The 114,955-nt window shown below is 47.8% G+C and overlaps 3 protein-coding genes across 7 annotated transcripts in view; 1 reads left to right on the forward strand and 2 right to left on the reverse strand.

Moving 5' to 3' along the window:
- Positions 1–12,881: 12,881 nt before the first annotated feature.
- C3AR1 (complement C3a receptor 1) lies at positions 12,882–78,113 on the reverse strand. Of its 2 annotated transcripts, none has more exons than XM_088456056.1 (2): positions 78,043–78,113; positions 12,882–14,460 (listed from the first exon to the last, which is right to left on the reverse strand). In XM_088456056.1, exon 2 carries the CDS (start codon positions 14,449–14,451, stop codon positions 13,360–13,362), a length of 1,092 nt encoding a protein of 363 aa, XP_088312182.1. In that variant the 5' UTR covers positions 14,452–14,460; positions 78,043–78,113; the 3' UTR covers positions 12,882–13,359. The 2 variants fall into 2 exon arrangements, with proteins under 2 accessions (XP_088312182.1, XP_088312183.1); XM_088456057.1 differs by lacking the exon at positions 78,043–78,113 and adding an exon at positions 37,725–37,759.
- Positions 78,114–78,306: 193 nt separating this feature from the next.
- NECAP1 (NECAP endocytosis associated 1) lies at positions 78,307–92,094 on the forward strand. 2 transcript variants are annotated; one of them, XM_088456053.1, is made up of 8 exons: positions 78,307–78,485; positions 79,524–79,624; positions 82,997–83,101; positions 83,187–83,268; positions 84,661–84,769; positions 85,338–85,524; positions 90,209–90,299; positions 91,290–92,094. In XM_088456053.1, exons 1-8 carry the CDS (start codon positions 78,343–78,345, stop codon positions 91,336–91,338), a joined length of 867 nt encoding a protein of 288 aa, XP_088312179.1. In that variant the 5' UTR covers positions 78,307–78,342; the 3' UTR covers positions 91,339–92,094. The 2 variants fall into 2 exon arrangements, with proteins under 2 accessions (XP_088312179.1, XP_088312180.1); XM_088456054.1 differs by having other exon boundaries at positions 78,308–78,485; positions 91,293–92,094.
- A 15,624-nt stretch (positions 92,095–107,718) lies between these two features.
- Positions 107,719–114,955, reverse strand: part of PEX5 (peroxisomal biogenesis factor 5) — a 24,157-nt gene continuing 16,920 nt past the window's right edge. For all 3 annotated transcript variants that reach the window (XM_088456070.1, XM_088456068.1, XM_088456071.1), the window contains 6 exons: positions 114,857–114,955; positions 112,056–112,126; positions 111,776–111,976; positions 111,208–111,373; positions 110,368–110,525; positions 107,719–110,280 (listed from right to left, as the gene is read on the reverse strand). The exon at positions 114,857–114,955 is cut by the window's right edge and continues 45 nt beyond it. In XM_088456070.1, the coding sequence (XP_088312196.1) occupies positions 110,076–110,280; positions 110,368–110,525; positions 111,208–111,373; positions 111,776–111,976; positions 112,056–112,126; positions 114,857–114,955 (900 nt within the window). In that variant the 3' untranslated portion in view covers positions 107,719–110,075. The remainder of the gene's footprint in view (positions 110,281–110,367; positions 110,526–111,207; positions 111,374–111,775; positions 111,977–112,055; positions 112,127–114,856) is intronic.

Genomic DNA, 114,955 nt, shown 5'->3' on the forward strand with positions numbered 1-114,955 from the left:
TACCATTTCAAATTGGTGCCAAGATGCGTGACTTTAAATTCACACAGATTAAGCAGATTCCCCCATCACGTAGAGGGGGTGATAGAAACAATTGCTGCTGTGGATAGAACCCATTGTACTTACCATTTTCATGCTTTAGTTGCTTGGGGACGCAATGAAAAACTGACCTGAACATGTTATCTTATCATTTGTGCGATCAGAATACATATGCTTGTTTGAAAATCATTATGTCGGCAAGCAGGAGATCGGCAGCAGTAAGTCGACGGCACTATGCAAAACCATCAGCCATCAGTGGCAAACCATCAATGGTCGATGGTCATCCCTAATAAAAACTTGCCGACATAGTCATATCTCTAGAGGAAGCCGCTGATGTTGTTTGATAGGCGGAGAAACGCGTTAAGCAGCTTCTCAATAAGTCAGGTGGACATAATAATAATAATAATAATAATATCACCTGACTATTGGGACATATTGAGGTATTAATACCTGTGGCTATTGTTTACCTTTCCTCTCCCAGTAGCCGAGATGTAACAGACTTTTAATCATACATGCCTACCCTCCCGGTTTTCGCGGAGGCTCCCAATTTTTTGGGTAACCCCCCGCACCCCCGGGAAGGGCAGGCATTTCTCCCGCATTCTGCCCACTTCTTAGTAAAGTGGGCAGAATTAGTAGAACTTCCGCGGCGATCGCGGGTGTCCGTGCAGGGGACAGGACTTAATTACGCGATTGGCATCATTTGGCTAAGCCCCTATTTAAATTTCAGCCAAAAGCCGACATTTTACCGTGAGGGGGCGGGGCTTAATGACACAATTCGTCAGGCCCCCATCACCACCCACCTGCCTCTCCTCCCAGGGCTTCTCCCAGGGAAGAGACAGCAAAGGTAGGGAACTATGCTTTTAATACTAGTAATTGGGATTGAGACGGCAGCCAAGTAGTATCTTCAACCTCTCCTTTTGGGGCAGATTCTAATTCCCCCGCAGCTGCATCTTCTATCTTTTGCCATAGTCACGTCTGCGACTTTATGCTAATGCTAGTATCAGTGTACAACCGTGCGTCCGAATGCGCAAGGCCTGGGACGCCATCTTTGGGTGTCAATGGTTGCAACCACCTGAAGCACCATCGGGACTTGCACCAGTCCCATGCTAGGCGCAAAATCTCCATCGTAATATGGTCTCTAATGTAAGTGATTAAACCCGAGTCCGAAATCCCTCCTGCAACACGCCCATGACACTCCCATAACATGCCCATCAGATGGAATATCTTTGTGTGTAGGTTTAGCCCGCCTCTCAGTCACCGCTCAGGAATACAGAATGCATTCCAGAGTCAGGGCAGCTTAATCGGTCCGTGCGCAGACACCGCGGGACACTTGTGATGTGTCATTTTTTTTTTAGAGGTTTTATGTACTAAGCCTTGGAGAGAGATAAAGTGGACGGAGATAAAGTACCAACCAATCAGCTCCTAACTGTCATTTAAGAGGCTGTGGGCCTGATTCAGCACGGATCGCTATTCTGCTTATACGCACGCAACGCAGTTGCTAATTTCAGCGGTGATATGTAAATGTCTGCATACGCATTGCAAACGCAGCCTGACATAAGGCTGCGTATGGTATTGCAGTGGATAATTTATGCACGCCCCTGCAACGCCACCCCTACCGCACTGGCACGCCTGCGTTTGCCCAACCACCCCCCCCTCGTCACCACCCACAAACGGCATTTCCTGTCAATCACCCTGCCGTGGGTCTGCGTACATACTGTGATATCATTCCGGATCGCAGTGGCTAGTTCGCGCATGCGTGCGTCTTAGCACTTGCGATCCTTGCTGAATCAGGCCCTGTGTTTGACAAATGACAGTTAAGAGCTGATTGGTTGGTACTTTATCTCCGTCCACTGTATCTCTCTCCGAGACATAGCACATCAACCTATATCATTCAACCAGACCGCAAATCTGACAGAGGCCCCAGAGTATTTAATATAATGAATTAATTAGACATATTGAGGGCAGGGGGATATCAGTTTCCTTTTTCCCCAGGTGCCAAAAACTTTAGTCACGGCTTTGAAAATGAGTGTTCTAGTACAATTTATAATTACAATAATAATGACATTTAGGAGCTTTGAATGTAACAAGCATATCCATTGTGCGATAAATATAATTTATTGAGAGTATAGGCATACCTGCCGACTTTCTGGCTGCTCCTTCCGGGAGGGAGCAGCCAGATCGGCAGGACGGGGTGGGCGTGCCCGAGACAAGGGGACGTGGCCGGTCGGGTGACATCACTTGTGGGTGTGGCGGGGGTGGAGTCACGCAATCGCGTCAGTTTGGCCCCGCCCCCGCTACACAATGCCAATAAAATAGGCATTGTGAAACAGGGGGCGGGGCCAAAAAGATGCGAATCGCGTCACCCCCACCCCCACCCCCACTGCGGGGGTTCCAGGGGTTATAGCAGGGGGGATAGGAGGGGTGAGCGGCAGCCGGGAGAATTGCCTGCCTTCCCGGGAGGTAGGGAGCGGCACCCGATTTTCGGGAGGCTCCCGACCAAATCGGGAGGGTAGGCAAGTATGAGTATAGGTTACAAGCACATTTGTAGATTACTCTCCAGGCCAAGGGTTAAGGAGATTGCAAAATGAGATCATACAAAAGGATGTCCCAATATACGTGGATACTTTTCTGAATAATGCTATATACAGTAGTTGGTGATATTTGGCTATAAAATAGAATATTGATTTACCTGCCATCTGTTTACTATTATAGAGTTGTTTATCTACTTTTCTTTTTTTCCTTTTTTTTCTAAATCGCTTCTAAGGTTACTGACTCAGGATAACCCATAGCCGGAAAGCCAGACTCTGGAAGATCCACCTGTGTAGAAAAGTTTTCTCACCGTCACAGAATCCACCACAGCTGAAATGTGTTCGCAATGAGCTCACTGCATCCAATATCCACAGGGACGACCGAAAATAATAAAAAAAGGGATTATTGACTATATCAAGCCATGATGGAATGCGTTGTTCCACAGCAGCCGGACCACCGCAGGTTGCCTACCCCTGGGATATACTCTTTATGCAGCAAGAATCCAACTAGATTTAATGAACCTTTCAGTCTTGAACCATTTCTCAGATAATTTTATTATTTTTTTAATATGTTTTCCTAGTTTTATCATCCCTATCTTTAGTGTTTTGCTTTATTGTCTCTATTTTTTTTATTATTTCTGTTTGTTTTTCATTCTTATATTGATTTACATTTTCTCCCTATATTGGCCCTTTCAGTTTTTCAAGAAGTCTTATGTTTTGTGATTATGAGGTTGTTGTATTGTGACAATAGCAGAATGGTATATACAAAGAACTTTCATTTGACTAATGGTGCGTACACACTACACGATATGCTCCCTGAGCGATATCGTGTAGTGTGTCCCCGGCAGGCTGTGCTCAATGTCGTTCATGACATTGAGCACAGCCGCTGAACGATATCATTAACGATATCGTTCAGCGCCGGGCTCTCTCCCCCATTCCCCAACATGCAGCAACCTGACGAGATCGTCAGGTTGTGCTGCATATCAGCCTGATGAACGATGATGACGAACGACCCGCGTCGTCGTTATCGTTCATTGTTTTGGGGTTAAAAATGGACGATAAAGTGGACGACTGAACGATAACGATATCGTTATCGTTCAGACGTCCACTTTATCGCCCACTGTGTACGCACCTTAAGATTGTAAACATTAGTTGTACTAGCAAGCGCTTTCACACTGTGGAGAGAGCTTAACCAATGAGGACACCAAATTACTGCAGAGGAAGCAGTATTATGATAAAACGCGTTGGGTTCTGGGCATCATCTTGCAACACAAGTGGAATGAATAAAGGATTATTCATATTAACAAACAGAAAATAACAGCCTCATCCTATCCCGCATTTAATAATACCCACAATATATTTTTGCCTAAACCAAATAAAGAACCTCAACTGGTAGCTTGGTATTGCCCGATTACTTTACTCAATTTAGAGTTTAAAATTTTAGCTAAGATAATGGCCAATAGACTTTAGTCCATCCTTCTCGATCTTCTCACATCACATCAATTGGGATTTGTTAAGGGTCGACATTTGGTCAGAGGAATTCGCACAGCCATTGCTGCTACCATAGCTTACAAACACACTCCTTCCTCTTCAAAGATGCTGCTTAGTCTCGATTCCCATAAAACTTTCGACACCATCTTGTGGTCGCACTTGTATGAAATTTTATATAGCCGCGCTTTTGGTCAGGATTTTATTGGTTTGATAAGATTCTTCTATTCTTCACCGTCGACTTAGTTACTATTGAATGGTATACAGGGGGGAGACATAACTATGAGTAGAGGCACTCGTCAGGGTTGCCCCTTATCGCCGTTACTGTTTAATCTCTCTCTAGACCCCTTACTTCATTGAATTTATCATTCCCCGTTAATTCACGGCATTAACGGAGGCCACAGAGAAATTAAGATTATGGAATTTGCCATCTCCCAACTTCATTGCAACATTCTCTGTCTTTGCTTAAGGACTTTGGGGTGATCTCTGGTTTAAGGGTTAACTTAGAGAAATCAGTCACTTTTTATTTAAAACCAGGCTTTATACGTCCTAGCTGGCAAGCAACAACTCCCTTTGAGTGGGGTAGGAAAAGTTTTACATATTTCGGAGTACAAATTTTCAAAAAACCCTCATCTTTATACTCTCTAAACATTTCTAAAGCCTTGGCTTCCATGATTCGGGATCTCGATGGGTGGTTCCACCTTCAGTTCTCCTATTTGGGTAGGGCTATTTTAATAAGAATGATTTCTTTTCCTAGGTTGATGTACTTATTTCAATCTCTTCCTTTGTTACTCACTTTGGCAGACAACAAAAAACTTAACTCAATTTTCAGTAAATTTGTTTGGAAAAACAAGAGGTGCAAAATTTACTTGATCCGTCTACAACAACCAAGAAACCATGGGGGGATTAATTTTCCCAATATAATAAATTATAACCACGCTGCCTTGCTAAGACACCTTCGTGATTGGTTGCAGGGCTCTAGTATATACACTGATACGAACCTAGAAGCTACTTTCCTAGATGAATGGAATTTATGTTTTTTTCTTCATCTCCATGATGCAGAAATTCCTTCACATTTGAAAGAAAACCCCCTCCTTTGGAATATATGCAAGGTGTGGCATATTCTGAGACATAAAAAGAGGTTAAATGCATATAATACGCTTTTCCTGCCCCTTCTAGGCAACCAGAATTTCCAGAGGGGTTTGGCCTCTAATCCTTTTTTTATTATGGTTAGAAAAGGGGATCATAACTATTAGATGGTTGGTAGATAAACTCAATAAAAGACCCCTCACATTCCACCAGGCAGTTGATAAATTTGATATTTTGGCTTCCTACCCTTTTGTATATTTCCAGGCCCACCATTATATTAGCCAAGTGATCCGTAATTTTTCTGATGAGGATTGGGATAATCCTTTAGATGAGTTTTTGTCATGTCCCACTCCTAGTAGCAGAGATATCTCTCTTCACTATGATTTTTTTATGTGATAATATAGATTATACCAAATCTCAATCTGGCCTACCTCGTGGTTACAACAATTCTCAAATTTAAAAATAGATCATTTGCTCAAGGCCCTCGATGATTCCTGTCGTCTCCTTTAAATGAGTTCTTATAGAGAATTATTTCTAAATGTTTTACATAGAACATATATTAGTCCAAAAAGGGGCTTCCTGATGGGTCCTTCTCACTCAAACAATTGCCCTCGTTGCGGGACAACAACGCAGATTTATACCATTGCCTATGGTCTTGCCCATTGGTTAGAGCCTTTGGCTTCAAATTCGTCGATTTGCTCTGGGGTATTTGGTCAATTTTGTTCCCTTTAACCCTGAATGGGCCATATTAGGGATCCTCCCTCTAGGCCAAATTGTGTCACCTGGGAGTCGTAAACTCTTGCTTGCTTTGAGTGCGGCTGCTAAAAAAACATATTACAGGTATGGACTCAACCAGGGATGCCTCCCTTTTCTTTATTTAAGGAAAAATTATTTTATTTGTTTAGAATGGATTGGGTGGGGGCTTCTTTGTGTAAAAATCTAGGGTGTCTAAATTTTTTAACACTTGGGAAAGTTATATAGCTACACTCCCTTTGCAAACCCAACAGTTGATTGTCAAATGTTTTTCATCAACCTCGTGGTATCTGAGGCGTTTAATAGACAATGACCCTCCCATAACACTAGCTGGGGAACCCTAGTCCGCATAGCACCATTATGTTTTATTTTCTACGTTTTATGATTTTGTTTTTGTTTATTTTTACATTGTTTTGTTTTAAATTTATGTTTGATTGATTTAATGATGTCTTCTGTCATTTGTCTTGTATATTCTCTGATATTTATATTCCTGTTCGTATTTCTAGAATACTTTATATTGTATTGAATTGCATTTTATTTATTTTTTTGTCAAAAGATGCTTTTGAATCAATAAAATACAAGTTAAAAAAAAAAAAAGAAATGAACAGCCTAGGTGTAAGTAATAGATAGTACATATGCTATGACCAAGGAAAAGGATCCTAAGAGGTGCAGGTAGAGTTTCCACCACTGGTGGCTTGCACGTACCTTCTAGTGCTAATATCAATTTATCTAATATTGTTTACTTCACCTTCTTCACTACACATATATAAATATATACACATATACTCTCCCCCACCTTTCCTGCTTGAAAAACTCTTTGGAATTCTGCACCCACCATTGTAGAATATTACACTTATGATCAATCCAACCTGTCTACTATCACTAGCTCACTCCTCCTACATAAACTCCTCACACCTCATGATGCCTCTATTTGCCTGAGGAAGCAGACAGGGCACTCTGAGAAACGCATCGCAGCATATTCTGAGGTTTTATACTTACTGTACTATTTATTGCTGCATTTTAGATTATTACTCTCATATATTTTTCATCCTGTTATAATTTTAATTGTTTCAGTTTTATATGTGTATACCCTCGATTAATGACTAACCTTTTCCAAACAAATATTTCCCTTTTGTGGACATCAACTTACAGTGTCTGATTTAAGGATCCCATGGGATTTATTTCTTCATGACACGTTATTAAGCATAGGATTTCCCCGTCCAATACTAGGGTACAAATAGATCCAGTTTTTTCTGTCTTTGAAGAACATCGGGGGCATAAATGTATGTCCAATAAGTGAGATGAACCTACAAAGGGTGAGTACCGACGGTATGCAGACGGGAAGCCGACGGACCTAATCCCGACCGCCGGCATCCCGACTGTCTAATCCCGGTACGGGTCTAAAGACAGGCATCGAGATGGCAACGCCTGTCATTAGACCTACGCCGGGAGACCGGCGCCCGGCATCCCAATCGAAGGGACACTGGGCGCAGATAGCCGCGGGGGGAAAGGGTTAGGTTTCCCGGGGAGGACTTAGGGTTAGGCAACCCCCCGGGAGGTTAGGCTAGGGGAAGGGGGGTTAGGGTTAGGCACCCCCCCGGGGGACTTAGGTTTAGGCAGTTAGGTTTAGGCACTTAGAGGGGGGGTTAGGGTTAGGCACTGGGGGGGAGGTTAGGGTTAGGCACCCCCAAGGGAGGGTTAGGGGGTAGAAAAGGTTAGCAAATACTTACCTTAGGACGATCGGGATTTTCACTGCTGCCGGGATGCTGCTGTCGGGATTCGAATCGCCGGCCAAGTGTCCGGCGGTAAATCATACCGATTCCGTACCGACCACAGGGAATTAAGCCAGGGTGAGCCAATCTGACATCATACTATAGTAATGTATGTACTGTACTGTAAGCATTTCAAGAACCCATACTACTATACATGAAGCTTCAGAAGACTTTATCGGTCACTGTAACCTCCATCAGATAATGGTGTGAGATTACACAAGGTGTGATTACATCTACGAACCGGTGAGCATATAACACATCCGTTGTCCATCTCAGATGTTACAAAGTTCAAGGTTGGACAAGTTTTGAAACCACCCCTTCTTTAATTTGTATAGTGATTTTATCATACTTAGATAGCATAGGATTGGTGTAACACACAGTGCTTTTGTTTTCAGATGGAACTCAACAGTATGCAATGCCTGCACCTTTTTGTTTTTGGTATCATTTTTATTTCTCCTATATTTATTTAGACATTTATTTTATTTGTTTCTGAAACAATTTAACTTGCTATTACTCCTGTTCTGGTAAAACAGGAGTAAAAGCCAGTTAAATTATTTCAGAAATAAATAAAATAAATGTCTAAAGTGTAGAGTGTGGAAGCTACTATAGATCTTGTAATAGCTTGTAATTTTAGGTGAGTACTGGCACCTTTTCTTTCTGAGTTTGATTATATATATATATATATATATATACAGTATTTCTCCCTATATAGTTCCTTTGAGTTTTTCCTTATGTTTTGTGATTATGAGGTTGTTGTATTGCATTGCGACAATAGCAGGATGGTCATACACAGTTTCATTTGACAGATAAGGACACCAAAATACCGCAGAGGAAGCAGTATTATGATAAAACGCGTTTGGTTCTGGGCATCATCTTGGAAGTGGAATGAAAAAAATATTATACAAATTAACAAACAGTTAGAAAAGGAAAGCCTAGGTGTATGTAATAGATAGTACATATGCTATGACCAGGAAAAGAGTCTTAAGAGGTGCAGGTTGAGCTTCCTCCACTGGTAGCTTGCATATACCTGCTAGTGCTATTATACATTTATCTAATATTTTTACTTCACCTTCTACATTACAAATGACATATTTATATATACCCTCCTCCATCTTTCCTGCTTGGAAAAAATTCTTTTGAATTCTGCATCCACCATTGTAAAATATTACCCTTGTGATCAATCTAAACTGTCTACTACCATTAGTTCACTCTACTTCTCCTACATAAACTCCTCACACCTCATTATGCCTGAGGAAGCAGACAGGGCTCCGTGAAACGCATCGCAGCATATTCTGAGGTTTTATACTTACCATTAGAGATAAGTGGCTCGGTTTTGGCTTGGATCTTCCCACCAAGTTCGTATCTCTGAATGTAGCAAAACGTCATCTTTCACGGACATCTCGGCACACATGTCCCAGAAACAGTGGCGTAACTAGGGCAGGTCGAGCGGGGCAAGTGCCCTGGGCTCCGTAGGACACTGTGTGTGTGTGTGTGTGTGTGTGTGGGGGGGCGCCACGGTACCGGGCCGCCCTAGTTAGGCAGTGTAGCGCCGACCGCAGTGTGTGTGGTCAGCGCTACACATTTACACAGGACCGGCGCTAGCCTTCCCTGCGCCCAGCGCTGGTCCTGTGCTGCACAGCCGAGCCCCTTCCCTCCCCCTGGGCGCTTACCCAATAGGGCCAGGTGGAGGGTGGGAGGCTGGCTCAGGCTGGTGCATTTTAACACTTCGCCACCAGTGCGGCGGCGATGTGTGTGTTAGTCAGCAGCCAATGAGAGTCAGACAGACTCTCATTGGCTGCTGCTGCACACACATCACCGCAGCGCGGCAGCGATGTGTGTGTTAATCAGCAGCCAATGAGAGTCAGACAGACTCTCATTGACTGCTGCAGCGTCCTCTGCAAGAGCCGGGCTGGAGCTCACTAATGAGCTCAGCCGTCCGGCTCCTGCAGTGGGTAATGGGAGAGACGTCATGACGTCTCTCCCATTATGCAGAGCACGCCAGCCCGGGAGGACTGATGCACGGCGGCAGCGGGAGCAGTGGCCGGAGCCAGAGCGTGGATTCAGGTAAGTGTATTTATTTATTTTTTTAACTTGTGTGTTTGCACTACTGGGGGCACTGCATCGGGGGGGCTAGTACTGGGGGCACCATTACTGGGGGCACTACTGAGGGGGAACCTCTACTGGGGACTACTACTGGGGGCACTGCATCGGGAGGGGGAACCTCTACTGGGGACTACTACTGGGAGGGGAGACTATTACTGGGGGCACTATATAAGGGGCTTTCTATTAGGGGCACTGCACTGGGGGGGCACTACTGGCACCTGCGCATGCAAGGGGGGTTTCCGAGTACCTAGAAACCCCCCCTGTCCAACCCGGCGAGCAGCGTTAAACCAAAGATTTTTTTATTTTTTTTTGCCAAGACTGACACTGCCTGGGCTGGCTGTAGGGGGAGCTGCAGCGCGCAAGCCCCTCCCAGTCAGTTCCCAGGCCAGGCGCACAGTGATCGGAGAATGACTCAGTGCCTCATGCCGCACTGTCACAACTGCGGCGCGCTCGACTGTGGAGTTGTTCCGGAGCTCAGCTGAGTGTCAGCCACAAGACGTAGGTGGCCGGGCGCCGGGATATTTATTGTTTAAGCCAGTGATCATGACTCACAGTACTGCTGGGGGAGCGGATGCAGCGGGGATCTTGCGGGCGGCGGTGGCTGGGAGTAATATTTCTCATGATGCCATTCGGCTGCTGTATGGATAAGGGGGGGGGGGGGAGCAGCCAGGTTGGGACAATATGTATTAATAATACCATACTCCAAGTATTTTAGGTGGGGGGAGGATAATATTTATTAGATTATGCCAGCTGTCTGCTGCATGTTATTCCGGGGGGGAGGATGAGGAGGAGGAGGAATCATCCTCCCATCCCCCGGGAATAACATATAGCAGACAGCTGGCATGATCTAATAAATATCCTCGATAATATTTATTAGATCATTCCAGCTGTCTGCTATATGTTATTCCCGAGGGGGCGAGGGGGATGGGAGGATAATAGGCAGGGGGGGGTTTCCGTCTGCCTGGAAACCACCCTCCCCAGCACACACCATGACCACAATTGAAATAGTAATATAAGAATGTTACTAGTGCTGCATGTTCTTCTCAGTATCACAAATGAAATGATTAGCAGCAACTGTGGATCTTTTAAAATGTGTCAGCCAGTAATAAATATACCTGTGCACTTGAAGATGTGGAAAACATGCACTGTTAGGGGTGCACTGCTATAGATCATCAATAGGGTTAATAATTAATACTGTATAATACACTATCCAGTACATAAAGAGACCGATATATACATATATGTCCAGGGCAGTGCCAGGTTCTTCTGCTGCTCCCCCAGACTCCCGGACTTACTCCAATTCTCAGGAATGGTGTCCACATCTGAAAAAAAGACAATTCTGCTCAGGCAGGATGGACCTACTGCCGTATCTAATGGCTTACTGTGATCACTGGTCCTGTATATGCTGGAATTATGCAACACAATATACTTTGTATGTAACATATTAAAGCTGGATAAGTGCTAGTTATGCCCACTTCATGGACTGGCCACACTCGCTCTAAAATCAAGCATTTGGAAACCCCCCTCTAGAAATCCTGCGTTTGCCACTGACTAGGGTCACTAAATAGGGAGGACCACTACAGGGAACACTGTATAAGGGGCACTGGATAGGGGGGGATCACTACTAGGGGCCTGCATAAGGGGGACCACTACTGGGGGTGACTACTGCTGGGGGCACTATATAAAGGGTACTGCATAGGGGTACCACTACTGGGGGCACTGCACTGGGGGGACTGCTACTGGGGGCACTATATAAGGGCCACTGAATAAGGGGGACCACTACTGGGGGCACTTCATAGGGGGACCACTAGATGGGGCACTGCATAGGGGAGACCACTACATGGGGCACTGCATAAATAGGACCACTACTGGGAGAACTGAATAAGGGGAATTAATGGGGGGCTGCAAAAGGGGTACTGTATACTGGGGGCATTGCATACTGGGGGTACTGTATAAAGGGAACTAATGGGGGCCTGCATAAGAGGGACCACAACTGGGGACATTGCATACTGGGGGTACTGTATAAGGGGCACTATTGGGGTTAAGGTGCATATGGAAAGGAATGTTCAGAGTGACAATAAAGGTGCGTGTGTCATGTTGACATGCCCCATTATTAAGAGACCACAACCTTTTTACGGTGCGCGCACATGGAGGGGGGGGGGGCTCCATTTTAAAATTTGGCTCCAAATACCCTAGTTGCACCACTGCCGAGAAAGATGACGCTTTGTCCGTATAAGATGATGTTTTGCCTCTTTCTGAGATCCAAAGAACCAAGACACAACCAAGTTGTTAATTTCTAATTTCCATTTACGCCTGTATTTTAGATAACTTTCATATATTTTTTTCATCCTTCTAGAATTGTACTTGTTTCTGTTTTATATGGGTAAACCCATGATTAATGATGAATCTTTTCATAACAATAAATATTTCACTTTTTTTGTACATCAACTTACTTAGTGTCTGATTTAAGGATCCCATGGGATTTATTCCTTAATGACCCCTTATTAAGCATAGGATTTCCCATCCAATTTTTACTGTCTTCGTAGGACATTGAGGTCATCAATGTATGACCAATAAGTGAGATGAACCTACAAAGGGTGAGTACCGACCACAAAGAATTAAGCCAGGGTGAGCCAATCTGACATCATAATAATGTATGTAATCCTCTCTAAGCATTTATAGAACCAATACTACTATACACGAAGCATCGGAAAACTTTATTGCGCACTACAACCACTGTCAGGTAAAGGTGTGAGATTACCCAATATGTGATTACATCTACGACCGGTGAGCATATAACACATCTGTTGCCCATCTCAGACTTTGCAAAGTTCAAGGTTGTACAAGTTCTGAAACCACCCCTTCTTTAATTTGTATTGTGATTTTATCATACTTGGATAGCATAGAATTGGTGTAACACAGTGCTTTTGTTTTCTGATGGAACTGAATAGTATGCAGTGCCTGCACCTTTTTGTTTTTGGTATCATTTTTATTTCTTATAACTAGTTCTGGTAAAACAGGAATAAAAACAAGTGAAATTCTTTCAGATGAAAAGTAAAATAAATGTCTAAAGACTTGTCCAGAGTGGAAGCTACTATAGATATTGTATCATCTTGTAATTTTAGGTGAGTACTGGTACTTTGTTTTCTTTTTTTTATAGGAAGAAAGCACTCTACAATTTTAAAAATTTTTGGCTACAATTTTGAGAAGTTTTGGGATAAGACTAGAAGTGCTATGAGATATTCACTTCTGTACCTTCAAATATGACCCCCACCTTCTTGTAAGGCTCAGGTTAAGTGGGAAAATGTCCAGTATACTGTTACTTGTAGGAAATTATGCCACATAATAACGTTGTAAAATGAAAATGTAAGGGTGAAGCTTGCAAAGAGCGTGTAGTCTTCCAATGATGCCTATTTGAGATGCCCACAAATTATTCCAACATTGTTCCAAGGCTCACAATTGCCTATGTGGATACATTTGTCCCGTTGAGTTAAAGACAGGTCCTTACGCTTACTGAGACAGCTTCAGTAGCCTCTCATTAATACTGTTGAGCATTTTTCAAAGTTGGCAGCTGTTGACGCGATACCCTCTCACACGGTCACGCTGTCTTGGTTGGTGGTCTTACTCTTGCTGCGTTCAGTGGTTTTTGTCATTTCTTCACTAAACGCACTCTCCATGAGCCTGTGCAGGGATTGCCGCAGCTTGCTCTTGAAGTCTTTGCCCATGAAGACGTAGAGTATTGGGTTGATACAACTGTTTGAGAAAGCCAAGGCCTGGGAGATTTCGTCCAGATTATTCATTACTGTGTTTCTAACGTACAGTGAAATTATGCCAAATATGTGGTAGGGAGCCCAGGTCACAAAAAATGCCACTATGATAGCAAATACCACCTTTGTGGTTTTTCTACCTTCCTTACCAAATCTGGAATGTTGTACTTTAAGAGCCAGGAGGATGTAAGAGGCAGAAATGATCAAAACAGGAAAGCAAAACCCGAATATCATACGTGTGACAGCAATGGTGACTTCGAGACCTGGAGCATGTGTGTCCAAAGACACGACGATCTCATCCAGGTTCAAATTCTCAAACGAGTAGTCAGTGTTATTGTAATCAAAATTATAATGGTGGCTCTGTGTATATTCATTGTTCACATGGACATTGGGGTCATAGCCACACAGAGTGATGTTTTCAATTAAGAAGGTCTCTCGGTAAATGAAGGCAGGGAGACACATCAGGAGTGACAGCATCCAAATGACTAAGCAGGCCAGCCATGCCATCCGTAGGCTGCGGTGGTTCTGCGCCCACACAGGCAGGACCACCATGATGCAACGGTCGATGCTAATAGCCACGAGGGTGAAGATGCTGGCAAACATATTAAGGATTACCATGGAAGGCAAAATCTTGCAGAGCGCTGGGCCATACAGCCATTCCCAATAGAAGAACTGTGCCATGGAGAACGGGATACTCAGGCAGCAGGTTATGTCGGCCAGAGCCAGGTTCCAGAACCAAATGGTATTCACTGTCCATTTCATCTTTACAACAGTGACCCATAGCACCAGGATATTGCCGGGGACCCCCAAGAGGAAGGTGATAACCAAAACCAATATGGTGAAGAGGCGTCCCGGGCAGCTGTTGCAGAGAGATTGCAGAGTGTGGTCACTGCTCCCATCGCTTGCATTGAACATCTTGATTCCCTGTAAAGAGATTGATGAGAGTCACTGGCTATTTAGACAACATGTTCCTCCAAACCCCATTGTATCCCTCAACAGTCCAACTGAAAATTGACTGTGTGACCATGTACCGGAACTTGGTTGGGTGGAGAAGGATATTGCTATGGCAAACATTTTACTAAATGTACTATTGATACAATTCTTCACTGAATTTAAATAAGTTAGTGGCTTACCATCTCTGCCAATCCCCTTAAGACACCTTACTACAATAGTGTTTATAGACCTATTTATCATCCTTTTCTATTGCCTTGCATCCTATAACCCCATCTAGTCATATGTGCATTAATTAATACATTAATTTCCATTATGCTTGAGGGTGCTAGTATATAAGATCTAGGCTTTACTTTAGGTAATGCTACAATATAAAAACAGAATACAGGCTATATTTTATATCGATGTTATTAGTTGCTGGATAAGATGCTCCATAACAGTATTATTTCTCCACATAGACTTTTTGGCATGATAGATATTACAAACTGCATAGACAGTATACTGCAAATTGACATAACCCATACATGCCTGCCCTCCCGGAATTCGCGGGAGGCTCCCGATTTTTCAGGTAACCCCCCCGCACCCCAGGAAGGGTAAGCATTTCTCCTGCACTTCTGCCCACTTTCTAGTGAAGTGAGCAGAATGGGGAGCAATTCCGCGGAGATTGCGGGTCTCCGTGTAGGGGGCGGGGCTTAATGGCGCAAATCTTCATGAATTACGTCATTTAGGCCCCGTCCCCTATTGAAATTTGAACCATTTGCGGCAATTTACCATGAGGGGCGGGGCTTAATTGCACAAATCTTCAGGCCCCGCCCCCTCCTGCTTCTCTTAACCGGGCTTCTCCCAGGAAGAAAAAAAAAAATAGGCAAGTATGACATAAGTCATGGACAAATGTACTGACGCCCTTGCAGTTTTTTCTAATAATGCGCCACTATGACCAGAAAAATATTTTGGCATCCACGTACAATATGTCATCTTAGTCCACATAGAAATCCCACAAGGCCTCAACAAAATTATTGAACCTTTTAGAAGTCATTAGAAATAACTTGATTAATTTCAAGCAGGTACCTGTAATCCGTGGTCGCCTACTCTCCTTATTCGGCCGGGAGCCTCCCAAAAATCGGGAGGTGCTCCCGGCCCCACACATGAGCAAGCTACTCGCCCGTGTTGGCTTCTGCCCCTCATGCACCACCTCCCCCCCTCGTCGTACCCACTTATCGAGCAAAAGTGGGTGTCCAGGGAGGCAATGACGCGATCGCGCTGAATCGCATAATCATAGCCCCACACCCTGCTTTAAAATTCTGAGAATATTGGCATTGTAAAGTGGGGTCAGAAATGACGCAATCGCACCGCCACTCCCCCACACTGCCCTCTTACGCCCCCGCCACGCCCCCTGCTGTACTGACCTGGCTGCTCCCTCCCGATGCGTGCGTCTTGTTCGTTCCTGTGATCCATGAGATGCCATGGCGCGAATGCTGCCGCGGCAAGACATACTGTGGCATAGAGCGCGTGCAACGCGTGCGCATGTTTGCCGCATCAGTGGCAAAGATGAGCATCTATATACCCATGATGTATCACACACCTAGATATTTAGTTAAATATCTCACTTGTACAGGAGTATTGTGAATATAGTTTTACTGTAGTTCAGAATTATTTATTTGGTAAAACTTGTGCTTAAAAGGAAATAGGTGAGAGCGTAATATGTTTTCAACATCTGAGTTACATTCGCATTTGTATTTTAGGAATCAGCCTTTCTACATATTCTGATTAAGAACTTAGGGCCTGATTCAGAGCCGCTCGTAAGCGGCAGTACGCTCGTTCCGAGCGATGTTCGCACATCTGCGCATGCGTACGGTTTATAATACGCATGCGCGAACCAGTTAGTGCGGCTGAAAATCGTTTGTTCGCTATATAGCGAAGGCCTGCTACTTTGAGTGACAGGATGAGGCGTATGTGGTGGTAACGGGAAGGTGCTTGAAAACGGGGAGTGGAGATCAGAACGCAGGCGCTTAAAGGTCAAAACGGGCGTTTTATGGGTGTGCATAATTAATACAGCAGCGTCATTGACCACGTCACCTGGTTGTTTTATAGTCAGAACTGCTCGCAATATAGTGGTAGGAAAAACCAACCACAAGAATAGCGAGGAGTTCATACGCTGATCGATGTACTCGATTAATCTAATAAATAGCGGATATGACGTATGGTGCGAGCGGCCAGGGGGCGTATTTTTCAAATAAACATCCGCATGTTTTGTTCGCTCGTTCATACATGGAGGCGTCAACAGACCGCAAAGAGCGAACGGTTCATTTGAATAGCCACCCCCTTTTTCTGAACGAGCGAGTGCTAATTGCGTCCGGCTCTGAATCAGGCCCTCAGAAGTCTATTTTAAGATGTATTCGTGACTTTCCTCCACGATGCGATTCTTGCTGAAATAGAGAAGGAACTAGGAAGAGTGTGATACCTCTTTTAGAAATAGCATGGTATTTATCTTGATCCAGTATTGCACTCACATGTAAAGCTCCTTTAGTTTATTACTTTAATACCTTTATAATGGATGATAACACAACCTTTTCCAAGTATATACTCTAATTTTAGTGTCTTACAATAAGACAGAGGTTCCCAAACTGGGTGTCGTGGCACCTTGGGGTGCCTCAGGGCACTTGCAGGGGTGCCTCTGGTTGGTGGCCAAGTACCAAATAAAATAATTTTTGGCCCGTGTGATAGGCAAAACCAGTGCTAATGGCCGCCAATCAAAAATATGTGAACAAAAACAAGCGCAGCCCTGTCCACCACCACATAACTGACCCTAAGGATGACATATAAGCACAATTTACGTCATTTCATTTTCTTTTAATTTCTCAATAAGAAACTTTTGGCCCAGGGGTGCCGTGGAAAAAATGCTGGTACTCTAGGGCGCTTTTATGCAAAAAAGTTTGGGAACCACTGCAATAGACATAAACGGGGGTATTTATTAAGCCTAGGATGAAGATAAAGTGAACGGAGGTAAAGTACCGGCCAACCATCTCCTAAATTCTATGTCACAGGATGTGTTGGAAAAATGACAGTTATGAGCTGGTTGGTTGGTACTTTATCTCTATCCAAGGCTTAGTAAATAGACACCAAAATCTCTGCTGGTGAAGCGAGTTCCCTACCCAAGGTGAAGATGATTAATAGCTTTTCAGATGAATTAGTGCATAGTTGTTTTTGATCAGCCACAATATCTGGCCCAGGGGCTCTCCTCACTATAATTCCAGCAACGCGTTTCATGGATAGAGGGGTCTATTTATGGAGATAGAGTGAACGGAGATAAGGTGCCAGCCAATCAGCTCGTTACCGTCATTTTTCAAAAACAGCCTGTGACATGCAACTGTGAATGCTGGCCACTGAAGTGACCGGAGGCTAAGGAAGCCTCTGATCGCTTCAGAGGCCAGCGTTCCCAGTCATGCAGTGCGCGGGTGACGTCATGACGTCACCCGCAACGTGCGAATCCTGCGCGGCAGTGCCCGCTGGCTCAACTTAGATTCAGTCAGCACAGCAGCGCCGCGGGGGTGACAGCATGGACGACGAGTCAGGTAAGTTCTGGGGGGGCACTATTACAGGGGGCACGACATATGGCACTGATTCCCAACCTCGGACCTCAAGGCATACTAAGGGGGTCATTCAGACCCGGTCGTTAGCGCCGATGCCCCCGACATAGCATGCGCACGACGGCGCCGTCATGCGCATGCGTAAGACCCGCTACGACCGGCAGCGACGGACGTAGCGGGTCTCGATCCAAAGGGGACGAGCTGTCGATGTTGATTGACAGCTCGCCCCGTTTGGAAGGTGGGCCGGGGGGTGGCAGCCCAAACGGGGGTGTTTCCATGGGAACACCTACCGTTTGGGGGCGGCCCCACTGACATCACTAGTGATGTCAGTGGAGAGCTTCCAGCTCACACAGAGCCGAAAGCTCTCCGGGGCTTACTACAAGGGAGACCCTACCCTAGGGTCTCGTCGTAAGCCCCGATGGTCGCGATGGTCTTGACCATCGCGACCATCACCTTAGGCGGTCGTAAGGCTGTGGGTGTTAACCTACAGCCTTACCACCGCAAAGGAGGACGTCTTGAAAATTCAAGACGTCCTCCCCTCATTTAGACCGACCGCACGCTCTGTGCGACCGGCTCTGAATGAGGTCCTAACAGTCCTGGTTTTAGTGATAGCCATGATTGTGCACAGATGTTAAATTAAAATAACTGAGGTACTAATTAAGTCAGTTGTGCTCAAGTATGGCTATCCCCAAAACCTGGACTGTTAGCGTGCCTTGAGGACCGTGGTTGGGAACCCCTGGTATATGGGCTCAACCACAGGGGGCACAGCATATGGGCTCCACCATAGGGGGCATGGCATATGTGCACAACTACAGGGGCATGGCATACGGGCTCAACTACAGGGGGCACGGCCTATGGGCACAACTACAGGGGACACGACCTATGGGCACAACTACAGGGGGCACGGCATATGGGCACAACTACAGGGGGCACGGCATATGGGCAATACCACAAAGGGCCCTTCATAAGGGGCACTACTACAGGGGGCATTGCATAATGGGCACTGCTACAGGGGGCCTGCATAAGGGGCACTGCTACAAGGGGGCATTGCATAAGAAGCACTACAACAGGGGGCATTGCATAAGGGGCACTGCATAAGGGGCATGGCATAAGGGAAACTAGTACAGGGGGCATTGCATAAGGGGCACAACTATAGGGGCACTGTATAAGGGGTACTGACTTGATATATGCAGTTTATAGGTTATAAATTATGTTCCCTATAATCTGGTTCTACCCGGACATAGAAACTGTGCAACCTGTCTTGAAGTGACAGACTGGCAGGAGCGGAGAGGAGGGTTGGTGAAGTAGATCTTTCAGGGGCTGTAATGGGCATTACTGTGTGGCATAATGTGGGTGGGGGGCGCCTGAAACTTTTTTGGCAGGGGGGAGCAAAATTTATAGTTACGCCACTGAGCTGATTGGCTGGTAACTTGCCTCCGTTCACTTTATCGCCATCCAAGGCTTAGTAAATAGACCCCTATAATTTTTTGTCAAGTGAGTGGGGGAATTAATAGACTGATCACCCTAAAGACATTAGTTTTCCAATTAAGGGTGTTAGTTGATTAAAATCTGGTGTGCAGATAGGCTTGTGTCATTACAAAGATGTAAAAAGCATTCCGTTCATGCATATACAGGGTAACTAATACCCCTTTTACACCAGAGCTAAAACCCGGGTTATTGCAGGGTTACCCCGGGTAGCTCCTTGGTGTAAAAGGGGCCAGGGTTGGATTGCCGGGTTGAGTGACCGGCAATCCAACCCAAGTAACTAGCAGGGTTTAACACGGGAGTAACCTGTGAAATCCTGCAGTGTAAACGGTGCAAGCCGGGTAACGGTGACCTGGATCGTGCCACATGCCTGCCGATTGGCCAACTTCAGTGGCACTTGGAGATGACGTCATCTCCAAGCGTCCACTTCAATGCCGGAAATGCTGGGTCTCTGCAGACTCGGCTCCGGTGTGAATGGCGCTGACTCGGGAATATCCTGGGTCGGTGCCGGGGAAATTCCGGGTCTGATCCAGATTGGAACCCTGGACCTGATTCAGACCCGCTAACTAAGCCGCGATTGCACGCAGCCGCTCGCTTGTTGTGAAACTGAGCATGCATCGCAGAGTGTGCGTGAGGTCGCCACTGCGATGTGGAAACGATCGCTCTCAAGCACACTTTTAGAACGGTGGTTTGAGTGACAGAACGGGCATCAGTGGGTGGTGGCTGGGGCAGGTCTGTGTAAACGGGGTGTGCTTGCACTAGCACAGGCATGGCTGGGCGTTTTTACTCCAACTTCAGGGCGTTCACAGGGCCGGTGCAACCCGCTCAGCAAGTCCTGCACTGCAGGGAGGCGCCAGGCTGGAGAGGTGCTCTCCCTGCAGCAGCTTACACAATTCTTGCTTCTGCCGGCTGCCGCTGCGCCTGTCACACGGAGGCAGGCAGCGGCAGCCTATTGTAAAAGTGCGGCTGAGCTCTTCATATAGCTCCATTCATGGAAGGAGGGGGGGGAGGGGGGGGGGAGGGCAGAGGCAGGGGGCTGATTAACAAGACAATCAGCCTGAACTGAAGCTGCAGGGGTGGATGGCGGCTGAGCTTCTGCTCCACCTCTCTTCAGTGAGCCTGGGTAACTCCCTACCTAAAAGTTTGCTGGGAACAAGCAGGGACAGTCTGCAAAACATTTGCCCGTTTTGATTACACTTGAATAGTGACAAGTACAGTAGTTTGTAGACTGTCCCTGCTTGCTCCCAGCATGACTCCTGACCTCCCAGTCAGAGAGGATGTAGAGAAGGGACTGGGAGACAGCACCTCAGTGCAGCAGCAGCAGCCAGTACAGTAACTATGTTCTATTATGAATGTATAGGTGTAATGGAAGTAACTAATTCAGTGAGGAGGAGGAGGTGAGGGGGGGGGCATTACCTATCATTGTGTGTATGTGTCCATCAGGGGCGGAACTAGCGGCGGTGCAGCATTGCACCAGGCCCGCTGTGGTGCAGGGACCCATAGCCGCCCCTGTACCCACCGCTAGTCCCCCGGGCCCCACAGGTGTAGGGCAGATCTCAGTGAAAGCGGTCTGCCCTACACAGTTTACAAACCAGTGGCGGCTGTGTGTTTGTTATAGCGGGTGTGGTATAAGATAGACAGTAATTAGTTAGACAATGTCTAGATAGACACCAGATGTTAGACAGTCAATAGTTAAGGTGTGTAACCTGACAGATATATCTGCAGTTGAAGTTCGTTCATACACATTGAACGGCCATCATCTGTGGGACCCGGCGACCAGGGGGCGTGTCCCGGTGGGCGGGGGGCGTGTCCCATCCCCCTCCTCGCGGCTGCCGCTGTGTGTGTACGGGCAGTCTGCAGACATATCTGTCCATCGGCTGTGCAGCACAACCAATGCGATATGTCGGTGAACGCCGACGTTCACCGCCATATCGCTGGTACACACTTCCCGACGGGCAGCAGATACATTGGCCGATCAATTGATCGGCCAATGTATCTGTCAGTGTGTACCCAGCTTAAGACAGGGAAAAAAGTCAGACACAAACAACAGTCAGACACACTAACGTCAGACAGGTACAAAAAGATCGACAGGGTAAAAAGTTCGACATGAAAATGGTTGACACAAAAAAGGTCGACAATTTTTTTTGTTGTTTTTTAGCCCTAATCTTCACCCTAACCCTCCCCTTGGTGCCTAACCCTAACCCTCCCTCCTGGTGTCTAACCCTAACCATCTGGGTAAGTGCCTAACCCTAACCATGGGGGTAAGTGCCTAACCCTCCAGTAAGTGCCTAACCCTAACCCTCCAGTCAGTGCCTAACCCTAAACCTAACCCTAATCCTAAAAAACAAACAAAAAAAATGTGTCGACCATTTTTGTGTCAATCTTTTTCATGTCGATCTTTTGACCCTGTCGATCTTTTGTACCTGTCGAACTTTTTACATGTCTAATTTTAGTGTGTAGGACTTTTGTCTGTGTCGAACTTTTATCCTTGTCGAACGATTAACTGCCTAACATCTGGTGTCTATCTAGATATTGTCTAACTAATTACTGTCTGTCTATAGTCCAGAACCCGTTATAGCAGCCAATGAGAGTTACACAGACTCTCATTGGCTGCTGCGTTGTCCACAGAGGGAGCCGGCTGGAGCTCACTCATGAGCTCCGTCTTCCGGCTCCCTCTGCAGCAGGTGATGGGAGAGACGTCACGTCATGACGTCTTTCCCATCCCATAGTGCAGAGCAAGAGCGGGCCGGGAGGAGCAGACAGCGGTGGTGGTCGTCGGCAGGAGTGGGAGCAGGAAAGTTGTGTGTTTTTTTTTTGTTTGTTTGTGTGTGTAAGGGGGCACTGGCACAGCATATGGGGGGGCGCTACTATGGGGGCACTGGCACAGCATATGAGCTACTGGGAGGACTTTATAGGGAGGGGGCACTACTATGGCCACTGTATAGGAGGGCTGCTACTGAGGGCACTGTACAGGGGGGACTACTACTGGGGGCACTGCATAGGGGGGCTACTACTGGGGGCACTGCATAGGGGGGACTACTACTGGGGGCACTGCAGAGGGGGGACTACTACTGGGGGCACTGCAGAGGGGAGACTACTACTGGGGGCACTGCATAGGGGGGATTACAACTGGGGGCACTGCATAGGAGGATTACAACTGGGGGCACTGCATAGGGGGGATTACAACTGGGGGCACTGCATGGGGGGATTACAACTTGGGGCACTGCATGGGGGGGCTACTACTGGGGGCACTGCATAGGGGGGCTCCTACGGGGGCATTGCATAGAGGGGATTACTACTGGGGGCACTGCATGGGGGGGGAACACTACTGGGGGCACTGCATGGGGGGATTACTACTGGGGGCACTGCATAGGGGGGATTACTACTGGGGGTACTGCATGGAGGGGAACACTACTGGGGGCACTGCATAGGGGGATTACTACTGGGGGCACTGCATAGGGGGGACTACTACTGGGGGCACTGCATAGGGGGGACCACTACTGGGGGCACTGCATAGGGGGGACCACTACTGGGGGCACTGCATAGGGGGGACCACTACTGGGGGCACTGCATAGGGGGGACCACTACTGGGGGCACTGCATAGGGGGGACTACTACTGGGGGCACTGTATATGGGGCAGTGCATAGGGAGGACTACTATTGGGGGCACTGTATAGGGGGACAACTACTGGGGGCACTGCATAGGGGGGCCACTACTGGGGTGCAATGCATAGGGGGGACTATTACTGGGGGCACTGCATAGGGGGGCACAAAGCATATTCTTGCACCTGGGACCACCACTCTAGTTCCGCCACTGGTGTCCATTATACCTGTGCCCGCAGGGGCTGTATTCTGCCTATGCTTTATCTCTCGGGTGGCTATGAAATATCAGTCACAGGGTCGCCCTATTTAGTGCTGCATTGTTTGTCCAAGTTAACTAAACTAAAACTCTGTAATTGCTTCTGGAGAATAAATATTGTCAGCTTTTTTTTCTTTTTAATATAAACTTCATGGCTTGTGCGCAATTGTCTTTACTGCCTGGCAGTGGCGTAAGTTCATCCCAGACGCCCGGAGGCAAGTTATAATTTGGTGCACCCCCCCGTCACAGCCGCTGACACCGTAATTGTTATGATTCTCTTGAACAGGAGAGATGGCAGGACTGCTGACCAGTGCTAGGTATGATGGAGGAGTGGCAGTCCTGTCACAACTAGGGCTAGCTGGAGTATGGCTGTGGGAGGATAGCACTACACAGAACAATATGGTCGTAGGTATGCCAGGGGCTGAGGAGCAACTGAGTAGTCAGGCAATGAGTGGCACGACCATACTAAATTGCTGCAAGGCAGAAGTGACCTGGACTGATATGTAGCAGGATAACAGACAAGCCTGGACAGGACTGGGCTCGACAAGACAAGAATAGACTATGACAAAACAGACAAGGACAGGACAATATAATCACAGGATACTAGATATGGCCTGGAGGCTGTGGTGCAGTTTAGACAGCCGGGACTCTAGACAGGAAGCAGCCTGCGGGCTGGTGCCACTGCTGGGGCAATTGCCGTAGATAGACAGTCTATGGTTTGATAATGACTTTGAGAGTCGATGGTGCGGCAAGTGTGCCGATGTTGCAGCAATGGTGCTGATGTTGGGGCAATTGCCGTTGATAAACAGTCTATGGTTTGATAATGGCTTTGAGAGCTGATGGTGTGGCAAGTGTGCCGATGGTGCGGCAAGGGAGCTGCTTGGAGCGGCTAAGAAGCCAAATGAGGAATGTTGGCAGCATGGGAGCTGCTGGATGCGGCTTGGAAGCCGTGTGGAGATTGGTGTTAGCACGGAAGCTACTTGGAGCGGCTGGGAAGCCGTATGGTGAACGCTGGCAGCACAAGAGCTGCTAGATGCGGCTAGGAAGCCGTTTGGGGATTGGTGGTAGCACGGAAGCTACTAGAAGTGGCTAGGAAGCCGTATGGAGATTGCTGAGCAGACAGCAGCACGGGGGCTACTAGATGCGGCTAGTAAGCCGTGTGGGAGTTCAGTGTACAGGAACAACCTGACTCTGCAGCCAGGCTGAGGGAACTCACAGACACTCTGTAGTGCAGCCTGTGTCACCCAGTTGACACAAGCAGCTGAGATGGTCTAGGCTGAGGCCTAAACTGCAGACAGGTGGATTCAGATGCTGCACTAACACATAATGGAGGCAGTGAGGTGGAAACACTGCAGGTAACTAGATGAATGCAAACAGACAGGACTGTGGTATAATACTGCAGGGCTGAATGGAGACAGGATCCAGATTCAATAACCAAAGTACTCAGTAGACCGGCAAGCACTTAGGAACTGAACACAGCAAACATACACTGGTAATGACAGCATAACCGCCAATGAGATCAGGGCTGGGTGTATACTTATGAGATGCAGGATCCAATCAGAGACCATTCCTGGAGAGTGATTCCTAATTAAAAGGCATGTGTGTACCTGCTCTGCAAGGAGAGAGCTAGTTACTTAGTGAACACATGAAACAACACAAACAGACCTGAATGACAGGCAATGAATTGACACAGACAAGACAGGATTTCCAGCTTCCTGCAAAAAGCCAGAACAAGGATAGGACATGATGCAGTATCTCAGTAACAACTAAGACTGGGAATTGCCACCAAGATGATTTGCTAACCGCAAATCCTAACAGTAATGCAGCATTTCGCAAGCAGATAGACCCGCAGTTGCACCCAGAATATAGGCATGCCATGGAGGAGTGAGACAGGGAGTTGTGGGTGAGGGGGGCGCCGGACGTGTCACACTGACATAAGAAGCTGCTGAGGAGCAGTGAAACCAATGAGTAGGGACAGGCTATAGATAGAGACCGCAGCTGATAGTCTGACACGGAGCTCTCCACTACTATATGGTGGCTTCTCAGGTGCCAGGAAGGGGTGCCATGTATTGGGCGGCTGTGACGGTACATCCAGGTACATAGTTACAGTCCTAAGTAGGGTGAATATATTGTGGGCAATGGGAGGAGGTGCCCCTTCAGTGCTGGAGCCTGGCGGCAGGCGCCTCCATTGTCCCCCATAGTTCTGCCCCTGCTGCCTGGTCTGTGCTGAGTACTGTTTTTATTCCCTTTCCCCATTACTATGGGGGGTATTCAATCAGGCTGCGAAAAGTAATTTTCGCATGTTTGAATTATCCCCGTATTCAATTTCAAAAAGAGTTTTCGCCGGTGCGAAAAGTCTTTGAATAAAACAGGGATAAGTTTTCACCATGTTTTACATGGTGAAAAAAAAGTGCAGAATTGGGGTTTAGGGGTGCAGGCTTAAAAAAAAAAAAAGCCTGCACCCCTGGGAATAGCCCCTAAAAATGAACGGTGTAAAAAAAAAAAAAAGTAAAAAAAAAATAGGGACACCCCAAAAAATTATTTCAATCTTGGGGTAAAAAAAAAAAAAAATATGGGGAACAAGTTTTTAAATAACTAAATTAATGCAGGGGGTGTTCCCAATAATGCGGCAGGTGTTTAAAAGAATGCGGGTTTAGAAAGTCATTTTCAAAATGCACTTTAGGGACTTAAAAGTATGCTTGCACCAATTTTCATGTACCCCAAATTTGATATATTTTTTTTTTTTAAATATGCCCAAGTGCTTTTCTGCACCCCTTCTTCACAGGCGCAAAAAAAGCACCTGCCGCGGCTATTTAAAAACCCGACTTCCCTTCAGCAGCCAAAACGGGGATACCCATAGTGATCCCCCATGTCTGGACATCTTTAGGAGGGTCCCAGGACTTTTTTCCCGAAAATTCCCGAATTTTTACGATACTCACCTTTCCGTCGGCTCCCATTTTCGCTGGTTCCTAATTGAATAAAGAGATACTTTATCCCCGATACTTTATCCCGGTAAATCCTCCGATGTGGAGCAAAAAGTCCAGCATGGACTTTTCGCTCCAAATTGAATACCCCCATATGTCTTGCTTACCTAACCTAGCATTTCCTTTGGGATAGGTACGGGACACTCTACATTATCTGGCAGTCACTGCGACGCTCTATGCATTATTTGGCAGTCACTGTTACGCTGTATGCATTATTTGGCAGTCACTGTTACGCTCTATGCATTATGTGGCAGTCACTGAAACACTATGGGCCAATACAATTATTCTAAGTATATTCGGTAATCTAAACACCATGGGCAACAAACACGTAAATGTTAGGAAAGGCTGCGATGCGGTAGAAATACAGGATCACATTACTGAAAGCACGTCACATGATCTGCTTACATTCTGTCATAGGATGAAGCTCCATTGACATCCGAGCCCTCTACAATTATTTGGATGCAGATGGGGGTATGGTTTCCTATCAGTACTACAGTGAAATGTGTATAAGGGGCACTACTACTGTGACATTATGTGTATAAGGGGCACCACTACTGTGGCATTGTGTACAAGGGGCACCACTACTGTGGCATTATGTGTATAAGGGGCACTACTACTGTGGCATTATGTGTATAAGGGGCACTACTACTGTGGCATTATGTGTATAAGGGGCATTACTACTGTAGCATTATGTGTATAAGGGGCACTACTACTGTGGCATTATGTGTATAAGGGGCACCACTACTGTGACATTGTGTATAAGGGGCACCACTACTGTGACATTATATGTATAAGGGGCACCACTACTGTGACATTACGTGTATAAGGGGCACTACTACTGTGACATTATGTGTACAAGGGGCACTACTATTGTGGCATTATGTGTACAAGGGGCACTACTACTGTGACATTATGTGTACAAGGGGCACCACTACTGTGACATGTGTATAAGGGGCACCACTACTGTGACATTATGTGTACAAGGGGCACCACTACTGTGACATTATGTGTACAAGGGGCACCACTACTGTGACATTATGTGTACAAGGGGCACCACTACTGTGACATTATGTGTACAAGGGGCACCACTACTGTGACGTTATGTGTACAAGGGGCACCACTACTGTGACGTTATGTGTATAAGGGGCACCACTACTGTGACGTTATGTGTATAAGGGGCACCACTACTGTAGCGTTATGTGTATAAGGGGCACCACTACTGTGGCGTTATGTGTATAAGGGGCACTACTACTGTGGAGTTATGTGTACAAGGGGCACCACTACTGTGACATTATGTGTATAAGGGGCACCACTACTGTGACATTATGTGTACAAGGGGCACTACTACTGTGGCATTATGTGTACAAGGGGCACCACTACTGTGACATTATGTGTATAAGGGGCACCACTACTGTGGCATTATGTGTATAAGGGGCACCACTACTGTGGCATTATGTGTATAAGGGGCACTATTACTGTGGCATTATGTGTACAAGGGGCACTACTACTGTGGCATTATGTGTACAAGGGGCACTACTACTGTGGCATTATGTGTATAAGGGGCACCACTACTGTGACATTATGTGTATAAGGGGCACCACTACTGTGGCATTATGTGTATAAGGGGCACCACTACTGTGGCATTATGTGTATAAGGGGCACTACTACTGTGGCATTATGTGTACAAGCGGCACTACTACTGTGACATTATGTGTACAAGGGGCACTACTACTGTGACATTATGTGTACAAGGGGCACTACTACTGTGGCATTATGTGTACAAGGGGCACTACTACTGTGGCATTATGTGTATAAGGGGCACCACTACTGTGACATTATGTGTATAAGGGGCACCACTACTGTGGCATTATGTGTATAAGGGGCACCACTACTGTGGCATTATGTGTATAAGGGGCACTACTACTGTGGCATTATGTGTATAAGGGGCACTACTACTGTGACATTATGTGTACAAGGGGCACCACTACTGTGGCATTATGTGTATAAGGGGCACCACTACTGTGGCATTATGTGTATAAGGGGCACCACTACTGTGACATTATGTGTATAAGGGGCACCACTACTGTGACATTATGTGTATAAGGGGCACCACTACTGTGGCATTATGTGTACAAGGGGCATTACTACTGTGGCATTATGTGTACAGGGGGCACCACTACTGTGGCATTATGTGTATAAGGGGCACCACTACTGTGGCATTATGTGTATAAGGGGCACTACTACTGTGGCATTATGTGTATAAGGGGCACCACTACTGTGACATTATGTGTATAAGGGGCACCACTACTGTGGCATTATGTGTATAAGGGGCACCACTACTGTAGCATTATGTGTATAAGGGGCACCACTACTGTGGCATTATGTGTATAAGGGGCACCACTACTGTGGCATTATGTGTATAAGGGGCACTACTACTGTGGCATTATCTGTATAAGGGGCACTACTACTGAGAGGCTTCTTTAGCCTCTGATGGCTTTAGAGACCAGCGTTCTCAGTAACAATGGGGGTCTGCCGAGCTGCGAGCCGGGAGCCGCATTAGAAGCTCAGAAGAGCCTCATGCAGTTCGAGAGCCGCGGGTTGGCCACCCCTGGTATATTGAAATAAGTATCCAAAAATAGTCCTAATTGGTAAAAATACCTTAAAAAGTGACTCATGAACAATAATAAAATGTTCTGTAATTTAAAATATAAGAGTGTATGACCTCTGGTGTATTATTGGTGTATTATTAGCCTTTTCTTAAATCCAGGGGATAATATCCGACAAATGGAACTGGTTTGCAATGTCACTCACCGCTCCTCTATAGTGGAATAACACAGATATCCCGAAATCCTGTCTTGCAATTAACCTTTGGTTTGTAATAGGGTGCGGTGCAGCTCCTGTAGTAATGGAGTGGGTAGTGTAGCGGCGTGGTAAGTCTCCGGCAATTGAGAGCCTGCTGATGATTCCACGCACTGTGCTGGCAGAATGAACACCAACAGAGCGCGGTCAGCCTCTGGCAATAGACGGCCCCTTTATGACTCCACGCTACTGTCTCCACGTCCTCAGTTGCCGCTCGGTATAATGACCGACAGGGGTTCCGGACAATGATGCCACTAGTTGACTGGATGCAAAGTGGTGGGTGAGCTGGTGGTGATGGTGAATTATATATGTACTGCTGCGCTACTGAAACAAAATATCTATACAATTTAGCAGCTCACTTTGTAAATGGAAACAATACTAAGAATGAAAAAAGGAGCGCTTGTGATAATAAAATAAATAAATATTAAACTAGTGTGTTGTGCGATTCCTGTAAAAGAAAAATCTGATTCATATGTTTATAAGCTCTTTTTAGCCCAGTTAAAGTATTTTAAGTGCGTTTCTTGTGGGTTCCAAGGTTTCCAGTAGCAAAGTATTGGCCGGATGGCTGAAGGTCGAACTAACTAGCTAGCCCTGTTTCTGCCTACCTTCCGTGTGCTGTCTTCTCTGTGGCTGGCTGGTTCCCTCTGAATTTTTCGCTGGTGTACACGATGTGAAGCAATGAATCTTCCGCTGGTATGCGCGATGTGAAGCTCTGCTCCAGAATAGGAAGGATATGCTTTTGTGATGTCCGCATCAAACGTGTCTCTGGCACTTCTGTCCTTTATCAAGTTGTGACGTCACTCCCATAGTGCACTGCTAGCGCCAGGGGGGGGAGAGCAGAGAGAAGGAGCCAGGTGCCCGATGGTAACACAATCTCAGCGTGCACCCGGCAACAAATAGGGGGTGCGGCGCTGAAAATCTTTTTTTTTTTTCCCGAAGGGGGCGTGACCACGCCTCCAGCTATTAGACCACGCCCCCTGTTACCCGGGCCCGCTGCGGCTCTTGGCGGGCCTGCTCAGAAGCACCCTCTAGTGGTCAGCGCCCCTAGGTAGCTGCCTAAGCTTGCCTAGTGGAAGCGCCGGCCCTGATTGCACCCTATAGGACTGAGCAGGCACCTGGTAATTATATTTGGAGTCCCCACTGACCATTTACAACACTTTTGCAAAATATGGAATGGGTCCTTATCTCTGGTGTTTTAAAATACCCATTTTACAGTATCTCTTCTGGATATCAGAGCCGTAACTAGACTTTTTGGTGACCTGTGCCAGAAAGAGCATTGGCGCCCCCCTCATTTTTCAAAGGGACATAATGCACCCAAAAAAGGGGAATGGCCTCTTGGGGAAGAGCCACGGAAGAGATAGGAGAGGCCAGGAGATGCTGGGGATGAAATAAGAGGAAGCTACAAGTGAGAATGATAATAAACAGAAATTTGACAGGCCCAAACAGCGCCCCCTGACCTGTGGTGCCCTGTGCGATGGCACCGGCCGCACTATCCTAGCTACGCCCCTGCTGGATACTATGTACATAACTGTATAATTGTGTTTCTTATAACATTTGGATTATGTATATTAAACTTGCTTTTTATATATTTGCATAGGTTGCTCACACAGTATTTGTTTATTTATTTCTTTGTTTGTTTATTTATTAATTGATGTATTTTGGTTTTACTTATCCAGTTAATTTACACTGCATAGCATGCCCTGCATTTTCATAAAATTGTTTTTAGGTTTGTTTCTTTTGATATCTTTCCTGGGAGACTACCCAGGGTAGGCGGCAGCAATTTCACTTTATGCGTGTACATCTTATTATGCTGGTTTATTGCTAATTTGTTACAGAACTTTTGAGTATTGTGTATGTACACAAAGCTGTAACTAGACTTTTTTGGTGCCCTGTGCCAGAGAGCATTGATGCCCCCTCATTTTTTTAAACAGGGACACAAATCACCTGAGAGAGGGGCGGCCAGGGGTGCTGGGGCTAAAAGAGGAATCTACAAGTGAGAATGATGATAAACAGCCTGGACAGCGCGTCCTGCCCTGTGGTGCCCTGTGCCATGGTACTGGTCGCACTACCCTAGTTACGGCCCTGACACAACACACAGGGACCGGCCCTAGGCAGCGCCTAACGTTTGTGGCATTCACAATTTTTTTTCTGGTTTCCATTTGGATAAAAAGTATGCTGCTTTTGTATTTAAAATTAAATTTAATTTTTCAGATTCCATTTTAAAAAAAAATGTAAATTTTACACAATTACCTTTTTTTCTAATGTAAGAAACTTCAGTGCATAAGATTGATCTTGGTTATTTCAACCCAAATTTTTCCACGAGCTTCAACTGGAACTTCTTGCCCAGTATAAAGTCTGGTTAGAGCCTCTTGGATTAGAGTATCCGTTACTGTACAAGCAATACTTTCACCTTGTATCCTGCCACCTGAAGATGACGAATCCTTAGATGACGAATCCTTATCTCCTCTTGGGGCAGACACATTTGGAGGTGATATATTTGGAGGAGGAACATCTGGTGTTGGCATAGACCCACTTTCATCATCCACATCTGCAAGTGTCATCCGGTAGATTTTGATCTAATAGTCCCATTCCAAATTCATCCAGAAAATCGTGTATATCTTGGAAGCAGTCTGCCAAACTAAAGGACTGATCCTCCATGGCTGCAAAAATCTAAAACGCAAGTGTTGCGATTTATAGGCATGTGCATACGTGGGTATTATTGGACGCCCTACATACGCAGTACATATATGCCCAACCGTCGCTAACACACGCCTATAAAACCACCCTTCCAAGTTACAGCCACATTCTCGAGGAACTGCAGAGTGGTGGGAGTGTACGGAATACCGCAGAGGCAAACTCCAGCTGTGGCACTAGGTAAGACACCTGCTGTATGGATGGAGGTATGTTAAAAAAATAGAATCTAACAATAACTACTGTCCTGTGTTCATCTGCCATTTTTGTGGGGACAGCCAATCAGATCACACCATAGTTTATATAAAGTATGCATACTGTAATATTTGTCATTGCCATCATGAGAGCCACAAGCTTCACCTGCAGGGAGCTGCGAATCTTGACTAATGTCATGGACCAGTGCCTGGGGCCCGTGGCACCATTTGTCATGAACAGGCAGAAGCTGCAAGCCTACATAGGGGGGCTACGCCGCATAGGCTGCAGACGCACAATCGTGCAGTTAGAGAGACGTTGGTCCGACCTCCGGCGTTGGTCTCCCGACCTTCTGGCCCGCTTGTTTGCCCTTAATTTGCAAAGTAAGTTGACTATAAATGTGTATGCGTGTGTATGCATTTTTTTTTATATTTGTTTTGATATATATGGCTTGGCAGCCATTTTGTATATTTTCTGGAAGCAGCCATTCCTTCCCTCCACAACGCTCCAGTCTTTTTTCCCCTATCTCCCCAGAACCATCCCATTCCCAACACTCCTACCCTGGACCAGCTTCCTCTGATTCCAATTCTGGAGGGTCAAACTGGGCTGCATTATCCCAGGAAGGACCTGCGGCTGAAGGTACATGTGAGACCAAAAAAGCATTGACACACATATTTAAAGCACGTTTGTATTTGCAAAAATTACATTTCAACATGTATGTTGAAGGGAGACCTTTCACTCTACAAGCTTGTTTCTGTGAACATTTTTTTAAAAAGCCACAGCAGGCTACAGGTCACTTTTCAAATGTGAGTATTGTTATCAGGTAAATTGTGCAGACGGTGGCCCATATTCAATTAGGGAGCAAAAAGTCCGTGCTGGACTTTTCGCTCCACATCGGAGCTTTTCTGGGGAAAAAGTATCGGGCGCGTGCCCAGTTTATCCTCGTATTCAATTTAAAATGAGCGAAAACGGGACCCGGCGAATTGGGATCTACGAAAAAAAAACGGAATTTTCAGAAAATAATTGTAGGACCCCCCTAAAGATGTCCAGACATGGGGGATCACTATGGGTACCCCCGTTTTTGCCTGCAGAAGTTTTAAATAGCCGCGGCAGGTGTTTTTTTCCCCGACATTGAATAAGTGATGCAGAAGAGCACTTAGGGTTTTTTTTTTCGTTTTTTTAAGTGGTCCCATCAAATTTGGGGTACATGAAAATGGGTACTAGCATATTTTTAAGTCCCTAAAGTAATTTTTTTAAACTTCTGCAAAAATGCACTTGCCGCTAATAGCCTATTCTAGAAAATGCCTGCCGCATACTTACAGAATAGCCCTGAACATAGGGGGTCATTCAGACCCGTTCGCGAGCAAAGGACGCTCGCAAACAGGTCGATGTTGCCCCACTGCGCATGCGCACGATGGAGGGAGCTCCGTCGTGCGCATGCGCGAGACACGGACTGCGACAGCCAAGCTGTCGCTCCGCGTCTCGCACCAAAGGGGGCGTGCTGTCGATGTTGATTGACAGCACGCCCCCTTTGGTGGGCGTGCCATGGGAACGCCTACCGTCTGAAGCCGGCCCCACTGACATCACTAGTGATGTCAGTGGGAGTGATTTTGGCTTTGATAGCCAAAATCACTCCAGGGCTTGCGGCAGCGAGACCCTACCGCAGGGTCTCATCGCAAACCCGATGGTCGCGATGGTCTTGACCATCGCGACCATCATCATGGACGCTCGCTATAGCTGTGGGTGGTCACCCACAGCTATACGAGCGTCCATGAGGATGCTCCATTTTCATGGAGGAGGGCCCTGATTCAGAGCAAGCGCTCTGGTCAGAGCGTCCGGCTCTGAATCAGGCCCATATTTCCCTATTTTTAAACACTGTTTCCCCTTCTTTTTTTTTCACCCCAAATTTTTTATTATTTTTTTGGGGTGTCCCTATTTTTATTTTTACCTTTTTTGACAGTTTATTTTCCCAGGGGTGCAGGCTATTTTTTTTAAGCCTGCACCCCTAAACCCCAATTCTGCACTTTTTTTTGCCGTGTAAAACATGGTGAAAAGTTATCCCCGTTTTTTTTCAAAGACTTTTCGAACCTGCGAAAAGTCTTTGAAATTGAATACGGGGATAATTGAAATAGGCGAAAATGATATAATCGGCGATAAACTATCAGCGATTCCAACTTTTCGCAGCCTAAATGAATACCCCTCGGTGTCTGAAAACACCTGCTGCATTTACAAAGGCAGCAATGTCACATAGCTTGCAGTGCTGGGTTTATCATAGGAAGCATGGGCGGTTTCTACAGTAAAGGTTTAAAAAAAAATAAAAATCTTAATAATTTTTGGGTTTCATTTCAGATGTGCCACAGGAATGCTTGGCCGATGTGCTTCGGAGGGAGCTGGATGTGATGGCCCAATGTGTGGCAACTCTGGGGGAGGTGATAGCCCGCATCAGGAGGGCCTTATGGTTTTGGGGTTTTTTTGTTTCACATTTTTTCCAACATTTTCAAAATTATTACAAAAAAATAAAAAAAAAATTGTGTTTTTATTATACCATAATAGCTATTGTTACTGATTTCAAGGGGCACACTTATCATTGACTATTTACTTAAAAATCCAAACCACAGTTTGTGGATGTTTGCTTGTAATATTAACTATCCCACAAATGATTTACATAGGGAACGCAGCAGATATTTCCCATAACTGCTGCAATCCCTCCTCTTCCACTTGCAGCCACACACACCATAGGTTTCTATGGGGGATAGTATGGTGGCAAATGTACCAATATCAAGAATGTAAAGCATTCCCGATATTCTCAAGAGCAGCTAACGCCATCTGAAGATGGCATTAGCCACTGTAGCCTAAGGGCTACACCCAGAGCCAGCCCTAGGCATTATAAGCAAATGCCTAGGGTGACTGAATGCCTGGGGGCATTCCAGGGCTCTGCTGCGCCCCCCCCCCCCTTCCCTGCTGCTATGATCGGACAGCGCAGCAGTCAGGTGAGCCGCCCAGGTCAGAATGAGCTCCTGTCCAGAAGCTCATTCTGGCTACAGGAGGAAACAAGATGGCAGCAGGAGGGCACTCCTCGGGACATGTCCTGATGAAAAGACAGATGGGTCTTTAAAACGTCGACAGCACCTACTGCGGCACCTACTGGACCTGTTAACATATTGGCTGTTCTGGGTGTGGATCATTAGGTCGACACAGAAATGGTCAACACATTCTTTTTTTCTAGCCCTAATCTTCACCCTAACCCTAACCCTCCTCTTGGTGCCTAACCCTAACCGTCGGAGTAAGTGCCTAGCCCTAAAAAAAAAGAGTTGAAAATTTGTGTCGACCTAATGACCCTGTTGACCTCCTGTACCTGTCGACCTTTAGCGTGTCGACCTTCAGACCCTGACGACCTATTGCCTGTCTAACTTCCATTGTCTACCTTTTTTACTGTAGACCTAAACCCCTGTCAGTGACCCTGGACATTAGGCTCAGGTCACCTGGTGTCAAATCAGTGGGGGCAAGGCCGAGATCAATTGAGAATAAGCCTAGGCATTAGGCCCCGGACACCTAAACAGCGCCCTCACTGTGTCAGGAGCCGAGTGCTACACGTAATACTACAGTGCAGCACCCGGCTCCTATCACTGAGGGGGAGCCAAAACTTTGGTGTCCCCCCTTGGCGGGTGTCCCCCTGGGTGTGGTATGCACCCCTCTTGTGATGCCACTGGCCACAGATCTTTAGTAAAAAAAAAACGCCCACTGGTGGCTTCTGTGATCTGCTGCTGCATCTGAAGGTGCAGCATTGGATAATCTGCATCGGACATCTGAGGGCAGTGGCGTAACTACAGAAGGTGCAGGGGGTGCGCTTGCTATGGGGCCCGGTGCCTTTGGGGGCCCGTCAGTCCACCAAGCATCCCCCTGCAACCTCTGTAGCTGGTGCAACTGAGAACGCTGGTCTCTGCAGCGACCAGAGACTAAAGACACCTCTGATCGCTTCAGAGGCCAGTGTTCCCAGTGGTGCAGTGCGCGGGTGTCACGTCACCCGCTTCACCCGACATGTGAGGAGCCTACGCGCCTGCTGATTCTAATTAGATCCAGTCAGCGGCAGACAGCATTACCGGGGGTTCAGAATTAGGGGCCTCAGCAGGGGCACAGCATAAGTGGCATTAACGGGGGCACAGCATAGAGGCATTACAGGGGGCACTGCATAATTGGCACTGTATCAGGGGTACTATTGGGGGCACTGTATAAGGGGCAGTACTGGGGGCACTGCATAAGGGGCTTTACTACAGGGGGCATTGCATAATGGGCACAACTACAGGGGGCATTGTATAAGGGGAACTACTACAGGGGGTATTGCATAATGAGCACAACTACAGGGACACTGTATAGGTAGACCTATGGGGGCCCTGAGGAAATTTTACTATGGGGCCCTTGTACCTCTGGTTACGCCCCTGTCTGAGGGGTAACCTTAACTGGAATACTTGATGGGACTGAGTCTAGCTCCAGTCTATAGAATACAGCTGTTATAAGTGGTCTGTATGACTGGGGTTCTTGTACAGTCAGAATATGTGATGGCTACGTCAATTATTAATACATGAATTGATTTTAATAATTGTTTTTAAGTCATATAGATCAATCTTTATTTTATTCAATGTATGATATATTATTTATAGTCATCTGTTGAGAGTTGTTGATATTTTGGTTTTAATAATAAACATAATTTGCTATAAACAGCAACAGTCTGAGACTGCATAACAGCAGGCCGTGTCCTCTGTGCGCCGGGGTTAGTCATCAACAATTAGCGACTACCGATAGTTTGCCACCAATAGCTGATGTTTTTTTTTCCATTGATGTTGGATTCCAATGATTCTCCGCCAAAGAAGGCAGAGATGCCGAAATACTTTTTTCCCCTGGGGCAGGAGGCACTGCGCTTAGCTCCGCCCCATTGTACATCCTAGTCCTGCCCCTTTTCTAATTGGCCAGATGCTTAGCCCAGTCTCCCCATCGCACCAATTAGCTCTGCCCCCTTGTCCGCTCCACCCAGTAGAGATTTGGCATTAAGGGAGGGTTAGAGTTAGAGACAGGGATTAGGGTAAGGGGGAGAATTCTCACTGGAAACACTGCTCGCCAGACGTCTGCGCCGAAACCACACAACACACAGAATTATCGTAGCTGTAGGCGGTGCTGCGCAGGCGCCGATTTTGTGAACGTAACGGCGCATGCGCAGCACTGATTACAGCTGCGGTAAGGTAGGACAGATAGGGAAACGTGTCTATTTCTCGAAAAGCTGTCATCGCAAAAATGACAGCTTTTCGGTATAGATAGTTATAGGGAGGTGGAATGATGAATCCTCCGGTAATTAGGTAGAACTCCATGCCAGTTCTAAACCTAATTACCTCCAGAGAAAATTTTTAGTTATGATGAATAGGCCCCCTAGTCATTCTATAAGCCTTACATATACAGCTTTACAGACTATACACAAAAAAAATAATACTGTATCTTAAAACATTTTTAAAATGTATATAAAATGTCTCTATGCTGTGTATGTCAGCCCGAACGCGCTTTTGCTGCACCTGTAATGATAAGTATCCCTTACCTCTCCCTGCCAGATAGTGAGGGGTATCCGGGATCCGCCACAGTCTTGATCTGAGGGAATCTGGAAGTCACTCAGTTTCTTTATTCTACTGTATGTATAAACTAATATTACACAACTTCCTTCCTCTAAAAAGTTTCTAGTTTTTAGCAATTGATATTTACCCATTTTTACCCATGTAGCCCATGTAACATTGAAGCACATAAAATATTAAAGGGCCTTTTCATCATCACTTAATTTTTACAAAAGCAGATGAAAATGAACAGTTATCGGGCCTTTCATCAATATTGTAAAGCAGGAGATAGCAAAGATATCTCCTACTTAGGATGTAGTCGTCATTCCGGCGTGCGGGATGCCGACGATCAGAAGACTGGCGCCCGAAATCCCAACAGGTCGGGATCCCGGCACCAGTATCCCAACCATCGGCATCCCGAAGGTAAGTATCAGGGTGTTAGGGGAAGGTTAGGGTTAAGTAGCGGGGTTAGGTATTAGGGTTAGGCACCGGAGAGGGGGTGTTTAGGGTGCGGGGCACTAGGGGGGAGGTTAGGTTTATGCACCGGGGAGGTAGAGTTAGGGTACAGGGAGGTTAGATTTAGGCACTAGGGGGGGGAGGTTGGGTTTAGGCACCGGGGAGGGAGGGTTAGGGTAGGGGTTAGGGTAGGTGCTACAAAAGTACTTACCATAAGTTGCTATGGGTGTCGAGATTCTGGCTGTCAGGATGCCGCAGTCGGACAGCCGGCATTTCATACCCAACCCCTCCTACTTACCTTCCTTTTGCGGAACGGCCCGCTGTCCCCATACACTAATATGGGGACAGAATTCATCAAGCTGCCCGAATATATTCGAATATGTGGCATTAGCACTTGAAAATTGTGTGCCCATGGTCAGAGCTGGGCATAGCTGTAGCATTCCTGACTAAACGCAGACTAGGCGCAGTCATGCATCTCATTTTATACCTACATGATTAACATGAGCCCATGTGACAGGAATCCTTGGCTTACGCAGCCTGCCATGTGCCATGTACTCTTGGACAAACCTTAATAGAAAACCCGGCATGCCAATCGTGCCTCGACTCACTGCTGAAAGAGCCAATTCATACAGAGCAATAGATTTCTGTGACCCGGAAGGATTATAACATCCCACTGCCATCTGCAGAGAAAATGGGGCCAATTGAAAATTAAATTGCGCATGGCTTCAGGTAACAGGGTGCATCCCGAGGGGAGATACTGTACTTTGGGCCTGATTCAGAGGCAGGTGCAGTCTTTTAGCGGTCACCGGTTTGTGACTTTACACAAATGCCGCTAGAAAGCCCTTCCCTGGTGTACATCCATGTGCGTAGGAAAGTGCAAGGGCTAAGACACCCACTATAGACGCTGTAATACCGCCTGGTGCAACCTTAGATGGTTAGTTTTTTCCGTCAGAGTATGGTCTCCAAAGTGAGCACTTGAGCGTCTGTGTACGCAAACACTAGCGATGCTCCCATACAGCGGGGTCTCCAGAGGAGGGGCTGTAGCGCAGTCCAAAATTCAAATAGGGGAGCCACACCAACTGCCACTCCAACTGCTGCCAAACATCGCCAGCCGGGACTCTCTGGCAGGTTGTGTGGCTCCCTTATTTGAACTTTGGACTGTGCTGCAGCCACACCTCAGGAGCCACCACTGGTCCCATAAGATGCCCATAAGACGGACTATCTCTGTGTGTCTCGTTAGCCACCTCCCAGTCACCGCCCAGGAACGACCAGCACTTTTCAAGATATCTCTGATACCATGTGTCTCTATCCACATCAGCACCTCTGTGCATGCAGACTGTGGAGCGTATGCACCGTAGGAGTTTTTAGGGATTTTTGCACATTCACAGTAGCAAAAAAAAATTGCTCAAATCCGTGAACATCAGCATTTTGTGCAGCTCTGAATCAGGCCCTTTATTTGCTACCCAGGGAGTTACTAGTTAACGTTATATTGAGGGGGTTCAAACTTGGGGGCCCATTTATTAATGATCGCATTTTGCAATGTGATCAGGGCATGCAGTACCGCCCCTGATCGCATTGCAAAATGCGATCCTATCTGCCGGATGTATTATCCGGGACATGCAGGGAGACGGGCTCCGAAAAGAGCCCTCCCTGCGATGTCTCCGGAGGGCAGTCGGGGCTTCTGCGAATGCGCAGTCCGGCGGACTGCACATGAGCGGCGCCCATTGCAGGCGGAGGGATCTGGCAGATCCCTCCGCCGGCTGATATGCGGTAAGTCCCCATAGGCTACAGCGGCTAACGCTATCTTCAGATAGCGTTAGCTGCTGGGGTCAATATCGGGAATGCTTCGCATTCCCGATATTGATACATTTGGCAGCATCGCATCCCCCATAGAAACCTATGGGGGAGGCGGCTGCCGGCGGCAATGGAGGGATCGCAGCAGGTATCAGAGATACCTGCTTCGGTCCCTCCTTCATACATTCGGGGGATACTAAGTATTTGAGGTAAACCCCCGAAAACAGGTGTTTTCGGGGAATTTACCTCAAATGCACTTTGATAAATGGGCCCCTTGGTGCCTGTGGTCCTAGGAATGAGCTTTCAAACTCAAGCACAGCTAGAACATGCAAAGTGAGTCCTGGGAATAGCATAGAACGAGAAGCGATTTCAGCAATGGACAAATAGTCAATGCCACGAGCCATCCCGCCAAACAGATGGCAACCTTGCAAATGCGCCTTCTTCAACGTTTTATCAGTAAATTATCTCCAACCCCCTGGCCGGCCTATAATATCTGGCTGTAATAGTCTAACTAGCAACCTTTCAGCGATGGTGGATTTAAATTTATAGCCTTTAGTACAAAACACGAAGGCCTATCTAAAAGATACAAGTGATGTATTAAGACAGATTTCTATTTATGAATGGAATGAAAATGATTTTCTATATAGTGCTGACGTAAGTACACTTTACACCATAATTGAAATGGAGAAAGGTCTAACGGCAGTCTCCTACTTTTTAGTTAAAAGTGATTTAGACATTCTTTTAAAAGATTCATTTTAGACGTATTAAATTTATTTTAACAAATAATTTTTATGACGGGTCCTTTTATTTGCAACAGATAGGCACTGCCATGTGGACAAGGTTTTACACCCAGTTACACTAATTTGTTTATGGCGTACTGGGAGGATCTTTCCATTTGGCCAGATGGAAATCTGGTGACGAACCTACTGTCCTGGCAGCGTTTTATAGATGATATATTTTTTTTTTGGCGGGGTGATGAAGAATCTCTCCTTGCATTCTGTGACCTTTTAAACTCTAATACTTTTTATTATTAATATTACCTTTTCTATGAGTAAAGTTAGGTTTCCTGCTTGAGTATTTATATCAAATAGGGGAAAGTAACACAAAAACCTTTAGAAAACCAACGGATTCTAATGGCTTTATAGAAAGAACAAGCCATCACCATTTCAGTTAGTTGGAAGGGATTCCTTTTGCACAATTTTCTAGAATAAAAAGAAATTTGTATAGTAGGAGAAGTGTGCGGACAACAATTATAAGAGATAACCAAAAGAATTATAGTAAAAGGATATCAAAAAGGCACTCTTGAAAAGGCCAGAAACAAAATGGATAATATAGAGAGAAGGTCTTTTGTGAATCAAGACAGAAAAGGAAGACAAAACTTATATTTTCCAATGTGCTTTTTTATTAGTCAACTTAATCTGTGCCATAAAGAGATTGAAAAAATATTTTAAAAGATTTGGAATTTATTGAAAAATGATCCAATAATAGTTTTTTATTTATAGGAAGGCACAGTCATTGGAAGACAAACTTGTGAGAAGTAGTATAAAGGGGGAAATTAGGCAGAGTATTCACACAAAAGGGTTTCATCATTGTGGACTTTGCCTGATGTGCAAAACAGTTAAATCTGCTAAATATTAAAATCACTGAATTTACTGTTAATAATAACATATTCTATAGGAGAGTTCATAACATGCAACTCCAAAAAATGTACTGTATGTATTGGAGTGTGCATGTAGCCTCTTCTATGCAGGCAAGACTACAAAGTGTCTCAAGGTCCGACTTGCTGAACATGTTTACAATATAGGCAAGGGCCTTGAGACGGGATGTAGTTAAATTGCCGGAGGACGGGTTGCCTATGCTGGAATCCCACTGCCTGGCAAAATGCCGACACCAATATCCCAAAGGAGATGAAGATACTGGCATCAGAATCCAGAACGCCGGAATACCGAACGTCCGGACCCTAGTAAGTATTGCAGTTTCCCCGGGGATAGGGGGGTAGGTTTAGGCACCCCTGGGTGGAGATTAGGGTTAGGAACCCTCGGGTGGGGGTTAGGTTTAGGCTACGGGGAGGGATGGTTAGGGTCAGGCACCCCCGAGGGGAGGCAATGGTTAGGCACCCCCCCCCCTGGGAGGGAAGGGTTTAGGGTATGGTAATGGGGGGTAAGGCACCACCGGGGGGGAGTTTAAGGTTAGGCACTAAGTGGGGGAGGTTAGGGTTAGGGGGGAGAGGGGTAGGGATATTATACTTACCACCCCTGTCGGGATCTCCAGAGTTCGGGATTTGAACTATTCGGCCGCCGGTATTTCATACCGATTATCTTGAGACACATACTGTCTCTGCACATTTTAAGAAACTACATAATTGCAAAGCATGCTTTACAAACGTTTGGGGGATTCAGCTAATTTTACCTAGATGGCGAACGAGAGATATTGAAAAAACGACTCTCGCAGTCAGAGATGAGATGGATACATTGTTTCCAAGGGACTCAATGGGGAATTTAAATGAAAATGTTTTTGTTTTTTTTAATTACTTTTTATTTAAGCATCACATCAAATTACAAATATTGAGCTAAAAATATCAATATATATAAACGAAATAAGAATCGTAATCGTTACAGAAATATACAAAAATCTATAGAAATGTGGCCATACATATGTCTAATACACCCAAGAACATTACTAAATAAATGTCAAGTACAAAATGTTTTTTTTTACATGAGATTGTATCTTTTAATGTATTTTTTTTTCTATATGTATTTGTGGTTCTTTGCACATTTTCCCCACTTTGTATGCTGCTATAATGTTACGTTTATGGTGATTTTTATTATGTAATTTTTATACTATTATAAGGTGACTGATGCACAATTTTTATTGTTTTTGTTTTATATTTAGGACTATCCCCAAAATAATCCTTAGATACCTTTTGAGGACTTCCAATAAAGTATTGCTGAAAGACATGGAGGATTGCATAATCTCCATCATGAATGGATAACCGCGATAGATCTACCACTCCCAGGTGTATGGAATGCAGGTGGAGTGCAAGCGTCTTCCGTTTCTCCAACAACCTCAAGCAAGCGCACAGGACACAGAACAGCGGTGTTATTAACCTGCCGTGACAAAACTCTTGCGATGCATATGTGCTGCCTCTGGATATTTTGTAACAAGCGGCTTCTGTCACGGAGTGACTTAGCGCGCGTGCAGAGCGTGCTTAGGGGGTCATTCAGACCCGTTCACGAGCAAAGGACGCTCGCAAATGGGTCGATGTTGCCCCACTGCGCATGCGCACAACGGAGGGAGCTCCATCGTGCGCATGCGCGAGACCCGGACTGCGACAGCCAAGCTGTCGCTCCGGGTCTCGCACCAAAGGGGGCGTGCTGTCGATGTTGATTGACACCACGCCCCCTTTGGTGGGCGTGCCGGGGGCGTGCCTGCCAGACGGAGGCGTTCCCATGGGAACGCCTAACGTCTGAAGCCGGCCCCACTGACATCACTAGTGATGTCAGTGGGAGTGATTTTGGCTCTGATAGAGCCAAAATCACTCCAGGGCTTTCGGCAGCGAGACCCTACCGCAGGGTCTCCCTCGCAAGCCCGATGGTCGCGATGGTCAAGACCATCGTGACCATCATCATGGACGCTCGCTATAGCTGTGGGTGGTAACGCACAGCTATGCGAGCGTCCATGAGGACGCTCCAAAAAAAGGGTAGGAGGGGACTGATTCAGAGCGAGCGCCCTGGTCAGAGCGTTCTGAATCAGGTCCTTAGTGCCAATTAGCGACGATAATCATAAGCTGTGGGAATTTTGTTTAGGGTATTTATAGGGAATTCTGAAGAGACAGTTTATGCTTCTGATAAAGGACCCACCCAGGTCTGAAACGCGTTAAGCAGGGTTCTGCACTGTTCACTCAAAGTGATGGCAAATGGACAAAGTTGTTCCTGCAGCAGGCTGGCTATCTGGAAGCAAGCTTGTTCGGTTCCCGAATTACATCTGGGGTTCCAGGGATTTCCTGTATGCCATGGTGGAAAATTGTTTTATGCTCTTTTGATCTGTGTTATTGTACAGTGGCAAACGCAGGATTTGCAAAGGGGGGTTTCCAAATACTAGGTTACACAACCAGTGACAAAGAAATCTAAATACATACAGGCAGCACTTCTCGGGTACTCAATAATCCAAGATTGCTAATCCATTTATTATATCTTTCATCAATGCCTTAACGAAAGAAAATAATAATAAATACAGTATATACAGTAAATTGCATAGTTGGGCACTCAGGATGAATTTAATATGTTTCGGGAGGATTCCTCTATTAGTTAAATTATAGGGAAAATACCATGTGGAGCTTTTCAGCCCCTCCAATAAATAAAAAGGCAGCATTGAGTCCTCCATTGGAAACAGACACACACACACTGACAAAGACTACACAGACGCACACACTGACACAGACACACACTGACAAAGACTACACAGACGCACACACTGACACAGACACACACTGACAAAGACTACACAGACGCACACACTGACACAGACACACACTGACAAAGACTACACCAGTGGTCAGGGAACGGGTAAATTACCCCACATGGGGTAAAAATTAAATTCCTGGGGGTAATGGACGGACAGCCGGCCATGCATTTGAATAATTCTATAATATAGGTACTCAGAAAACCCCCTGTGTGCGCATGTGTTGTAAGTGCAATATTTTATTAAAAACTATCTTTTAAAAGGACCATTGCACTATTTGTCGCATTTATGTGTCTCTCTAACCCCTAACTTGTTGTCTAGCATACAAGGGAAGGGAGACACTTATCTTTACGGAGTTAAGGAATAAAGAAAAGAAGAGTTGTTTTCCCATCCTAGAAAGGATCTGCTATTTTATCTGCAATTTGTGACTTATCTATGTTATCTGTCCGCTGCGGACTAATGAACTAAAACTTTTGACGGTGATTAGTTCTTTTGTTTTCCCTTATTACCTTGGGTGTGATTTATTCATGTAAAAGAAAGTGTGGATGCAAATGAGGATGAACTTGGGTATGATCGGCGCTCAGCAAGGACTATGGCGTAATCACATGAAAAGAAGGGCACGAAAGAAGTTGCCTCTCCGAGGGGCTGTAACTGATATTGTGTGTAATAAAACTACAACTAGCAGGAATACAGAAATAAGAAATTGTGAATTAAAAGTATTATATATATATATATATATATATATATATATATATATATATATATATATAACATACAGACAACAATTATACCTAATGTACTCTTGCTAAATATAAGGGCTGGGGTAAAGAGTTGGACAGAATTTGGTCATATACATTTCCGCATTGCGTGCACAGACAAAATGCGCAGGGGCGGATTAAGAAAGGAGGGGGCCGTGTGCAGCCTCTGTGTGGCTCCCCCTTCTCTCCGTGATGCAGTTGCGAGTAGATGAGTCAGCGGATGCGCTGACTCATTTTCCTGGTGATTTGTGCGGCGCCGACACTAGACTCCAAAGTGGTAAGCATGGGTGTAGGGTGTGTGCCCCACTGTACCCAGGTCCCGCGTGCGCTGAACACCCTGCACCCATTATAGATGCCTCCAACTCTGTATAGGGGTAGTATGGTAAGCCTATGTTTATATAAAGGGATAGTACGGTAAGCCTATGTATATAAAGGGATAGTACAGTAAGTCTATGTATATAAAGGGATAGCACAGTAAGCCTATGTATATAAAGGGATAGTACGGTAAGCCTATGTATATAAAGGGATAGTACAGTAAGCCTATGTATATAAAGGAATAGTACGGTAAGCCTATGTATATAAAGGGATAGTATGGTAAGCCTATGTATATAAAGGGACAGTACAGTAAGCCTATGTATATAAAGGGATAGTACGGTAAGCCTATGTATATAAAGGGACAGTACAGTAAGCCTATGTTTATAAAGGGATAGTACGGTAAGCCTATGTATATAAAGGGATAGTACGGTAAGCCTATGTATATAAAGGGATAGTATGGTAAGCCTATGTATATAAAGGGACAGTACAGTAAGCCTATGTATATAAAGGGATAGTACGGTAAGCCTATGTATATAAAGGGATAGTACGGTAAGACTATGTATATAAAGGGATAGTACGGTAAGCCTATGCATATAAAGGGATAGTATGGTAAGCCTATGCATATAAAGGGATAGTACGGTAAGCCTATGCATATAAAGGGATAGTACGGTAAGACTAGGTATATAAAGGGATAGTACGGTAAGCCTATGCATATAAAGGGATAGTACGGTAAGCCTATGTATATAAAGGGATAGTACGGTAAGCCTATGTATATAAAGGGATAGTACGGTAAGCCTATGTATATAAAGGGATAGTACGGTAAGCCTATGCATATAAAGGGATAGTACGGTAAGCCTATGTATATAAAGAGATAGTACGGTAAAACTATGTATATAAAGGGATAGTACGGTAAGCCTAGGTATATAAAGGGATAGTAGGGTAAGCCTACGTATATAAAGGGATAGTAGGGTAAGCCTATATATATAAGGGGATAGTATGGTAAGCCTATATATATAAAGGGGTAGTATGGTAAGCCTATGTATATATAAAGGGACAGTATGGTAAACCTATGTATATCGAGGGACAGTATGGTAAAGGGATAGTATGGTAAGCCTATGTATATATAAAGGGAAAGTATGGTAAGCCTATGTATATATAAAGGGATGATATGGTAAGCCTATGTATATAAAGGGATAGTACGGTAAGCCTATGTATATAATGGGATAGTACAATAAGCCTATGTATATAAAGGGATAGTACGGTAAGCCTATGTATATAAAGGGAATATACGGTAAGCCTATGTATATAAAGGGATAGTACGGTAAGCCTATGTTTATAAAGGGAAAGTATGGTAAGCCTATGTATATATAAAGGGATGATATGGTAAGCCTATGTATATAAAGGGATAGTACGGTAAGCCTATGTATATAATGGGATAGTACAATAAGCCTATGTATATAAAGGGATAGTACGGTAAGCCTATGTATATAAAGGGATAGTACGGTAAGCCTATGTATATAAAGGGATAGTATGGTAAGCCTGTGTATAATTAGGGATAGTATGGTAAGCCTATGTATATAAAGGGATAGTACGGTAAGCCTATGTATATAAAGGGATAGTATGGTAAGCCTATGTATATAAAGGGATAGTATGGTAAGCCTATGTATATATAAAGGGACAGTATGGTAAGCCTATGTATATATAAAGGGATGATATGGTAAGCCTATGTATATAAATGTATATATATATATAAAGGGATAGTATGGCAAGCCTATGTATATAAAGGAACAGTATGGTAAGCCTATGTATATAAAGGGATAGTATGGTAAGCCTATGTATATATAAAGGGACAGAATGGTAAGCCTATGTATATAAAGAGAGAGTACGGTAAGCCTATGTACATAAAGTGATAGTATGGTAAGCCTATGTACAGTATAGCTTGCTGTTTGGCATATAGGGCATGATCATTACAGATTGCAATATTGCGTACGCATGCAGTTCAACTGCGATAGTATGCTAATTCATAGTGATCACAAGGCAAACTCAGCACTACATAAGGACGCCCATTTCAGTGGCAAATGCAGAATTTCTAGACAGGGGTTTCCAAATACTTGATTCTACAGTGAGTGTGGCCAGTCTATGAAGGGGACATACTTTGCACTTAACCAGCTTTAATATGTCATACAAAGTGTATTGTATGTCATAATTCCATTACATACAGGACCAGCGATCACAGTAAGTCATTAGATGTGGCAGAATGGCCATGCGCTGAATGTTTTTATGTCAGATGTGGGCACCATTCCAGAGCATTGGAGCAAGTCCGGGAGTCTGGGGGAGCAGCATTAGAACCTAGCACTGCCCTGGACATATATGTACATATTGGTCTCCTTATACACTGGATAGTGTATTATTACATGGTATTAATAATTAACCCTATCAATGGTCTATAGCAGAGCACCCCTAACAGTGCATGTTTTCCATATCTCCTAGTTGGTGCACTGGGGTATTTATTACTGGCTGACACATATTAAAAGATCCACAAGCGGTGTTGATTATTTCATTTGTGACACTAAGAAGAACATGCATCATTAGCAAAATTCTACTTTGTTACTACAGGTATTTCTATTGTGGTCATGGTATGGGCTGGGAAAGTGGGTTTCCAGGCAACTGGAAATCCCCCTGCGTTTGCCTATGCATTTTACCTTACACACATCCATAATGTTTAGCAAGAGTGCAAAAACATCTGTACAATGGAGTACCATCGCAGCCTCACGCACACTGGCACAAGCTCTGACCTTACTCAGACATTGCTAACCTCTGCGCACGCTATGAGACCTCAGGTTGCGTAGGGCATCGCAGTGGATAATTTACGCACGCCCCTGCAACGCAGTTGAAATGCAGTGACACTCCTGCGTTCGCCCGACCGCCCCCTCCCCATTACCAACCACAAACGGCACTTCCTGTCACTCACTCTGCGATGGGTCTGCGTAGTCACTGCCATCACGGTCCCGATCGCAATAGTTCGTTCGCACACGCGCACTGCGATGCATGCGCAGAATGCAAAAATCGGCCGATTATGTGTGTGATCGCAGTTGCCATCGGTAGTAAATCAGGGCCATAGTGACAACTGGGCTAAATTTCCCCATATATACATCAGCCTCTTCTTAATAACAAGCTGATACACTGAGGGCCAAATGACAATCTTCCACTGCCAAGTCAGAGGGCACTGCAGCCACCTGTGCCTCTGGGTCTGATTCAGAGACGGACGCTATTTGCGTTCGCTCGTTCAGAAAAAGGGGGTGGCTATTTAAATTAACCGTTCGCTCTTTGCGGTCTGTTGACGCCTCTATGTCTGAACGAGCAAACAAAACATGCGGTCGTTATTTTTAAAAATACGCCCCCTGGCCGCTCGCATCATACGTCATGTCCGCTATTTATTAGATTAATCGAGTACATCGAACAGCGTATGAACTGCTCGCTATTCTTGTGGTTGGTGTTTCCTACCGCAATCATGCGAGCAGTTCTGGCTAAAAGACAACCAAGTGACGTGGTCGATGACGCTGCTTTGTTAATTATGCACACCCTTAAAACGCCCGTTTTGACCTTTAGGCACGCCTGCGTTCTGATTTCCACTCCCCGTTTTCAAGCACCTTCCCCTGTTACCACCCACAAACGCCTCATCCTGTCACTCAAAATAGCAGGCATTCGCTATTTAGCGAGCACACGATTTTCGGCCGCACTGACTGGTTCGCTCATGCGTATTACAACCCGTACGCATGCGCAGATGTGCGACCATCGCTCGGAACGAACGAGCGGCCGCTTACGAGCGGCTCTGAATGAAGCCCTCTGTCCCATGCTCTCAGGTGTCTCAGAACTTGCGGAACTACACAATGATGTTAAATGAAGCATGAAAACAGACCCTGCCTGTAAAAACCCCCTACAGCCCGGATTTAATGGCTGAGTCAGCCAAAATATAGAATCACTCTCAGTATCCGCCTGTTGTTTTATATAATGTTGTAAGGTTGCAGGAACTTGGAAATCATGTTTCATTTATTTTATTAAGGTAAAATAACCAACTGACCATAGCATTTTACATTTATATATTTTGGTCGCCAAAAAAATAAAAATTATCGGGACCAAAAACAAAAACATCCTTATAGTGACTTTCATTATTAACGGACAGGTGTCTAAACACATAGAATGGCATTTATAGACATATATTAAATGAATGTCATGTAAGAATTGCAATTAGAATGTGCCAGTAACCATTTAGTTAACTGCACATAGCGGTTTACCCTGCATTAATATAGGTACGTCAACATTTTGTCTATTATAGACAGTCAAAATGCCGGCATTTAAAATATAGGTCACTGCACATACTGTAACCTGCAGTCAACATATAGGCAGGTCTACATCATACTTGCCGACCTTTTGGTTGCCTCCTCCAGCCAGGTCGGCACAGCGGGGGGCGGTACGCAGTGCAGGTGGGCATCGTAGCCCTGTCAAGTGGGGAGCGGAGCCACGTTGACACGATTCAACGTAAATTGCGCCATTGGCCACCCGTGCCCCCCACTTCACCCGGGAAGTGGGCAGCTGCGGCCGGGTGGCCCCAGCCTCTGGGAGACTTGCCCACCTTTCCAGGCAGCCAGGAGCGCCATCCAATTTTCGGGAGCCTTTCATTGCAATTAGCATTATAACGGGCAGTCTCATCTGAGTTGTTAATTGCAATCAGTCTAACATGACAAGCTCACTGTTTATTGTTTTAGCTTTGTCGACATTTCGACAGCCGACATTTTATCGGTGTCTGCAATTTAGGTATCAACCTTATGATTTGTCTATATTTTAACTGTCAACATTTTAACAGTGTCTAGACCCTGTCAACATTTCAACCTGTCTATATATTGGATGTCTAAATTTCGTCCATGTCTAAATTATGTATCTGTCGACACTTTGAGGGTCTACATTTAGTCCATGTCGGCACTTTGTCTAAGTTTTGACTCTGTGCATTTAGTCCATGTCGATACTTTAATCATGATTTGGTGGTATACATGTCGACTAAGTAGACATTTCAGTTGTCTAACTATTGTACCTGCCGACATTACGGTGTCTAAGTTTTGAATGTCTGCATTTTGACGATCTACTGTTGCCTCGGGCAGAGAACTGACATCTGATGTACAGAAGCAGAGCTGTAGCTGAGCAATAACACCCGGCAGAGTTTGAGGAGGGAGGTTAGTATGCGAGTGGTATAGCTGCAGAGTACATTCATGGGCACATTGGGGGCAATAGTGTCCGAAACTACTAGTTTGACTTAAGTTGAGTCACTTGCTGTCCAAAATGAATTCATGTAGTCTCATTGCTAAGTAAGTAGCCATGTATAACATACAGGTCTGCCCCTCACATTACATGACCACTGAATATTAATATACAGCAATACTATACAATAATAAGTCAATTTATTATACTCACATACAGTAAACCACAAAGTAAGCCGAAATACGACCGCAGGGTAGACGGTGCAGAGATGTACGAGGGTTGCAAATTAACAGCCAGCTAATCTGTGACTTGGTAAAAACCACAAAGGAAGTTGCTGGGCTGGGTTACATGCGTGTGTGTATATGTGTTCATATGATATTGCTTTATATACCAGCTTATACAGCATGCAGAGTAAGGAAAGAGCCTGGATACCTGAAGGAAAGGTGATACTGTGACAGTATGCATAGAGACAGGGTAAGATAATTACCAGGGAAATGCATACAGTACTCAGAAAGTTGAACTGCACGATGATCCCAATATAAAAGCAAGGACAATGTACAGCAATGATCTATTAGCTGCAATCTGCTTTTCAAACAGGGCACTAGATAGTCAGACCTATGCCAGATGCTGTGTGCGCCCACTGGTACAGCTCTAGCATCCAGATGATTATATGGGGTCTCACTGTATGCCCACATTTAGCCCACGGATGTAATTAAGACTTTGTGGGCCCCATAGCAAAATTTTGAAGGCACCCCCAATGCTTTTACAATGAAGGAATAATGTGCTTACCTGCCATCTTTATGTTCAGTTATGCGGCGTTGAACGCGGTTTGTCTCCGTTCGCTCATGATACTATAGATCGTCAGCCACCAACCTTGGGGAGCGGGCAAAGCACAAAGGGCGGATGGCGGTGGGGGCACAGTAAGAGATGGGGATGGGGTCAGAAGCACACATGGGGAGGGTAGTTTAGAGGCACACATGGGCTGGGGGGGTCAGAGGCACAGTTGGGGAAGGTGGTTTAGAGGCACATATGGGATGGGGGGTCAGGAGCACAGTTGGGGTGGGGAATTCAGCAGCACACATGGGTAGGGGGGGTCGGAGGCACACATGGGTTGGGGTGTCAGAGGCACACATGGATAGGGGGGGTTAGAGGCACAATGGAAAGGGGGTCAGAGGCACATATGGTAGAGGGGTTAAAGGCACACATGGAGAGGGACAGCCAGAGGTACGCATGGGTAGGGCTAGAGGCACACATGGTTAGGGAAGTTTAGAGGCACGCATGGGGAGGGACAGCCAGAGGCACACATGGGTAGGCCAGAGGCACAGATGGGGAGGGGGGGGCAGAGGCACATATGGATAGTGGGATCGGTGCATGGGCTTAAGTTCATGCCAGGCACCCGGAGGAAAAAAAGACACACATTGGTTGGGGGGATCAGAGGAACACATGGGTAGGGGGAGTCAGAGGCACATCTGGTGAGGTGGGTCAGAGGCACACATGGGTAGGGGGGCCAGAGGTACAAATGAGTAGGGGAGTCAGAGACACATAGGGGAAGGGTGGTGTCAGAGGCACACATGGGTTGGGGGGATCAGAGGCACACATGGGATGGGTGGTGTCAGAGGCACACATGGGTTGGGGGGATCAGAGGCAAACATGGGATGGGTGGTGTCAGAGGCACATATGGGTTGGGGGGATCAGAGGCAAACATGGGATGGGTGGTGTCAGAGGCACACATGGGATGGGTGGTGTCAGAGGCACACATGGGATGAGTGGTGTCAGAGGCACACATGGGATGGGGGGATCAGAGGCACACATGGGATGGGGGGATCAGAGGCACACATGGGAAGGATGGTGTCAGAGGCACACATGGGATGAGGGGATCAGAGGCACACATGGGTATAGGGGGATCAGAGGCACACATGGGTATAGGGGGATCAGAGGCACACATGGGTATAGGGGGATCAGAGGCACACATGGGTATAGGGGGATCAGAGACACACATGGGTATAGGGGGATCAGAGGCACACATGGGTATAGGGGGATCAGAGGCACACATGGGAAGGGTGGTGTCAGAGGCACACATGGGATGAGGGGATCAGAGGCACACATGGGTATAGGGGGATCAGAGGCACAACTGGGTAGGGGGTCAGAGTTACACATGGGAAGGGGGATCAGAGGCACAGTTTAGTAGGGGGTCAGAGGCAGGCATGGGGAGGTGGATCAGTGGCACAGTTTGGTAGGGGGCACAGAGGAACACTATAGGAAGGGGACAGAGGCACACAAGGGGAGGGATAAGGGCAGAGTAACACATGGGAAGGTTCTGTGTTACTCTTTTACTTTGCAAACAGGGGGAGGAGGAGAGTTGGAGGTGGGGACACATGTGAAGCCTTCTATGAGGGGGGGCTAGTGGAAAATAACTACCATACTTACCGACATTCTAGGAGGCGGCTGCAGGTCAGTGCAGTGGGTGGTGTGTGGTCGGCTGAATTCGGCAGTGCCGGGGCGTGTCGGGACGATTTCGTCATCGCTGCCCGTCCCCCACTTTATGATGCACGAGGGGAATGAGAATGAGGCCCTTAGGTCTGTGCACATAAACTGGGAACATCTACCCTGCATCCAGCCCATAGTATGCAACGCAGTAATAAATGTCCTTTCCTATATTTATCAATGTCAATTAATGACTATATTTGGCGCACTGTGAACACACGTGCCTGATATGAACATGCATAGAACACGCCATCCCCATGATCTGGGGACCATTTATTAATGATTCCATTTACAATGCGATCTGGGCGTGATATTAGCGTCTATGATCGCATTGCAGGATGCGATCACACTGCCCGGATGTAACAAAAGCACCCGTAGGGTGAAAGGAGCACGTCCCTGCAATGTGCTGGGAGTGAAGTGACCGCGTCAGCTCCTACTGACCACGCATGACTCCTACTGATCACACTCCTACTGACCACGCATGACTCCTACTGACCACGCATGACTCCTACTGACCACGCATGACTCCTACTGACCACGCATGACTCCTACTGATCACACTCCTACTGACCACGCATGACTCCTACTGATCACACTCCTGCTGACCACGCATGACTCCTACTAACCACGCATGACTCCTACTGACCACGCATGACTCCTACTAACCACACATGACTCCTACTAACCACACATGACTCCTACTGACCACGCATGACTCCTACTAACCACGCATGACTCCTACTAACCACACATGACTCCTACTAACCACACATGACTCCTACTAACCACACGTGACTCCTACTGTTATGTGATGTATAGCCCCTAGGCTATAGCGGGCTATGCATCGCATTCCGGAAGTTGGTAAATATGGCAGCATTGCATCCCTCATAGAAACCTATGGGGGAGGCGGCTGCCAGCGGGAATGGAGGGATCGCAGTTGGTGTCAGTGATATCTACTGCAGCACCTTTGTCAGACATTCAGGGAATACTAAATATTTGCGGTTACCCCTCGAAAACAGGTGTTTTTGTGGAATAAGCTGCAAATATTTATTGATAAATGGGCTCCATTGTATACTATGTTGCAATCTTTCTCACTACACGGGGTACATTTACTAAAGTGAGAGTTTTTAGAAGTGAGAGGTTGTAGAAGAGATGTTGCCCATAGCAACCAATCAGATTCTAGCTATTATCTTCTAGAATGTGCTAGCTAAATGTTAAGTAGAATCTGATTGGTTGCTATGGGCAAAGTCTCTTTTAAAACTCACTTCTAAAAACTCTCACTTTAGTAAATATACCCCCTACATATCTGCTCACAAGCCGGCTGCAGCCTGAAATGAAGTGAAGTATTTCTCAGCTGGTGATCTCTCCCGAGTGGCTCACTGGCTTGGTGTGCTATAGGAAAGAAGGGCAGACACGGCTGCCAGCTGTGTGTCCCATACTGTAGACTGCAGGCCAATGATATAGAGGAAGTACAGACGTGACTTTTCTTATTATGACGGGGCATCATGCATGAGAAATGGGAAGACATTTATGCTGAGAGAAGCAAAGAGATTAACAAAATATGTCATGTTATCCTACATTTGGAAACTGTGCAGATCAAAGCATTTCTATCACGACCTGGCCCTTGAGATCTTCAGCCGGAGGACTGGGAGTCGGGGTAACTAGGTGAGGAGGCAGCAGCAGACAAGGAGGAAGGATATAGGACCTCCTCATCGGCTAGTTCTGGGTGTTGGCGAGACCTGACCAGAGGCGTGGAATCTAACTCGCTGGTGGTCTTCACCAGTGACCCCCCCTAATGGGATATGGTTTTCGCATCGCCCAACGAGCAGGTCACAGCACCCTGGTCAGGAACTCGGAAACTAGCAAAGGACAGAGGAAGATGGATGGCAACTAAGTAGCTAGAATGAAGATCCAATATCGTGGATATCACTGTAGACCGATGAAAATATCGGTAAAGACCGATGTGGAATATCACTTGAGAGTATCGGTAGGGACCGATGTTGAATGTCACTGGAGAATATCAGTAGAGACCGATGTTAAGTATCTCTAGAGAATATCAGCTGAGACTGATGAAATCACACTGGAGAATATTAGCTGAGATCGATGTGAGAGCACTGGAGATATACACAGCATGGAGCCTGGGACAGTGATCCGGTACAAGCCGCAACTGGAAGTAGAGAAGTTGTTCAGGTGACTTCCTGTTCCCGGAGTCCTGCTTTATACCCTAAGGTAGCTGATCATTGGAGGAAAGAGGCTTTGATTCAGAGCCACTCGCAAGCGGCCCGATGTTTATGCACTGCGCATGCGCAGCGTCCGGCGTGCGCGAGCCCCGCCGAGCAACTTAAGTTCAGTCGCTACGAGGCTCGCACCAAGACGGGGCGGCTGTCAATGGTGAGTGACAGCTCGCCCCGTTTTGTGGGCGGGTAGGGGGGCGGGGGCTGGAGAAACGCAGGCGTTCCCTTAGGAACGCCTGGCGTTTGTAGGGAGGTCTTACTGACATCACTAGTGATGTCAGTAGTGGACTTCCTGCTCTATTAGTGCTGGAGTCCACTCGGCCTTGTCAGCAGCCTAGACCCTACCGTAGGGTCTAGTCGCAAGGCCGCTGGTCGCGATTATCGCGATGGTCTCCTGGCCGCTCACACAAGCTGTGGATGGTCTCCCAGAGCTTTGCGAGCGCCCGGAGAATAAAAAAAAAATGCCCACAATCCCTGTGAGCGGCCAGCGGCTGCGAGCAGCTCTGAATCAGGGCCAGAGGGCCTGATTCTGACCCGCTCGCGAGCGCTGTGCGCTCGCAAGCAGGTCGATGGTGTCCAAGTGCGCATGCGCACGACGGAGGGAGCTCCGTCGTGCGCATGCGCGAGACCTGGCGAGCGATGGGGAATCTGTCGCTCGGGGTCTCGCACCAAAGGGGGCGTGCTGTCGATGGTGAGTGATAGCACGCCGCCTTTGGTGGGCGTGCCGGGGGCGTGGCTGCCAGATGGAGGCATTCCCATGGGAACGCCTACCGTCTGGGTCCGGCCCCACTGACATCACTAGTGATGTCAGTGGGAGTGATTTCGGCACTGATAGAGCCAAAATCACTCCAGGGCTTGCGGCAGCGAGACCCTACTGCAGGGTCTCGTCGCAAGCCCGATGGTCGCGATGGTCTTGACCATCGCGATCATCATGGACGCTCGCATAAGCTGTGGGTGGTAACCCACAGCTATGCGTGCGTCAAAGAGGCCGCTCCAAGAATAGGTAGGAGGGCCCTGATTCAGAGCGAGCGCTCTGGTCAGAGCGTCCGGCTCTGAATCATGCCCAGAGTCAGCTGAGTGACAGTAAGGCTTCCTTCCATTGGAGGAAAGTCTGGTCAGGTGAGAATGAGAACATGACTGCAGCCGCGGGAACTCCACAATGGAGAATCGCGTGGAAGTTCCCACAGAGCCCCAGGGAGAATACCCAGCGCGCCACCCACCGCCGCACCTGGCGTCTGACCGCATGGTTGATCAGGGGAAGCCGGCGCCGCGGTGAGTAACGGCCGATCCCAGGCCGAATCCTGACAATTTCCACCTCCAGGCCAGGGTCTACAATAGATGACAATTCAGGCAAAAATTGGCAATATATATGCATTATTGGCAGTATTATTTTTGGCAGTGAAATGTCTCATGCCTGTGAGCCCAGTTTCCAATGTTAAATTCCAATGTCTCTTGTTCAGTGCTGAAATCTTAATGCACCATGTATGAGGGTGTGTACTCTGCTCAGGGGTCCAGATGTAAACACACTGGGGGCCTGATTCTGAATTACACGCAAAGTGGCTGTATTTATGTAGCGCCGCTGAAGCCAGATTTACTACCTCATACTAATGGTTTCTAGCGAGTAGCCGCACCCAGCAGTCTCCTATGCCTGTGGGGGGGAGCGATCACATTGATTGTGCCCCCCTGGCTTTGCGCCTGACTGAGGGGCTCACAGTGCCCACCTCCCCAGCGCGAAGTGGCGCAGCAAAATACATTTTTTCTTTCAAAGTTTATCCTAAGGGGTTGTGGCCACGCCTCCAGTGTTTAGGCCATGCCCCCTTCTCCCCAGCATGTAATGGCTCTCTACGCCCCTGGCTGCACCGCCGGATGGTTTCATAATTATCAATATTTGCACCTGACCTGTGTTGAGTGCAAGAGATGTGTCAGAAACAGGCTGCCCTTCATTGCCCTCGGGATAGCTGGGAAGTGTAACTACACACCCACGACACTCCCACGACACACCCATGACACTCCCTAGACACACCCATGACACTCCCTGGACACACCCATGACACTCCCACGAATTAGCCTCGTTAATTTATCGTACAGGAAAAAGGGTGATAGCCCCTGACTTTACACCCGAGGCTATTCAATGAATTCAATTTATTCAATTAAAAGCCCTTTTCCTCGCGTGGTAAATCTGCAACTATCATAGATTCCAAGATAACTATATACTGAGCTATGGGTTAACTTAACGTAGAAGCCCTATTTAACACAGATTTCTGTTCAAGCCTCTGGAGGAGGTGAACAGAAATTCCCCATAAGTGTCCTCCATGCTCTGTAATTGATTAGCAGTGCATTGTGGGTAATTAGCCCTTCAAGGCTAATTGAATTTGGCCCTAAGCATCAATGGTACCTCAGCATTACGTCAACTCATTTACAGGGTTCCAGCACCAGCAGGGGCTTTCTGCTGGGCAATTTTTTCTTAAAGCCCTGTATAGAGTACAAAAAATCTTATACGGACCTTGCGATAAGTGTCGGAGCAGGGCGATTTTGCCGCCAAGATCAAGAACAGAAGCATACCTCCCACCTGACCCGCTGTCCCACCCGCGGGCCACAGTGTCCCGCGGTGGGGGGGAAGTTGGGGAGAGCAGAAACCGCTGCTCTGCATAGCAGAGCAGTGGGTGTGCAGGAGGAGAACAGCATCTGTTCAGGAGGTGTGCAGGAGGAGACGGCATCTGTTCTCCTCTGTACGAAGAGCCTGGGGGCTGCCCAGCATCTCAGAGAGTGCTGGGCACGCCCGCAAAGTAGGGGTGTGCACCGGCCACTTTTCGTGTTTTGTGTTTTGGTTTTGGATCTGGATCTTTCTTCGTGTTTTGGATCTGGATTGGTTTTGCCAAAACCACCCTTCCGTGTTTTGGGTTCTGGGTTTTGTGTTTTGGATCTGTATTTTTTTGAAAAAAAGCATAAAAACAGCTAAAATCACAGAATTTGTAGGTTTTTCTGCTCCTATGCTATTATTAACCTCAATAACCTTAATTTCCACTCATTTCCAGTCTATTCTGAACACCTCACACATCACAATAGTGTTTTTATGTCCAAAAGGTTGCACCGAGGTAGCTGGATGACTATGCTAAGCAACACGAGTGGGCGGCACAAACACGTGACCCATCTAGGCGTGATACTGCAGTGGCAGACAGGATGGCAGTTTGAAAAACTAGGCCCCAAACTGTACATAATGCAAAGAAAAAAAAGAGGTGCAAGATAGAATTGTCCTTGGGCCCTCCCACCCACCCTTATGTTGTATAAACAGGACATGCACACTTTAACAAACCAATCATTTCAGCGCCAGGGTCTGCCACACAACTGTGGCTGAAATGATTGGTTCATTTGGGCCCCCACAAAACAAGCTGGCAATTAATCTGGCCCTGCACAAACTGGCTCTACGGAGGCAAGATGTCATCCTCATCCTCCTCATCCACCGATTCCTCACCCTCTTCAGTGTTGTGTACATCCTCATCCTCACAGAGTATTAACTCGTCCCCACTGGAATCCACCACCACAGGTCCCTCTGTACGTTCTGGAGGCTGGTCTCCCTGGAAGAGCTGATAATTCATTTTGATGGACATCATCTTCTCCACATTCTGTGGAAGCAACCTCCTACGCCTTTCGCTGACAAGGTTCCCGGCTGCACTAAACACTCTTTCGGAGTACACACTGGAGGGGGGGCAACTCAGGTAAAATAGAGCCAGTTTGTACAGGGGCCTCCAAATTGCCTCTTTTTCCTGCCAGTACAGGTATGGACTGTCTGACATGCCTACTTGGATGCTGTCACCGATGTAATCCTCCACCATTCTGTCAATGGTGACAGTATCATATGCAGTGACAGTAGACATGTCAGAAATTGTTGCCAGGTCCTTCAGTCCGGACCAGATGTCCAAACTTGGTCCTGCCTGCCCTGCATCACCGCCAGCGGGTTGCTTAGGATAGCTAAGTTTTTTCCTGGCAGCCCCAGTTGCGGGAGAAAATGAAGAAGGAGCTGTTGATGTGTCACGTTCCGCTTCAGCTGACAGTGTGTTCACCAGCAGGTCTTTGCACCTCTGCAGGCTTGTGTCGGCCGGAAAGAGAGACACCACATAGGCTTTAAACCTAGGATCGAGCACGGTGGCCAAAATGTAGTGGTCTGATTTCAACAGATTGACCACCCTGGAATCCTGGCAAAGCGAATGAAGGGCTTCATCCACAAGTCCCACATGCCGAGCGGAATCGCTCCGTCTTAGCTCCTCCTTCACTTTCTCCAGCTGCTTCTGCAAAAGCCTGATGAGGGGAATGACCTGACTCAAGCTGGCAGTGTCTGAACTGACTTCACTTGTGGCAAGTTCGAAGGGCTGGAGAACCTTGCACAACACGGAAATCATTCTCCACTGCGCTTGAGTCAGGTGCATACCCCCTCGTTTGCCTATGTCACAGGTGGATGTATAGGCTTGTATGGCCTTTTGCTGCTCCTCCATCCTCTGAAGCATATAGAGGGTTGAGTTCCACCACGTCACAACCTCTTGCTTCAGGTGATGGCGGGGCAGGTTCAAGAGTGTTTGCTGGCGCTCCAGTCTTCGGCACGCAGTCGCTGAATGGCGAAAGTGGGCAGAAATTTTTCGGGCCACGCAAATCGTCTCCTGCACGCCCCTGTCGCTTTTCAGAAAATTCTGCACCACCAAGTTTATTGTGTGAGCAAAACATGGGATGTGCTGGAATTTGCCCAGATGTAATGCCCGCACAATATTGGTGGCGTTGTCAGATATCACAAATCCCCAGGAGAGTCTAAGTGGGGTAAGCCACTGGGCGATGATTTCCCTCAGTTTCTCTAAGAGGTTGTCGGCGGTGTGCCTCTTACTGAAACCGGTGATACACAGCGTAGCCTGCCTTGGAACGAGCTGGCGTTTCTGAGATGCTGCTACTGGTGACGCTGCTGCTGTTGCTGCGTAAGGTGATACATCTACCCAGTGGGCTGTCACAGTCATATAGTCCTTAGTCTGCCCTGTTCCACTTGTCCACATGTCCGTGGTTAAGTGGACATTGGGTACAACGGCATTTTTCAGGACACTGAGGACACTTTTTCTGACGTTTCTGTACAGTCTCGGTATCGCCTGCCTAGTGAAGTGGAATCTAGACGGGATTTGGAACCGGGGACACACTACCTCCATCAATTGTCTAAATCCCACTGCACTAATGGCAGATACCGGACGCACGTCTAACACCAACATAGCAGTCAAGGCCTCAGTTATACGTTTTGCTTCAGGATGACTGCTGTCGTACTTCATCCTCCTCGCTAAGGACTGTTGGAGGGTCAATTGTTTAGTAAAAGTAGTGGTGTTCCTACTTCCTCTCTGGGATGATGAACGACTCCCAGCAGCAGCAACAGCAGCAGCGGCAGCAGGAGGCGTAGCAATGCAGGATCCTCCGGAGGAATCCCGGATAGGAGAGTCAGTCATGCCAGTGACATGGCCTGCAGGACTACTTCCGATCCTGACTAAGGAGGAAATTTACGAGGAGGGAGTTGACGGTGTGCTTTGCAGGCGCTTGGATACAACAGGACAACGGGATTTAGGTGTCCCTGGACTGCTTATGGTCTTAGCCAAAGTTTCTGAACTTGACAGTAACTTATTATGAACACGCTGCAGGTGCCGTATAAGGGAGGATGTTCCTAGGTGGTTAACGTCCCTACCCCTACTTATTCCACCTTTACATATGGTACATATGGCAAGACAGTTGTTGTCCGGATTTGGATAGAAATATTGCCAGACCAAAGAGGTGGAATGTTTGGTCTTCTGCCCAGGCATGACCGTGATGGGCTTTTTCATCCCACGGACAACAACTATCTCCCCCGGAGCCTGATTTAAACAAACCACATCACCATCAGAATCCTCCTCGCCAACTTCCTCCTCAGCGCCAGCTACACCAGTATCCTCATCCTGTTGTACTTCAACAGTGACATCTTCAATTTGCATATCAGCAAGTGGACTGTGGGTGCTCCTTTCAGCACTTGCAGGGGGCGTGCAAATGGTGGAAAGAGCCACCTCTTCCCGTCCAGTGCTGGGAAGGTCAGGCATCGCAACCACCACCACACTTGGACTCTCCTTGGGGATTTGTGATATCTTCTTAGAAAGCACAGTGCTTCGCTGTGCTTTTGCCAGCTTAACTCTTTTGATTTTTTTAGTGGGAGGAGGGCTTCCATCGTCATGTGAAGCTGAACCACTAGTCATGAACATAGGGATCGACCTTAGCCGTTCCTTGCCACTCCGTGTCGTAAATGGCATATTGGCAAGTTTACGTTTCTCTTCAGATGATTTAAATGTTTTTTTCAAGGTAATTTTCCTGAACTTTGTCATTTGGGATTGTATGTGCCCTCTACTATGACATTGGGCATCGGCCTTGGCAGTCGACGTTGATGGCATGTTATCGTCTATGTCATGACTAGTGGCAGCAGCTTCAGCACTAGGAGGAAGTGGTTCTTGATCTTTCTCTATTTTATTTTTATCGGAGAAAGTTTGGTCCTCCATTTATGTTATATCGATTTGATATATACGTGCGGCTAAACACAGAAAATATTTTTTTATTTTTGCTGGAGAGTAGTGCACTTTGTGGGTTACACCACCCTTTAAGAAATGAGCCAGCCGGCTCTTTACTTATGGGACACAGGCGCACGCTTGGCGCTGCTCCTTTGTTGATGCACGTGTGGCTACTGCGCACACAATTCACAAACACAGAAAATATTTTGTTATTTGGTTTGGAGTGTACTTTGGGGGTTACAGCACCCTTTAACGGTCAAGCCAGCCGGCCCTTTACTTATGACACAGGCGCACGCTTGGCACTACTTTGTTGATGCACGTGCGGCTACTGCGCAAACAATTCACAAACACAGAAAATATTTTTTTTTTTGGTTTGGACTGGAGTGTACTTTGGGGGTTACAGCACCCTTTAACGGTCAAGCCAGCCGGCCCTTCACTTATGACACAGGCGCACGCTTGGCACTACTTTGTTGATGCACGTGCGACTACTGCGCACACAAATCACAAACACAGAAAATATTTTGTTATTTGGTTTGGAGTGTACTTTGGGGGTTACAGCACCCTTTAACGGTCAAGCCAGCCGGCCCTTTACTTATGACACAGGCGCACGCTTGGCACTACTTTGTAGATGCACGTGCGGCTACTGCGCACACAATTCACAAACACAGAAAAAATATTTTTTTGGTTTGGACTGGAGTGTACTTTGGGGTTTACAGCACCCTTTAACGGTCAAGCCAGCCAGCCCTTTACTTATGACACAGGCGCACGCTTGGCACTACTTTGTTGATGCACGTGCGGCTACTGCGCACACAATTCACAAACACAGAAAATATTTTTTTATTTGGTTTGGACTGGAGTGTACTTTGGGGGTTACAGCACCCTTTAACGGTCAAGCCAGCCGGCCCTTTACTTATGACACAGGCGCACGCTTGGCACTACTTTGTTGATGCACGTGCGGCTACTGCGAACACAATTCACAAACACAGAAAATATTTTTTTATTTGGTTTGGAGTGTACTTTGGGGGTTACAGCACCCTTTAATGGTCAAGCCAGCCGGCCCTTTACTTATGACACAGGCGCACGCTTGGCACTACTTTGTTGATGCACGTGCGGCTACTGCGCACACAATTCACAAACACAGAAAAAATATTTTGTTATTTGGTTTGGAGTGTACTTTGGGGGTTACAGCACCCTTTAACGGTCAAGCCAGCCGGCCCTTTACTTTTGACACAGGCGCACGCTTGGCACTACTTTGTTGATGCACGTGCGGCTACTGCGCACACAATTCACAAACACAGAAAATATTTTTTTATTTGGTTTGGACTGGAGTGTACTTTGGGGGTTTCAGCACCCTTTAACGGTCAAGCCAGCCGGCCCTTTACTTATGACACAGGCGCACGCTTGGCACTACTTTGTTGATGCACGTGCGGCTACTGCGCACACAATTCACAAACACAGAAAAAATATTTTGTTATTTGGTTTGGAGTGTACTTTGGGGGTTACAGCACCCTTTAATGGTCAAGCCAGCCGGCCCTTTACTTATGACACAGGCGCACGCTTGGCACTACTTTGTTGATGCACGTGCGGCTACTGCGCACACAATTCACAAACACAGAAAATATTTTGTTATTTGGTTTGGAGTGTACTTTGGGGGTTACAGCACCCTTTAACGGTCAAGCCAGCCGGCCCTTTACTTATGACACAGGCGCACGCTTGGCACTACTTTGTTGATGCACGTGCGGCTACTGCGCACACAATTCACAAACACAGAAAATAGTTTTTTTTGGGGTTTGGACTGGAGTGTACTTTGGGGTTACAGCACCCTTTAACGGTCAAGACAGCCGGCCCTTTACTTATAACACAGGCGCACGCTTGGCACTACTTTGTTGATGCACGTGCGGCTACTGCGCACACAATTCACAAACACAGAAAAAATATTATTTTTTTAGCACTTGGGGGGAGTACCCCTGATGGACAGAGCACCCCCTGGACAACACTACAGCACCCCTTTAGGACTGGGACACTGCACAGGACTTTGGAGTGGACACAGCCCCTATGGACAACTGACTGCACAACACAGTCCAGCCAGCCCCTATGGACTTTGAAGTAGTGGACACATCCCCTATTAACAACAGCAGCACAGCACAACACAGCCAGCCCCTATGGACTTTGAAGTAGTGGACACAGCCCCTATGGACAACAGCAGCACAGCGCAGCACAGCACAGCACAACACTACTCTGCACTACACTACACTACACAGCCCAGCCAGCCCTAACTCCCACCCTCCCTCTTCACTGTCCACAGCCGAGTGAGAAAATGGCGCCGACGCGGGTACCTTATATAGGATCCAAAACCTGCGAGACCCGGAAGGCGGGATGATGACGTTTTGCCTCGATTTCAGATCCGAGTCAGGCGGGAAAAGTCGAGCCTGACTCAGATCTGCCTCGGATCGGGGGGCTTGGGGGGGTTCGGATTTCAGAAATCCGAACCCGCTCACCCCTACCGCAAAGTGACGAAAACGGGGGAAGCCGCGAGGCACAGTCCCGGTTTTCATTGGCTCCACCCCCTTTCCAGAAACCACGCCCTGTCCCTCCTTCCCATTTGGAAATGTTGGGAGGTATGAGTAAAGTACTGCTCGAAGTGTCCTTAGTTTTGGAAATGATGTGTGTGCTGGTGTTGTTATTGCAGTGTAGGCACACACCAGCAGATGACTCACACTATGAACTGCCCAGTTACATAACTAGTGGTGTTGGTTTATTGTAAACAGAACAGGTACAGCCGTACTCAGGACCTCATTCAGAGCCGCTCGCAAAATGCGAGCACTCGCTCTGAATGGGGGCAGCCGCATCTAAAAAATTATCCGGCCTCCTGGCCACTCACTAGGCTGTGGGTTACCACCCACAGCTTTAACGAGCGGGCAGGATGATGACCATCGGGGCTTGCGACGAGACCCTTGTGGTAGGGTCTCGTCTGCCGCAAACCCCAGAGAGCTTCCGGCTCTAATAGATCTGGAAGCTCTCCCACTGACATCACTGGTGATGTCAGTGGGGCCGCCCACAAACGGCAGGCATTCGCTTGGGAACGCCTCCGTTTGTGAAACCACCCCCCCGCCACGCCTACAAAACGGGGCGAGTTGTCGGTCAACATCGATAGCCGCCCCCTTTGTACTGAGCCCCGGAGCGAGAGAATTTCTCTCTCGCTCCGGGGCTTGCGCACACGCAGTGCGGCCGCTGCACGTGCGCAGAGTCAAACATCGACCCGCTTGCGAACGCTCAATCGCTTGCGAGCGGGTCTGAATGAGACCCTCACTCTTATACACACTGGTGGATGGAGCGGAGCTTGAGCAGGGAGGGATTTCAAACAGCTCACCAGCCGGTGAGTGTTTGCTTCTAGCAGTTAGCGGTGGAGGGTGCTGGAATAGTGTTAGCATACACGTGTAATCGTGGGTCTCTATACGGAGCAAAGTAGGAGACATCCGTCTCCCACTGCGACACTCAACACAGTGACAAGATGGTGCCAAGCAGTGCTCTCCTCGGTGGCCATCTTGGTACAGGGAATGAAGCCTCCCAGGAGGGACTATCTGACCTTCACGTACATGGCTGCTGGGTATAGGGTAGGAGCTATCCTTTCTGGCCATCTGAATGGAGGTGCTGGATAGGAATCAAGGCCTTGCTCCCTGTCTCCTAGACCCCCTGCTCACTCTGGCTCTGCAAAAAATACAGGAACACAGAATAGATCTCCCCAAAGAGTTGATATTTACCCACAGCTTGGTTGCTTGGGGAACGCCATCTTCAGACGACATTACCCTATAGAAGCCTATGGGCTTCTCTTCGCAGAGTGCTGTGAGAGGAATCCAATTGGAACCCTCCCAGCAACCCCCGCGGCGCATTTGTCCTTCTGCGCATGCGCAAAAGGACTCCAGAGGGACTTGGATCTGAAAGTACGTAATTCGCCAAGGGCCGCTCTTACCGAGGCATACCGGCATTACCAACACCAGCATGCATGCGAAAAGTGGCGGGATGCACTGCGTCCCGAATGCGATGCATCATGCATCCCGCCCACTGTATCGCCGTCCCACCCACGAGCAACAACGTCTCGCTGGTGGAAAAGATTGGGAGGGCATAGCAGAACACGGAGCATCCAAACACTTTAGAAAGAGGCCGGGGGCAACCCAGCAGTTCCCAGTACTGGTCGTGCTCCCAGCGTGACAGGCAATAAAGACACGCCCCAATATCCCAACATGACGTGCAACAGGGGCGTGACATACAGACACACCCCTTTTATAATGTCCCCAGTCTGAGAGGGCTTAGTGAGGGTGTACTGACGGGATTGTGGGCTGTGCAGAGTTGGCAAAAACATAAATCAGCCTATTTTCAGACACACCTTTTGCGCCAAGGATAGAGCTGAGGCGAGTGTGCGCATTAATGATGATAGATATCAAACCAAACGTATGGACAGGGGCGCTCCAGCCATAGAGCTGTGCACATCTCTGCTTAAGGGCAAAGGTTTGCACTAGGGGTTGGATTCAGACCCGCTCGCTAGATGCGTTCGCACGCACCTAAAGTATGCAAATCCCGTGATCGCACGGCAAGGCATTAGCGCGCCCACTATGTTGTAGCGTACAATCGCGGTGTGTATTTAGACGCCCACCAGCCTGTTTTAAGATGCCCACTTTCCATGTCATCTCCAGGAAGTGTATGCAACAATCGGTAACATCGAGTACCATCGGAAGTGAACGCAGCACTTGTGGCTGACCATACCCTACCGCAAGCACTGCGAGCGCTTCAGTGTGTAATTCAGCCCTGTGACGTGTATTGTGATGCTACATCTTAATTATGCACGCCTCTGTAACGGCGTTAAGGCGCTCAGGCACCCCTGCGTTCGCACCAACACACCCCCGTTTCCAGACCATCCCGTCACCACCCACAAATGTCTCGACCTGTCACTCATTCTAGCGAGGTGGCTATGCGCTGTGAGCAAACGCTTCCCGATCGCATGGACTAGTTCGCGCACGCGCACTGCGTCTTATACGCATGCGCACATTGCAAACATCGGCAGGCTACGTGCGAATGCAGCCTAGCGAGTGGGTCTGAATCGGGCCATAGGTTCTATGCTTGCAACTGCGGCCAATTTGCAGTTAGCTCTACCTTAGCCCCATTGGGTCACAAGCTAATAACGGAACATTATATGGAAGTCATAGAGCTGCTGAGTCAGGGACAGGACACTGGGGAAGTCCCGCACAGAGGTTTTGGTTAGGAAGATTCGCAACACTGACACACTGTGGTTTCCCAAGGATCCGTTCACCAGAAAAAGAAAGTAAAATCCTCTTTTAGGTAAGATGCTGGTTCTCAGAGTTTCTAATCTTATTAAGCAAAATAATTATTTGGTAGTTTTATGATTTTATCATTGTTGCTCTAGTACTCAGCCACCCTACTGTATGCTCTAATACTCAGTCACACTACTGTATGCTCTAATCTAATACCCAGCCACCCTATGCTCTAATACTCAGCCACCCTTTGCTCTAATACTCAGCCACCCTACTGTATGCTCTAATACTCAGCCACCCTATGCTTTAATACTCAGCCACACTACTGTATGCTCTAATACTCAGCCACCCTATGCTTTAATACTCAGCCACCCTATGCTCTAATACTCAGCCACCCTACTGTATGCTCTAATACTCAGCCACCCTATGCTTTAATACTCAGCCACACTACTGTATGCTCTAATACTCAGCCACCCTACTGTATGCTCTAATACTCAGCCACACTACTGTATGCTCTAATACCCAGCCACCCTATGCTCTAATACTCAGCCACCCTATGCTCTAATACTCAGCCACCCTACTGTATGCTCTAATACTCAGCCACACTACTGTATGCTCTAATACCCAGCCACCCTATGCTCTAATACTCAGCCACCCTATGCTCTAATACTCAGCCACCCTACTGTATGCTCTAATACTCAGCCACCCTATGCTTTAATACTCAGCCACACTACTGTATGCTCTAATACTCAGCCACCCTATGCTCTAATACTCAGCCACCCTACTGTATGCTCTAATACTCAGCAACCCTATGCTCTAATACTCAGCCACCCTACTGTATGCTCTAATACTCAGCCACCCTATGCTCTAATACTCAGCCACACTACTGTATGCTCTAATACACAGCCACCCTATGCTCTAATGCTCAGCCACCCTATGCTCTAATACTCAGCCATCCTATGCTCTAATACTCAGCCACCCTATGCTTTAATACTCAGCCACACTACTGTATGCTCTAATACTCAGCCACCCTATGCTCTAATACTCAGCCACCATACTGTATGCTCTAATACTCTGCCACCCTATGCTCTAATACTCAGCCAACCTACTGTATGCTCTAATACTCAGCCACCCTATGCTCTAATACTCAGCCACCCTACTGTATGCTCTAATACACAGCCACCCTATGCTCTAATGCTCAGCCACCCTATGCTCTAATACTCAGCCACCCTATGCTCTAATACTCAGCCACACTACTGTATGCTCTAATACTCAGCCACCCTATGCTCTAATACTCAGCCACCCTATGCTCTAATACTCAGCCACACTACTGTATGCTCTAATACTCAGCCACCCTATGCTCTAATACTCAGCCACCCTACTGTATGCTCTAATACTCAGCCACCCTATGCTCTAATACTCAGCCACCTTATGCTCTAATACTCAGCCACACTACTGTATGCTCTAATACTCAGCCACCCTATGCTCTAATACTCAGCCACCCTACTGTATGCTCTAATACCCAGCCACCCTATGCTCTAATACTCAGCCACCCTACTGTATGCTCTAATACTCAGCCACCCTATGCTTTAATACTCAGCTACCCTACTGTATGCTCTAATACTCAGCCACACTATGCTCTAATACTCAGCCACACTACTGTATGCTCTAATACTCAGCCACCCTATGCTCTAATACTCAGCCACCCTACTTTATGCTCTAATACTCAGCCACCCTATGCTCTAATACTCAGCCACCCTACTGTATGCTCTAATACTCAGCCACACTATGCTTTAATACTCAGCCACACTACTGTATGCTCTAATAATCAGCCACCCTATGCTCTAATACTCAGCCACCCTACTGTATGCTCTAATACTCAGTCACACTACTGTATGCTCTAATACTCAGCCACCCTATGCTCTAATACTCAGCCACCCTACTGTATGCTCTAATACTCAGCCACCCTATGCTCTAATACTCAGCCACCCTACTGTATGCTCTAATACTCAGCCACCCTATGCTTTAATACTCAGCCACACTACTGTATGCTCTAATACTCAGCCACCCTATGCTCTAATACTCAGCCACCCTACTGTATGCTCTAATACTCAGCAACCCTATGCTCTAATACTCAGCCACCCTACTGTATGCTCTAATACTCAGCCACCCTATGCTCTAATACTCAGCCACACTACTGTATGCTCTAATACTCAGCCACCCTATGCTCTAATACTCAGCCACACTACTGTATGCTCTAATACTCAGCCACCCTATGCTCTAATACTCAGCCACACTACTGTATGCTCTAATACTCAGCCACCCTATGCTCTAAGACTCAGCCACACTACTGTATGCTCTAATACTCAGCCACCCTATGCTATAATACACAGCCACCCAACTGTATGCTCTAATACTCAGCCACACTACTGTAAGCTCTAATACTCAGCCACCCTATGCTCTAATACTCAGCCACACTACTGTATGCTCTAATACTCAGCCACACTACTGTAAGCTCTAATACTCAGCCACCCTATTCTCTAATACTCAGCCACCCTACTGTATGCTCTAATACTCAGCCACCCTATGCTCTAATACTCAGCCACACTATGCTCTAATACTCATCCACACTACTGTATGCTCTAATACTCAGCCACCCTATGCTCTAATACTCAGCCACCCTACTGTATGCTCTAATACTCAGCCACCCTATGCTGTAATACTCAGCCACACTACTGTATGCTCTAATACTCAACCACCCTATGCTCCAATACTCAGCCACCCTATGCGCTAATAATACTCAGCCACACTACTGTATGCTCTAATACTCAGTCATCCTATACTCTAATACTCAGCCACACTACTGTATGTTCTAATACTCAGCCACCCTATGCTCTAATACTCAGCCACACTACTGTATGCTCTAATACGCAGCCACCCTATGCTCTAATACTCAGCCACCCTATGCTCTTATACTCAGCCACCCTATGCTCTAATACTCAGCCACACTACTGTATGCTCTAATACTCATCCACCCTATGCTCTAATAATCAGCCACCCTATGCTCTAATACTCATCCACCCTATGCTCTAATAATCAGCCACCCTATGCTCTAATACTCATCCATCCTATGCTCTAATACTCAGCCTACTGTATGCTCTAATACTCAGCCACCCTATGCGCTAATACTCAGCCACCCTATGCGCTAATACTCAGCCACCCTATGCGCTAATACTCAGCATGCTGTTTTTAGGGTGGGCTTCAGACCTTTTATGTCACTTTCTGAGCAGAAAAAAAATAAAATAACATCAGCGGTTCGATTAGTTTTGTTGTAGCTTTTTCCTGGATAGAGAACGTTGTCACATACATTTCCCTCCAACGATGCTCTCTCTACATTATATATGGTCAGACCATTCCCTTCCCTGTGTCATAATGTCACCACTTCCAAGAGCCTGAGGGTTAGAGTGAAGGCGCATATCCACTACACGATATAAATGAACGATTGACCGATAACTACAAACGTTATCCTTCAATCGTTCATTAATCGTGCAGTGAATATGCCGGCAACGACCAGCAATGCGTGCTACCGCTGGTCATTGTCGGCATCTGTCATCACCTGAATCTGCTGTCCAACCTGATATCGTCAGATTGTGCAGGTTCGGGGATGAGGGAGGGTGCCCGCCCCGAACATTAGCCCCAATGGGAAAAGACAAATACATTGGCCTTAGACAGGAAAAAAAACAAACACATTAGCCCCCATCATGTCGCCATGTTCCCGGAGACCTGCGTAAGCGAAGCAGACTTTGGCGCAAAGTCAGAGTCTACAGCTCTGCCGGAGAGGAGGGGGCCAGAATGGAGGCTGCACAAGGGCCCCCTCCTCTCTTAAACCACCCCTGGCTGAAGTGTTTGCCTACACAGACTTATCAATCGTTCACTTTGGAGGCCAAACTCAGCTGGTAAATCTGCACTTGTCAATGGGCTGGTGCAAGTTTCAATGATGCGACCGTTGGCGGCGTCTAAAGGCGCAGCAGGCGGTATTACAGCGTGTATGGATGCCGACAGAAGGCGTCTCAGACCTCGCACATTCATACGCACGGCTGGACACCAGGGAAGGGCTTTGTAGCGGCACTTGCATAAAGTCGCAGACAGGCAACCGCCGAAAGACGCAGCCGTTATCTCATCTGCGGCCACCTCTGAATCAGGCCCTTAATATTTCCGCACCTTGTAGTCCGATAAGATTTGCAGTGGAACCTTCTGGTTACAATATCTCCTAAATCTCCCCAAATCATGTATTAGGATCCCACACTGCGTTACCTGTAAATGGTGTTACCAAAAGTATTTTAGAACATATAAAGGGGCCCATTTATCATTCTATATTCAGTCTATGTCCCCTCAAAACATCCATTTTCGGGGGTTAAACGCAAATATTTAGTATCCCCCGAATGTATTAAGGAGGGACTGCAGCAGGTATCTCCCATACCTGCTGTGATCCCGCCATTACCGCTGGTAGCTGCATCCCATATATGTATCTATGGGGGTTGCGATGCTGTCAATTTTACCAACATCCAGAATGCCATGCATTCCTGATATGGGCCCACGCAGCTAACGCCATCTGAAGATGGCATTAGCCGCTGTAGCCTACGTGCTACACCCCGCATAATTAGCCGCCGGAGGGTTCTTCTGGAACACCCCCGGCAATGGCGGCTGTGCATGTGCAGTCGGCGGGACTGCGCAGCAGCCCCGGCAGCTCTCCGGGCACATCGCAGGGACGGGCTCCTTTTCGAAGACCCTGTGAAGGCGTGTGCCGGATGATAAATTACGGCGATAGGATCGCGTGGTGCAATGCGATCATGGGCGGTAAAATGTCATAGCCAGATCGCACTGCAGTTGCGATCGTTAATAAATGGGGGCCATAGGGAGCCACTAAATGCGCAGAATGTGCTGCTTCTAGCACAAACGAGGATGATTTTAAAAAAAAGAGGAAATCTCCTCTTTTGTTTAACTTGGCATTAGACCCTTTGTTGAGAACTCTTCAAAATTGGGCAACTTTCAAGGGTATCAAGATTGGCCGTAAGGAAATTAAAATATCAGCTTTTGCTGATGACATTCTTTTATATATTCATGACCCTGAGCATTCCCTTTCCCAAATTCTTGACAAAATTGGTCTCTGTGGCTCCGTCTCGGGCTTTAGTATAAACATGGACAAGTCCACAGCAATGTTCTTACATTATAGACACACACGTCCCCACTGGGCAAGCAGATTTTCTTTTCAATGGGCTACGTCCCATATTCCATATTTAGGAATAGTCTTACCTCGACGCCATGCGGTCTTAATATAAACCGAGCTATACAAATATTGAATAGAAATATTAAAGAATGGGAAAGGTTACCACTCTCTTTTTTGGGGAGGCCTAATTTATTAAAAATGGTTGCCATACCATGTGTGCTCTACCCACTCCAATCTCTTCCATTGATCTTAACCAAAAAAGACGTACAACAGATTAATGCTCTGTTTCGAAAATTTATTTGAAAAGGAGGCAGATCCCGAATTGCCCAGAGAAAATTATGGTATAAATTTCCCAAATATTGAAACGTATAATAATCATGCGATGCTCTTGAGACACTTAAGGGACTGGCTCCATAAAACTCCATTTATACTGATACGGTATTGGACCAAGAATTTTTAGATAATATTGGCTTAATTTGTTTTCTCCAGGAAATTCCTGAATCACAAAGCTCAAACCCACTTCTTTGGACAACCAGGAAAATATGGCATATTTTAAGGCATAAAGCAGGATTAACTGCGTTCCATACCCTATATCTACCTTTGACAGGAACCCTAATTTCTTGGACGGCATGGCTGCTCACCCTTTTACTTTGTGGAGGGTGGCGGGTATAGGTAATATTGAATCTTTGGTTTCCCGAGATGATAAACGTATCCTTTCATATTCTGAAATTTCAACAAAATATATGCAGTGGTAAGCCCATACCCTTTGGCTTTTCTACAAGTATGTTTCTATGTATTACATTTGTTGAGTCATTTCTCAGATAAGGATTGGGAGAATAGTTTGGATCAGCTACTGAGCAGGCAAGTACCTACTCTTAAAGCCATATCGATACACTACACTTTTTTAAGGGAGCTTATAGATCACACTATGATTTCAGGGGCTATGGCGGGATGGCTAATACATTTCCCTACTCTGAGTATGGAACAACTTGACAAGGCTCTTTGGTTCTCTAGGAACACTTTAACGGCAAGTATGTACACAGAGCTCTTTCTAAATATTTACCATAACACTTATCTATCTCCGATCCGACGTTTCCGTATAGGAACTTCGGCAACTACCACCTTCCCAAAATGCCACAGAGAAGCAGCTGATAATCACCATTGTTTATGGGCATGCCCAATTGCTCAATATTTCTGGCATCTTGTCCGACGATATGCTGAGGCGAACCTGATTAACTATGTACCATTCACTCCGGAATGGGCAATACCAGGGATCATAGGGCCTGATTCAGAGCCGGACGCTCTGACCAGAGCGCTCGCTCTGAATCAGGGCCCTCCTACCTAAACTTGGAGCGGCCTCTTGGACGCTCGCATAGCTGTGGGTTACCACCCACAGCTTATGCGTGCGTCCATGATGATGGTCGCGATGGTCAAGACCATCGCGACCATCGGGCTTGCGACGAGACCCTGCGGTAGGGTCTCGCTGCCGCAAGCCCTGGAGTGATTTTGGCTCTATCAGAGCCAAAATCACTCCCACTGACATCACTAGTGATGTCAGTGGGGCCGAACCCAGACGGTAGGCGTTCCCATGGGAATGCCTCCGTCTGGCAGCCACCCCCCCGGCACGCCCACCAAAGGGGGCGTGCTGTCCCTCATCAACGACAGCACGCCCCCTTTGGTGCGAGACCCCGAGCGATGGCTACCCCGTCGCTCGCCGGGTCTCGCACATGCGCGCGACGGAGCTCCCTCCGTCGTGCGCATGCGCATTTGGGTACCATCGACCCGCTTGCGAGCGTGTCTGAATGAGACCCATAGATCCAGAAACAAGAATTACAAAAGCAGGGAGGAAACTCTTGCTAGCGCTTATTGCTGCAGGGAGGAAGACTATTTTGCAAGGATGGATTGCTGCAGACTGCCCCCCCCCCCCCCCCCAAAAAAATACCTTTGTTTCTCACTAAACTTAATTTCTTATTCAGGATGGATTGGATAGAAATGCTTCTTGTTTAGGTATATGAGAGCGGAAAGATCATTTATAACTTGGGAGTCTTATGTAAACACCCTACCATTAACAGTTAGACTACAAGTCCACCATAGTCTTAAAAATTCGACGTGGTATTTATCTAGACTTGCTGCGCAGGACCAGCCGGTCATATTGGATTAATTAAAGGGGTAATGAAGGGGTTTTTCACCTGGGGTTCCATGTCGATACTCTATTTTATTTTATGGAATTGCGACCTTAATTATTATTATTATTTTATTGTTATATATATATGTTATGGTTGTATGTATTTATCTCACAATTCACTGATAGTGTTTTATTGTATGGTTTATTGTAAGACTATGCAATGCATTGTATTCAAGAACTATCGATATGTCTTGACAATATTTCTTTGGAATGCTTTGAAGATATTTTAGTGATTGTGAACTTCTGTTGAACAATGTTTCATTGTTTCAATAAAAAAAAAAGAGGAAGCAGCAAAATTGTTACAACATATAAAACTTTTTTGGGTGGGTAGAAAATATAAAAATAGAAAGAAACAGAGAAGCTGAATGTACACATCGGTTACTAGGTTCTCCTTTGTACATTGTGACTGCGTTAACATCAAATGTATTTTAGGGGTCAGTACTGACAATTTTGGAAACGTTCGTCCCCATTTAACAACGAAGCCTACCCACTTTAGCGCTCGCTAAAGGAGTTATACCAACCTTTCTGGATTTAACAAACAGCGGTAATCTAAGCTTATTACTGTCTGTCGCAGCATCGCTCACGCCATCTTTTAGATGGCGAGAGAAATGCGCTCCCCATTGCCGGCAATGGATACCTGGCGCTCCTTTCCAGGCACTGCCAGGTCCCCGTGTCATGCAGAAGCGCAGACAGACCATTGCACATGCGCATAACACAGGAGCACTGTCGATGGCAGCGAGCAGCCCAGCGGAGGACCTCGCAGAGGAGTAGGACTGCGCGGGACCTCGCCGGAGGGATAAGTATTGATAAATAGTAATACCAGTACATTTTTCGTTTGTATCATAGTGATACTAAACAAAAAATTGCGCTGGTGTTTACCATCGTTGATAAATGAAGGCCCTTGTGTCGGAGTTGTGCAAGTGCGGCGTTAATATTCTCTACAGAAGCCATAAACCTGTCTGAACTTGGTTTAAATAGTTTATTGGTACTGGATGCATAAAATACCCTCTTCTGAGGTCTGTAATGAGTATTGTGCCAGTAGCGCGTGCGGGCAGGGTCACGTGATAAGTACGCTGATGCACAGGTTATCTACACCAGGACCTCAGATACAGGAACTGCCACAGCTAACTGAGTCACACAGTGCAGTGCCACTTAGATAGTTAACTCTGCAGTTCAGCTTGAAAAAAGCCGTGAGTACCCTTCCTGGGGGCTTAGCCTGCTCTCCTGGGAGTCTGGGAGGTCTCCCAATAATCCGGGAGTCTTCTGTACTGTACATTACTGGGTAGTGAGTGACTTATGAATAGGCCTGGACCTGAAGTGTTAGTATGTTGGACTTTGAAGTTATATTTCGCTCCCCACCATGTGCATTTTACGTGGATACGTAAACCCACAAAGCCCTGCGCAGGCTGATTTTCCTGGGGCAGTCCCAAGAACTGGGAAGTGAAAGCGCACCTTGAAATTCACAGGGTGGACATTATTATAATTAATATTATCCTTTCTTTATATGGCGCCACAAGGGTTCCGCAGCGCCTCACAAAGTACATTAACAAATGAGCAAACTCGTAAAACAGCGACTTACAGTACAAGACAATACAGAATAAGAACATGGCTTATAAACATTGCTGCAGCGATCATAACACTCAAAAAAGCAGTAGGGCGTCAGCTACCAAGTGTTAAGTGCCCTTGTGGAGAGTTTTGAGTAGATGATCGTATGAGTGAGGGAAGGAAAAGCACATAAGGGAAGAGGGCCCTGCTCGTGAGAGCTTACATTCTATAGGAGGGGGGAGACAGACAGGGGTGACACAGATAGGGCAGACAGTCAGGAAGAAGCATGTACGCAGCAGGTTAGGATGAGAACTGGAAGGCTTTGAAGTAGTGACATGTAAATAAGCAGTGGGGGTCTGCACTTGCTTTGTGGTTTTTAAATGAGCCTTATTGTGCAACAGAAGCAATCATTATCGTTCATATCTGATAAGAAATCTGACCGTGTGTATGCACCATAAGGGGTCTATTCATGAAAGCTTGGAGAGAGATAAAGAACCAACTAATTCTCCTGTCATTTTGCAGGATGTGTTTGAAAAATAATAGTTGGGAGCTGATTGGTTGGTTCATTATCTCCCTCCAAGGTTTCATAAATAGACCCTGAACTGCTTTGGGGCTCATTTACATTTGGATGTAAGTCAGTTATATGACACGCCTCTCAGATGTAGCAGTACACGCCCATCACATGTATGACACGCCTCTCAGATGTAGCAGTACACGCCCATCACATGTATGACACGCCTCTCAGATGTAGCAGTACACGCCCACTTCACCGCTGTGCTCATAGGTGCTGCTTCACAATCTCCTTGTAATGCTTTTTCAAAAATAGGCAAGTATGGGGGTAAGGTGTAATAAAGGAGATTGCTAGACTTCAGGGAGTCAGGGAGATAGCTACTGGGAGTCTCCCTGATAATCAGGGAGTGTTGGCAAGTATGACTGCAAATGATGTAAGATCAGCAGTCAGAGATGATCCCAATCTGGAATAAAATAGGAATGAACAGCGCTGTATACCCAAAGATTGTATAATATGAAAATAAATCTATGTTTCTGTGTGCCAGAATTCCTATACATGTTAGAAAGTTTTAAGGTACTTGTGTACTTTACGGACTCATTGCATAGAACCCAATGAATGTTTCAAATGGTACCTGTGTACTTTACGTACACAAGTACAGAAAGTTGTCCTCACCTAAATAAGAAAGTTGTCCGCTCGCCACGCTTCAGGCTCGGTTGCTCGCCACAAGGTTATATTCCCCCTTTGTGCCCACTTGGATAGCAGGGAATGACGCCGGACACTGGCTGATGACATCAGGGTCCTCACTCATTATTATCAATCATGGTAATGTCTAAATCCCCTCCACGGAGAGGACCCTGACGTCATCACCCAGTGTCCAGCCTCATTCCCAGTATCCAACGTCATTCGCTACCATCCAAGTGGGCACAGATGGGGAATACAACCTTGTGGTGAGCGTAGCGAGCCCGAAGAGTGGTGAGCGCAGTGAGCCCGCAAGGGGACAACTTTCTTCTTTAGGTGGGGACAACTTTCGGTACTTGTGTACATAAAGTACACAAGTACCATTTAAAACATTCATTGGGTTCTCTCTGCAATGAGTCCGTAAAGTACCAGTTTTAACAGATTCTTTGAATACAATATGATTTATTATTACATTTTATCATAGATTTATTTTCATATTATACAATCTGTGGGTATAGAGCGCTGTTCATTCCTGTTTTATTCCCTTTCCTTTGTTAGGAGGCTGACACCCCCCATTTGAAGTGACAGCGCTGACCTGATCTTTCCCCTTTTCTTTTTCATGATGATCCCAATCTGTGGCTTTCTGACTGAGAGGGCATGCTGAGGCTTGTGGTTACACAGCTGCTGGCCACTTCTGCTTTGGGTAATTCTATATAATGATTAGAGAGAGTGTGAGTGTGTGAATCCCCACATATATAGTATAGCACCACCTACAGGTGGCTACCGGGTACTGCACATACACCTGGCCGTGTGACTGAAGCTGAACGGCGGCCGTACGAGGGCGGAGACTAGACCAGTCATGTGACAGACAAGGCGGGACCCGGATGCGGTCTCCATGGTGACGAGCGGAAGTCGGCCCGCCAGCTGCTTGGGGTCGGTAAAGATGGCGGCGGAGGCGGAGTACGAGTCCGTGCTGTGTGTGAAGCCCGAAATCAGTGTCTACCGGATCCCACCGCGGGCGTCCAACCGGGGCTACAGGTGAGGGACCCGGGGACACCTCAAATACTCAGCACCCCCATACACTGTGCCCTGTACCCCAAATACTCAGCACCCCCATACACTGTGCCCTGTACCCCAAATACTCAGCACCCCCATACACTGTGCCCTGTACCCCAAATACTCAGCATCCCCATACACTGTACCCTGTTACCCTAAATACCCAGCACCCCCATACACTGTGCCGTTACCCCAAATACCCAACACCCCCATACACTACCCTGTTACCCTAAATACCCAGCACCCCCATACACTGCGTCCTGTCACCCTAAATACCCAGCACCCCCATACACTGTACCCTGTCACCCTAAATACCCAGCACCCCATACACTGCCCCATCACCTCAAATACTCAGCACCCCCATACTGTGCCCTGTACCACCAAATACTCAACACCCCCATACACTGCTCTGTCACTATAAATACCCAGCACCCCCATACACTGTGCCATAACCCTAAATACCAAGCACCCCCATACACTGCCTGTCACCCCCAAATACCCAGCACCCCCATACACTGTGCCCTGTCACCCTAAATACCCAACACCCCCATACACTGTGCCCTGTCACCCTAAATACCCAACACCCCCATACACTGTGCCCTGTCACCCTAAATACCCAGCACCCCCATACACTGTGCCCTGTCACCCTAAATACCCAACACCCCCATACACTGTGCCTGTCACCCCCAAATACCCAGCACCCCCATTCACTGTGCCGTCACCCTAAATACCCAACACCCCCATACACTGTGCCATCACCCCAAATACCCAGCACCCCCATACACTGCGCCATCACCCCAAATACCCAGCACCCCCATACACTGCGCCCTGTAACCCCAAATACCCAGCACCACCATACACTGTGCACTGTCACCCCAAATACCAACACCCCTATACACTGCCCCCTGTCACCCCAATACTTAGCCTGACCATAATATGTGCCCTGTCACCCCAATAATACTTCCTGACCTGCCAGTCTCTCCATTCTCACCCGCCTCTGCCTGTCTATCCCTATCTCAGGGCATCGGACTGGAAGCTGGATCAGCCGGATTGGACAGGGAGAATGAGGCTGACGTCTAAGGGGAAAGTGGCCTTCATCAAGCTGGAAGACAAGGTGTCAGGTACCACAGACACGTCGCATATTACCCAGACACAGTGTCTCCCACCTGTCATCATCCCCCCGTAGCCCTGTACCCCACCTCCGCCATCCCCCCCGTAGCCCTGTGCCCCACTTCCACCATCCCCCCCGTAGCCCTGTGCCCCACCTCCGCCATCCCCCCGTAGCCCTGTGCCCCACCTCCGCCATCCCCCCGTAGCACTGTGCCCCACCTCCGCCATCCCCCCCGTAGCACTGTGCCCCACCTCCGCCATCCCCCCGTAGCACTGTGCCCCACCTCCGCCATCCCCCCCGTAGCACTGTGCCCCACCTCCGCCATCCCCCCGTAGCACTGTGCCCCACCTCCGCCATCCCCCCGTAGCACTGTGCCCCACCTCCGCCATCCCCCCGGTAGCACTGTGTCCCACCTCCGCCATCCCCCCCCGGTAGCACTGTGTCCCACCTCCGCCATCCCCCCCGGTAGCACTGTGTCCCACCTCCGCCATCCCCCCCCGTAGCACTGTGCCCCACCTCTGCCATCCCCCCCCGTAGCACTGTGCCCCACCTCCGCCATCCCCCCCGTAGCACTGTGCCCCACCTCCGCCATCCCCCCCGTAGCACTGTGCCCCACCTCCGCCATCCCCCCCGTAGCACTGTGCCCCACCTCCGCCATCCCCCCCGTAGCACTGTGCCCCACCTCCGCCATCCCCCCCGTAGCACTGTGCCCCACCTCCGCCATCCCCCCCGTAGCACTGTGCCCCACCTCCGCCATCCCCCCCGTAGCACTGTGCCCCACCTCCGCCATCCCCCCCGTAGCACTGTGCCCCACCTCCGCCATCCCCCCCCCGTAGCACTGTGCCCCACCTCCGCCATTCCCCCCCGTAGCACTGTGCCCCACCTCCGCCATTCCCCCCCGTAGCACTGTGCCCCACCTCCGCCATTCCCCCCCGTAGCACTGTGCCCCACCTCCGCCATTCCCCCCCGTAGCACTGTGCCCCACCTCCGCCATTCCCCCCGTAGCACTGTGCCCCACCTCCGCCATTCCCCCCCGTAGCACTGTGCCCCACCTCCGCCATTCCCCCCCGTAGCACTGTGCCCCACCTCCGCCATTCCCCCCCGTAGCACTGTGCCCCACCTCCGCCATTCCCCCCCGTAGCACTGTGCCCCACCTCCGCCATTCCCCCCCGTAGCACTGTGCCCCACCTCCGCCATTCCCCCCCGTAGCACTGTGCCCCACCTCCGCCATCCCCCCGTAGCACTGTGCCCCACCTCCGCCATCCCCCCGTAGCACTGTGCCCCACCTCCGTAATCTTCTGTAGCCCTGTGCCCCATCTCCGCTACCCCGTCGTAGCACTGTGCCCCACCAATCATTGTTTCCACATAGCACTTTGCCCCACCTCTGCCATCCCTCCATAGCACTCTCACGTCCTTCATCCCCCCAGTAGCACTTTTCCCCCAACTTCTCCATTCTCCTTAGCACTGTTTCCCACCTCCTCCACCCCCTATAGCTCTGTACCCCACTCCCGCTATAACCCTGTAGCACTGTGCCTCACCTCCTCCATCCCCCCCGTAGCCCTGTGCCTCACCTCCGCCTTCCCCCCCGTAGCCCTGTGCCTCACCTCCGCCATCCCCCCCGTAGCCCTGTGCCTCACCTCCGCCATCCCCCCGTAGCACTGTGCCTCACCTCCGCCATCCCCCCGTAGCACTGTGCCCCACCTCCGCCATCCCCCCGTAGCACTGTGCCCCACCTCCTCCACCCCCTATAGCCCTGTACCCCACTCCCGCTATAACCCCGTAGCACTGTGCCCCACCTCCGCCATCCCCCCGTAGCACTGTGCCCCACCTCCTCCACCCCCTATAGCCCTGTACCCCACTCCCGCTATAACCCTGTAGCACTGTGTCCCACCTCCGCCATCCCCCCCGGTAGCACTGTGCCCCACCTCCGCCATCCCCCCCCGTAGCACTGTGCCCCACCTCTGCCATCCCCCCCCGTAGCACTGTGCCCCACCTCCGCCATCCCCCCCGTAGCACTGTGCCCCACCTCCGCCATCCCCCCCGTAGCACTGTGCCCCACCTCCGCCATCCCCCCCGTAGCACTGTGCCCCACCTCCGCCATCCCCCCCCGGTAGCACTGTGCCCCACCTCCGCCATCCCCCCCGTAGCACTGTGCCCCACCTCCGCCATTCCCCCCCGTAGCACTGTGCCCCACCTCCGCCATTCCCCCCCGTAGCACTGTGCCCCACCTCCGTAATCTTCTGTAGCCCTGTGCCCCATCTCCGCTACCCCGTCGTAGCACTGTGCCCCACCAATCATTGTTTCCACATAGCACTTTGCCCCACCTCTGCCATCCCTCCATAGCACTCTCACGTCCTTCATCCCCCCAGTAGCACTTTTCCCCCAACTTCTCCATTCTCCTTAGCACTGTTTCCCACCTCCTCCACCCCCTATAGCTCTGTACCCCACTCCCGCTATAACCCTGTAGCACTGTGCCTCACCTCCTCCATCCCCCCCGTAGCCCTGTGCCTCACCTCCGCCTTCCCCCCCGTAGCCCTGTGCCTCACCTCCGCCATCCCCCCGTAGCACTGTGCCTCACCTCCGCCATCCCCCCGTAGCACTGTGCCCCACCTCCGCCATCCCCCCGTAGCACTGTGCCCCACCTCCTCCACCCCCTATAGCCCTGTACCCCACTCCCGCTATAACCCTGTAGCACTGTGCCCCACCTCTGCCATTCCTCCGTTTAACTGTGCCCTACCTAAGCCCCCCACCCTGTTTCACTTTGCTGCCCCACGTAGCACCCCCTGTGATACTGTGTGTGTGGATCCTACCATCGTGGGGCCCAGCCTTCTGCAGGGCACTGAGCACTGCCATCTCCCCCCCCCTTGAGGCACATTCTCAGAGAAATCAGCTGTAACCTGGAAACCAATGTTTTTGACAATCCCCACAATTGATGAGAGAGTATCTGATTTATAGAAAGGTCAGGTCCAGCTCAGGCCAGCCCAGTACTTGCAGACTTCAGAGACCAGGGCACTCTCCATGTGCACTTCTTACACAGTACATTTTATCATATACACTATTAACAAGGCAAGTTTTGGAGACATCAAGATTTTTATAGCTAGGAATAAGGTGGATCTGTATAGATGTTACTACTTGATCGTGTGCTTGCAGACTTTTCACTTCAGATCAGGCCATAGCACTCTCGGTTCTTTCTCTATTAAGTCAGGTGCTTGTATAAACTGCTCATTAGCCAGGGATGGGATCGATAACATCGCCTTTTCCTAGATCGGGCATACTGCCCAAATATGCTGTCAACACTGGGTTTGATGCGAAACAGGTCTACACGGACTCTGCACTGTCCAGCAATGCATAACTCTCAGTAAGGTCTTTGTTTCTCACCCAGGGGAACTCTTTGCCCAGGCCCCAGTTGACCAGTTTCCTGGAATTGCAGTGGAAACAGTGACTGATTCTAGCCGTTACTTTGTAATCAGGATCCAGGATGGAAATGGTTTGTATGATGAGAGTGAGAAAATCAGGGGAGATGTTGTTCGGAATTGGGCTTATCATTATGTTTGACCACTTCTCTTCTTCAGGGAGAAGCGCTTTCATTGGCATTGGGTTCTCCGATCGGGGAGATGCGTTTGACTTCAATGTATCATTACAGGATCACTTTAAGTGAGTGTGAAACAGTGCGATGTCCTGGACCTAGAACAGGAACAGGTTTTGTGCTATGAAAATCCTATTATATAGGCCTCATTGGCAATCCAGCATTATATTCTGCAATGCCGGATCATGGATTATTGGGCCTAGTGTAAGATGAGAACCTTTTGGAGTTTATAGGTCTCCTCTCGGTTTGTGCTACATGCACAGATCGTAATTCATAAGGTTTCACCTTCTCCCAGGAGAATCCCTATGCTGGACATACACTGTCCTATCTGACCAGCCGATATTCATCTAATAAGGTCAATAATTAAACTGTTACCGCGACGGAAAATCATCCATCATGTCCGATAGAGCCTATAATTGGTCGTCCACATCTGACGCTGCATGTGCAGCCAACCGCCCGACGGGAGGAACGAGGAAATGTATCCTCCCAAATGGAGGAACGCAGATATTGTGACCATACACTGTGAAATGGGATCCGGCCAGAATGTCGACGGGTTCTGAATGTTGACATAGACATAAGGTTAACAATAAAAATGTCAACACCAGAATGTCGTCAGTAAACATTTTTGCGTTCTTTTTATTTTGCAAAATGCTACGTCGACATTCTGGTGTCAACATTTGTGAATGTCGACATATTGCTTGTTGACCTAATGACCATGTCAACAATTTTTTTCAAACCACACTCCTGTGAAATATCTCAGTGTATGGCCACATATCGGATGGGTTCCAGCTTGTCACACATAGAGGTACAGTTGGGGAAATGGCCTGTGAGCCTCTATAATTTATACTGTGGTATTTGGGCCTGATTCCTCAGAGGACATTAATGCGATCGCAGCTGCGAAATATGCTAATAAGTGAAAAGCTTACCCGGGCATAAGGACACCGCATACCTGCGTAAACATCGGTAACATCTACGCAGATCGGACACCCATGCGGCCATTGCGGCAGGTCCCCCTGTCTCAAATACTACACGCTGAGAGGTCTCGTGCTGCGAAAGCCACTGCAATGGCTAATTTATGCACGCCCACAGAACGGCGTTTAAAAGGTCAGACACACCTGCGTTTACCTAAGCACCCCTCTGTTACCGCCCCCCAAACGCTGACCACATAACAATCTCCTTGCAATTGATTCCTATGTGCGTACGTAATCCCAAAGCGATTGTGACGCATGCGCAGTGCGACTTACACGCGTGCGCATTGTCAAATAATTGCATCGTTGTGTCCGCTGCTGAATCCGGCCCTTGTTTCTCTGCTCACGCTGAGCCTTAGTACTGACTATCTGTACAGATACGGTGCCAGTCCTCGCTCCACTCCGTAGGATTGCAGCGTGACCGCTCCTAGCGTTGTATAGGGACTCATCGCCTATCACCAATGACTGACGGTGACCTGTAATCTGCCACAGGTGGGTGAAACAGGAATCTGACTTTTCCAAAGAGCCCCAAGGACAGGACAATCACCCCAAGCTGGATTTGGGGTTCAAAGAAGGGCAGACAATCAAGCTTAACATTGGGGTATGTGCGGTATGGTTACCATGATTGTATAATGCATGTATATGTATTTTCTGTACTAAACACAGCACTGGCAGCTTTCTATCATATCAATATCTAGCATCTTGTTTATTGGCCTATTTACAGTGTATGGGGCCTCTGCAATTTCTTAACCTCTGAAGACCAAATGTCAACCGTTTTCAGGGTTTGACTCTGATCGCTAACGAGACGGTGTCAGCAGGCGCTTTACTGTTATCGGAGTGCAAAGAGGGATCTCAAAGATCAATCCACTCCCTCTAGCTCTTTTTGTGTAACCTAAGGCCATGCATATACAGAGACACTGCCAGGACAGAACATGGACAGGACATTGCTACACCGGGAAATGTTTAACTTGCTTATTGGAGCAGCTGTCTTGGTGTGAGTCCCTTAATACAAAAGGCACTGCCAGTCTTTGGGGTATATAGAGATAAGGAATGCTAATGTTCAGAACAGTACCGCTATTTCTAAGAAATGGGGCTCCTTATTCATATACACATGAAAAATATTTTATGTGCAATTTTCCTTTAATCTCGTGTTTGTTTGTTTTTTTTAGCATATGAAGAAGAAGGACGGTTCCTGTAAGCCTCAGAGGAACATGGGAGCTGCTGGTCTTACATTGCTTCCTCCTCCTCCAGGGGGTAAAATATCGGCACCCGCTGTCCCTGTGACCACTTCTGTACCTGTTGCTAATCATGTTGATCCTCCACACCTGCAGCCAAGCAACACCTCCCCCAGCCCAGGTATCAGATAATTAATTTCTCCCAGTCTATGTAATCCCTCCCCAGCCCAGGTATCCGAGATGATATATCCTCCAGTCTATATATAACACCTCCCCCAGCCCAGGTATCAGAGATGATATATCCTCCTGTCTATATAACTCCTCCCCAGCCCAGGTATCGGAGATGATATATCCTCCAGTCTATTTAACACCTCCCCCAGCCCAGGTATCGGAGATGATATATCCTCCAGTCTATATAACGCCTCCCCAGCCCAGGTATCAGAGATAATATACAGTACCAGTCAAAAGTTTGGACACACCTTCTCATTCAGTGGTTTTTGTTTATTTAAATTATTTTCAACATAGTAGATTAATACTGAAGACATCAAAACTATGAAAGAACACACATGGAATTATGTTGTAAACAAAAAAAGTGTTAAACAAATCAAAATATGTTTTATATTTTAGATTCCTCAAAGTAGCCCCCTTTTGCTTGGATGATGGCTTTGCATACTCTTGGCATTCTCTCAATCAGCTTCATGAGGTCCTGGAATGGTTTTGAAGTAACAGGTGTGCCTTGTCAGGAGTCAATCTGTGGAATTGCTTGCCTTCTTAATGTGTTTGAGACCACCAGTTGTGTTGTGCAGAGGTAGGGTTAGTACACAGTGGACACCACTATTTGACTACTGTTGTAATCCATATTATGGATTACAACAACCACTCAACTCAGTAAAGACAAACGACAGTCCATCATTACTTTAATACATGAGGTCAGTCGATACGGAAATTTTCAAGAACTTTGAATGTATTCTCAAATGCATTTGCAAAAACCATCAAACGCTATGATGAAACTGGCTCTCATGAGGACCGCCCCAGGAAAGTAAGACCAAGAGTTACCTCTGCTGCAGAGGATAAGTTCATTAGAGTTACCAGCCTCAGAAACCGCTACTTAACAGCACCTCAGATTAGAGTCCACATAAAGTCTCCACAGAGTTCAAGTAGCAGACAAATCTCAACATCAACTGTTCAGAGGAGACTGCGTGAATCAGGCCTTCATGGTCGTATATCTGTAAGAAGCCACTACTGAGAATGAACAACAAGAAGAGGAGAATTGTTTGGGCCAAGAAACACAAGGAATGGACAATAGACCAGTGGAAATCTCTACTTTTGTCTGATGAGTCCAAATTTGAGATTTTTGGTTCCAACCGCCGTGTCTTTGTGAGACACAGAGAAGGTGAGCGGATGGTTTCTGCATGGGTGGTTCCTGGTGTGAAGCATGGAGGAAGAGGTGTGATGGTGTGGGGGTGCTTTGCTGGTGACACTGTTGATTTATTCAAAATTCAAGGCACACTTAACCAGCATGGCTACCACAGCATTCTGCAGCGCCATGCCATCCCATCTGGTTTGCTCTTACTGGGACCATCATTTGTTTTTCAACAAGAGAATGACCCCAAACACACCTCCAGGCTATGTAAGGGCTACTTACCCAAGAAGGAAAGTGATGGAGTGCTGCGTCAGGTGACCTGGCCTCCACAATCACCCGACCTAAACCCAATTGAGCTGGTTTGGGATGAGTTGGACCGCAGAGTGAAGGAAAAGCAGCCAACAAGCGCTCAGCACCTCTGGGAACTCCTTCAAGACTTGGAAAACCATTCCAGGAGACACCTCATGAAGCTGTCTGAGAGAATGCCAAGTGTGTGCCAAGCTGTCATCAAAGCAAAAGGGGGCTACTTTGAGGAATCTAAAATATATAACATATTGTGATTTGTTTAACGCTTTTTTTGTTTACAACATAATTCCATATGTGTTCTTTCATAGTTTTGATGTCTTCAGTGTTAATCTACTATGTTGAAAATAATTGAAATAAACAAAAACCATAGAATGAGAGGGTGTCCAAACTATTGACTGGTACTGTATATCCTCCAGTGTATAGAACACCTTCCCGCCCAGGTATCCGTGAATACGTTTGTTCTCGCCGCTGTGTAAATCTAGCCTGCTTACATAAACCGCCGCTGTGTAAATCTAGCCCTCTTACATGAACCGCTGTTGTGTACATCTAGCCCTCTTACATAAACAGCTGCTATGTACATCTAGCCCTCTTGCATAAACAGCTGCTTAGTACATCTAGCCCTCTTACATAAACCGCTGCTGTGTAAATCTAGCCCTCTTACATAAGCTGCCGTGTAAATCTAGCCCTCTTACATAAGCTGCCGCTGTGTAAATCTAGCCCGCTTACATGAACCGCCGCTGTGTAAATCTAGCCCTCTTACATGAACCGCTGCTGTGTAAATCTAGTCCTCTTACATAAACCGCTGCCGTGTAAATCTAGCCCTCTTACATAAGCTGCCGTGTACATCTAGCCCTCTTACATAAACCGCTGCTGTGTAAATCTAGCCCTCTTACATAAGCTGCCGTGTAAATCTAGCCCTCTTACATAAGCTGCCGTGTAAATCTAGCCCGCTTACATAAGCTGCCGCTGTGTAAATCTAGCCCGCTTACATGAACCGCTGCTGTGTAAATCTAGCCCTCTTACATAAGCTGCCGTGTAAATCTAGCCCTCTTACATAAGCTGCCGCTGTGTAAATCTAGCCCTGTTACATGAACCGCTGCTGTGTAAATCTAGTCCTCTTACATAAACCGCTGCCGTGTAAATCTAGCCCTCTTACATAAGCTGCTGTGTACATCTAGCCCTCTTACATAAACCGCTGCTGTGTAAATCTAGCCCTCTTACATAAGCTGCCGTGTAAATCTAGCCCTCTTACATAAGCTGCCGTGTAAATCTAGCCCTCTTACATAAGCTGCCGTGTAAATCTAGCCCTCTTACATAAGCTGCCGTGTAAATCTAGCCCTCTTACATAAGCTGCCGTGTAAATCTAGCCCTCTTACATAAGCTGCCGCTGTGTAAATCTAGCCCGCTTACATGAACCGCTGCTGTGTAAATCTAGCCCGCTTACATAAGCTGCCGTGTAAATCTAGCCCTCTTACATAAGCTGCCGCTGTGTAAATCTAGCCCTCTTACATAAGCTGCCGTGTAAATCTAGCCCTCTTACATAAGCTGCCGCTGTGTAAATCTAGCCCTCTTACATAAGCTGCCGTGTAAATCTAGCCCTCTTACATAAGCTGCCGCTGTGTAAATCTAGCCCGCTTACATGAACCGCCGCTGTGTAAATCTAGCCCTGTTACATGAACCGCTGCTGTGTAAATCTAGTCCTCTTACATAAGCTGCCGTGTAAATCTAGCCCTCTTACATAAGCTGCCGCTGTGTAAATCTAGCCCTCTTACATAAGCTGCCGTGTACATCTAGCCCTCTTACATAAACCGCTGCTGTGTAAATCTAGCCCTCTTACATAAACCGCTGCCGTGTAAATCTAGCCCTCTTACATAAGCTGCCGTGTAAATCTAGCCCTCTTACATAAGCTGCCGCTGTGTAAATCTAGCCCGCTTACATGAACCGCTGCTGTGTAAATCTAGCCCTCTTACATAAGCTGCCGTGTAAATCTAGCCCTCTTACATAAGCTGCCGCTGTGTAAATCTAGCCCGCTTACATGAACCGCCGCTGTGTAAATCTAGCCCTGTTACATGAACCGCTGCTGTGTAAATCTAGTCCTCTTACATAAACCGCTGCCGTGTAAATCTAGCCCTCTTACATAAGCTGCTGTGTACATCTAGCCCTCTTACATAAACCGCTGCTGTGTAAATCTAGCCCTCTTGCATAAGCTGCCGTGTAAATCTAGCCCTCTTACATAAGCTGCCGTGTAAATCTAGCCCTCTTACATAAGCTGCCGTGTAAATCTAGCCCTCTTACATAAGCTGCCGCTGTGTAAATCTAGCCCGCTTACATGAACCGCTGCTGTGTAAATCTAGCCCGCTTACATAAGCTGCCGTGTAAATCTAGTCCTCTTACATAAGCTGCCGTGTAAATCTAGCCCTCTTACATAAGCTGCCGCTGTGTAAATCTAGCCCGCTTACATAAGCTGCCGTGTAAATCTAGCCCTCTTACATAAGCTGCCGCTGTGTAAATCTAGCCCTCTTACATAAGCTGCCGCTGTGTAAATCTAGCCCTCTTACATGAACCGCTGCTGTGTAAATCTAGCCCTGTTACATGAACCGCTGCTGTGTAAATCTAGTCCTCTTACATAAGCTGCCGTGTAAATCTAGCCCTCTTACATAAGCTGCCGCTGTGTAAATCTAGCCCGCTTACATGAACCGCTGCTGTGTAAATCTAGCCCTCTTACATAAGCTGCCGCTGTGTAAATCTAGCCCGCTTACATGAACCACTGCTGTGTAAATCTAGCCCTCTTACATAAACCGCTGCTGTGTAAATCTAGCCCTCTTACATAAGCTGCCGTGTAAATCTAGCCCTCTTACATAAGCTGCCGCTGTGTAAATCTAGCCCGCTTACATAAGCTGCCGCTGTGTAAATCTAGCCCGCTTACATAAGCTGCCGCTGTGTAAATCTAGCCCGCTTACATGAACCGCTGCTGTGTAAATCTAGCCCACTTACATGAACCGCTGCTGTGTAAATCTAGCCCACTTACATGAACCGCTGCTGTGTAAATCTAGCCCTCTTACATGAACCGCTGCTGTGTAAATCTAGCCCTCTTACATGAACCGTTGCTGTGTAAATCTAGCCCTTAGTTTGGAAACACCACCCTTCTTTTTGTGCATATGAACACGTTTTACTTTCGTCTCTGTTTTGTCCCCAGATATCTTGCTAGATTTGGGTTCCCCAGTGCCAGGACCTAAAGCAGCCACTGCCTCGGCGGACCTGTGGGGTGATTTTAATACTGCCAGCAGGTGAGAAGTCAGGACCACCAAATATGATGTATACTGCAGGGTACGGGCGTACTGTATAATGTAAGGTGGGTCCATGTGACCGTTCCAGCTCCAGGTGCATTATAATGTAGAAAAGTTACCTATTCAGTCTAAGGCTAATGGTGGGGTAGGGCTCTGTGTGGCCGCATATAGTGATGTACAGAACCTGGCATTTATACACAGGTGATCCATAGCATTGGTTGTGTGACCGGGACACCCTGCGGTATGCTGGGAAACACTGGGTACAGAGAGCGCCCTAGTGCCGCTAGTCTCAGTAAGGTGTTAATGGCACTGTCCCTCCCCCCTACATATTGCCAGTGTTGTCCTATATTATGGAGCTCACCCTTTATTGAAGGACCATGTATATGAGATGTAGTACAGTAATGCATGTAGTCTCCTGTTACATTCAGTTTACTTTGAGCCTAATGTTATAAACGCGTCTGATGTGGGTACAACATGCCTGAGACTAAGGGGTAAATTTACTAAGATGGGAGTTCTATTAAGAAGTGATGTTGCCCATAGCAACCAATGAAATTCCAGGTATTATCTTCTAGAAGGTGCCAGATAAATCAGAAGTAGAATCTGATTGGTTGCTATGGGCAACATCACTTCTTAAATAGAACTCCCATCTTAGTAAATTTACCCCTAAAGGGTATTAACTCCCTCATGTCAGGCTTTGCTGAGCCTGTGTTTATGGTATTACACCCAAGTGTTGTATCCTGAAAGAATTGGGGTGGTTACAAATTTGGGAAATGTACTATTACCTGGGTGTACAGTGTTTGAGCTTAGTTAACGACGGCGAGAGAGCTTGAATACGGCCCGGCAGGCTTAGACAACATGTAGTTCTACAACAGTTGGAGAGACAAGTCCTAGCATGCCTGCTACAGTTTTCTAACTTCTGCCTTGTGTAACGATGACCCTCCTGCTGCTTGCTCTGTCCTCTGTCTTATATTCGGTTTTTCTCCTGCCCAGCAGTCTGTCCTCTCAAGCTCCGCAGTCTTCTAGCTGGGTTCAGTTCTAACTCCTGCTGCTGGGACTCTTCCTTTCCCCTCTTCTGGAGAACAGACAGCGCCCTCCGCTGGCAGGAACTGCAGCCACACGCCGTAACGCGTATCATTGTGACGTCTCCACATTCTCGGTCTCTGTGGTACTCCCAAGAGGACAATGTGTCATGCATCTCATCCTTTCTTCCTTTCTGCCAAGCCTGCCCTCCTTTCCTTCCTCATCCCTGCCTGCACCCTCTCTGTTGCCGTGTCATCGTTTTCGTTGTCAGTCTGTCCCTCCGTTATCATTCCAGGGGCCGCACGCATGCAGGGTAATATTGTGATACCGGTAGCTGGCACTGCGCTACCCCCATAGTTTCCGTATGTAACCAGGGTGAACTAGTAACGCAGCTGCCCACACTGCACAGGAGCCATTGGTCTCCTGCCATGAGCACATCTCAGACCCACTACAAGGTTCTTCCTCCTGAATCACGCAGGGAAGTTTTACTTTCATCGAATACCTAAAGACATTGTAAAGAGAGAACATTTCAGCAGCCTGACCGCCCCGTGATTGGATGATTAGGTTTTCGGTTAGACTTTCCCTCTGGATAGAAGTGGGGTTTACTTTTACGATATTCTCCTGCAGGTGGAGTGGGCTTAGGGACCCTCCGGAGCGGTAGGGTCATTTAGATTTGTGTACTTTGTCTCGTAACCATGAAGCATATTTATTATGTAGTAATCCTTATGGAATAAAAGGAACAAGCTGTATATAATAATAAATTAAATGTATCAACTCTACTTGTGTCATTTTATTGTTGTGGTGATATTAGCACATCACTCAGCCATATACATTTCTCTACATGAGGCTTAAGCAACCTTTGGAACTGTAAGTCCCCTCTGTCTGATAGATCATGCTGGGACTTCTAGTGCCAACACAGGCTGCTTACTTCCGCACTATATTATGCTATAATAAATGACTTGGGGCCTATTTCAGAGTTGTGCACCGTTAGCATTGCTGCTGCGTCTTGACCTAACAGCGCTGCTAACATATGCACGTGTCGCGGGAGGCGTGGGCGCAGCATCGGATCACCGTTGGGTAGCCAGAGGCCGTCTGAGTAAACCTAAGTTTTTGCCAGGGCCATGTAATCCGCTTCGAAAGGAGCTGTCAATCAGGCTGCGACTTATAAGGCACTGCGCGCGACGTCGCAGGACCCGATCACATGCACAGAACAGGTCATGCGCAGTCCCCTCCCCACCATTGGAAATGTACACATCTTTGAATCAGGCCCTTTTCTCCTTCATCCACTAGGGGACAATGGAGAGCATAGACAGTAGGGTATAGACTGTGCTGAGAGGGAGCTTGGCACTTTAAATTTTATGAAGTGTGACTAGCTCCTCCCCCTCCAAGCCTCAGTCTTAGTTCGTACAGAGGGGAGCTGGATGTGTTTGCACATTCCTCCTCAGGGTTTTGTAATTAGTTAGATAGCACTTTTGTGCTGAAGCTAGAATACATTGAGGACAGACAGGCAGCAGCTGCCTGTATGCAACGATGGAGCTGCCGGGGGGACCCGCTCGCAAGTGCACGCACTTCGCCTGGGGTCCCCGACTGCTGAGACCACCGTCTCCATTACAGGGGGTTCCACATGCCGTTGCTAGCAGCGCGTATAGCGGCCGCCATCAGTCACTAACACCGCCTGCAGCACCGCAGCTGCTGCAAGTATTCCCTGGCTCCCCGAGTAGCGGGGTAGCCAGGTTCTTATTAAAACAGGCGGTATAGCAGCAAGCAGGCTGCTCCGACTAACGGCAGATAGCTGTGGCACAACACGTTGAGCACACGGCTTTAATGTAAGAGCGGAAACAGTCCATTCACCGCTGCAGACCTGGTAGTGCTGCTAGAACAGCCAGCCTCATATACTAGGCTCATTATTGTCTGATTGCCACTTATACCCCTTTCAGACATACGACCCGGGAAATTTCCTGCTCAGACCCGGGAATTTCTCCTGTGCAAATTCCCGGGTATTTGGTAGAGACCCCCCTTTCACACTACAGCGTCTACCTGGGAAATTCCCAGGTAGACCCCTTTCAGACAAGAGCAGGGTTTTTTAGATTACATGGCAACTGCTGGACACAAAGATGAGGTGGAGCTGATGTGAGTGATGCCAGGCCCTGATCATTCACAACTGTGCCCCCTGTGACTGGCATGCTGTGTATGTGGGGGTGCACATAATTTGAAACCCTGCCCAACATGTCCCCAAACTACCTCCCATGGGTGCCCTGGCAGCTCGCCCCAATCCCCAGGCCTCTGGCTGGGCTGCCCCTGGACACAAGTCTCCTGCCTGGCACTGATCACGGGCACAGAGAAGAGCAGAGCAGCGGCCGAGGTGCCAGGGCCGGACACAGGTGCACGATGAGCAGTCACCCACCAATATTTGCGGCAGCAGCAGCAGCGTCCCACCCAGCCCTCCCTGCCTCTCACCTCTACAGTAGCCGGGCAGGCAGAACCCCCAGCGAGCCAGCATCTCACCCCGTCACCCGATGCTATGCCCGGGAAATAAGGGCAGTAGTGGTGGTGCAGCGGCAGTGTGGGCGGGTGGTGAGCGGCAGCGCTGAGCGTCCTATAGGACGTTCTGTGCTGCCAACTCAGAGCAGCAGCGCTGAGCGTCCTATAGGACGCTCTGCGCTGTCAGCTCAAAGCAGCAGCGCTGAGCGTCCTATAGGACGCTCTGCGCTGCCAACTCCATGTAAAAGCTGCTTGGTGCTGCCCGGGAGTAGTAAATTCCCGGGTAGCACCATTCAGACAGAAGCAGGGTAATTTCCCGGGACTTAAGTCCCGGGAAAAACCCTGGTCGATTGCAGGGGCGGCTACCCGGTAAGGTGTTCCCGGGTAGGTACTTTTCAGACAGACTTGGCTACCCGGGAATTTGGCAGGCCAAATTCCCGGGAATCTCGAGATGTCTGAAAGGGGTATTACTCGTGGCATCTCTATCCAAGTGTGCCTGTCTGTCAGGGCGGGCTATGTGCTGCTCTGTATATAACAGTCAGCAGCAGGGACACGCTGTACATGGCAGTGTAATAAATGCTATATTATGAGAGGATGCCTATTACTTACTGCTCACATGTTAGCGTGCTTATAGTACCGTTTAAGTGCCATAGCGGGCGGGGGGAGCTTAGCTCCAGAGCCCTGTTTCTTCCTCCCAGCGCTGCTCTGGAAGGTGCAGGCGGCCATTACACGGGGGGACTCTGCCTGATGTATAGATGGCACTAGTTACTATATCCTTCTGAAGAAACGGAGACTTTCACTCCAATGTCACTGCCAATGTTTCAGAGAGACGTGTATGTATGTGTGTGTATATATATATATATGTGTATATATATATATATATATATATATATATTCTACTGCTGCCACCTAAATGGAACTGTAAGTACACAGTGGGATTTAGGCTGGTCTGGAGAGCATTTAAGTATCTGTAATTACTTACCTTCTATGCCTAGCGTTTTCTGGCACTGCTAGGAGCGCTGTTAGGGCAGGTGTGGCGCTCTCCTGTCTCTCTGTATACCAGTTTTTTCTGTTGACCTTTTTCATTACGCTTCAATGTTGTGTGGGGTATGTATGTATAATGAGGCTCTAAGGCGTCTCTACATATCTGCAAATATTATGCAGATTAGTTTACACAGGACAGTCCTATAACCCACTGTGGCTCTGGCTGTGTGGAGTTTGTGTGTTCTCCCTGTAAAAAAATTGCACCCTAAACAAACTTCAGACATGTCAGATTCCGCTGTCATGGATGGCGCAGGTTACATTAAAGCTGCCCATCCACTAGGCGATTTTGACAGGCGATTGCACGATAACGACGTAGTTATAGTGCAATCGCTTGCAAATTGTCCGCAAATCGGGCAGTGAAATGTTAAAAACGACCAGCGAAGCGCCTGCCCGCTGGTCGTTTTTAACATCTATCATCGCCTGAACAAATGTCAACCTGACGACCGCCGTCAGGTTGCCATGTTCAGTGATGATTGATCTGCATACACTGAACGTTCAGTGTATGCCCTTTACCCCTAGGGGGACGACTGCAAAATTATGATGTCCTAATCGTGCCGTCGTCCCCGCATCTAGTAGTGGATGGGCAGCATAACAAAGCAAAAGAGCTTTGGGTAATTGGCTGACGGGATAAGAAATAAACTGCCTTTAAGGAGCTTATTCCGTCAGCGTAATATACAATCTCAAAACAAAGGCTCTTTCCCGTACCACTGATCAGTGTCAGATACCCTGGTGGTGCAGGGGCAATTACATTGCCTTATATATAGGAGAATCCGAATCCCAGTATGGGATTCTCAGAATATTTTATGGAACAGATTTATTTCTGCAATCCGCCAGGTATGGCAGATACAGGAGGAGGACACTAGTCCTGCCCCACACTTTTCTTTCTAAAGAAATAACAGACATGCTATTGCATTTCCAGTTTTAATAAACCTGGATTATGTTCTGTTGTCAGCTAGGGAACATCCGGATCAACAAATTTTTGATCTCCCGGCGGTTTTTCTCTTTTTCAGGCATAGCGGTACATCGTGTGAAAATCCCACTACTGTAGATAATCGGTTTAGCGGCTGTTTAAGACATGTCTTTTAAAGACATCGGACATGAGTTTAAAGTATACTCCCAAGTCCATTTGTACAGCTGCAAGTGTGATACTGCGTCCTGTCATTGTTATCTACAAGAATCGAAGAAAGTTGTGAAAACATTTCCATGCGTGGATAGTGTTTTTTTCTACTTCAGGGTCCATAGGGTATCCACAGGATACCTTGGGGTATAGGTGATGACGTCAGGCATCGGGCACCATAGAGTTAAGTTTTCAGTCCTCCCAGGATGCACTAGGGTCCCCCGAGCCAAGGCATCCCAATTTCGTGTGGTGCCCAGCCGGAGTCGGATGCACCTGCTAGAGGGGGGCTTAGAAGAGCCCCTGAAGTTTTCTTCTTTGCAGCTGTGGCTGCACATCTGGAAGTACAGCATGGACTGTCAGTACTGAGGTCCATGCTGTCTTCCCTACACCCCCGCCGGTACCAGAACGCCGGTACTGATCCGGGGATGCTGGTAAGCATCTGGGGTCACAGCTAGCTAGATGTTCTGGGCCATGGCCGGATTTAAGGGGTTTACAGGTAAGCAGCAGGGGTCCCGCGGTGGGACCCTGCTGAACATGGCCCTAAGTTCCCAGGCAGGGGGCTCCCTGGGGACTGGCTGCAGCGTGGAGCCAGGTATTAACCTGCGCTTCCACTACCCCTCTGGGACAGCGGACCGCGGCAGAGCTGCGGCGTCCCAGGGGTTAAATGCATGCCAGGGGAGTGCGCCTTCCCTATCTCACAGCCGGCACCTCCCCGCTGCACACAGCCCTCTCTGCACACGCCGACTGGCCCTGTGGCAGCGCTCCTCCCCCAGGCCAGCCTCCTCTATGCTCCTCGGTGGCCATCTTCAGAACGCATGGAGAACGCTGCTGGAAGCCTATGATCGGAGGCATCGTGGTCTGGGTCCCCCGGCATACCTCTCCTCCGCTGTGGTCAGGTCTGTGTATGCAGCGCTGTGTCCTACCAGACTCTGTGTCTGCGTAGTTGAGTATCAGCGCTGATAGTGCAGGAATTCGTTTTTCTGTGCATTGTATGTGACTGTGCTAGCGCTGCTGCCTGTACTTTTAATTTCTTACTGTCAGCCTTATCACTGTCCCTGTTCTTTCTGCTAAAGCCCTTGCGGTGCGGTGCTTGCAGGGTGGTCTCTCGCTATACTAGCAAGTATTGGTGAGAGGGGTCACATACTTACCATCATGTCTGAGAGTGACTTTCCTCTCCAGCTTCAGTGTACTACGTGTAAAGTACCTATAGCGGAGGGGGAGGGTAGCGCGGAGGGGCTATGCCGGCAGTGTTATTTATTGGCGCGGCCAATTACTGTCACTGCACCGGTGCAGGAGCTGCCATGGGCTTGTTTCGCTAAGGCGCTTACAACCCTGGTGGGCCAGTTAGCTCCGCAGCCTGCATTCTCACAGATGGGATTGTCCCAGCAATCAGTGGTGTCGTCACCCATGCAGGGTTTCCCGAGACAATTGATGGTACCCCACAGTCTCCCTATTTCCCCTCCCCAGGTCTCTCAGGAGCCTGCGTGGGTTAATTCCCTGACTAGTTCTGTACAGCACTTGTCGAACGTGTTACAAGGGGAGTCTGTGTTGCGGCCACATAAGCGGCCGGTGGCATCTCTGTCTGCTCCTTATGAGGATGACGGCGTGACGTTTTATGGATGGGGAGATTCTGGATCTTTCGGACCAGGAACCTCTCCGTACTAAAGAAACGGACGCTAGGTCCAAGGTGTATATTCCTGGATTTATTCGGGCAGTCCGCACAGCTTTGGTGATTGAGGACGAAGATCCTCCAGTGTCCAAATCTAAATATGCCTTTTTTAAGGATATTAAGGGTGACGCCACAGTGTTTCTTCTTTCGGGTCAACTGGTGGACCATTTAGAGGAGGCGTGGAAACAGCCTGGCAAACGGTACCAGCCGCAGAGGCGTTTGGCGGTGGCTTATCCGTTTGCGGATAATTATTTTTCTAAGTGGCAATCCCCTCCACAGGTGGATTCTCATGTGACACGCCTAGTCCGTAGTGCCACATTGCCCATGCCATCCATGTCTTCCCTAAAGGATGCTACGGACCGCAAGGTGGAGATCTGCCTAAAGTCCGTTTATTCCCTTGCGGGGGGGCAGCTAGGCCAGCTATGGCCATTTGTTGGGTTGCCAGAGCTATGGAGAGCTGGGCTGATACGTTGGAGGCGTCCTTCGATTCCGACTGTTCGGCTGAACAGACGGAGTTGATCGGCAATCTCTGGGATTCGGCCACTTATATCAACAAAGCGGCCATGGATATTAGTACCCTGGCGTCTCGGATTTCTTCGGCAGCTGTAGCTGCTCGTCGCACCTAATGGTTGCGATCTTGGAAGGCAGACGCTGATTCCAAAAAGGGCTTGGAAGCGTTGCCTTTTAATGGAGAAGTTCTATTTGGTCCAGACCTGGACAAAATTGTAGCCACACTGGCGGCAGCCAAATCGGCATGTCTCCCGTCTGCTGCAGTTCCTTCCGGTTCAGGTGCGTCGTCCTTTCGACCTTATAGGGCCCAGGGTAGGCCTAAAGCACAGTCCTTTCCCCGACAGGCTGGCCCCAAAAAATCGTCCAAGCCCCGGAAGCAGGCCTGGAGTACCAGACGTCCGGCCCCTAAGCCAGCTGACAAACTTGCGGCCTGACTGTCCGGGCCTCCCTTTGGGGGATACCAAAGTGGGAGGCCGCCTGCTGCAGTTCGCCCGGTGTTGGTCGGTCACCACGACAGACACTTGGGCTCTCGAGGTGGTATGCCCTCTGCTTCCGGCACAGACCCCCATCTCGATTCTTCACCACGGGTCTGCCATCAGACGGAACAAAGCCACGGAACTGCGGAAGGTCTTGCACACTATGCTCCAGGCTGGAGTTATAGTGCCTGTTCCATTCTCCCAGAAGGGCCAGGGTTTCTATTCCAATCTCTTTTTGGTGCAGAAACCCAATGGGTCGTTTCGTCCAATACTCAACCTCAAAACTCTCAACAAGTCCTTGCGGGTACCGAAGTTTCGGATGGAGACCCTACGGTCCATCATTCTGGCGCTGGAACCTGGGGACTACATAGTGTCATTGGACATACAGGACGCTTACCTGCATGTCCCTATTCTTTTACGCCATCAGCAGTTCCTCAGGTTTGCAATCCGCAGCGACCACTTTCAGTTCCGGGCGTTACCTTTTGGCCTGGCGACAGCACCACGTGTTTTCACCAAGGTGATGGTGGTCATGGCGGCTTCACTGCGGCTGTAGGGAGTCCGCATGTTGCCGTACTTGGACGACCTTCTCTTAGTGGCAGGATCTCCGGAGCTCCTTCTACGCCACTTGGACCTGACCACTGCGGTACTGCAACGGCACGGCTGGTTAATAAACTGGCAGAAGTCCACCCTGATCCCATCTCAGCGGATTCTGCACCTCGGAGCATTATTGAACTCCGGACAGCAAAGGATCTTTGTGACGGGGGAAAAGATCTCTGCCTTGCAGTTGAGGGTGCGCAGTTGTCTACAGAGCCGCCGGGTGTCTCTGCACTCGGCGATGAGGTTACTGGGCTCCATGGTGTCCGTATTCGACATGGTGGAATATGCCCAGTTTCACTCCAGACCTCTGCAGCACCTGATCCTGTCCAAATGGAATGGACTGCCTCAGAGTCTAAAGTCCCAGACGATGGTGCTCACTCCGGTGGTTCGCCTGTCCCTAGCCTGGTGGTTGCAGACGACCCATCTCAACAAGGGTCGTCCGTTCTGGGTGGCAAATTGGGTCCTGTTAACAACGGACGCCAGTCTTCGGGGCTGGGGAGCAGTCTCGGGTCCACACTTGTTCCAGGGCAGGTAGACTCGGGCAGAAACAGAGCTTCCAATAAACATTCTGGAGCTCCGCGCGGTGTTCAATGCCCTCCGGCAGGCACATCTGGTTCACCAAGGTCACCCAGTGCAGGTCCAGTCGGACAACGCTACCACCGTGGCCCACATAAATCGGCAAGGAGGAACCCGAAGTCGGGCGGCTCTCATAGAGGTGTCCCGAATCCTGGTATGGGCGGAGCGCAATCTCCCGGCCATATCAGCAGTCTTCATCCCGAGAGTGCTAAACTGGGAGGCGGACTTTCTCAGTCGCCAGGACGTTCATCCGGGGGAATGGTCCCTGCACCCGGACGTTTTTCAACTGCTGGTGGACAGGTGGGGTCATTCAGAGATCGACCTCATGGCGTCCCGGCACAACAACAAGTTGCCGGTGTACGGGTCTCGCACAAGAGACGTAGAGGCGTCTCTGGTGGATGCTCTGTCCGTCCGGTGGACGTTCCGGTTCGCTTATCTGTTTCCTCCGTTTTCCCTTCTTCCAGGGGTAATCCGGAAATTCAAACAGGAAGGAGGGACGCTCCTGTTGATAGCTCCCGCATGGCCCAGACGGCACTGGTTCTCAGACCTTCAGGGTCTGTCCGTGGACAGTCCTCTGCGGTTGCCGCTACGACCGGACCTTCTGTCACAGGGTCCTTGTCTTAACCCGGACCTGACTCGGCTGTCTTTGACGGCGTGGCTGTTGAGACGGCCATGTTAAGGTCCAGGGGGTTTTCCAGCTCTGTAGTGCGAACCATGCTAAGAGCTCGGAAACCGTCTTCCGCGAGAATATACCATCGCGTGTGGCATACGTTCTTCCAGTGGTGTCGACCGAGAGGTTATGCACCTCGGGAGTTTCGTCTGTCTAGAGCAGTGTTGGCTAACCTTGACACTCCAGCTGTTATGGAACTACATAACCCAGCATGCACTGCTACAGTTTTGCTATTAGGGCATGCTAAAACTGTGGCAGGGCATGCTGGGATATATAGTTCAACAACAGCTGGAGTGTCAAGGTTAGCCAACACTGGTCTAGAGTGTTAGCCTTCCTACAAGCGGGACTAGACCATGGGCTTCGCCTTGCTTCTTTGAAGGTGCAGGTTTCTGCCCAGTCTGTCTGGTTTCACCGTAGGATTGCTACAATCCCTGATGTGCGCACCTTTATACGAGGTGTTCTGCGAATTCAGCCGCCATTTGTTCCACCTGTGGCGCCTTGGGACTTGGCTGTGGTCCTGAGGGCTCTCCAGGGACTGCAGTTTGAACCACTGGGCTCAGTGGATCTTAAATGGCTAACAGCTAAGACTGTTTTCCTTCTGGCCATAGCTTCGGCCAGACGTGTTTCTGATTTAGGGGCTCTCTCTTGTAGACCCCCTTTCTTGATTTTTCATGGGAACAGGGCAGTGCTGCGTATTCGTCCTGAATTTCTTCCCAAAGTTGTTTCCCAGTTTCATGTTAACGAGGAAATAGTTGTACCGGCTTTTAACTCACCTGGACTTTCAGTGGGTGAGGCCACTTTGGATGTTGTGCGGGCCTTAAGGACTTATGTTGACCGCACTTCTTCGTTTAGGAAGTCGGACGCCTTGTTTGTCCTCTATGGCTTCCGTAAAAAGGGTTGGCCTGCTTCAAAGCAAACTTTGGCAGCCTGGATCCGTATGGCGATTTCAGAAGCTTATCTTCATGAAGGCCTGCCGGTTCCTCCTTCTGTAAAGGCTCATTCCACTAGGTCTGTGGGTCCTTCGTGGGCAGCTCGACGTGGTGCCTCTGCAGTCTAGATCTGCAAGGCGGCCACGTGGTCCTCTGTCCATACCTTTGTGAGGTATTACTCGTTTGACACCTTTGCCTCTGAGGATGCTCCCTTCAGGCGGCGGATTCTCCTTTCAGCACAGGAGCGTCCCCACCCTTAAAGGATACTGCTTTGGGACAGCCCCAAGGTATCCTGTGGATACCCTATGGACTCTGAAGTAGAAAATATGAGATATGGTAAGAACTTACCTTTGTTATCTCTATTTCTACGAAGTCCATAGGGTTCCACAGGACTCCCGCCCTGTCGCACCTATGCTGCAGATGGGCTTTGCTCTGGTCACCGGTTTTTCCGTCTCCCTCTAGTGAGACTGTGATTCTTGTGTGTGTCCAGATCTTTTTTCTCTCTCTTCCTTCTCCTCCTCCGGCCTCTGGCTTGGTACGTAACTGAGATGCCTTGGCTCGGGGGCGGGGTATAGGAGGGGGACCCTAGTGCATCCTGGGAGGCTGAAAACTTAACTCTATGGTGCCCGATGCCTGACGTCATCACCTATACCCCAAGGTATCCTGTGGAACCCTATGGACTTCGTAGAGATAACAAAGGTAAGTTCTTACCATATCTCATATTTTTTCATTGCAGCAAATCTAGAGACATCAATCCTCTTATATTCCGTCTGAGGCTCTTCCCCCTAGAAGTTCTTATACAGGAACCTCGTTTTCGGTCCTTTAGTGCTCCGGGTTGTTCATGGGACAATCAACTCCCTGTGGTTCCGGAGGTCGGGGTAGAGTCGCAATAACATCTACTCAACATGAGGTTGTCCACTACTGAGTCTGGTGCAGGATGGGCTTTCCTCTCACCTGGGGGTCCCCAGAGTGGGAGCGAGTCTTCAGGACTTCAGAGTAGTATGGATGGAAGCTTGTACGGACGATTGGGTCCGGGATCTCATCACTCGAGGATACAAGCTTGACTTTTTAGTCTCCTCCTCTACCTTTTGTTTTTTTTACCAGTTTCCAGCGACTGAAGTATCGTCTTACAGCAAACTATACACTAGCTTCTATCCACAAGAGTGATGGTCCAGGCTCTCAGACATCTGACCGGACAAGGTTTTCTTTTTACTCAGACCTACTCTGAACTTGTAGAATCTTTCTATTCCTAAGGATTTTCAAGTTCAACATCGAGTCCCTTCAGTTGGGTATTGCGGAACTAGAGAACAGTGAATCCCGATATCAAGGACTACTTTCTTCACATCCCTTTATGGCCGCTTCACCAGGTGTTTCTGAGATTCGTTTTTCAGAACTCTCATTTACACAGAGCTCATGGCTGTCATGACTACTTTCCTTCAGAAACAGGGGGTCACTATTATCCCTTACCTAGACGATCTTCTGCTGAAGGCCCATTACAGGGTTCAGTTACTGCAGAATGTCAGTGACTCACAGCTGTCTCATCGTCAGGGGTGGTTTCTGTATTTTCCCAAGTCTCATCTGCAATGACACAACATGGACACCTGATATCAGAGAGTGTTCCTTCATCAGGAAAAAGCAACTTCCATTCAGGACATGGTGAGGACAGTCCTTCGACATCATCTGGTATTGGTGCAGGTTTACACTCGATTCCTGGAGAAGATGGTCAAGGAATTAGAGGCCTTTTCCTTATGGTGGATTTCTCTCCAGGATTTTTCAGCTAGTCCTTCTCTCTCAGTGAACAGGATCCCATCTTTTCCTTCACCAACATGTAAAGTTAAGTCCCAGAACTCTGATACCCCTTCTCTGGTGGTTGAACTGTTTCTACTGGAGGGAAAGATATTCGGAGTGGGGGATGGGGACTCTTCTCACCACAGACGCAAGTCTGAGAGGATGTGAAGCGGTGTTTCAGGAACAGCACTTTCAAGGCTGCTGGGTATCACTGGAAGCAAGTCTGCTGATAAACAGTGTTCTCCCCAGAAATTTTTTCCAGCCGGGTGACATCAATAAGTAGCCGGGTGGGGGCCTTCGCAATTATGCGTGCGCCAGAAAAAGGGGTATCTCCCTTACCATTCCAGCCCGACAGGTCTCAGGCTGCTCCCCCACTGGGTCTCAGTCAAAAGTGCCCATTATGCAGTGCCCCCTATATGTGTGCCCTTTATAGAGTGCCCCCTGTAGTTTTCCCCTTTATGCATTGCCCCTGTAGTTTTGCTTTGCCCTTATGCAGTGCCCCCAGACTGAACCCTTATGTAGTGCCCCCAGGCTTAAATAGTGCCCCTTAGGCAGTGCCCCCATACTGGTCCCAGCCCAGAACTTACCTTAACTTGCTCGCCACTCGCACTTCCACTGCCTCGCTCTGACTGGATCTAACTAGATCCAGCAGGCGTGCGGGGCAGCTCCTGACGTCACCCGAGCACTGCATCACTGGGAACACTTGCCTCTGAAGCGATCGAAGGCTTCTTTAGCCTCCGGTCACTTCAGAGGCCAGAGTTCCGCAGCAGGGGTCGGCGGGGGAAAGTGCTGGGTGGTAGGCTGTTTCTGCTGGCCGATGTGCCCGCAGAAAACAGCCTGGAGAGAACACTGAAACATATTGGAATCGCGGGCAATTTTCTAAGCTATTCAGACAGATCACCTGTTGCGGAGCCGCACAGTCAGGGTCCAGTCGGACAATGTCACGACAGTGGCGTACATTAATCAGCGGATCCAGACGTCCGGCGAGTTTAAAAAAAGTGTAGGATGTGCATTCAGGGGAATGGGCACTACACACGTAGGTTTTTTCACCAATGGCGGGGTCTTCCTCAGTTCGACCTCATGACATCCAGGCAAAATCATAAACTGACTTTCTACTGCTCTAGGACGAGAGACGAGGCGGCAGTGACAGTGGAGGCATTGTCAACACCGTTGCATTTCAAATTTGTCTGTTTCCTCCTCTCCCTCAGATTCTACACATCAAAAGGGAGAAGGCCAAGGTTCTCTTGGTAGCTCTGGATGGACCTCGCAGATCTTGGTATTTCATCCTTCAACTTCTGCTGATCGATCAGTGGCCTATACCTGAGAGAAGTTATCTCACTTCAGGTTCCTTTAGTCTATCCATTAAAGCAGCTACGTTTGATAGTGTGGCTCTTAAAAGGGCCATTTTCAGAAGTACAGGGATCCCATCCAGGGTAAGCCCTACTATGCTTAGTTAGGAAGAAGGAAGGTTCTTCTAAACATTACCACCGTAACTGGAAGACTTATGTTTACTGGTGTGAATGTGGAGGGGCTCCTCCTACAGAATTCAACCTAGCCAGATTTCTGTTTTTTTTTCTGTAAGCAGGTTTCTCAGCCAGTCTGCGTTTGGGTTCGCCGAAGGTTCATATTCCAGCTCGGACATTTTTTTCTTCCAGAAGAAGTGTGTCTTGAATACCGGAGTTTCAGACTTTTCTTTAGGGTGTGATTCGGTTGCAACCCCCCTTTGTTCCTCCTGCGGCTCATGGGATTTGGATCTCGTACTTTCTTACAGTCTCCTTTTGTTCGACCTTTTGTAGTTGGTGGAGTTCAGATACCTTTCATGGAAGGTAACACTTCTCATACTGGCATCAGCCAGGAGGGTGTCGGATCTGGGAGCTCTTTCCTGTCGTCCTCCATACTTGATACTTTATGAGGTATAGAGCGGAACTCCCTACAAGTATGGATTTTCTTTCAAAAGTGATTTCGGCTTTCCACATCAACCAAACTATTGTGGTACCGGTTCTTCAACGACACTCTCCTTCGTCAGGATCCTTGGATGTTGTTAGGGCTCTTCGTTTTTATGTGGTAAAGACTGCAGCCATATGTAAAACAAACTTTTTGTTTTGTATGCTGCTATGCTTTTCAAAACAGTCACTGGCCCACTGGATTCATCTGACTGTCAGTCAGGTGTATATGGCTTCATCTAGGGAGCCTTCGTTTTTTTCTATTACAACGCCACTCGCTCCATAGGTTCCTCGTGGGCATCTGCTCGCTGGGTTTTTCCATGCTACATGGTCTGGCCGACGTTCCTTTTATTCTTTTTTATAAATTTTACATGTTTGCGGCCTCTGCATTGCAGTATGGCCAGTCTGTTTTGCAGGGTTCTCAGTGCTTTCCCGCCCGTAATGGGAGCTCTGGGACGTCCCCACTGTCTATGCTCTCTAGTGGATGAAGGAGAAAACAGGATTTTGGTACTTACCGATAAATCCCTTTCTCAGATTCCATAGAGGACACTGGACGTCCACCCTGTGCTGTTCCTTCCTGCCAGGGTTGGGGTCTTTTTATGTTGTCTGTTGGACAATGATTTGATGTCTCTGGTTAGGAAAGGGTTGAAAAACAGTAACCTATGTTCTGTGTACTTGCTTCGCCTCCTCCTCTTGTTTTTTTTTTATTTCTCAGCTCCCCTTGGGCACAGTTTTCTAAGACTGAGGCTTGGAGGTGGGTATAGAGGGGGAGGAGCTAGTCACACTTCTTAACATTTAAAGTGCCAAGCTCCCTCTCAGCACCGTCTATACCCCACTGTCCCCTATGGAATCGGAGAAAGGGATTTATCGGTAAGTACCAAAATCCTGTTATTACATATTCCTTAAAAAAAAATCACGAAGAACAAAGTATACTGCGCTAAGCACTGTGAATGCACAGTGTATAAATATAATATAAAAACTATTTGCTATCTGTTAATAAACAGGAGGCTTGTATAAATTGTACATTTTAATACATATAATGCAAGTTAATCAATAGTAGACATAGAAAATAAAATAAAAACAATGAAGAATCAAAGTACAAATGTAAAAATATATATAATGAAAATGGATTGCAATCACAGAATGGTAAATAGCAGTATAACCATTTCTCATTGAAAAAACTTGAGATGTTATGATACTAATGTATCTGAAGTAAACGAGAGTCCCAAGACACAATGTGTCTAATCATGTAGCATTTCAGCAACTCTTCCACTGTCAATTTAAACCACAAGTATTTGTTGACAGCAAAGTTCCGCTGAGAGCAAATCCTCACTACTGGCGTCCCAGTGTGAGAACGGTGACCGCAATGGTATGTATACTTGGTTTATAGGCAATAAATTGAATGAACCTTGTATAGCGTGTCCACGCTATTGTCCGTCCTGGCTCTGCTTGTGCCTGGCTATGTGAAGCCGCCGCCAGAGGAATTGCAGGCTGCTGGGAGCGGAGTAGCGGTGAGCTCTATGCGGTGTTGAGTCAAGTCTTGAGAAAGTCCCGGTGATTGACAGGACGAAACGCGGTGACGTCATCCAGGCAGACGAGGGTCCCGCACTACCACTGATTGTGGATTGCACTGCAACCTTCCGGCGAGTCTCCTGATCACCCGATGTCCACAGCTCACCGCAGCATGCAATTCCTTTGCCGGCGGCTTCACATAGCCAGGACGGACAATAGCGTGGACACGCTATACAAGGTTCATTCAATTTATTGCCTATAAACCAAGTATACATACCATTGCGGTTACCGTTCTCACACTGGGACGCCAGTAGTGAGGATTTGCTCTCAGCGGAACTTTGCTGCCAACAAATACCTGTAGTTTAAATTGACAGTGGAAGAGTTGCTGAAATGCTACATGATTAGACACATTGTGTCTGGGACTCGTTTACTTCAGATACATTAGTATCATAACATCTCAAGTGTTTTCAGTGAGAAATGGTTATACTGCTATTTACCATTGATTGCAATCCATTCTCATTATATATTTGTTTACATTTGTATTTTGATTCTTCATTGTTTTTATTATTTTCTATTTATCTACTATTGATTAACTTTCATTATATGTATTACATTTTAAAATGTATACAAGCCTCCTGTTTATTAACAGATATAAAAATGGTTTGCGATTATATTTATACACTGTGCACTCACAGTGCTTAGCGCAGTATACTTTGTTGTTTTTGATTTTTTTCGGCAGAGACTGATCTCTAGGGTTCTAACTAAACCCGTATTACTTTCAGCAAGCACTGATTTGTAATTCAAGTACAAACACGCGCCAGGTTCCTACAGTGATTACACTGCAGGTTATATTGTATTCCCATTACATATTCCTTGACTAATCTTAAACGGCGTTTAATATCCTCCAGGATGTACGATAATCAGGTCATTTCTGCTTCCAGCCACTATAATTGGTGCATATTTTGCCCAGAGCACATTTTGGGCTTTTTCTATGAAGGTTGTTATTACAATTTGAGTCTTCTGTATTAATGTATTCAAATCTATACTTTTTTTATTTTTTAGGTAAAGAAAGGTATGCCTGCACTCATTTCACTTAAGCTTATTTTATTATTACAAAAATTGTACATTTGAGTAATATACATGATTGTACCAGAGCGATATCACCGCAGAGCTTCCTGCTCACCGTGCAGAACATTCTTTATGAAACAAAGAACTTCAGATATTACTATTACATCCCATTTTATGCAGCAAAACCTGCACAGGTACCGTCAGTAGATTGCGAATATCTGTGTATGGCCTCATCCAATGTTTAACAGAAAAATCTGTAGTCTATCCTCAGCAGCTGAGCTTAAAAGGGCATTTATCCATTACACCCACCTGTACCCCTATCTGTGGCTTAGGCTTTCCAGGAGACAGGACTGAGCATTTATCCATTACACCCACCTGTACCCATCTGTGGCTTCTGCTTTCTAGGAGACAGGACTAGCTGAGCCTTTATCCGTTACTCCCACCTCTACACCTGTCTGTGGCTTCTGCTTTCCAGGAGACAGGACTAGCTGAGCCTTTATCCGTTACTCCCACCTCTACACCTGTCTGTGGCTTCTGCTTTCCAGGAGACAGGACTGAGCATTTATCCGTTACTCCCACCTCTACACCTGTCTGTGGCTTCTGCTTTCCAGGAGACAGGATTGAGCATTTATCCGTTACTCCCACCTCTACACCTGTCTGTGGCTTCTGCTTTCCAGGAGACAGGATTGAGCATTTATCCGTTACTCCCACCTGTACCCGTCTGTGGCTTCTGCTTTCTAGGAGACAGGACTGAGCATTTATCCGTTACTCCCACCTCTACACCTGTCTGTGGCTTCTGCTTTCTAGGAGACAGGACTGAGCATTTATTCATTACACCCACCTCTACACCTGTCTGTGGCTTCTGCTTTCCAGGAGACAGGACTGAGCATTTATCCATTACACCCACCTGTACCCCTGTCTGTGGCTTCTGCTTTCTAGGAGACAGGACTGAGCATTTATCCGTTACACCCACCTCTACACCTGTCTGTGGCTTCTGCTCTCTAGGAGACAGGACTAGCTGAGCCTTTATCAAGGCACCCTAACAGTCCAGGTTTTAAAGATATCCATGCTTGAGCACAGGTGACTTAATTAGTGCCTCATTCATTTTGATATCACCATCTATGCTCAGCCATTGATATCCTTAAAATCTGGACTGTTAAGGTGCCTTGAGGACTGCATTTGGGAACCACTGCGTTACATCTGTACCTTCTGCTTTTCAGTAGACAGGACTAACTGAGCATTTATCCAATACTAGTATCCAGGGAGAAACAATTTAACATACATAACCCTGTGTTTATTCTATTGCACGGAGCTAGCCCAAGCTGTAGTATTGTATTCTTACCTTCAGCACAATGCAGAAACGGAAGCTCTCCTGCAGTACAGCTATTTATAATACACCCTGCAACTATATACAGTCTGGCTACTAACAGTCTATAACTGCAGATATTGCACTCCTATTATTGGTAGACCCATCTAACCAGTAACTTAATTGATCTGCGCTGGGAGAACTAGGCTCTTTGAACGATGCAGAAGTGGGAATAGGGCTTGTTCCAACTTTATCATAATTAAGATGCAACTTTAAAACACAGGATATAAACTACTGTAGATAGCAGGAGTCTGATGTACACACAATGCAGGAAGCCACTGCTTACACTGAGCTATTGTTCACTATGCTGCTTTCATCGTTTACCAGGGAACCGATTACATCCCCAGTAACTAGTGACTCAATGCCTGCATTCTAATAACTATTGGTTTAGTTCACATAGGGACAGCCTGCACTGTAAATAGGCTGCAGAAGTGTTTTAACACCATTATAAATAGCTGTGTTCTAAGACCAAGGCATCTTTACAATGACTACTACTACCTGTACTGAAGATGAAGACCGTACGGCCTCCAGTGATAATATCCCAATAGAGGGAATGTGGCTATTGTCTGGATATGGGTAATGGAGAGTGAGGTTGATAAATGGCAATGCTCTTTACACCCCCACCTTCATCTGCGATGTTGAGCAGCGTAATGATGATGATGATGATGATGATGATGATGGATAAGACCATAGGGGGGCGGTGATTTCTGCAGTGCCTTCACTGTTAGCAACACAGCATCTGGCTCCCTTTCCACATGGTAATTAAATAAGATTAATGTATTTATTAGAAACATATCTAGATTGTTACTTCATCCCTGTACCAGCCAATGGAGGGAAAGTTCAAGTCCAACGTGGGAGAATCACCAATGTATCCGGCCAGGGACAATACATTATGGGATTGTATACAGTTCCGTCTGAGTAAACCCGGTGCACTGGTGCGATGCTGCATTCCCGGTACACCGCTGACTGCCTCCCAGCATGCACTCGCACAGCAACAGGTCAGGCGGTAGTCATTGCACTGGGGTGGTGTTAGGAGGAAATGCTGCCTGTAAAGCGGCGAGATCACGGGCATCTGCTGCCGCATACAGGTTGCTCTGCCCCAGCATGGATAGCGCCATCCGCAGGGTGCTCCAAATATTGTCAGACATGGCTCCCCCGGGGCCTCCACTCTGTTGCTGCATGCTGAGAGCCTCTAGAAAGTGCTCCACGGCCTCCCTGCAATAAACATGAGAGAAGAAGGTCCAAGATTAAATTAAAAAAAAGTGTGTGTGTGTGTGTAAGACTCTGCGTTTCCCCTCCTACCTGTGCGCCCCCAGATTGATGCAGGCAATGCCCAGGTTATACCGGGAGCGTATAAACCCTGGTTGTAACTGCAGCGCCCGTCTGTAAGCTTCCACGGCAGCCTCGCTGTCATTGCCATTGGCGAGAGTGGCTCCCAGCTTATTCCACAATAAGTAATCCTGCGAGGGACAGCTCAGAATGAAATGGGGGAAGGATATAGATCTCCATAGAGTACGATTATGAAGCCCTCAGTCATTACTGGGAATTTCTATGGGGCATATTCAATTGGGCACGAGGTTTAGCGAGGTTAAAAAAAAACTTGCGCACAATTTTGGAATACCGCGGGTATGCGCTCTCCCGATACCCACGGTATCCAAAAAAGAAGAAAAAGTGGTCGTGGGGTTTTCACCTCTGAAAACCCTGTGCTGCGTAAAGAAAATAAATTCTTCACTTACCTGCCCAGGAGTCTCCCCGGCTCCCCATGCTGGATGCAGAAGACAGCGCTGCCGAAGGTAAGTAATTAAGGACTAATTAAGCAAATTGGACACTTCCAATTGCAGAACTAGTCCTCGGGGGATGCCGCCACGGTCCCAGAGCTAGTCCCAGTGATTTTTGTCCCCCAAAGTAACGATTTTGGGAAAAATCACACTTGCTCTGGAGATGTGTGGAAAAAAAAAAAACCTCCCGGGGCACAACCATGAAAAAAAAAAAAAAACACGCATCTAATTGAATAGCAAAAATCTTGCACCTGCAGGTAAAACCTCACAGGTGCGGGATTTTTGCAAGCCACGCACCCAATTGAATATGCCCCTATGTATGGGAAAGGACGCCGTACCCCTAACCGATCCCAACCCCACTCACGTCTGGTCTCTGGCTCAGGGCGGCGGTGAAGCAGTCCACAGCTTTCTGGTACTCCCCACTCAGATTGAAGAGGACACCAAGTCCACACTGCACATCGGGATCCACCTGCGACTGGTCCAGGCGGACAGCAGAGAGAAACAGCTCCCGCACCTCGGAAAACAGGGAGCTTAAACGAGAAGGGCAGAGGCCATTAGGAGAGACTATTACAGAATGCAGGAATGTTAGACTGCTGGTGTCCACATGCCTGCGAGCTTACGCTGCCTACACAAGTGTGACCATTATGATGGCCAACCAATATCTAGCCGACTTATTAACTAGCAACATCACGGAGACATGAAGAAGCTAGCTCATGCCCCAGCCATGTGCTACATACTAGTAAAAGGATTGTCCATGACAGCAACATGCAGGACACACTGACTGGCGAGACATGCAGGAAGGGTGGAGAGGTAAAAGGCTCTATGTAGGGTCTCCGATGGATAAGGGAAGATCACACCCCTGTGTAGGTTCTAGATTCCTTGCAGCTACCCAACAGCAATGTCACCAGCAGATGAGTCCGCTTTGAACTCACTCTGACAGCAAAGTGCCCAGGGAACGTTTCCTGGCAGCCTCCCCAACGCTGCTCTCTTCTTTCACTAGGTGACTGTATTTGGGGCTGTGCCTAAGCCACTCGCGGAGCGTTTCGCACGCCTGCTGCTGGAGGCATTCATTGGTGAAGCTAACCGCCAGGGCCATCAGTGCACTCAGATTGTCCGGCTTCAGCTCAAGGCACCTTAGGGAGAAAGAATAGAAATTCACATGGTAACCCCCAAGGGCATCAGACATAGTCATGTGACAGGAAGTGAGCTCACCTCCGCAGAGCACTGATCGCTGCCAGTTCCTGCTCATTTTCTGCCTGAGTGGTGCCCAGATACTGCCAGGCCTACGGGATAGAGGAAATGGAAATAATGATGTGGCCCAGAGATTGACCACAGAGGAGTTGTCATTTTAAATTATTCCCCGATATAGTACAGATAAGGGATGTGGTCAGCTTCCCGGCGCACACAATGCTGGCAGTTAGAATCCCGGTGCCGGATTCCCGATAGCAGTCAAAATCCAGGCTCCAGAATCCAGATGGTGAGTATTAAGGTTAGGGTGCTGTAGGAGAAGGTTGGGCTGCTGAAGGGGGAAGGTGAGGGTTAGGGTGCTGTAGAAGAAGGTTGTGCTGCTGAAGGCGGAAGGTTAGGGTTAGGGTGCTGTAGGAGAAGGCTGGGCTGCTGAAGGGGGAAGGTGAGGGTTAGGGTGCCGTAGGAGTACGCTGGGCTGCTGAAGGGGGAAGGTTAGGGTTAGGCACTTGGGGGAGAGTTAGAGTGCTGAAGGGGGAAGGTTAGGGTGCTGTAGGAGAAGGTTGGGCTGCTGAAGGGGAAGGTTAGGGTTAGGCACTAGGGGGAGGGTTAGGCTGCTGTAGGAGAAGGTTGTGCTGCTGAAGGGGGAAGGTGAGGGTTAGGGTGCTGTAAGAGTAGGCTGGGCTGCAGAAGGGGGAAGGTGAGGGTTAGGGTGCTGTAGGAGAAGGCTGGGCTGCTGAAGTGGAAAGGTGAGGGTTAGGGTGCTGTAGGAGAAGGCTGGGCTGCTGAAGTGGAAAGGTGAGGGTTAGGGTGCTGTAGGAGAAGGCTGGGCTGCTGATGGAGGAAGGTTAGGATTAGGCACTAGGGGGAGGGTAAGGTTGCGTAGGAGAAGGTTGGGCTGCTGAAGGGGGAAGGTTAGGGTTAGGCTGCTGTAGGAGAAGGTTGTGATGCTGAAGGGGGAAGGTTAGGATTAGGCACTAGGGGGAGGGTTAGGGTGCTGTAGGAGAAGGTTAGGCACTAGGGGGAGGGTTAGGCTGCTGTAGGAGAAGGTTGTGATGCTGAAGGGGGAAGGTTAGGATTAGGCACCATGGGGAGGGTTAGGGTGCTGTAGGAGAAGGTTAGGGTTAGGCACTAGGGGGAGGATTAGGGTGCTGTAGGAGAAGGTTAGGTTTAGGCTGCTGTAGGAGAAGGTTGGGCTGCTGAAGGGGGAAGGTTAGGCACTAGGGGAGGGTTAGGGTGCTGTAGGAGAAGGTTGGGCTGCTGAAGGGGGAAGGTTAGGCACTAGGGGAGGGTTAGGGTGCTGTAGGAGAAGGTTAGGCACTAGGGGGAGGGTTAGGCTGCTGTAGGAGAAGGTTGTGATGCTGAAGGGGGAAGGTTAGGGTTAGGCACTAGGGGGAGGGTTAGGGTGCTGTAGGAGAAGGTTAGGCACTAGGGGGAGGGTTAGGCTGCTGTAGGAGAAGGTTGTGATGCTGAAGGGGGAAGGTTAGGATTAGGCACCATGGGGAGGGTTAGGGTGCTGTAGGAGAAGGTTAGGGTTAGGCACTAGGGGGAGGATTAGGGTGCTGTAGGAGAAGGTTAGGTTTAGGCTGCTGTAGGAGAAGGTTGGGCTGCTGAAGGGGGAAGGTTAGGCACTAGGGGAGGGTTAGGGTGCTGTAGGAGAAGGTTGGGCTGCTGAAGGGGGAAGGTTAGGCACTAGGGGGAGGGTTAGGCTGCTGTAGGAGAAGGTTGTGATGCTGAAGGGGGAAGGTTAGGGTTAGGCACTAGGGGGAGGGTTAGGCACTAGGGGGAGGGTTAGGCTGCTGTAGGAGAAGGTTGTGATGCTGAAGGGGGAAGGTTAGGGTTAGGCACTAGGGGGAGGGTTAGGGTGCTGTAGGAGAAGGTTAGGCTTAGGCTGGGAGAAAGGTGGGTTAGAATACATACCTGCATGCATCGGGATTTCGCTGCCGGGATTCTGAACTCCCGAATTATCAGCGCCGGGTTTGCGTACCCAATCCACAGCTAAACAACCTGTAAATCCTACCAACCATTTGTTCTAGAAATGCACATCATAAGTGTTAATCACACCCCTTCAGTCATTCCCATCTCCAAAAGCATTTCTCTCTCGTATTATTTTATGTTTGGTGTTGTTGATTCATGTGACGTTCCCACATAAAGGTCGAACTGCCAGAAGATTCTTTCTTTGTTATTTTCTGGTCCAACCCGTAATTACCATGAGCAGCAGACTCTGGAATTTCTATTATTCCAGCACCTGCAGGTTTTGCTAGGTTCGGTATAGTCCGTTGGCATCCATCATGACGACATTGCACAAGTTAAAATGCCGACACTGTTTTTAATCCCTAACGCTAACCCTATGCCGAACGTAAACGTTGACATTCCGTCCACGTTGACATTTTTCCTAGTGCTTACATTTATACTGTTGACATATTAATCATGTTGACATTGTGAATGTCCACCTTCAGGTGTCGACGTTACGAAGGTCGATAAAGTCAGTATCAACTTGGCGACCACATCCCAAGTTTGAAAAGAAGAATCAGAAAATAACTTAATTATTTAATGTCCCAGAATGCAGTTTGTCTGCCGCACAGCGTACAGCGCGGGATATAAGATGAGCGCCATAAATAAGGTATAACAAAAACAAGCTTTCAAATCACAGGACCTAACTTTTTAATCTAAAGGTATAGTACATAGTCATTGTGTTTCGTCGTCCTCCTCCTCACAGTAACGTCCCAGATGCGGATATTGGGTGAAGTGATGCTGGATTACATAGATCCTTTAGTAAATTGAAAGCACAAACAAGTAACAGATACATCAGCCCGGCTCCCTCTCACCTCCATGTGCTGGGGGTCTCTCTGCACTGCCGTCTCAAACAGTCTCACCGCGCTAGGCAGATCGCCCTCTTGAAGGCGTTTCAGGCCCTCCTCGAATGG

This window comes from Taudactylus pleione, unplaced genomic scaffold (assembly GCF_031769625.1).
Source record: "Taudactylus pleione unplaced genomic scaffold, aTauple2 ptg000685l, whole genome shotgun sequence".
In the NCBI taxonomy this organism is placed as follows: domain Eukaryota; kingdom Metazoa; phylum Chordata; class Amphibia; order Anura; family Myobatrachidae; genus Taudactylus; species Taudactylus pleione.

What these genes read in the sequence shown, in the direction of transcription:
- NECAP1 (XM_088456053.1), top strand. Translation starts at nt 78,343, where the DNA reads ATGGTGACGAGCGGAAGTCGGCCCGCCAGCTGCTTGGGGTCGGTAAAG. An exon ending in CAGGATCCAGGATGGAAATG is followed by an intron (nt 83,102 to 83,186) that starts GTTTGTATGATG and finishes TCTCTTCTTCAG; the next exon opens with GGAGAAGCGCTTTCATTGGC. An exon ending in TCATTACAGGATCACTTTAA is followed by an intron (nt 83,269 to 84,660) that starts GTGAGTGTGAAA and finishes AATCTGCCACAG; the next exon opens with GTGGGTGAAACAGGAATCTG.
- C3AR1 (XM_088456056.1), bottom strand. Translation starts at nt 14,451, where the DNA reads ATGTTCAATGCAAGCGATGGGAGCAGTGACCACACTCTGCAATCTCTC.